General features: G+C 41.6%; 9 protein-coding genes across 28 annotated transcripts; 4 read left to right on the forward strand and 5 right to left on the reverse strand.

Annotated features, from left to right (window-relative positions):
* Nucleotides 1-3,899: 3,899 nt before the first annotated feature.
* LOC120947243 (SLIT-ROBO Rho GTPase-activating protein 1-like) lies at nucleotides 3,900-37,333 on the reverse strand. Of its 9 annotated transcripts, XM_049608008.1 has the most exons (16): nucleotides 37,209-37,333; nucleotides 33,087-33,111; nucleotides 31,557-31,715; nucleotides 31,259-31,444; nucleotides 15,633-15,816; nucleotides 15,384-15,549; nucleotides 14,965-15,315; nucleotides 14,391-14,879; nucleotides 14,034-14,301; nucleotides 13,747-13,959; nucleotides 13,557-13,662; nucleotides 13,248-13,472; nucleotides 12,934-13,105; nucleotides 12,781-12,860; nucleotides 12,088-12,709; nucleotides 3,900-9,955 (listed from the first exon to the last, which is right to left on the reverse strand). In XM_049608008.1, the coding sequence occupies exons 4-16, from the start codon at nucleotides 31,350-31,352 to the stop codon at nucleotides 8,717-8,719; spliced, it is 4,209 nt and encodes a 1,402-aa protein (XP_049463965.1). In that variant the 5' UTR covers nucleotides 31,353-31,444; nucleotides 31,557-31,715; nucleotides 33,087-33,111; nucleotides 37,209-37,333; the 3' UTR covers nucleotides 3,900-8,716. The 9 variants fall into 9 exon arrangements, with proteins under 9 accessions (XP_049463965.1, XP_049463962.1, XP_049463966.1 ...); XM_049608005.1 differs by having other exon boundaries at nucleotides 31,259-31,715; XM_049608009.1 differs by lacking the exons at nucleotides 33,087-33,111; nucleotides 37,209-37,333 and adding an exon at nucleotides 33,806-33,827 and having other exon boundaries at nucleotides 31,259-31,715.
* A 323-nt stretch (nucleotides 37,334-37,656) lies between these two features.
* LOC120953184 (host cell factor) lies at nucleotides 37,657-50,561 on the forward strand. 3 transcript variants are annotated; one of them, XM_049606226.1, is made up of 10 exons: nucleotides 37,657-37,990; nucleotides 38,647-39,324; nucleotides 40,809-41,513; nucleotides 41,586-41,737; nucleotides 42,186-42,519; nucleotides 42,615-45,364; nucleotides 45,529-45,809; nucleotides 46,100-46,715; nucleotides 47,071-47,683; nucleotides 47,790-50,561. In XM_049606226.1, the coding sequence occupies exons 2-10, from the start codon at nucleotides 39,111-39,113 to the stop codon at nucleotides 47,981-47,983; spliced, it is 5,859 nt and encodes a 1,952-aa protein (XP_049462183.1). In that variant the 5' UTR covers nucleotides 37,657-37,990; nucleotides 38,647-39,110; the 3' UTR covers nucleotides 47,984-50,561. The 3 variants fall into 3 exon arrangements, with proteins under 3 accessions (XP_049462183.1, XP_040228858.2, XP_049462184.1); XM_040372924.2 differs by having other exon boundaries at nucleotides 37,657-37,908; XM_049606227.1 differs by having other exon boundaries at nucleotides 37,657-37,908; nucleotides 41,586-41,731.
* Nucleotides 50,562-51,025: 464 nt separating this feature from the next.
* Nucleotides 51,026-101,186, reverse strand: LOC120953187 (xaa-Pro dipeptidase). 5 transcript variants are annotated; one of them, XM_040372929.2, is made up of 10 exons: nucleotides 101,020-101,185; nucleotides 83,195-83,255; nucleotides 65,629-65,876; nucleotides 65,339-65,530; nucleotides 62,133-62,180; nucleotides 58,450-58,511; nucleotides 58,237-58,281; nucleotides 51,585-52,299; nucleotides 51,347-51,498; nucleotides 51,026-51,261 (listed from the first exon to the last, which is right to left on the reverse strand). In XM_040372929.2, exons 3-10 carry the CDS (start codon nucleotides 65,818-65,820, stop codon nucleotides 51,228-51,230), a joined length of 1,440 nt encoding a protein of 479 aa, XP_040228863.2. In that variant the 5' UTR covers nucleotides 65,821-65,876; nucleotides 83,195-83,255; nucleotides 101,020-101,185; the 3' UTR covers nucleotides 51,026-51,227. The 5 variants fall into 5 exon arrangements, with proteins under 5 accessions (XP_040228863.2, XP_040228864.2, XP_040228862.2 ...); XM_040372930.2 differs by lacking the exon at nucleotides 101,020-101,185 and adding an exon at nucleotides 100,644-100,759; XM_040372928.2 differs by lacking the exon at nucleotides 101,020-101,185 and adding an exon at nucleotides 84,845-84,869.
* LOC120953185 (pre-mRNA-splicing factor Slu7) lies at nucleotides 52,569-54,723 on the forward strand. The gene has a single exon (XM_040372925.2). The coding sequence runs from the start codon at nucleotides 52,718-52,720 to the stop codon at nucleotides 54,590-54,592; it is 1,875 nt and encodes a 624-aa protein (XP_040228859.1). The 5' UTR covers nucleotides 52,569-52,717; the 3' UTR covers nucleotides 54,593-54,723.
* LOC125906625 (FAST kinase domain-containing protein 3, mitochondrial-like) lies at nucleotides 54,837-57,559 on the reverse strand. Its single transcript, XM_049606228.1, has one exon. It carries the CDS (start codon nucleotides 57,177-57,179, stop codon nucleotides 55,065-55,067), a length of 2,115 nt encoding a protein of 704 aa, XP_049462185.1. The 5' UTR covers nucleotides 57,180-57,559; the 3' UTR covers nucleotides 54,837-55,064.
* On the forward strand, nucleotides 66,767-76,297 carry LOC120953186 (zinc finger BED domain-containing protein 4-like). The gene is made up of 2 exons (XM_049606229.1): nucleotides 66,767-67,288; nucleotides 67,366-76,297. The coding sequence occupies exons 1-2, from the start codon at nucleotides 67,264-67,266 to the stop codon at nucleotides 69,207-69,209; spliced, it is 1,869 nt and encodes a 622-aa protein (XP_049462186.1). The 5' UTR covers nucleotides 66,767-67,263; the 3' UTR covers nucleotides 69,210-76,297.
* On the reverse strand, nucleotides 77,657-78,049 carry LOC120953188 (uncharacterized). The gene has a single exon (XM_049611056.1). The coding sequence runs from the start codon at nucleotides 78,047-78,049 to the stop codon at nucleotides 77,657-77,659; it is 393 nt and encodes a 130-aa protein (XP_049467013.1).
* Nucleotides 99,807-101,018, forward strand: LOC120953189 (bolA-like protein 3). 2 transcript variants are annotated; one of them, XM_040372934.2, is made up of 3 exons: nucleotides 99,807-100,201; nucleotides 100,451-100,540; nucleotides 100,697-101,018. In XM_040372934.2, exons 1-3 carry the CDS (start codon nucleotides 100,157-100,159, stop codon nucleotides 100,877-100,879), a joined length of 318 nt encoding a protein of 105 aa, XP_040228868.1. In that variant the 5' UTR covers nucleotides 99,807-100,156; the 3' UTR covers nucleotides 100,880-101,018. The 2 variants fall into 2 exon arrangements, with proteins under 2 accessions (XP_040228868.1, XP_040228869.1); XM_040372935.2 differs by lacking the exon at nucleotides 99,807-100,201 and adding an exon at nucleotides 100,235-100,291.
* A 5,234-nt stretch (nucleotides 101,187-106,420) lies between the features above and the next one.
* On the reverse strand, nucleotides 106,421-115,182 carry LOC120948462 (cyclin-dependent kinase 12). Of its 5 annotated transcripts, XM_040364808.2 has the most exons (9): nucleotides 114,390-115,182; nucleotides 114,056-114,237; nucleotides 112,251-113,868; nucleotides 111,749-112,168; nucleotides 110,815-110,986; nucleotides 109,141-110,725; nucleotides 108,665-109,053; nucleotides 107,984-108,457; nucleotides 106,421-107,906 (listed from the first exon to the last, which is right to left on the reverse strand). In XM_040364808.2, exons 3-9 carry the CDS (start codon nucleotides 113,485-113,487, stop codon nucleotides 107,711-107,713), a joined length of 4,473 nt encoding a protein of 1,490 aa, XP_040220742.2. In that variant the 5' UTR covers nucleotides 113,488-113,868; nucleotides 114,056-114,237; nucleotides 114,390-115,182; the 3' UTR covers nucleotides 106,421-107,710. The 5 variants fall into 5 exon arrangements, with proteins under 5 accessions (XP_040220742.2, XP_049460971.1, XP_049460970.1 ...); XM_049605014.1 differs by lacking the exon at nucleotides 114,056-114,237 and having other exon boundaries at nucleotides 114,505-115,182; XM_049605013.1 differs by having other exon boundaries at nucleotides 114,056-115,182.
* Between the last annotated feature and the right edge of the window lie 1,202 nt (nucleotides 115,183-116,384).

Raw genomic sequence — 116,384 nt, forward strand, 5'->3', positions numbered from 1 at the left:
CAATAATATACACAGATAGTCTAACTTCTTGCACTATCCTAAGAAAAACCTCCAAGGAAACAAAAATTGAGGAAATATTTTATAACATTTTAAACATAGCAAGTCAAATAGACGCTCAAATTATATGGATCCCATCACACATAGGAATAAAAGGGAACGAAATCGCAGATAATTTAGCAAAAAAAGGAACCATATCAAGCACAAAAATAAAATCAGATACATAGACGCCATCAATATTTTTAAAAACGAAATGATAGAAAAAACACAAACATGGTTTAAAAACACGGCACAATCAAAAGGGAAAAAATTCTTATGCTTTCAAAATGAATTTAAATCAGAAATATGGCACAAACATATACAACTACAAGGCAATGAAATAAAAACTATTAATAAAATAATAGCAGGACACGATTACTCAGAATACTGGCTAAGCATTATGAAAATAATGCAAAATGGAACATGCGAAACATGCCTGACACCAAAAACAGGGAGACATAAAACAAAAAAAAATAAAATAAAAGGAAAACCTTACCTACAACTCGGGACCTCCATCGTATTTTTGAGGAGAAAGGGCAGGCCACATGCATCCTTCAATTCCACGAGAATTGCAACAAGATGAATAGAAAGCCATATGCCACTAGTCACAACCAGAACACCCTTTCTGCTGGAATTTGCCTTTAAGATGACAAAACCCAATTCAGAAACAGAGGGATGTTAAAAAATAAAAATAATAAGCAGAATAATAAGCAATAACCAGACAACCGCATACAAAAGAAACGAACAGAACAACTATTCCATGACCATGAAATGGGAATCTAATGGAAAAATCGCTTAGAAATAATAAACCGAATCTAGCCCGGTATAACGTAGTCAAAAATACAATACAATACAAAAAATAATAATAATAATGAACGGAGGAAATAACGGAAAAAGACTAAGTAACTAACGACATAATATAAACCAACCTGGACAAAAAAGGAGACATGGATGACAGTCCACTCCCAAACTCAGATGGTACGCCTCTGATTATACCTCCCAAAAAGAGAGTATAGGAGGATGTAACCCATCAACCTAAACAGGAGAAGAAGAATAAGCTGGTAACATGTTTTGAATATCCTTAGTAGGCCGCTCATTGCTCGTATAAAAGCTACCAACCTACTGCGATGACCGACAGTTAATGAAACACTTTACCTCCTTCCGCAAGCCGATTTGTGAAGCGTTTGGCAGCTGTCAGTTGTTATGTTGCGCTCCGTGTTATGCTATGTGGAGTCCTGCGGTTATACACCTATTCAACCGTAGCGGCACGTTCGTCGACTCCAGACGACTCCGGACGACTCCGGACGACTCCGAACGACTCCGACTCCGGGCGGATCTAGAGGTTCCATTTTGCCGGAGTCGGAATCGAACTAACAATAGTCGGAGTCGGATCGGAGTCGTGGGTGCGCTCCATACAGCACATCACTAATGCAAACGGCACGAGATTCGAACGTAACTGGAAACAGGTGTAATTCTAATCCATCTCAACGTTCATTTCGGCAGTTTAATCAATTTCACACTAACGAGCAACAATTTTAACCAATAATACTTTTACTGAATAAAATGTAGTATGAATATGTAGAGGGATTATATTCGTATTTTACATAGAAAGATGGATTAGGAGCGTGATACTCATGCGACACTAATATTAATGGTTGGGATTGATAGTGAGTCATTGCATTAATAGGTTTTGATTAACATCACATGTATCAAACAGTATCACATGTATCAAGTCGAAGAAAAAATTATAGTACTATGTGTTATCTCCTCGATATTTTTTTTCTACTTCACTAAGTAAGATTGATTATTAAATTGTGCGAAATTCATTTGTGTTAAATAAAATTTAGCTTAGATAATATAAAGATAGATAGATAATAAAAGAGCAAAGTAATGGCTTTATATTCAAAAATCTTAACCAAATCCGCCCACTCGACAGGAGTACGCGCCGTTCTATTATTTTTTTTTAAATTACAGAACATATAAAGAAGCTGCTAATTATGGTTAGCTAAAGCACATAGCTTTCCTTTTATTTCAATGCTTATTTCGTGTTTCATTTGACCTAATTCAAACAACATCAGCTTGATAACACATTAAGGGTAATGATAGCGCTTCATTCATAAGGGTACTTATATTACAATCACAATGCCACAAAAATATGACAACAAATTAAATTTTGCTCGAAAATTCTACCTTCCTTATTGACGCGTTAAAAAAAAACTTAATTCCAGTGCCATTCTAAACAAAACAAAATGATTTTGTACATATCACTAAAAGACCCACCTGAGTGTTGTGTGAGGTAGTTAAAAGATTTCTGTTTTGGTAGCTGAAATTGGGACCAAACTTGAGGGTTGCTGTATAGTTCCTAAATGCAATAAATACTTAATATTTACATGATTATTCAACCAGAGCTCCAAATTCAACAGCCTCCAATTCAACAGCTTCAACCAGAGACCAAAAATGTAGGGGAAGGTAGGTAAAGACGGACATTGCGGGTAAGATGGACACTTCTCATAAATGCATGAAAAAGGTAATTTTCGAGTAATTCAACAATGTAGAATCCAAACTGAAGGTAAAACAACACATTTGAGAACATTTTTGGCATAATATATATATATAAAATTGGTTAAATCCACGAACAAAACAAATTTTCAATCGTGCGCACCCTTGTGGATCTAATTTGACTACTGCCGATCTTAAGCTCTGCAACTTGTATTGTTTATATTTCCGGAAGTTTTATTTCATGAATAGGTTGTCGTGATCATGAAAAAACTGGCGAAAGAACGAGAATAAAAGCAATATTGTTTTCTGGTGGTTTAAACATTCTGACATCGCTCGACGCTGATGAGGCGCTTCACGAAATCCAATATCTTCTCACGACTTGGACAACTTTAAGCAATAAAAAGATGAGACATTTATACGACATTGTTCAGGAATAGATGAGAAATTCTATTGGATTACAAGAATCAAATGTTGAATTTTGACATGGTGGAAAATGAATTAAACTGTTAACAAGTCCCTCATGAATACTGGGGTCGTGGACTTTTTGCGGAGTAATTTCCTAAAAGGAAGTTCTAGATTGTTGTTCTGTAAGCTAGAGCAACGTCAGCTGTTAGTGCGCATAGTTGTATGTTTCAATAATGCTTTAGATGCTGCATTCTACGATATATTACAAGCGCCGTTTACAATTCCTAAATTCATGGCTGAATGAATCGCCGTTGCAATAGACCAAGAATTGGTTTATAAACGTACCAGGACGTGGAAAGCGATAGAATTTGTTAAAATACTGTAAAACTCTTCACTTCCTAACCTTTTCTACAGGTGTCCATCTTACCCTTCATGGTGTCCATCTTTCCCATATCTGGTGTCCGTCTTACCCGAACATTTCAAAACTGCACGAAAAAAAACATGTTTTTCATTCATAAAAAAAACGCAAAAATCGATGGAAACTTAAAAATTTCAACACATTTTCTGATAAAACATGAGTGTAAGATAATGTATGCACATTTTCATGATCGTTGCACTTATATATCCCTAGATTTTTACCATCTCCCTTAACGTGTCCGTCTTTACCTACCTTCCCCTACTATACACACTCGAGAAACGACAAAATCACAATGTAAGTATCGCCTCGTCAATGCCAAACAGAGCGTCCAAGTAAATTTCTCAGCTGAAATTGCGGCCTATGCAAGGATACCCCCAGTGTACTTTGACAAAACTTCATTTGACAGCTAGCGAGTCCAAAGTTACTTAGCAACTCATACAGAGTCCTTCGCAACGAGAACTCTCTATCTGCCAATCTACTATAGAAAGCACCAACCATTATTACCTAAGAACCCACCTGTAATCCATCTAGCCACCTTGGGTCTGTTTAAAAACACTTCGATCGTTTTATTTTCTTAATTTAAGTACAGGAATTCAAATTCAGCACATCGAAACCATAGACCAAAAATACAATCAAATGAAGCTTTTGAAAAGCAAAGCCTATTGTGCCGACTTCGAAGATTGTGTTGTCGTGGTAGCCGTCGTAGATTCCGCTGCTGTGCTGCTTCCGGGAGAGGTGGTTTCCATAGTAGTAGTGGTTGTAGTGCTGGTAGTATTAGTAGTGGTAGTAGTATTCGCCTGTTTCGTAGCATTGTCAATAGTAGTTACGCCATTGCTATCCGTCGTGGACACACTTGATGCTATCGTCGTTCCTTCGCTGGATAGCGGTTTTTCTGTGTGAGCTGATACATCAGTTCCGTTCAATTCCGTTTTACCCGTCTTGTCACTTTCTGTAGTTCTCTTGTCTGAGCTGGAAGTGGGTGCCGAAGTGGTAACTGTTGCTGTTGTAGTAGTATCGTTTCCACCATTCTCGACCGGCGATTCCGTGGATACGGATGTAGTATTACTACTGATGGTAGTAGATACAGTTGTTGCGTTGTAAGGCGACGAATCAGTTTCGTTTTTCACGGCAGTTGAATTGTTGCTGGGCGATGGTTGTTGCTTCGAGCCAAAGATCGAATCCCACAGATGGGCAAAAAATCCTCCACTGGTTTCTGATTCACACGCCACTGGCTGTACAGTTGTTCCATGGAAGAGCAATAGTACTCCTGCCACCATCCAGCACACCGTAAGCTGTCTTGAATACATGCTAGTGATAGAATGTTGTTTTATCAGGAAGTTCGGGATTTGGAGACCTTCTTCTCCAGCGCTCAATATGCAACTGAAGCGAATGGCAGTGCGACAACACGACATTAAGCTTTCGACAGATTCGAACTAGTGTATTGTTTGTTCCACATTTCACACAATCATTAGCAATTGGGTGTCACTTTCGTTGACGAAATCGCCGTCGTCTGACTAACAGCAGACAAGGACAGTAGCGTCCAAAATTACCTCGAAATTATATCAGCCCCCCCCCCCCCCCCCACACACACACACACACATGCCAAGCTTCATCAACAACACACGAATATTTGATTAAATTAACAGCTTTATTTGAATGTTACTGGACATATTACTCATCTCACATCTCTTTTAGAGTAAATGAGATTATTTTTTATCCTCATTCTAAGCTCTTAATCTATAATCAAAGCTCAATAATTCTTACTGTTCGCTAACATTCTCGGTCGTTGCTGTAATCACTTAGAATATGTTTCTTTCAGTTCACGGTACGTTCTGCAACGGCCGAGCTTCTTGCATGTCCTGCTTGATCCGTCATTTCACCAAACTGTGTTTCTGGACGTGTTTTAGATGAGCCATCTTCCAGGAGGAGCGTACCATTTTTAACCGGTTCGGACAGGATAATTGCTGCACGCGAAACATGATCGCTTGTTTCTGATGATGATGATGATGATGATACATTCATCACTGCAGTTTCCAACGTGTCGTTACGCGTTATGAAGATGGGTTCCGTGGCGGGTCTTGTGTTGCTTTCAGAGCGAAACAGAGTTTCAAACAATTGCTGAAAGAATCCATCCTTTAGGGAGTTTCCCGAGACACTGCTAGGGTAAAGTACGGTCACTATAACAAATCCACACAGTAGTTTGCCTATTCGACGCACCATACTATCATACCACACAGGATAATGCGTAGATAACGAGCGATATGTTACCGATGACTGAACGCCAAACGCGCTAGGACGTGTCTCCAAACTGTGGCCAACGGTTGGCCGATCCTGGGTGATGCAAATTACCAGTATAAACAAATCCCCTTGCGCAAACTACCGGCAAAACAGCGGCAAAATGCTTTGAACATCGCACTGTATGGTATTGCACTGGCAATAGTAATGCTGACAGTCAATACTATTCGTTCGGTGAAAACGATCACAACTTGAACTCATGGCTTGCTACGAAGAGGGTTGAAATAATGAATTGGTTAAATTGAAATTGGTCCATTTGGTTTGGTTTCATTAGTGTGTCACATTTATTCTGTATATAATTGATGCCTTCGATTCACCTCGCATCCCATTAGGTGTAAATTAATCTGCGGAAGTATGTATTTATAGTTATATACTTCGTTTTGCTTTGCTTGTGCTTGCAGCTACACTACTGCACTGGTTTCGCAAACCCACCCCCTTCTCTCTTCCATTTCCTTTTCTTTGTGCAAAGTCCTATCAGTGTGGTAGTGTATTATTAGCACACCCTGTTACGCTGTAACGCAGGTTCCGGAAAATTAAGAAAATTAGAAAAACTTTTTCCATTACGCCCGTGTGTGTGGACATGTTTCTCCAACCGCCGGATCCAAACGAATCTAGCTCTCCGACCGTCATATTCTCTCTCTCTCTCGCTCTCTCGCTCTCTTTTTCTCTCTGGTTACTGGCATTCCGTTTAATGATCATCTCACCATTGTGCTGATGCCCTCATGATCAACCAACGCATTATTATTAACTAAACCCTGTACGTTGAACAGCGGACGATAGAGATCATCGTGTAAAACCTCCTGCACAATCTCTTCTCACCACATCGTAGGTACATTATTTCAGAACTGATACTTTATTCAAAAACTGATACAGGTCTAAATGTTTGCAATGGCATAAAGAAAATAAATCAGATATCGCTGCCATCGAAACCTATTTCAATTATTGTTGAAACGAAATTTTCTCTTCGGAATCGATACGGTCTGGTGTGTGGCGCAACTACACGGCGTTACATTATTGTACCTTTGCTGCAGTCTAGTTAACATTTTCTCTTTCTCTCTCTCTCTCTCTCTCTCTCTCTCTCTCTCTCTCTCTCTCTCTCTCTCTCTCTCTCTCTCTCTCTCTCTCTCTCGCTCGCTCTATATGTAAATCGTCGTACCAGGGATTCGAAGATAGCAAGAGATTATTATTGATTCACGTTCATGTATATATATATGTTTATCTTTCTCTGCTTGCGATAGAGCGTAGTTGCGTGTAGCGGAAACTATGTTTTTAGTCGTATGGGTGTGTTTTATTGTAACACAATGCACTATTTATTAATAGCGATGAATTTGCTGTTTGCTGGAGATTACTTTTATGATGCTGACGATGAAATTGTTAGAATTACTTTACACACACACACACACAGACACACAGACAGACATACATGATTTGCGCTCAGTGTAAAAGTGAGTTTGGTTTGTCAAGCATTATTAAATACGATAAGATTGCAATTACTGTGTTTCATACGTTACAACAACGATACCAGAGAGGAAAAATCAGAGGAGGACTTCTGTTCTGTGTGTATTGAAAATATAATTTAGCGAATGTGTTACGTATACTCGTAAATGATGCCTTTTGTTTTGTTGTTAAATAAAAAAAAAAAGATTTTTTCATTTACTGCCAGATGCTGACTGCCACACCCACTATCCGTATTTGTTTCGTAATCAAAAATATCGCGCCTTGTGCGTGTGGTTGTATTATCAGTCGTATAATGTTTGCGATTAGGATTGCTAGTTATTATATCATAATCACCTTTGCTCTTAGCTCTATCGTCCCTGTCCTGTGTTTCCGCTGAATCCTTTTTTTTTTCAAACTACTTCTACGCTTTACTATATGATCGAAATATCATGGACCTACTACAGACTACGTTCAGACTCTACTCTGCTGGTTCTGGTTACATTTCGTTTCGTGTGCACCTTGTTTTCGTGTTGGTTTTCGTCTAGAATGGTTTATTTTGAACAATGTTCGCCCGTTCACTGTTATTTATCTTTCAGATTGAAGTTTCTGTCGCCGAAAGTGGTGTACACGGCAACTTTGTGAAGAAGATAGCCGTCACTGAAACTGTTAAATCAACAAAATATACGGTACCATTAAAACACAGTACGGCTTTACACACAATGGGAGAAAAGAACAACCCATACATAGTTAAATAATATACTCATTCCAGTAAGCTTTCATTTTGTTCGTTGCTCGTAATTGAAGAAAAATCATTAACGCAGCATAAAAATATGCTACGCAGATTAACCAAATACGTAAAAAAGGCACCACTACCATATACGTGTGTGTGTGTGTGGTCCGCATGGTGTTGGTGTACATGGGTACACAGTACACCGCGCCGACCAGCTTTGCTCGCCATATTCTCGCTTCATTTTGCATTCTTGTTTGCACTGTTCGCGCATGAGTGCACGAACTACAAATCCATGGTAATATTTTTAGCTAATGTGTGCAATGTTTAGCTTTGCTTTCATTTCGCCTGTTTTACGAGTATTGTGTATTGTACCGATCCAGTCTTAATTATTAAAAACTTTTCACTTATCAATGTATATATTCGAAATATTGGTGTTTTACTCAATCCATTCCTGCGCATCATGCTCAATTCCGCAACAAATACCAACAATGCGCTGTACTTTGATCACGCCTAATTACCAAACCAAAAGGTTCCATCATGGCTTCATTCATGGCGATCGGACTACCACATCCTCGGAAAATGGATGTATGTGTAATGTTTACTTTGTCAAGGTTCTTGCAAAGGTTGTACACTTTGCATCATTTTGCAATCAGTCACTTTCATGCCAATCTCTTTACGCTTCACACCGTACGCATTCTGTCTGTTAGTCTCATGCGTTTCCCTTTCTGTAGTAGCATTCACCGTGTATATCAGAAACACCATACAGAAAGACGATGCGCATCTCAACCTGACCGCGCCATGCTTTATCAGGTGATAATGTTCTCATCGCTTCCATTTGCTACGTGCACACATATTTACATGTTGAACGTATTAGAGCGTGAGAACAGAGCCCACTTCTAGTCTGCATTGCGGCGTTGCATTTCGGGCGTTTGCGGTGGTAGCACCTGGGGCTTTTTCAGTATTTGTGGCTTCACTTTTACTTGCGGTTTGAATGAGCTCAGATTCTTTGCTTGTTGCTCCTGCGTCATGGAAGAGGCGCTTGCTGCCGACGTCCCTTCGGTTGACTTCATCAGACAGCCGCCAGTTAAATGTAAATCAGCAAACTGGGACACAAATTTCTGTGTGTTGCGCACAGGGATCGGACTCTTGCTAAGTTCTTTTCCCGGTAACGACGATGGCGCTAGCGATAGTTCAGTTTCGTTTGAAGAGGAAGCAACTTCTAATTCGGCCACGTCAGTGACCGCACCTGGGGCCACACTTGTTGTAGACGAGGAAGACGCAACGGGGACGGTAATTGCTGATAATCTTCGTGATTCGTCTTCTTTCCCAGCGTCAGCACTACAACCTTCTAATGATTTTGAAGCTTCAGTTGCAGCCGTGCTTGAACTTTTAATACTGTTTTCTTGTGGCTTCACTTCTGCTTTCGGTTTATCAGTCACCGTTGCTCCTTTCACATCCAGCTTTACCTCTTTTTTCACCGTGTTATTTTCATACACAGGAGATTCATTCGAAAATCGTTCGTTCTTTTTCAATGTACACTGGTTCTGAGCAGCAAACCGTTCAGCTGAGGTCATATCCTCTAGCTCGGTGTCTAAAGATTCTCTTGATGCGTGTGCGGTTTCCTTGCTAATGGCGGAGGGCGGAAGATCCATCACCAAATCTGGTGCAATTCGGTTACGACTTAGAATGCGCGACGTTGTTAGGTTTTGGTATGAGCTTTGTGCAGCGCGTTTCTGCCACAGGTCGCGGTTCTGTTGAAACACATTTAGCGTTGCTGATCCACCGCCACCAGCAACTAGGGATAGTTTGTTCTCTGACAGGCTGAAGCTCTTCGCGTGATACTTTCGCATTGGTCGGGATTGATCGGATTGGTTATCCACGGCCGATGGTTCACCGTCAACAGCGATTGTTTTGCCGGTGGATAGAGTCGTTTCGCTGCGGCGATTCAAACCAAGAGTCGATTTGCTATGCTCTGATGGTTCTCCCATTCCGCCAAGCCGGGGTCGGATTTCCACGCTATCCATTTCATCTTCGTTGCTGTTGCTGCTTGTGCCACTGTCAGCCGCTGGTGATTTCTCGCGGTTCGTAGTAATTTTGGTCGGTTCGGCATAAATCGGTTCCGATGGTTTTGATGTCTAAAATAAAGATAAAGCAGTTCAAAGTTATTACAGCTTTTCTATGAATTATACACAAAACAAGCAATTAATGTTGTGAACGAGAATAAAATAAGCAATTAAACGTGAGAGTTAATGGAGCAAGGCCAAAGATGGTCATATGGCATTATATAGCAAAATAAAAGCATAAACATCACTAATGAAAACATGTTAAAGGTATTACTAATGCAAATAATATTGAAAAAGGACAAAATAACTGAACTTCAACTTCTTCGATAAACTTGTGTAAATAAATTTCCCTTGTGACCTTTAACAACCGACAGTTTCAACAGACACTGCCAACAACTACGATATCAGGACAATTTAGCTTAACCTGTAAAGTATCGTGTATATTAATAGCAACTACATACATCAAATGCACCGATGATTATCGAATCTTTGTTATTCAAATATTATTTTTAACTTTGATTAAATTATAAATTAGGATGTACGCATAATAGATACGGTTCTGGAAGCATTATTAAGTGGCGTTTCACTGCAAGTTTAAGCAACGTTATGTGGTTGTTAGTAAGCGTGGTGAAATGGATAAAGAAATTCTTTTTATTTCTAGGCAAGTGCTAAGACGTCAGTAAATCAATCTAAAAAGCTAATAGTTTTATGTATGTAAACATACGCTCACCTCTCGTACATTTAAAAGCCTGGAAACTGTGGACGTTACTCGATGATTTATGAAAAATACTTAAAATCGATTCACAAAAAAAGATACATAGCAATAGGTATATTTACCAAAAACGATAGGAAGCGACTGAATGAATGTAAACACCATCGACATACCAAACAAAATAGCCCAAAACGTTTGGTCTAGTCAGATCGCAACATTCCAATCTCAGTTTGTTAATATTACAACAACAAATGGAAGTAGAGGTACAAGTTTGATTACGGATGAATGTATAATTCACGTGATGTTTTAAGTTTATTCCTCAAGCTTAGACTTTACCTACGTTCGTCATTTTTTGTGCTTCTACTTTGCTTTAATAACTAGTGTGCTTCATCATATGTAATATGACGTGAAAAGCTGCCTTTTATTTATTTTTAGTCTATTTGCATGCAAACAGTGTAACTAAACGTATGTTTTTAATTAGTTATCATTGTCATGTTTTTCTTCCTTTTATTGACTGACAGCATCAAAAAGGTCAATTGTAATAAAACGAAAAGTGGCACTCTTTTTTGTTTTGTTTTGATCGATTGCATATCTAGTGTTAGTGTTCTATTAGCTAAATAATACACGGTGTCTAATATGTTTCCTTATTCAACATATGCTTTAGAACTAAACATTTTACATCCACTGTGTGTACTGTCCTGTCCTTGCTTTCAAATGTGTCGATGTTTATATACATATACATGTTCTGTATCAATCCACTACTGTCTTTATTTGATGCAAAAGAGACAGATGGTAGCAACTAACACCAAGAAAGAACAAAATTCGCGGGGAAAAATAGGCATCTACGGCGCAACACATTGAATGAAAGAATTATTACTAAACGTATTAAACAAACACTCACATGCAATTTAAGGATCATTAACTTTTCTAGATTCCTAATCTATTATCCTTAAACCCTAACTCGATAATCAATACAGTAGCAATAACTACACAGAAATAGGCGCGTTTATACTGCAATTGACTTACATCGTACAATAATGCTAATAAAAGAAAATTCTTAGCCCAGAGATCTTAATTACAAACAATGGCTCATAACACATTTGTTTGCTTAAATCTGTTGTTCTAACTGAGAATGTGTATGACTGTAGGTTCATTTGCACCTACATATTTGAAGAGGATATTATTAAACGTTATGACGCTTTAGTTTCAGTTACATAAATGCATAAACAAACAAATAGCACGATCGCGTCACTCACTGTTTTGAAGACAAAAACTGAATGCATAGAGCTTTGTTCAGGATGCACACAACGTTGCAAACACAAGTAACATTGAACGCATGGTAAAAAGCGGTACACAAACAACGATAACAAGCAAATACGGCTGTATGATTCGAGAAGCACGAAACATTCAAAGGTAAGGGGAATGAACTCCAAAATATTGCAACAAAATACAACAAAAAGATATTGTAGCATTATACAGTTGTCTCCAGTACCTCGTATGTGAAAAGAGCCATGTCTTCGACAAACTCGAAAGAGTTTTCGAACGAGTGCGGTTCGTCGTGGTAGCTGTATGGCGATGCTTTCAGGTGATCCACACTATCATAGTGTATGAAGTCGGCATCCTTTCGTTCATTGCCCAACTTTTCGCCAATCAGCGGAGGAGCATGGTGTGTCGATGGCAACGGTGGCTGATGTGTTACTATCGCAATAGATTGCTGTGGAGGCTGTGACTGAGAAGATGTAGAATGGTGGCCAGATGAGCCTCCTTGTGAAGAATTCTGAATTGTTTGATATTGCGGATGCCCGGGAGAAGGCAATGACGTTTGAATTAATCCGGCAGAAGTTCCCGCGGCTCCACTGCCACTAGGTGTACCACCAGCTGCAGTTGTCGCACCATTGCCAGTTGCACTGTGTCCACCGGCAGATGCCGTTGCAGCGCTTACAGTCGAAGCGGTATAATCACTACCGCACGTTATATTCGAGAGGGTGTTCGAGTTTTGTGTACAAATCGAAAGTTGACTGTTAAGTGAAATGTTTCCACTGGGACGACGCTTTCGGACGGATTCTTCTGAACTGGAAGATTTCAAATGTTCACTTTTATCGCGCTCTTCATCCCTGAAACACAAGAATAGCAACGCATGAGTAAATCATTGACATCATTTTTCAATCAATAGTAAAATACTGACTTGATTTTTAGCGATATGTACTTATCTGGAATAAGTCCAGTTTTACCGTTTACTGCACCTCGCCACCAATCGTTGGAAACCTTTGTCGGTGGTAAAAGATAAAAATACGCATTAAAACGATTTACCTTGCACTACAAGCAGTGGTGAACGCACCTGATTGTACAGTATCACAGTATCCCCTTTCCGTAACGATAATTCCCTCTCGGAACGTGCATTGAAATCAAACTGAACGATTGCTTCAAATGTGTCTGACTCATCCTCTGATGGATACACTTCTGAATCCGGATCTTCCGACACTTGCTCTGTGGGTGAGTCTCCAACATCACTGAGGAACAAAATTCAAAATTAAAGATTTGATTTGAAATAAAGATTTGATCACAATAACAAACAATTCATGAATAAAGAAAAAAAAACATAAATCTAAATTTAGTGTATTTTTGTGAACATTAAAATAAAAGTAAACATACATGTCTTCAAACGTTTCTGAAGTGATAAACTTTTCGTAATGAATTCCACCAAGATCCTTCGGGAAGAGTTCTGCATGATGGACAATGATGTTCTTTATCAGCTCATTTACTTGATTCTGATACTGCACTTGGTCTTTATCCTCGGGCGCTGGCATCAGTGTGGGACCAAAACAGATTGCCAAGTTGTAAGCATCCATCATATTTTCATCGGAATATTCTGATAAGCTATGGGTACAAAGTGGTGCTTGCATTATTGTACGTGCTCGTTTCGGTTATATACTTTGGCGTAACTGCTCTACTCATACTTACTGGTTCAAAAATGCGAAAAGATACCGAATAACCACTACAACTGACTTTGGGAGACTTTGGAAAAACTTTCTTATACCCGATACGATATCTTGCTTGGATTCAAGCTCTGCAAAGAGATCAAACATAATGGATCATTCTCATTTTGATGGTTTGCAAGTAATTCGACCAAGGTTGTTTGTAAGTTACTTACGTGCCAGTTGAACGAAATGATCAAAGTAAATTAAAGGAAACAGTGGTTCTCGAAGTTCGCGTAAATACAGTTTCAACACACCAGCGACAGAATTGATATCGGACGCATCGGTCATTTCAGCTAGCGGATCGTCACCTCGTTCAAAGGCTTCTTTAAAGTTACTTATTTCTACTTGAGATCCTGAAACACGGAATATGCCTTGGTGATGTAACCCTAAACATCGAAGGAAATAGTTAATATGTGTGTTACAAGTTGAAACATTCGTGCCAAATAAACTAATAATTTACCAAAAAGATTGATGACTCTGATGCAGCTTCGCACAATGAGCGGAATTTCTTCCCCCGAAACTTCCAAGTATTCCTCAAGCGAACCACCGAACAGTTTTGGTCGACCCGATTTGTTCATACGACCGATACGCTTCCGTTTCGGGACGTTCGATTTTGTAAGGGTATCTGTTTTGATAGCTGAATCTTTTGCCAAAGCGTTCCGCAGGTATTCTGCTTTTGAATCTAACCGCGCTATTCGCGATGTTGCAAGAATGTATTCGCGAATTTTCTATTGAAACAAACAAAACAATCAACACATACATTTTGAGATTATTAAAGAGCAGAGTCCCACCACATCTTAGACTTTTCCTTCCTTACCGTTATGTAGAATTCTTCTATTTCATTTTTGTCTGATCGCAGTTTTACGGACGTATTTTCGGGCTTCTGAAAAGCAACCGCACCGTCACCGAAAGCACTAGTACAATCATAATCCTTAGTATTGAGTATGTCAAGCAGATTGATTTCAGCTGTTTCCAGGGTTTTCCAAATTTCCTCCGATTCCATACGCAAATTGTTCACGCGCTGTTCTAGCTGCATTAGCCGAGATTCCATTTCTTGATGCAACGCTTTTTGCAGCTCCGGTTCTACATCTTCGTCCTGTCCCTGGAACTCTAACCGTTTTGGAATCATAAAAGCTGCACTGTGTTGTTCAAGAAATTTCTGTTTGTCCGCCCGACTGTCCATTGAGTTGACGATATGTGATAGGGTTTCGGCATTATGTAGCACCGCTCGACAACGACCCTGATCTGCGGAAACGTGCATCAGCAGTGCACGCGAGACGACCGAATGAAAACCCAGATCCATACACTGAAATTATATCAACATCATCCAACTATAATTCAACCCATCCGACATAAACACAATCTCCCTGTTTGTGTGTACAAATACTTACATCAATTAGATCGCTCAAGTCTTCGACAAAATATTTGTGGATCGTCGTATTGGAAGCTTCCAGGCACAGCTGATACTCGTTCTTTGCCTTGAGCGCCTTCAGTCTTGCGTCTGTGTACTTATTTTTTCTTTTCAGTACCTCTTTCTCGATCAAACGATACTTTTTGCTACGCTCCAGCTTTTCTTTCGGCACACTCTGCTGCAGCTTCATCCGCTGGTTTTCGGCAAGTCGCAACTTTTTTTCTGCTTCTTTTGCTTCCGTTTGCAACGTGTGGTACGTTTTCATGTTTGTGTGCAGTTCTTGTAAAATTCGCAATATTTCAACGTGCGTTTCAAACCCAATTTCTCGACACTGAAAAATCAAAGTATATACTTTAACACTACTGCTCTAGATTTCCACCAAAATGGTTGTTTCCATACCTTTCTGTAGATACGTTGAACGTCGTCCCACACTGTCTGCAAACGTGCTACCAAATGTGTAGAGTAAATCTCCGACATTGCCGCATGATCCCTAGATAGGGATTTGGTTTGATTGACAAGCTGTTGCCAGCAAGAGTAAGAAGAGAACATTGGCCATTGCTCACGCCTGAAAACGAAAATAAATCGACAGCAAGGCATAAGTAGTCTACTACATTTGTTGGGGAAGAATTATTTCTTCAAGTAACTTACTTTTGCCGCTGCTCTTTGTGTCGAAGCTGCAAGCTTTTAGCTAGCTTGTCCAAGCTCTTGCTGTAATCAAGTTCTACCTCGCCTCGTCGTCGAAAAAAATCTTGCAGCTCTTGTACGAGCGCAATCTGTGCTTCCATGCGAACATCCAGAAATTTGAGCTGCTCGTTCAGCTGTTGTCTGATATCTGCAATTGAAAAGAAAGGAACAACTTGTCATTTTTTGCAAATTCTTCGAAATATACAAACATATCTTAAGTGAACAGTTCCGTTCTGGTATATTTACGATTAATAGTTTCGGGCATATCAATTCAAAAATTGTCATTTCCACGACAGATTTTGTTAATTTAAAAGTTTCATGAAAATAATTAAAATCCTATCGAACTTTTTAAAATAAAAATTGAAACAATACAATAATATTATTAAAAGTAATTTTAAGCTCTTTTCCATTACAAATATTAAAAATTATAATTTCATCATGGTGGCTCCCGGAAAAGTAAACTTCCTATAACAAGGAGTAACAATTCGGTTACGTTCTACGTACATGTGTCGTATATTCCGGATAATGTGCAGTAAGCATGAATCTAACTATCATTATAAATGCTCAGTTTTGTTTCGTTTACTCCAACAATTTCGTATTTCAAACCCGCTACAGACCAAGTTCAAACTGCATCCCTTTTATTATACTATCCTCGTTCTTCGGTGATGAGTCACCGTGTATTGTGGATTACTGATTCGTTCGTAAAAGGCCGGGCCGGGCAGCGGGGGCACATTCTCCCTTTAATCTTTCGTTGTGTTACGTCGAAGCAAAGAACCAGGAAATACACCACACCCCACTCGAAGAGCGTTCTTGACAAAACATTCATTTCTCTCCTAATAGAATCGGGTCCGATTTGTTTTGCAGCTGCTGTTCAGAAAACTTACACTGAAACGCCCTCCTACGCATGCACGTTCTTTACGCGTTTTCGTGGAAAAACGATGATTTTAAATAAGACATTATTCGATAAATTTTGCTTGCATCCGATCAACATCGACCAAAAAACGACTAAATAACTACCAGACACTGAAACTGTATCATTTGTTTTATAATTTAGTTTAATTACATATTTTTGGCGAAGCTTTTCGTCACTGTTTTTGACCTCTCTTCTCATGCACTCCGCCCCCGCACTCAAACGTAAACGAAAGTTAGGTTCAATGTATTCGTAAGATTTCGTGACACGCACATGTACATCAACACGAACTGTTGTAATGCCAGATGATGCGGGAGGCAAAGTAAGGCTCTCGATTCACGCAACTGCAACGAGTAAAACAGGCATCAGACTTCAGCAGGTCATCAGCACCAGTGATGCTCTCATTGACAATCACACACATTGGCATATGGTTTGCTAAGTAATTCATTCAATTATGCATATGCAACGTTTGAATGACAATACACCTTTGATTTGCTTCTGCGCTACGCTGGTACCATTTGCATATCCAGAATAGTCACCCATTTCCGGCGTAACGCACATATTCTACCGAAAATAATTGCAAAACAAAGAAAACAATGTCAAAATAGCCTTGGTGCACACAAATTAAGATTAAAATTATTACTAAATCGACATTTACTATTTCAACAGTAAACGTACTCATGCGATCTATAAGAAATAACTGAATTGTTCTATTTGGAGATGACGCAATAAAACGGTCGTTACGTATAATCAGAAAAGTATTCAACTCAACCACAATTTCAAATAAAATAAATTCACATACAAAACATGTGCACTTTGCAATAGTAGCTTTAGAAAACATATTACCTGGAAAGACATCCCGAAATTCGGGACTCGGTTGATGGATCCATCCATTACGTTGCTGTATAATGCATTGAAACATGTTTTGTCCGCTGAATAACACTGGTTTAAATTTCGAGTTGTTCTTTTCTCGTCTTGAGAATCACTATTACTTTTTCTTACGCAGCAGATAATATTATTTTAGCTGTATCACTTTTGTATAAAAAAACGTCCAGGAAAAATCGATTTCAATTAATTAATATTTTTACACAAAAATTTACAATACACTGGACACTAAACTGGAAGAGTATTTCAGCACAATCCCACAAACCATCTATACCGACAACTGTTACACAATAATATAAATTCTTTGGAAAAAATGAAATCAAGAATGGTTTAATCTCAACACACCGCTCATGCAGCTGTGTGAACTTTAAACTTACAATAAAGATTGCGCTTTCGAACCAAAGAAACACCAAAGAACATCACTATTGTAAACTATGCTGCGTCTTCGACTCTCTTATCAATGCTTACACACTTTAAACTCACACTATTCACGCTTCGACTTGGGCATTGGCTGGTGCGGACTAATGCACTCACAAAATATAACTAAACCATCATCAGCTCGCTTGGGCACTCGAGTAGCTGTACCATTTTTTAAGCCACAACTAATTTGTACTTGCATGAAGAATGATGCACACCAAATATTATTCCAATTCCGGCGGTCTGGCCTCTACTGTGTCCTTTGCGCTCTGTTCTGTTCTCCACAGCGGTAACTAAATCACCACAACAACGGCGAAAGTGCGTTCCGCTAATACACACATACAGACACACACACACACAAGCACACCGCGTTAAAATTAGTTTGTTCACACCGGAAGCTCTAACCTATGGACAAACGTACCGTCGTCGTGATTGTCTGCTCCGACAAACGGAACCAGATTCTTCGATTTCTCTCCGTCATTCTCAACTGCATTCTAAGCATGAATGAATGAATGAATGGTGCACGCATTCAGAAAACTGCCCGATGCGCATGCCTAACACTACAACACTACACAACAATCCAAAGGCCGTCGACTTGTGAAGACCTTTGTGGACGTTTGTTGCTGGCGGATATTTGAAACGACACAGATGTCGATCAGCAAACCTATGGAGGGAGTGAGTAATGCCGCACACACTTGCGTACGTACGTACTGGGAATGGTTTTCTTCAGCTGTGTTTTTGTTTTGATTGCTGCTGCCCAAGTAAATAACAAAATCTCCGCCCAACGACTTGGGGAAGACTGTCGGCTCGATCTGTTGGCTCGGGAAAATATTGTAAGCTCTCAACAACAAGCTACAACACTATTTTAAGCACGCGTGCTTCTAAATGAAGAAAACAACCTATCGCACATTTCAACCATCATTGGCTTCAACCCCAATTTGGCGTGACGACCATCAAGCTCTTTATGCATTGGCCGTAGGAACTTTACGTTCTTGAGCAGTAATCGTTTCTACCAGCTATTAACCTGTGTGAGCATCCGGTCCGCTAAACGGAAAAGGGTAAAACGCAATTACAAATCACAATTGAGATGGTTTTACTGGCAGCGCATCCGATTGTGTCTGATTCCGTTTTCCTTCGCCGTGTTTGTCCATTTCAAGGAAAGATAGTAATCATGTAATATTTTGGCCAAATACAAATACTAATACTAGGACATTTAATATTTGTCTGACTTCGCCTCACAACAACAACAACAACAACAAGGGGCAAAGCATCGGGAAAATGAAAGTTTCCTCTATAACACCATCACACCACACTCACAGATTGGTTATGGTTGAAAAAATGCATGCGCTCTCAGATTGGTTGTGATTAAAAAAAATTAAAGTGAAAGTACCACTGTTGCAATGCTCACCTCACCGCTTCTCTCTATACTCTTCAAGCGGGTGGCCAATCCATCCTGACCTATAACGAATTGTTGCAAAAATTCAAAAGCGGTACAAGCATGCACCCACCACCGCTATTATCTGCGCAAAATGTTTTTGTTGTAGTTGCTGTTGTTCGTTTTACCTTCATTCTTTGTTGTACTTTGTTGTAACCATTTTACCGAAATAATATTTAATCTTCTTTTCACAAGTGCCTGGACTAAGCCGTCTAAATAATGTTTTATATCATATTGCAGTTTTAGTTTTATAACAAATCATGTTGTTATTAGTTGGAAACATTTGCACTACTTTGTTGCTATACAGACCAAGTTCAGTAACAAATGAGCGATTCAGTGTCCAGAGGTTTCATTTCTATACCATCTCTTTTGATTGACACACGGCAGCAATGATACGAAGACGCTGCAAGTGAAAAGAAACCCCCTATCATAGCTACACCGCATGTCCATGGTCGTTTCGTTTGGTTTGGTTGTGGTGATCTAGAGATGCATTTCTGAACCGTGGCAAAATCGATGTCACTCGTCATACGAGCTTAGTGAGAATGGGAAGTACTCAATCAATCGAACGATCACCATTCAATAATTAACTGCACCATGCTGCTCTCCGCTTAGATGCTTCACCGATCACCACGCTGACATTTGCACCTGTACCGTTTGGTGCGATCGAGCGATCTCTTCGAAAACAACAACATCCAAAAGCACACACACACTCCCTCTCTCTCACACACACACAAAAACACCGCACGTTACCAAAGTCAGCCAACCATTACGCAATTTCTCCGACTTTCTCATCCGACAAAATATATTCGCACCCTGAACTGGAGTCCAGGAGGGTGTGTGTGAGTGTGATGTGTGTTGTATTGAAGCATACACAACAAAACAGAAAGAAAGCGATGCAAGATCTTACATGCATAAATGACACTCGCCATAAACACGACGATGATAAAATACGCTTGCAGCCACCTGGACCTGATATGTTTTGTTACATCAGCAAAACTGTTTTCATTTGGCATAAAAAAAAACAACTTGTCTGCAACGATGATCACCCAGCACACAGCCGTTGGACAGTTTTACCATAAATGTTTTCATTGCTTCCGGTTTTTTAGGCTGGAAACGGTTACGATTGCGACAAAACAAAATGCCGTTACTTCCGTACCATTATTTTTCTTGTTTGGGTGCTGAAGACTACTAAATAGTTTTACATAAGAGGAACCAACACGTCTCAGGAAATAACGTATTAATCAAATTTAAAAACGTTCTCTTAGATAAAAATGAAACATTTTAAACAAAAACATATAATCGAATTGTTACTGGGGTTTGAAATAGTGAATCGATGGCAGCATACAGATACAACATGTACCATCTCTTTACAGGGTTTCCAAGCCAGTTTTTAATGTAAACATTGTTACAGGGTTTTGCAAGTCACTTTCGAATGTATGCATAATTATTCACCGCATCCATGTTTTTCAGCAGATGTAAATTGCCTTGATTTCATTTCCTTTACAATAATTTTTAATTTCTTCAGCATGATTTTCAACACCTCACCTGTCAACAGGTGATGCGATCCGGCTTCAAACACCGGTGAAAAACGATGGTAGCAGCCTGTTGAAGTTGAATGTTTGGACCGGTCTGGTGGTACAGTCGTCAACTCGAACGACTCAATAACGCGCCCATCATGGGTTCAAGCCCCAAATAGACTGTGCTCCCAAACGTATGGCTTGATTATCCTGCTATGGTAATAAGTCACTGAAAGTCAAGCTCACTTCACTAGTGGGTACAGACAGGTCTTGACCGACAACCGGTTGTTGTCCCAAAGAAGAAAGAAGAAAGGATAACAATGTTTACATTCGAAACTGACTTGGCAAACCCTGTATTCATTTCAATGCCGCATATGATAGCATAGACAGGGTAAAACTATACAGCGCTATCTTTTGGATTCTCGGCCAAACTGATAAGGAAAGTTAGAATAACTATGACCAACGGCACTTGCTAGGTGAAGGTGGAAAACTCTAAGGGCCTTTTGCCTTAAGCCTCAGCCACCAAAGGTCTGCGCCAAGGGGCGATCTGGCCTGTCTCCTATTCAACTTGGCGGTAGAGAGGGCCATCCGGTACATGAGAATAGAGACTTTGGGAACCATATTCTGTAAGTCAACCCACATCCTGGCATACATTGATGATGTATTTGTTCTCCGTATGGCAAAAGACTTGTGTCCGTGAGGACCCCATGTGTCTTAAAGCTATCTACTGTAGCATCATAAGGCCAGTGCTCGAGCATACCACCGTGGTCTGAAACCCCTCGACCCAGCTCCTATCAGATCAACAGGAATCCATCCAACGTAAACTCTCCCGTTATGCAGTTTCCCTACTACCATAAGAACCTGGCTGTTAATAATTATTAACAGCCGATTCGCACAGAAGGTGTTGTTCCCTGTAATTGCCGACAGAGGGCGACGCGGTAAATGATTAGTGTGGACAACGTCCAACACTGATCGGGCCGAGTACTCCCGAAGGCTCACGATCGGGGCTACGGGAGAGAAGAAAGTTCACTCTTTCGCCTTAGCCCGAGACAAGTGACGGATTTTTTAGCGTCTCTCAATAAAATTCTAACTAAAAGATAGCTTAAAAAACGCTTGTTTTTATTAATAATAATTTACTGCGGACGAAAGAAAGAGTGCTGTTGATAACGTCTCAACACTGGCTGTTAGCATCCGTCCTATGAGGATTGTCTCATGCTCATTGGCCAGGATAGGCGACAAATTGCTTAGCATCTATTTGTAGCAGGTCTGCTAACTGGTAACATTGACAGCCCTATACTGCTTGAGCTACACGACCTATACCTATAAGCCCAAACGGTACCACTACGCCCACGACCACTGTTCGCGATCCCCCGTTGTCACACCAATTATGGATCAGGTGACCCTTAACCATCCATGAGCAGTTCGTTCAATGAGGTTTACACACTGTTCGACTTTAACAGTTCGGTGCAATCTTTCAAAGGCAGACTGTTCACCAGGCAACCTCAAACATAATATGAACAATTCTTATTCAATTTTCTACTATTTATGTTGCAACATTCATCTATAAGGACCAGGATTCTTTATGTCATCATTGATCTGTGGCACTTCTATGTAGCTGAAGCCGGTCAAGGAAACGAGCAGGCGGCAAAGAACCTAGGCTTGTACAACAATCATTCTAACAAAGACCTCTCTACTAAAAAATCCAAACTTACGTAGGAGTCGTACAAGATTTCACCTATCTCGGGTCAAAGGTTAGCACCGACAGCGCTGAATGGATGCTGTAAGAAGCTGGCTGCCAACCACTCTTTAGCCTGAGAAAGTAGTTCACCTCAAATAACCTGTCGCAATGGACAAAGCTGCGACTTTATAGTACCAGTACCTTTATAGTACCAGTAATCACATACACCTCTGCGACATGAACACTGTGAAACCTTCTTCGTCGCATTCGAGAAGAAGATGCTCAGAAGGATTTTTGGCCCCTTACATGTGGAAGACCAATGAAGGAGCCGATACATCGACGATCTTGTTGTCGTTCAGTGTACCAAGCTCACCAGGCTCCAGTGTGTTGGTGATGTTATACATATGGATCCGGTCGACCCAGCCCGTAATGTCATTTTAGGCCGTCCACAAGGACAGAGGGGATGTGGTATGCCTAAGTTGAGGTGGAAAGATACCCTGAGTAGTTCCACCATCAAGGATTGTAGGATTGTTATCAGTTTAGGATCATTTATGTTGTGTTAATAGATAAAAACCTTTTTTTTTGTTTGGTTTGGTGAATATTATGAAAGTGATCAAGGTGACAAATGATATAATATCATACGATACATATAAATAAACAATTTTTCTTACTAACTAACTAATCCGGCATTAAAACCCATTTTAGCGGTAGGTCATTCGTTTTTTACACACGATTCATATTCCATTCAAAAATGGAAACCATTAAATACTTCAACAATTCGAATTTGTATCCTATACAGTAGAACCCCTCATAATGAGTTTTGCGTAGTCCAATTTACCACTTTTCCTCCTGACAATAGTTTTCTATTAAACAATGTTTAGTATCGAAGCTCTTATATGCCTCAGCAATAATCAAAATTAAATTAATGCACAAAAACGCACCAGGAACACAAATTGTATTGCTCCTTATGCGAACTATTACGCGTTAATCTTCTTCTTCATTGGCAACAACAACCGTTGCCGGTTAAAGGCCTGCCTTTACCACCACTAGTGTTAAAGGCCTGCCTTTACCACCACTAGTGAGCTTAGCTTTCAGTCAGTGTCTTACTGGTTTACACATAGCAGGATAGTCAGTCCTACTATGGGAGCACGGTCCAATCGGGACTTGAATCCATGATGGGCATGTAGTTAAGATGTACGAATTGACGACTATACCACCAGACCGGCCTAACTTCATTCAACTCGTTAATAGAGCTGGTTAAATTGGGTTTGAGCATTAATATTTGCTCGTTAAGCTCGGATTCAGCGGAGATTCACAATGAAATGCATTTAATTTATTATTTCAACATGTTGTATAATCTAAATAGTTGGGGAACATAATTTCTTCTTTTTTTTGGTGTACGATAAGCCATATTCTGACTAATAATTCATGAAATTCAGAAAAAAAATTCAGAAATACACGTTTAATTTCACTCACGCTTTAACCCTGACTTTATGCAAAAAACTCGCAACGCACTAATAGCTTTCTCTAACTCTATCTCCAGTAAGTAACTCATATGATTGCTATATTGTGCAATAGTTGTTCATATCTTTTTGACAATGATTTGGCATCAGATATTTACGGCTAGAGAAGAAATTTAGTTAATCTTCAAATAATGAAGATTCTATGATTATTATGATTTGTTTGCACTGCATTTTACCATTTTTACAAAATAAGAGTAATTATAATAGTTTTGTCTTATTCAATAGAAGTGTGATTCAACACATTCATGTAACGTACATTCATCATCCATATATCAATGTGTTTGTAGAAAATACAAAATACTACGCCATTTATTGCTTCATATCACATATATTACATCTTCTACAACATTTTTCATACAGATCCTGTTGTGCGATACAACAGCCACAGATAGAAAAGGAAAATTTCTCTAACACCACTACCAGTACAAATAAAGGTTGACTGTGTGTTGCACGAGGATAGAAAGCGACAACAGTGACCAGACCATGGCAATAAAAAACAAGTTTTCCCTAGCACTGCACACGCGAAAAGTGGTGCATTCGTATATCAAAAGGAGTTTATCATCACTCAATATATCCATTATATCGCCATGACATGACAGCAGCGTGTTTGGATTCATCCATCAACATCTCTACTTACTCCACTATTTCAGTCCTCTGTTGTTTTTTTTTCGTTGTGCTTAGCAGCTAGCCTTCAAGTGCAATGAAAAATACTGTCGCCTTTAGCATGTGTTAATGTTAGTGGGTGTATTGGAAATGAAATGCTTCTGTTTACGTATAGCTCATATTTGATGTTATTTCAATAGGATCAATTTTCTAACAAAATAAATAGAATTTAATAAATAATAGATTTATTTACGCTAGATATATGTTAAGTCAATAACGTTGCTTGGCCCTTGTTATCCGTGTATTTGAAATGCCGATTAACAAGATAGTATTGTTTGTATGTGTTGGTCTGCGTATTGTGTATGTCAAAGATAAATCAGTTAAACAAATAGAAAAAAAACAACGACGAACAAATGCGATAATTACACAAGATAAAATTGCAGATAAGATACAATCAAATAAAGCCATGCACGTTTTGTTTCATTCCACCAACCCAAAAGCGTTACTTTCATTTACCCCACGCAATCGAAAATAATTACGAGAATTCTTCATGCCTTGCTGTTTTAATAGCCCAAACACACTAATAACTAAACACAATTTGCACAACTATTAAAAGATATGGCACATTGTTTATGTTTATCTCTACATTATGTTTATACTAGTTGTTAGTTAGTAGTGAACAGATAAAAAAATAATCATTTGAACTCAAATCGGTCTACCGGTCGATGTTACTAGACCCAAAAGATTCCCTTAAAATTATATTAAAATTGCCAAACATTAGTATCATTTAGGCACATCGCTTCATCATGATGAAACTCATGTTCCGGAAATAAGCAATGTACGAAAGGCAACACACAACGATCAACGTTGGTTATTCTTCGCCAACTCTCGATTTTGTTTCAGATTTTTGTTCTCTTGCGCACATCCTCTCTTCAGCAACATAATGTACTTTTTTCTCACTGCACTGTGGCGGTGGTCTCACGGAAGTCTCTCAACATAGCACAACTTAAAACATCTTGTTTCTCGCTCCTGATGCTGCTAACAATGGATTAAATCGATTTTTGATGCTGTGTTTTTTCTACCCTTATATTTCATAGCACATCTTGAGTTGTACTATAATAATTGCAAATAGCAAACTCTGAAACCATTGTAAAACACGGTCAAAATCATACAATTCTTGAAATGCCTTTTGCGCTTCAAAAGTAGCATTCGTAGGAAATAGTAGCAATCGATCAAAAAACCATCCGCAATTATATTGCAATCTGTGAAATAGGTTCCAAGTGAAACCTTCATAATTTTAACATAAAAAATGAATAATGATTTTCCTATTCTTTCTTTATATATTTTCTTAATCTTCAAAGGCTTCATGTTTCCGGATAAAACCTGCTGTCAACTCTCGCACAGCATCAAAGCACGATGTAAACGTTCGCATGCACAGATTTGCCGTTACCATTTGTGCTCGGGAAACAGTCAATCAGATTGAAAGTAATTTGAGAGGCATCATTTACGACGTAGAATATCAATTTACTTTTTGGGCAAGCTCATTTTTGCCATTTTACCACAGCACCGTTTCATTCAATCGTTTGATTATACCGATCGGTCTATTTTTAAACTCCAAACTACGATTACTTTGCACAACCGCACACAACAACAGTTACCAACTAGCACTTATCAAACGTGCATTACATTTTCTGACACTCAGGTTTTTCTATTTCAACGCAATGGTTTCGATCTTTAACAGCACAGTTGCACCAATCATCATACAGGATGCCTCTGTATCATTATTGTTATCATTGACATTATTAAAATATACTGCTGTAATCACCAAACTTGCACCACACAAAGGATTAGAGATTTTCCAATCGGCACGCCCGTTACGTTTTTCTCGACTCGTTGTGCTCTTGAAGCAACATCCTCATTGAGCAGAATTTTCCGTAGCAATCCAGCTGTGAGAGAGCTTTTCTGTTGTATTCCTGAGCCTACTACTGACTCTGAGCTGAGGAAGTGACGTCGTACTGCTGGATGCTGTTTATTCAAGCCAAGGGCCTTCCAGTGAGCGTGAAGTACAATTTGGTATACAATAAAACCAACCCATGCTATGCTGCTAGGCAAATTTATTGCTCACTGCCAATTCGAATCCAGGCTGAGAGAGGCAGAGAGACAGGCGGAATAAAAACACACATTTCCTGACAAACACTCACTACTATGAGACTTTCTTCAATACAGCGCAATTGGACAAAATATTTGTCTTTCAAAAGAATATTGCTAACAATAACAATAAGGCATAACTTTCACAACAATCAGTTTAGATTAGAAGACATATTTTCTTTGCTATTGATTACACGCAAAACATAACACTTTGAAACTGTTAAACATAAACACTTTACACTTTCTTTCATTCGCACTTTCTTAATCTTATACATCGGAGTCCACATGAGCACCCTGAGTTTGTTATTTGCTTATATTTCCTGTTTTAACTTCTACATTCCAATGCGAAAAAGAACACAGAACATTGCGAAACGCCGCTAAACTTTACCGGACACAAAGCTTAAGGAAAGAATCGCATGGCTTCGACACACAAGCGCAACACCAACCACCAGCATCCGTGTTTTCATGGAAACAATAACCTACTCTGTTTCAAACACGACCTCCACCAACTTCATCGAGCAACGTTCCGCTTCAACTAATGCGTGTGCGTGAGAGATGGTGTCTCTACATTTTCTCTCATATGCTCGCTATGTTTCGCTAACGCCGAAGAGACGAAGGTGTACGTGAGCACGGTTTATGTTGCGATGCATGGACCTTTGTTAAATTGGTATATGTGCGTTGCGTGACTAGCGAGTGTGAGTTATATCGCAACCTACAATACCGCACAAACACAAACGCAGTCTGTCCGAAAACATGCAGCCAACACCATCTTGAGCATTAAACCACACCACATAAACCCAACAGCAATATTTAAATCAAACGGCAGGGGATGTGGCCGATCGCTGTGCTTTTACTAAAAACAGAAATCGGTCCCTACAATTTGGAAACAAACAAAAAAACACATTTCAAAGGTGTTCCATTTCTATTCGCGTAATGCTACTCAATAATTTATATTAACACGTAACACGCTGATGTTTATCAACAAATGACTGTTGCGCTATTAGTATTTGTGTTTCGGCTTTCCTCACCCTTTCCCGTTTTCATTCTCTGAAACACCATGACTAGTAAATTTTTTGTCAATTGATGTATGTTATGTTTCTTCAATTTCTACAACCTATTTATAGATATAAATTTTCTATAACTATATTATTTTATACCCTATTATTGAAGACGGAAGCTAGCATATTTAGCAATAACATGCTTTTTATTTCGCATATAATAAATAATAATACTTTTAATGACTTTTTAATGGTTGTTCTCGAGTATTAGTAATTTACAGTTTAATTTTCCATGGTCATCTTGCCTGAGAAATACACAGTATCCCTGACGGACCCATGGTACACCCGTCAACTCGCATTGCGCAACAACAACCTCATCATGGGTTCAAGACCCACTTTGGACCATGCCCCCCCCCCCCCCCCCCCATACCTTTGATTTACTATCCTGCTGAGGATAATCAATAAATCATTTGAGAGACAAACCCATTAGTAATGATACAACAAGGGCGCCTTGTCTTGACCGAAAACGGTTGTAACGCCAAAGAAGAAAAATACATTATTTTTTTACCGGTAAAATGTTGGGAGACCTGGAGACCAACCGTCCTGCGCAGGATAGAATGTCCTGCGTATGGCGAGCTCGATACACACGGGACCTGAATACATGACGGATATGATGTGAAGTCGTAGGGCTTCACGGCTGTATCTGTATCACGGGACCCGAAGCAACGATTTCAGCAAATTAATAATATTTTGGATAGTGTTTATAAAACCTCCTTGAAAATAAACGGAGATTATACGGCAATTGACGAAATTGACGGTGCAGCTGCATCGGATGATATGCATTTTGCACTTTGTTCCGCAGTCATTTGATACAAGATCCATCACAGAGGCGAATGCTCCATCAAAAAATGAGTAATAAAAATTAAAATCCATTTTTCATCACCGTATTGCGAAAGCATTTGCACAGCACTCTAGATTCTTTATAACATCGCAACAGACATGCTTTCTCGCTCTGTTAAAAAAACATTTACATGTGTTAGATCAGGCATGCATATCGAAATTTTGTTGATTAAGGAGGGGAGGGGGAAGAGTTTACTCTCGTTTTCGCTCTTTGTAATACTTTTCCTTTTTTTGTTGCTATTCTTTTTTGATTCTTTTTCGAAAAATGCTGAGACGACTAAAATTATGAAACCTCGCGTTTTCAAGTCAATAGTCAAGAAATATTTGTTAGTTTTTAGTGCATGTAAAACGTGTTTCTACAATGTTTTTATTTTTTTTTTTTTCGCTCCTTTTTTTGTTTTAGAACAATTTTGATTGACATGTTTGATGTGTTCATGTTTGAACACAAATTTGTTATTAAAATAATTTTTAAATCTATTTACCAATTTATGAAAATCAGTATAATACATGATTGATCATATCCCAATCACTTCCATTCGTACTATTAGTTCAACGAGCCATTGAATCCATATTAAGCAAAAACAATCAGCCACGTTCAGCCAGACTTGACCGATGCGGGAACGAACGAAGCGGTTTGTCCAAAATCACAAAAAAAAGTTTTTTTCCTAGGATGCTTTTAGAAGATTTTGCTACTTTGTACACGTATTATTTAGCAGGATATTCATGAATAAAATTAAAACAACCGTTGTAGCTAGGCACCAGCCACTATCGTTCCTCTTCGATCGAGTTTGGGATATATATAGTGGCTGATTGTATAGATTTATTGTAAAATAAACTAAACATGCCTTTTATAACCATCCTTACCGTAAGAATAGTCGTAACAAAATGGAAAAAAAACAATCAAAAATGTCCATTTAAATAAATTTGATACAAGCACATTCACATCATTACAAATGCACAAGTTGAAGTGATAGTGTGTTGAGAACCTACTCTGCCATTTATTCATTTCACCAACAAAAAACATTGTTTAATTGTGCAAGTCGCAGCAAAAAATACATTCTTAGTTGCCTTCACATGAATCGCTTCACGTATTTGTTTTTCTACCTCACTTAACGGTATTGTTTATGTTTTGGTAACTTTATGTATACATTTTTTTATTGCATATGCCAAGGCTAACAAACATTATACCCCCTTGCTTGTAATTGTACCAAAGACAGCGAAAATAACACACAAGTCTCTGTAAACCGTCCCTGCCATACATATGATAAAACTGTGGCATGTATGCATGTAGGTAGTAATCCATGCAGAACTATAGACTGCTTATAACAGATATTTTTATAATGTAATATCCAGTCCAATGCAATCTATCTTACATTTAAGTAGCCAATACGGCCATTGCAAGAGAAATTTACACATTAAATAAACACATATTTTTTCATTCAAACGATACATGCTTGATTTACACCCATATACAGCTAGACCACCTCCACCAACACTTGTCATCGTCGTCATCGATAATGCACCACTTGTGTGAATGCATTCTAACAGACTAATTTAGGTATTTTTCAGGTCACAGATCGAGATCACGCCCCTAAAGCAGTCCAATATAACACGTAGAGCACCAAGCACCCTTAAAAGAGATAAGCATGGAAACTCATTGAAACAAAGCAATTTAACTTGATTGACTCAAATGTTATGCTGAGCAGCTTAAATTCAGTCCATCCCTATCCCAGACGCATGGATACTGCATTCCCCTTCGAACTCTGAGCCAAACAAAATCAACGTTAAGCTCATTTTCATGAGATAATGGGGACCTGTACTTGTAAGGAACTGGTGTTGATGTTCGTGGACCAATCTTTAAAAAATCACTTGGTACGTATTCATGAAACACCACAAAGTTACATGAATGTAACATTTTTCAAACTTTGAATTAATTTATTATGATATTAATATTTCTTTTTAATGTATTATTGTACTGTTTGTATAATAATCAGTAATACAAGCATAAAATTCAAAAAAATATATAAAAATCATTTTCAGGTCAACTACACCGTGTAAATGTCCTCAAATGTGTTGTTTTACACAAGCGTTTCGAAAATAAAAAAATACATCTGAACCAAAACACTGATTACACGTTCAAAAACGAGCAAACTTGTCATTTTTATGCTTGTCGGTGACTTCAACTTCAATGTTTTACGCTGTTATCAGTGGATTGTGCTTTACAAAAACTGAATTCTATTCCTCAGTGACTCTTTAACCCTGATAATGAGTTCAGCATTAAGCTTACTTACATGTAATTATTCTTTCCCGGGGTTTGGATCGATTTTTTATAGCCTGTACAATTTAAGATTCTTATGAAGAGCTCGAGTATATATGTCAAAGAGATTATCAAACGTATTCAAGTTAATATTATAATAAAGTGTAGTGTAGAATAGTAAAATACTAATATTTTTGAGTTTAGTTCAACGAAGTCTAAAAAGCTATATATTCCGGAAAATACATAACATGTTGATGTTGTAATTTTTTTTCCATACATAAATAAAGTGTAACAATAATAGTGTTTTTATATTACTTACTATTGAACAAGTTCAGCTTTCTTGTAGAACCCAGTCGCCTGATCGGGCTTTTGATGTCTACATCGTTCTCGTCCATCATCGTGACTCCATTCATGTCGGCGTTTTTTTATTCGACTTAACACTTCAAATGACCCGATGTTAAATCAGAATCAGAGTGTAGCAAAGCACAATTGTCATAGACACACACTGATACAAACACGATTTACGAGGATCACAAACTATACTTTCAAAATCATTACAATTTTTAAAATTGTGGTGTACAATATTCACTATTCGTTTTTCGAACCTATGCACTTACTCCAATTCCAATGCGCTACAAACAATATTTATCCAATTCCAATCATTTGACGGCTTATAACGCAACTGGAGTTGTCAGTAAAATTTTCACAATTTGACGGAGAAATTACGCTTCACATTCAATGTTCACTAAACTTTCGAGCCCTAAAATACTATTTCACTGTTTAGGTAGAAGAAAAAAATAAATTGATAATATTATTTAAAACGTATGTTATATATACACAAAACACAACAAACAATTCAGAGGTCTCAATTACTGCTTTTATCACTAATGAACGCACTAATCATCACTTATGAGATTGTAGTAATTGTAGAAGACACCGCGTGAGTCCAAACTGTTGGCCTCGCCATGGACCGCCATCACTTTGCCCTCATGAACCTATTCCACGGATGATGTAGGCGGTTGTAATAGAAACAAAAACACCGAGCAAGCGTATGCAAAGTGTCGATCGGTTTACGATCGGCGCATAAATTTTCACCACCCTCTTACGCCCACATGCGCTGTGAATGCTTTGCTGTGCACGCCAGAGAAGGTGATGTTTGTATTTATTGCTCGATCCACCTTCACCAGCTTCACCTCTTCATATCGTCGATATTGCTCGACGGAGCGGATCCAGAAGCTCGAGCAGGTTGTTAGCACAACCTACTATACCACGGAACAACATCTTGCAACTTAGCACACGGAAACCAGGAACAATTTGTGTGCTGTTACTGAATAATCTGCAAGACAATTTTCGACAGGTATTTTTCCCGTTTTTCACACAGGAACACCGAGTTGAGACTATTTAACACACACGCACGCACACAAAACTATTTTAGAAAAAAAGGCAACAGCAACGCCACCATCTTTTTCGATGCAAGATTATACAATTCACGCTACAAACAGATTCACTTTCTCACCGCTTACTGCTCGCCGTGGCGAAGCCGAACGAAATCGAAGTATACGAGATATTTTGCCAGACTACTAAAAGTGTGCCGAGCTTGCGCATACAACAGCATGGCCGTCTTGCTCTCAATCCGAACTGATCGTCGCTCTCGGCATTTCTCGTTGTATTCCGTTCACTCTCTGTAGGATGGAGCCCCACTAGCTGCACGCATCTTGTAACTCCCACATTTCTTTCTCACGGAACTCCTCCAAATGGCCGATATTCGATGACGTAATTGAACCCTCAGTTCATCGTCATTTTTTCTCCTCTCAGGTCGCTTCACACACAACCAACATATATACTGCTTCTATCGATCCTACTTAAGTAACTGACAGAACGCTTCGCTGCACAGCAAGCGATAACACAACACACACGCACATAAGCTGAAATGTACAGCCTTTCTAAAGATCAGGCAAGCGGTTTACATTGATGATAAGGACAATTGTTGTATGTTTCTAGCAGTTTCCCGTATCACAAATTTTGATTGAGTGTTTTTTTTATGATGGAGCGACAACAGGAACATAAATCGGTTTCATCGCCGCAAATTGTAAATTAACGATCGATTTTTGTTTCGTCGTTGCGAAACTAATGAGTCATTTGCTTACTTAAACGACTGGACGCCACTAGTACCTGAAAAGAAGCATAAAAGTTAAGTTACCGACGAGTCGTTACCGCCATTTATTTTTAATAGATAAATATTACTTATAGCATTGCATTTTTCATGAAACTTTAATTAAAACGTATGAATGATGAACCAGTGACTATGGATTAATGTAACATTGCTCCTGCTAAAACAGACGTGGGCTGACATCGAGTCAAACTGAAGCCTTCTTCTCAAACAAAGCTATACAAACATCCAGCCCTTTGAAAGGAATTAGGCAAGCTTAGACCGTATGTGTAGTGGTGTTATCAAGCAAGCGACTATTGCAATTAATTCCTTACCCTGTATCTTTCGATTGGTGATATATAAATAATGCACCGTACCAAATTATAAATTGTTTTGATAATTAAAACAATAAAGCATTTAAAGGCAGGACACACTTACATATATACATGTCTACCCCCCAAATGCTATTGCCTAGAAAAATCTTCAACTAAATTCAAAACATCAAACACAACTGGCATATTGATGCAAATGCAGTTCGCTAAATTAAATGTCACTCGACTACACACTACACTTTTGAAAAGGCAACACAACCATAATTGCTTGCTTGCTTCTCTTTTCTTTTGCGACACTTTTCGGTAGAACAGAGCTCTACAAAACAACCGGTCCAATATTCATAATTTCCTTAAAATTCTAAAAAAAGAACGCTACACCGTTTACTTGTGTTTGTCAACGCAGCCACGACACACACAGCGCGCAGCACCAGCACAACTAACCGTCCCATGGTGCATTGACAGAGGTCTTTTACACACAAAACACTCACAACACCCGGCACATAGAACCGCTGCTTCAACAAATGTTGTCCGCGGCATTAGCTCCCCTTTGTTTCCCGACCATGTGCAGAACGAATCTTACCGTTCCTCACGCTCCATCCAGCGCACGGTTGTCGTGGTCGTGCAGGAGAACATTGCGTAAACCGGTTTTCACCAGACGCGCCCGCGATGTCGTCGCCATGGCTCTCTCTCTCTACAACGCAACGTCCTGCTGCTACCGTTGCCAACTATTAGATATTTTTCTTTTTTATACGTGTGCCTGTCTCCACCGACGCGACGACTGACGACTTCCGTCCGGATGAATGCGACTCAGACGCCTCGTGAATGAGAATCGCAGTGCAAATCACGATGAAGTCTAGCAGGATCGTCTCCTTGCGGACATTGGCGCGATAGATTTATGCACAAACATACTGATAGAGCAACACACCTCTGGTGTACACTATCTGTCCTCTGTGCTAGCGTGCAGTCACCTTTGGCATAACCAAGACCAAGCGTCTTCTAGGAAACTTTCGTATCGTGCCGACAACCCGAACTACGCATAGACGATATCTTCTATTTGTCCAATGTAAGTTCAGCATTCTGTTCTGATCCTCGACATGGGTGGGACACATGGAACATGCGACTGTCGTTGGCAGAGTGTGTCCCCTCAATCTAATCATTGGGTGGTAGACACAACTATCGGGAATTACCTTTTACCTTAATTAAGAAATTCCCAATAGATTTGCTATCGTCGCTAATCGCAAATTGAATCTTGGACTATCGTTACAAAGGTCACACCTATTATTGTTTCTTTTTTCACATTAAGGGCTGCTTGCTTTTTTTCACAATTTTTCACATTGCTACATTTCACATAGTGTATCCAATGTTCAAAGGTACTGAGTCCTTCGTATGCAAGATTTACAGCAGGAGCGCTGTGGTAAAACCAGTCAGTCAGACTACTACGATTGTTGTGCCCAATATGACGAAGGATGTTCAATTAGCTCACATTTGTTTGCTTTCACGTCTGACCACAATCGCTTCACAATCGAAATAGTGTACTTAATTCCTTCTTTTGTAATAGTATACCTTTGGAATATGTATGCTTTTATAATATTTTACCTGTTTTACGAAATTTATTAACTAATGAAATGACCAAGAAACCCCCTTTTCGAAAGGCTTGTTCATCCCCACCTTATAAAGTAAATTTAGCAAAGGTTTTAATTATGGGAAAACCCTTGTATGGTCTGCTGAAAGCTTTTGATATGTGCCTTCGAATGCATTTCTTGTACATGTATGCGCATGCTGTCATAAATTGAATTAGCTGCTGTATTAATAGCACCGCTCCTTGAGTACCTTACCTTAAGCGCGCAAGGTGCACGTTTCCGATGGTTGGTGTCTGGAGCAGGGGGGTGTTCTTTTTTATGTATCATCAAGTTAAGTTACAATAGTCGTTCAGAGATATGCAGGATGCCCTTTTCTTAGGGTATATAAATAACCGATTTGAACAAAATAACATTTTAAAAGTTATTCATTTTCAGATCGAATAGCAAAAACTTTCAACCAAAATAACACTTTGCTGGTGTCTCACTTTTGCATATCCTTTTTCTTATCCAATGCGATCACGATTGTTTGTGTTCAAAAGCTACGTATGGTCGATCTTTTGCCATTCACGCTTTCGGCTCAGCTCGCTGTACGACTCTGCATCGTAACTGCGCGGGTTCGATATCTAACGAAAAACATCTGTTTCCCATTTGCTAGCATTTTGGGGGAAAACAACTCATTCGATGTTTGGCTGTCGTTTGGTATCCGATACTTAGCAGTATTAGCTTCTCGGCTAGTGATACCAGTCTGCCAACCGTTCGTTAACGGACTTGTATATATTTTATAAAGAATGTTTATATAATCATGATCATTCAGCCAAATCAACAGTGGAAAGAAAATCATACAAAAAGGCAACAATTAAAATAATCGTTTAATTTTTAATATAATTAAGTCTTAAGCACATTCAGTAATTGAAGCATTTTTAATCTTAACGATGGCATCCTGCCATTCTGTAAAGAGACTCTCTGGAGAAAACAAACGTTTTTAAAGGACTTGTTCCTCCTTTTCTTCGCATACTATAACGTACTTATCGGTTCCTGCTTATTACACCCATTCTTACAGTCGCTTCCATGTCATCTTTGTGCTCCATGAAACAGGGATTAGCCACGACTGGAGGCCGTTTCTAAAAGAAGTGGAATCCTAAAAATAGTTCAACGATTCGCTCAGCCGATGAGCATGTGGTAAATTCAAGGTTGTTGATGCTGTGAACTGTGAACGAAACGATACAATACGCATCCAAAATGCACAGCTATTTATGTATTGCTTCAAATTTCGAATTAACTACTGCTAGTGCTATTGCTTCAAACTTGTTCCAGCCTGTATATTGTAATAAAAAAAAGCTATCACCAAACATAGCCCCATAGAGACTGTTGGCGTTTTGGGTTTGAATGGAATTTAATTATTCGGTATAAAATAACACGCGGTTTGAACAAATGGTTAGTCATTTTAGGATTTTCTAATTCAGAACAATAAAGCTTGTTTGAAGTGTTCTATCCTTCAAAATTGTAGCACATATTATGATCGTATGATTTTATCGACCATTCCCGTATTTGTCATACACAGTAACTCATTATGTTTGCCAATAGGGAATAATTTTGATGAAATAATAGCAGATAGCAAAGAAAATGAAAACAAGCAGAAGATCCAGCAGCTTGCTAAGATGATCGCCTAAACCACCGATCGGCAAAGTACGGTTCGCTAGCCACATGCGGTTCGCTCTTGGCTGTTAAGATCACCGCTCTTGAATCATAAAATATGTTATAGATTTTTCTGCCATTTTTTACTCTTGGTTGATCAATTTGGTTCTTTGGGTAGAACTCTTTTTTTTTAATAGAATTGGTCGCAGAGTGTACCGACCCTAATATGTAACTGTTTTCTTCCTCTTCGATTATTATTCCTCTAGCTCTATCTCAAAAGCAATAAGCGAACGTATCTTTGCAGCAAAAGGTCCGATTGTGTAATTCGATTTATGATAAGCTTCTCTTTAGTGTGAAGAAACCATACACATTCACCTTTGCAGCTGCTGCATCGGCTTCCTGATTGTTTGTTGGTTTGTTTGTTTTTTTTTTTTTTATCGAAACAAAGAAGCGTCCCCAACGACCGGTACTCACGATTCTTGAGAGCAATGCGATGCACATTTGCTTTTATATACGATAACGACAGCGTGAAACTAAGGTTTTTAACAGTTGCTATAGATAAACGAAACTTACAGATGAAAACGATTTCGACTGAGGTCGTTTGTGTTTCTCTGTCTAGCACTCTCGTTACTCGGCTTCTGGCTTGTAAACAAACGACACCGCCGCACACAACACGCAAACAAACCAACTGTTTAGAATGGAGGGAGGTAGAGCCCCGAATGAAACCTGTCATTACACTGCAAATTATGACGCGCTTGAAATTCCATAGTTCATTTTGGTCACGTATTCACGCACCAACGTAGGTTTTACTGCAGTTTTGCCCAATCTGTTCAGATTCGAAACCATTGTCTCATTCAAACGGAAGTAAAATCGACGGACAACAAATTCAGTCTCAGCTGCTTTCGGTCATGCCGTTTGACAATCGAAAGTTGACAGCTGTTTCTGACGTTCGCTGTCACGGGCGTCAGTAAGGCAGTCCTGCTGAGCGCTCTGTGTCCATTTGGAGGAATGCACACACACACATACACATTGCCTCGTACGCACCAAGTCCATCCACATCATGGTCGCCGCCATGTTGGACTCTGAAGTCGAAAAGCCTAAAAAAGCGATTTGAGGACGCCGTTGTTTATTTCCTCTGCGTAAAGTCAGTTTATCCGGCAAAGTGTTATTGTTTGTTTCAAACTGATCCACGGATCGCCGGAAATTGGAAGTTGGTGGAAGATTAGCGACAAACGATCGTACAGCATAGAAAACTATTGGCGGAATCTAGCTAGTGAGTGAAATTCGTTCAGCTTTTCCGTCTTCGTTCGGATTTTTTGCTTGCATACAACGGTAGAATACTGCGAAGCATTAGAGTGAGTGAGAGGTGCAAAGCAGAAATCAGTTGAATTTTCATCCGCTCAATGCGAGATGTGTTGCATATTGAATCTTATCTACACAGTGAAGATTAATTAGTTGAGGCAAATTAGTTTTTTGAGTTGAATGTTTGAATTACTTGCTATCCGGGTTCTGCATTTTCTTTGGGTGATTTGGGAATCAGTGAAGAGTGAGCGAGAAACGTAGCGGCGAGGGAGAGGAAAATAGCGAGAACTAAGTGATAAAGCAAGACGGCGTTATGTGTGTTCTTGCTTTTCCTGGCTGTACCTTTGGCGGGGTGGCCAGCTTTGGATAATTGTATAACGTTTTTAAAATTTTGTTGTCTGAATCCGAACAACCAAGTTGATACTTCAATGCAATTCACTTGGGAGCTATGCATGGTGCTGTGATGATTACTAGTTAAGAGCGGCAACGGGTACCTCACTGATTGACCATAATGATGGCATTTGAAATTAACAATAACCTTTTCTGCATATGCATTAATTATGTTGACCAAAATGTGTAACATTCCGTTGATAATTTCGTGTTTCCTTTTCGTAAACGTAAAATACAGCGATGAGATGGAATGCATCTTTGGCATAGTTTTCTTCTCTGTTGCTCAATTCTGCTATCTCTGTTTGATTGTATTTTTCAGATCTGGCATCACGCTCGCGCAACCGTCATCATGTAGAGACGGGAACTGACAGTAGCGTTTAGCTACGCGAGGGGCTCTTTCTCGAAGCGATCGAAGTTTGTGAGCAGTCAAAACAGTTCGCGATAAAAGAGAGACAAAGTGCCGGGAGCGAACACAGCACTGTAACATTTTGAAAGTCAAGTGAAATGTGAAAAAGACTGCTTCGAAATTAACGCACATCATCGGGAAGGAGCGAGAATTAAAGAACGGATCTTAGCCAAAAAGCGCGCGCGAATACATCTGCGACAGAAACAATCTATCCGGTGTGAATGTTGGATCCGTATCAACCAGCCAGTTGGTTTTCGTATGAGCTTTGCTTATTGAAGCGTGGGTGGAGTGTTTATTGAAAGTTAAGTGCGAAACGGTTGGGAGGGGAGTTTCAATAACTATTGCCGAAAGATATTCAGTGCAACGCAAACAATATCATGACGGCCAATTCAGATGCTGTTGGATCGGAGCTTGTACCGGCTTCGTCGGCCAAGCACAACGCAATATTACGATGGAAGCGAGTAACGAATCCTAGCGGTCCCCAACCTAGACCACGGCATGGGCATCGTTCGGTTAACATCAAGGAGCTGATGGTTGTGTTTGGCGGAGGAAACGAAGGCATTGTCGACGAATTGCACGTTTACAACACAGGTAAGTGTTCAACTGATTGTTTAGACGGTCAGGACGTACTTTTTTTTATTTTAATTATTGGCCAGTGAAAATGTTCACAAATCGCAAACACACGCAACCCACGTCGCTTTAGGGATTTGTTTTCAAACAGTTTTTCTTTCGCGGCTTCGGTCGTGGTCCTTAATTTGTTCTCTCAATAGAGGTGAAGGAAAGAGAATGAAAACACGAGCATGTCTCTCTGGGCATGAATTTCATCTCTATTTGCGACGACAGACGCAGGAAAGTAGTAGTGTAAACACACACACACACACACACACACACACACACACACACACACACACACAACACAAAATTGTTGAAATGACAATAGCTAGCATACTGCAGAAGTTTAGCAGCATTTGATTATATATGATCGTATGAAACTTGTCGTAAGGTAAAGAAGTGGAGGAGTGAGGAGAATGTATTTAAACAAAAAAAAATTAGCATTTCTGCTGAAAGACGGCCATATTGGAAAATTGCTTGGCTAGCTACGAGCTGATGTTGATGCGCGTTAGTCCAATATATGCCGTCTCTTTTCCTCCCGGCAAACAAGCAGCGGAATCTGCAAGATAGAAGAGCATGAAAACGTTCGAAAGGGATAAATACATTTTATAATAGTGAGAGAGCACAGTGCAACAATCGGTCAAAATTGGGCATATTTTGACTCGCCCTGCAGAAACGGTCATTTTATCAGATAATTTTAGAACAATTCCCAGTAGAAACAAATATCTGAAAGTATTACTTGTTTCAGTGTAGAAGTTACCAAACATAATAATAATAATATGAAATAATAATAACAATATGTGTTACATAATTTAACAAGCTGTAGGGGGAACATTTGGAATCACACCGTTTCGAAACAAATAAAAATAATTTTCAAATGCAATTTTCCATACATGGGGTTGGTTTCAAGTTACTTTGTATTGTGAACTACATTATGCATTCTGCAAGAGACGTATTTCTATTTTCATTTGGAGTGCGAAGAAGTGTTTGGCCCCGTTTTTTTTAATGCAACAGTGCTCATTTCATACTTTTTTTACACCAGATTTTGATATGAACCGTTGGCGATTATTAACCTTTTTTCAAAATTAAATTCAAGGTCTTTTTCTTGCATTTTGTTTAAACAACCCTATTATTGGCATATGGGTGTGAAAAGGATAGCCAGTGAAAACTTGCTTGTGATTGTTTGTGTTCTGTTATCCAGTTTTCACCGTAGCTTTTAGTAATTCCTAAAAAAATATATAGTATAAGTCATATAAGTCATGATGAATGAAACTCAGCCTTTTATTAGCATTCAGAACGTTGCTGAAAATGTTAGCTTTCGCCATTCTTCGAGTGCTATGAATTCAACATAAAAGTTCGAGAGCATATGTTTCAAACTGATAACTGTACAAAATGTTATGATTAATTTTCCAAGCGCTGTAGTAACAGACTGTAATTATGTTGTATGTTCATTTTTTTTCTAGCTACGAACCAATGGTACGTTCCTGCAACAAAAGGAGACGTCCCACCAGGATGTGCTGCTTACGGATTTGTCGTCGATGGGACACGAATATTAGTTTTTGGTGGTATGGTGGAGTATGGCAAGTACTCAAATGAGCTATATGAGCTTCAAGCAACAAAATGGGAGTGGAAAAAGCTGCGTCCCAAGCCACCAGAATCGGGACCTCCGCCATGCCGTCGCTTGGGTCATAGTTTTACACTCGTCGGGGACAAGATTTATCTTTTCGGTGGACTTGCAAATGAAAGCGATGATCCAAAAAATAATATTCCCAAGTATCTAAATGATTTATATATTTTGGAAATTAAAAATAATCAACTACAGTGGGAAATACCGACAACCTTTGGTGAGAGTCCACCTCCTCGAGAGTCGCATACGGCCGTCTCCTGGTATGATAAAAAACAGAAAAAGTTTTGGCTGGTAATCTACGGAGGTATGTCTGGTTGTCGACTCGGGGACCTCTGGCTGCTGGACACGGATACAATGTCCTGGACAAGGCCTCGAACAAGTGGCCCGTTACCGTTGCCTCGTTCACTCCATAGCTCAACCTTGATCGGTAACAGGATGTACGTGTTCGGCGGCTGGGTTCCACTAGTCCTGGATGATGTAAAGGTGGAAAAGCACGAAAAGGAGTGGAAGTGTACGAATACACTTGCATGCTTGAATCTCGGTAAGTATATGCTTAGTAGATCTGTTGAAGTAGATTTGTTAGTAAATATTTGCGGCATCTTTTTCCCCGCAGAAACTATGACCTGGGAGGAACTGGATCTGGACACCGACGAAGAGAACATGCCACGCGCTCGAGCAGGTCACTGTGCCGTAGGAATACACACCCGTCTTTATATATGGTCGGGTCGTGACGGTTACAGAAAGGCCTGGAACAACCAGGTCAGGGTGAGCTCTGTTTTCCTAATACGAGTTAGCCATTTGTGTGCATCAATTTACTTTGTTTAAAGATATGCAACGTATCTCCAGTTTCACTATGACTCTTTCGCTCTTCGATCATCTTTGATGTTTTGGACAGCATTTCATTAGATAGTATTGAATATTGGTTGAATTAAAAATCCTTTTAAGTAATGACAAAAACTCGAAAAAAAATCAAGAAGCTTAAAATTGTATCTTCTCTCTCCATACTTGATTGTGTAGCATTTTCAGACGTTGCATTTCGATGGCACTGCTGCTTTCTATATGTTTTTCTTTATATACTTCTTCAATAATTTTGTTGCATTTTATAACAATTTTGATGTTTACTGCAAATGACAGATCGTAGAGTGACGAACGCTCAAAACTTGCTGGTAGTTATGCTGTTCTTATTTTTCATAAATTCTTCAACTATCATTAGGTGTGTTGCAAAGATCTGTGGTATTTGGAGGTGGAACGTCCTGCAACAGCATCCCGCGTGCAGCTAGTACGCGCGTCAACACACTCGCTCGAAGTATGCTGGCAAGCGGTGCCATCTGCTTCGTACTATATATTAGAGGTGCAGAAGATCCCTCAAGCTCCACCCCCACCGCCGCCAGCTCCAGTTGCCACGAATACTACACCTGCAATTGTTGCCTCTCCCTCTGGGGCAACCATCAGCTCTCCAGCATCCAACGCCGGGTCCATGTCTCCTGCACAAATTGTCAGTGGCAGCATCGGTACAACAACCGGAGAACCTGCACTCCAACAGCCGAGTAAGTTTGCGTGATGTGTGCAGTGTGTGGTGCCTTTTTGAGAATTCTTTTGAATCATTTTTGAACCTGTTTTTATTTTGTTTCTGTTTATGTAGTCATCAAACCGTTGGCTGGAAGAGTATCGGGAACTACACCGACAGCAATTGCAGTACCGGCAGGCAGCATTCAATCGCCCACTTTGCAGAACCCAGTCGTCGCCCAAGCTGCTTTAGGAGCCAGTCCGATTCACAATCCGGCAGGATTGCAGTCTCCTACGAACAGCAACATAGGAGTTGCCACATCACCAGCACACACAGTCACTTCACCAGTGCAAAGAATTGTCACTAAGGTACAGCCTGCGAAGCCGTTACAGACGGCTCAGAAAGTACTCACCACTGGTTCACAGATTTTGCAACAGCAACCGGCTCAAATAGTTGCATCCTCACAAGGGCAATCGTCTGCTCAGACCATCCAAACGGCCATTGTTCAAACGAGCCAGGCACAACTGGCACAGTTGCAGCATCAACCACAAACGATTCGTGTCGTCGCTACGGGCGGTACCGCCATTTCCAACGCGCAACAACTGACAACTGGTACTGGCACGCCTATTCGTGTGCTATCCTCCACTGGACAGCAATTGCGCATCGGTACCGCTGGCACCGGAACGATGCAACAAGCTGGACAAACTGCGGTACTGCGCACAGCTGGCCCGGGAATTGTCTCCGGAGCCCAGTTACAAACGGTGCAGCAGCGTATAGTCAGTGCTGCATCAGGAAATACTTCGACAACGGCGACCATCGGCGGTAAACAAATCATTCTACAAAAACCGGTCACTATAGTAAGCGGAGCATCCGGTGCGGGAAGCACGGGATCTATTAATACCGTTAACGCCAACCAGGCCCAAATTTTGACGTTGGTCAAAACGAGCCAAGGCGTAACGATGCAAACTGTACCCAAAATGAGCGTGGTTCAGAAGACCACCGGAACGGTTGCTGGATCAATACACCAACCACAGCAACAGATTATTACGTCAAATCTACTTGCCGGAACTGGCGGTACTGTCGTTCAGCAGGCAACGGTAGCTGGAACAACATCTGGACAGAAGACGACCGTCATTGGCGGAAATGTGGTTAAACTGATGTCCGGATCCGGAACCATTGGTGGTAAACAGATACTGATGAAGAACTCGAACATTGTTCAAGTGGGAAAAGTGGGCACAAACGCTACCGGTAAGCCGACTATAGTGCTCACCAATAAAGCAGGTCAAACGATACGAGGAAATCAGCAGGTGATTGTGGTAACGACCCCACAGGGTATTCGCACAGTTAGCGGCACAGTCACGTCGTCGGCCAGTAACTTTGTGACACTGTCATCGTCCCAGGTGCTGAACACTATCACAACGACGAGAGCCACAAACATTGGAGGAGCCACGGTCTTGCAAGCTGCTTCCGTACCGACTGCCAGTGGCACTGTTTCTACCCTTAACGCAGGAACAGGGAATATCGTAGCAGCGTCGGTAGCGTCCGGCGGTACTACGACCACTATTGGTGGACAAGCGATAAAGCTACGCACGGTACAAGGAGGCAAACCGATCACATTCACTATGCCAGTCGGTGGGCTTCAGGCCGGAGGGCAGAAGATCACGGGTACGCAAATCATCAATATGCCTCAAAAGCTAGTTAGCGGCAAATCAGTTACTGTTCAGCTGACTCCGTCGGTTGGTGGTCAGAAAACAGTCACGATTGTTCCGTCCGGCGCATCTGGTACTACGGCGACATCAGGCACTGTGACGGGACAAGTTGGCGGGGGACAGAAAATATTAATGTTACCGTCAAAAACGACGACTCGCATCGTCACTCAGCAGCAATATCAGCAGATACAGCTACAACAGCAGCAACAGTTGCAGCTTCAACAGCAGCAGCAGCAACAGCAGCAGCAACAACAACAGCAACAGTTACAACAACAGCAGCAGCAGCAACAGCAAGAACATCAGGTATCTACTGATGCGGCGTTTGCCGCACTGGCAGCTGAAGCTGGCATGATGGAAACAGATGGAGAAGGTATGGAACAAATGGACGGCTGTTTCGATGTACAACTGGTCGATGAACACGATGATGTCCATACTTTCGACGAAGTAGACTTGTTGGAACAGATGGAAACCCAGACTCCCGAGACCGAGGTGGAGATGGCGTGTAACGCGCACACGACCTTCCCGAAGGCTCTTCCTATGTTTACATTAGAACAACTTGACGGTGTTGATGACAGTGTTATTACCAACAGTAACAACATTAAAGAAGAAGCGGTGCCCTTGCAGAACTTAACTATCCGTTACGTGAAACCGGGACTGTACGGCGGATCAACGACAGTTGGGATAGAAAGTAACAACAGTGTGTCCGGCGGTGATGATAGTGACTCCCAGAACGATAACCTTGTTTCCGATAACCAGGAAGAACAGCAGCAGGAGGTGAATGAGATGGAACAAAGCGAAGAGCAGCAAGCACACGAAAGCGAGATGTTAGAAGGCATGGATGACGCTGCTGTTCAGGAAGAACAAGAAGAAGCGCATGTGGATAACGCATCAACTTCAGCGACAGCAGAAGGGGCAGAAGCACAGGCATCGGCGGAAGGACCTGTAATGATATCAGGCGAAGATTTTGCAACAGAAGAGGAAGATGGAAATTTCGTTGGAGAGGATAGTCAGGAACACGAGGAAATGACTGGTGTGAGTGATGGAATTGTCCCTACTGGAGAACCAGGTGACAACGACAATGCCAATGCCTCCGTGGATGAGGACATGGAAGAGTCGGAAAGCCATGCGCTTGATTCTCTTTTGGAAGGCGAATCGGCCGGGCAATCGCAACAAGAAGTAAGTGTTAGCCAGTAGTTTTAAGTAAGTTGTGCATCTGTTTGTAGTAGGCTGGGAAGCATGTTGCAAGTGGTCCGCTCTGAATTGGAATGTCATGTGCGAACGATATTTATTGTTGTCATGTAAATTGTACAATGCATTTATTTTCGTTTGTTTTCTGCTAGATGTCGTTTGGTGGCGAACCAGAAGAGATGCAAGCGATGGAGCAACAGCACAGTGCCGGATCGGAAGTCAGTGGCGAAGAAGGAACAACTAATATCGAGGAAACAAGTCCCGCTTTAGCCATTCCTCATGTTCCCAAAACCACCGTCGTTAGCGCTCCAACGGCATCAGAAACGGAAGCAGCCAATATTCTCACGACAATAAAAAGTGGAGAAATTTTGTCGCTTCACAACGCCGAACTTCTGGCTGGTGGAAGTTCTGGAGTTGGGAATGAAAATATAATGTAAGTTATTGTTGTACGTTATGTTGTTTAACCTGTTGATCTTCACATCGATGTTTTGTGGCAATTGGCATAATTTCGCTGCACAGGCAAATGAAAATGAAAAAAAAAAACATATTATTCAACTTCAATCGCTTAAAATCGCGCAGAAATATAATTATGTTTTATAAGCTTCCGGCGAAATGTACGCGTTACTAACATCTTGCAGTAGCAGTGTAGAACACTTATGCATGTGATGGAATTCCGGTTAATAACGTTTCCGGTTACTAATCTCCCAATTATTCACATTACAGTCAGCTTGGTTCCGGTTCGGCGGGGACAGTGCTGCAGTCGTCGGGCAGTGAGAATGGCCAAACGATCACATTTAAAACCGAAAGCGGCGAGAACAGTGGGATCCCGGCAGCCACAACCGTAGCTGATGGTGCAACGGTTACCCTGAGCGACGGCACCACCTTCGTGACACGACTTCAAACAGCGGGCGAACAGTCTGCGCTGGGGATAGTGTCACACTCCAGCCCTGGCAATATCAATTTGGTTGGTGCTGTTGTAAAGACGGAGGACAGCAACAACGCATCATCTACAACTGGTCATCTGGATGCGCTTGCTGAAGCGGCCGCTTCGGCAACCTCTGTATTGCCTAGTGAGTTAATGGGTGATATTCTGTCTTCTCCTACATCCAACGTTTCGCAAGCGTCGCAGCAAGGCGCATCGATTAAATTCTTAGATCCCGGAACGAAACAATTCACCCTCGTTATGCAGCAAGCTGGTGCGGATGGTACCGGTTCGTCTGCTGCAGGGATGTTGAATAACAATGGCAATAGTGCGACACCGCCATCTGGAAAGCAAACCATTGGCAAAGCAGTCGTTCGATCTAATTCCGTTGGAAAGACAAAAGAGGAAAAAGACGAGGTAAGAATAAAAACTAACGATGTACAATAAGGAATCAGAATGTATGAGTGAGTTAAATTTTTACGGTAGCGTATTAGTTTTGGACCAACAAGTCATCTTGTGTGGACTATTAACTTTCTCTCTCTCTCCCCAATGAACTGAATCATTTGCATGTGAAATATCAACGAACGGGTTTAATTATTCGCTCTCACTCACTGTGGTTCATGATGTTCAGCGAGTACGTAAAATATGAAACTCACCATTCTACCTTATTACTCCTAAGTCTATAATAAGAACTGTGTTCGATTAGAGCAGTACGGTAGCAAAAAAAGTAATGCATTCTTTTGTTCTTGTTGCTATTCCATTCTATCAACAGAAAACGGTAAAACCGAAAGATGAATCTGAAATCTGGCACACGGTGGGCATCTTTAAAACGGTCAATCATACAGTTTCAAACTACGTCGATGCGAGCGAATGGGACAGTTCGATTGATGGCGAAATGCTGTCCGCGGACAACATACCCGATTTAAGTGAGCTGAAGCGAATCAATCTGGAGCCCGGATGCGCCTACCGGTTCCGCGTCGCGGCCATTAACAGTTGCGGCCGTGGTGAGTGGAGTGATGCGACACCGTTCAAAACATGCCTGCCTGGTTTCCCAGGCGCACCGTCAGCAATAAAGATTTCCAAATCCCCGGAGGGTGCACACCTTTCGTGGGAACCGCCGCCATCCACTACGGGCGATATACTGGAGTATTCCGTCTATCTGGCGATCAAATCGCAGAATGCAACCAAGGACAAGGTGAGCACAACGGCGGCCCAGCTGGCCTTTGTGCGCGTATACTGTGGATCGAACAACCAGTGCACAGTGGCGAACCAGTCCCTGCAGACGGCGCATGTGGATTTCACTTCGAAACCGGCCATCATTTTCCGTATTGCTGCACGCAACGATAAAGGATACGGACCAGCAACGCAGGTCAGGTGGCTACAAGGTAAGTTTTTTGGATCCCCATCTGCGCAATAGCTCCATCGCTAGAGCATTAGGGTGCGAGACATATTGATGGTGTTTCCCTTTTGCTTCGTCTTTACCTTCAACAGACCCGCAGCTGTCTAAATCCACAACCGGGATGGGTGGAACACCGGGTGTAGCGGGTCAGACCGGCGGCATAGTTGGTAAGCGGTTGACCGACAAGTCCGCTACAATTGTCGCTAACAAACGGGTCAAACTTGGTGCGCCAACTGCTGGAACGACCAACTCGTCGATGATGGTTTCACCCCAACACCATCATTGAAAGTTTATCGGATTATCGTTTCACGAACTCTACTACTGGATGATATAGGGGATAAAGAGACCCACAAACACATCTCCATGAGATTGATGTGCCGTCGTGTCGTGCCGTTGCAACACGATCGCGTTAGGAGAACGAACGAACGGAATGGAAAACGTGAACAAAGTAAGCATGTTTTAAAATGATATTTCATGTCTCCCCTTGTGTCGTTCGCGAAGTATGTAAATGGTTGAAACAAAAAACAAACAAAAACGTAACGTAATGTGGTGTCGATAGGGTCAAAAGGTACAGGAAAAGAAAAACAAAACAATATGTTTCTATCGTAGATTTTGATTTCTGCTTCTACCTAGTGGTAATGTCGTATTTTTAAAAGCCTTACATTTTACATTTTAGTTGTAAGTGCAGTTGACAGTAGTAGTTGTGGCATTGCAAAGGCTCTCGGTAGGCTCTCCAAACTTCTTATTGTGTCATTTTATCCCATTGATTGCCTTTACCGCCACGTAAAGCACATGATGATGATAGTGAACACAACAGCAGCGTATTTACATATGTTTGAAAGTAGTAATTATCCGCCGGAAACCGGCGTGGTTATTACACATCTCAAGGGTTGAAGGATTATTTTCTGTAAACAAGCGAACTTTTCATTGCAACACTAGTAAATGCTTAACATGGATTTAACAGAAGCGTGTCACGTATAGGATGTTTTTGATTCCACTAAACATTGATCGGCGGTTTCCTCAGACTCCCAGACAGAGTGAAGTAATGCTGGGCTGAGTTGTATGTAAATATAACCGAATTTTTTACCCATTTGTGCGTAATATTGCAGAAAAAAAATGCTTCAAATGAAAAAAGTGCCGCCTATCACCACACACACATTAGTCACACGAGCGTGAAGATGAAAGACAACACACACATACACACATCCTGCTTTTTGCTTCCATTTAGTTGTATTGTTTGCAATTTATCAAAAATTTAGCATTATAATGTTAAAAGAAACCAATGCAAACTTCATCCGGTCGCGCCCAACGTGTAATGTGATCAGCCAAAGGCAATCATTGCCAAAAGATCACAATTGTGCCGGCGGCACACACACACACAAAAACACGCGATCGACTTTCTCTTATTACTATAGAGCAGAAAGAAAGGTAAAAGGTTAGATAAAAGAAAAACCCCGACACAATAGGGAAATTAGAAAATCAAACACATACATGCGCTTGGCATCCATCCCTCGTGTGCCGCATATGATCGAAATATTCATCTTAAAATCGACATTTTTTTGTACTAAAGCAGCCGGTAGGGCGGCGCATGAAATATGTAACATCATTAATACAACCAGAGACAAGAAAACGCAAGCGGCGAGCGTTTCTGTAAAGTGCAAAGATAAAGTGGTTCTTTCCGCATGAATGTCGTCAGAGGGGGTGGGTGGTGTGTACTGTGTGTTGTTCGGCAGCTTCTCTGCCATAACGCGCGCAGTCTACGCTAAGCAATCGATACTAATATAGAGGACACACAGATAATCGCGCGTACATGAGAGGTAGCAAATAGTACGTTGCGGTGTTTCTAGCGGTAATATCACTTATAAATGCTATACATTTATTGTGCGCTGGTTTTCTCTTTGAAATGATGATTTACAATGTTTGTATTTTTGTGTGACTTGTTGTGTACGATGCTGATGGTGGTGAAAGCAGCATGCACATAGAGATAATAACTTCATGATAATCCTTTAGGGAGACACACAAGTAGAAGGAGAAAAAAAAACACGTGCGGGGACATCATGGATAGGTTTATGAAAACTTTTAGCGAGATAATGCTGTAAAATAACATTGCAAAAATAAAACATAAAATAAACAAGTTTCAATCGTTGAGCGATAGATGGATGACAACAAAAGTTAGTGAGGGAGAGGATAAGGACACCATCAAAATAGGATAAGGACGTTTCGGAATGTAAACGCGCGCGCGTTTGTGTGTGTGTGTGTGTGTGTGTGTGTGTGTGTGTGTGTGTGTGTGTGTGTGTGTGTGTGTGTGTGTGTGTGTGTGTGTGTGTGTGTGTGTGTGTGTGTGTGTGTGTGTGTGTGTGTGTGTGTGTGTGTGTGTGTGTGTGTGTGTGTGTGTGTGTGTGTGTGTGTGTGTGTGTGTGTGTGGCAAAATACACTATCCAATCGGTCAAATATTAGTTTTACTCTACCTGCTCATTATTGGCCCGTTGATTGCTCTTGTATAGAGGAGTGTTTGATAGTGACAAAACAAACGTAGGGCGAGAACAGGACAAATAGAAGAAGCAATTCAAACTTCGAATATGAGCGAAGAAGAGGGGATTTGTTTTACTACTTCCTGACCACAAAATATAAAGCCCTCTCCCCGGCCACAACATATTCTTTAAATGCGCATAGTTTTCCTCCCTAGGGCAAGTTTTACGGGCTAGGAATCAAACGTTCAATGATAAATGACGGTTATTTAGATAAATGTGAGTAGCTAAATGTGGATGATGGCGGTCTGGTGTGTAATCTATGTTTTAAGAGTATTTGGAAGAGCATACTAACTGAAAAATACACTGTGTAATAATAGAATTACTTAAATTGAATGGCGTGTTATTTTTCTTCGTTTTGTTCGCGTGCTTGCTGTTGTTACAGGGGGTTCCAGGAGTTCTCATAGCTGTGGGACACTTTTATTGAGTCTTTCTTAAATGAAATGAGCTTAATGTAATGGGAATTAGTCTCTATAGCACTCTTGTTTGACAAATCCAGTAGGAATTTACAAGGATCCTGTTCAACAAGGATGCTATAGAGTCCATTTTCCATCATATGAAGTTCACTCTGCAAAAGAAAGAGTCAAGGAAGTGTCCCACAACTTTGAGAACCCCTGGATATCCCTGTAAAGAAAGATGTAAAATCCAACACGTGCCCCAACAGTGTAGTTTTTCTTTCAATTTTAGAGAATCCACTTACGTGAGTTGAAACTGCCTACGGGCTTATACATAACAAAATGTTGCATATCAGTTATTTTTTTGTTTCATAATGTTTCATAACAGAAAATAGACAAACGAGATTTTTGGGTGCTAAATTTTATTAAATTGATTGATAAATTGAAACAAAACAAATAGAACCGCTCACATTTTGCGGAATATTCAAGTCATTTGACTTGCAGTGGAAGATAAGAAAAGGGGTATTATATATTGGCGCTCCAGTTGGAGTTAAAAGGACCTTTTCGTCCTATTTAGCATTGTCTCCCCGCTTGGTTGGTGTCTGAATTACTTGGCCATCCAGGCTTCAATTTCATCAACGCTATAAGAAAAATGATACAAATGAATAGTAGAATGAGATGAGAATCTGATTCTTCCAATTGTTAAGGTGCACAGGTGCTACTTACGTCCTCGGAACAAGGGTGAAATTTTCAATCCCGGTCTGGGTAATGAGGACATCGTCCTCAATGCGCACCCCACCGAAGTTGCGGAAACGGTCGAGGTTTTCCTTTACCAAGAACTTGCTGAGACTCGGGTCTGCGTACGCCTTATTCAGCAGCTACGGAAGAAGATCGTTATTGGGGGTCGTGGGGTAACATCATACGTGAGTACATTTTCTCATGCCTGTGCGGCTCTTCATCTTACCGGTTCGATAAAATAGCATCCTGGTTCGATGGTCAGATACATGCCCGCCTTGAGAGTGCGCGCCGTACGCAGCCGATTGACTCCGGCCTTGCTGGAGCGTTCCGGACAGCCCGGCAGATACCCACCGACATCGTGCACATCCAGCCCCAAAAAGTGGCCCAATCCGTGCGGTTGAAAGATGGCATTCAAACCGGCCTCCATCATCTCATCGACGTCACCCTGCAGCAGCTGACCTTTGCGCAGCTCCTCCAGCATCACCCGATTGGCAAGCAAATGCATATCGACCCAGGAAACGCCTTCGCGGGCCGCACCACAGACCGCATCGCGGGCGGCCAATACGGCGTTGTAGACGAGCCGCTGGTCCGCGGTAAACTTGCCGTTGGCCGGAAAGCTGCACGTAATATCCGCCGCGTAGCCGCCATAATTCGCACCCATGTCGAACAGACACATGGCACCGTCCTGAATCGCACAATCGTTCGGGGAACCGGCGTGGCCGTAGTGCAGGATTGCCGAGTTGGTGCCCGCACCACAGATGCAAGTGTACGACACATGCCGGCAGCCTCCGACAGCGTACGAGTGGCGCAAAAATTCCGCCTCCGCTTGATACTCGTGCATGCCCGGCTTCATCGCTTTCATAACGGCTTTGTGCGCATCGGATGATACGCGCGCCACATAGCGCAGAACTTCGATTTCGGCCGGAGATTTGATGACGCGACTGAAACGAAAGAAGGAACGCATACAGTAATGATGGCTTCTATTCCTATCCGGTGAATGGTGATGAATGAAAGAATATTTAATTTTTCTTAGTTTTTCTTTTAAAATTCCTGCCAGCGTAAATGCGATGTTTTCTTTCTTTGCAACGCAGAACAGTGGCGCCACTATCGGGCAATAGCGCAACTAAACCGTTTCAGTTGCTCGCGTTTATGGCTGCGGATCGAACAGTTGCCAATTCGACAGGCCAAATGTCAAACGGGCTTTGTTTATTTCACGTGAAAAAATACAAGTTTCACTTTGGTTCAGTGCGTAGATGCGTAAATAGTTGGTGCCAAGTGTAGAGAAAAGTCCATTTGTTTCTGCTTTTGTTTCTGTATGATCTAGAGGCTTCAATACAAAAGCAGAATCCCACATCCAAAATGGTTAGCTCGGGATCACGCCTTCCCTTGTCGATGCTCTTGCAGACAAAAGAGGCAACGGAGGAGGAACCTCGAAAAGCATCGCGGGAAGATTGGCGCAAAGCCAAGGAGCTCGAGGAAGCGCGTAAGGCGGGTAATGCTCCGGCCGCAGTTGACGAGGAGGGACGCGATATCAACCCGCACATTCCGCAGTACATATCGTCGGCACCATGGTACTACAACACAGCAGGCCCGACGCTGAAACATCAGCGCCCCCAGGATGACGAAAAGCAGCGCTCCGGCATCGACGAGTGGTACAAGCGGGGCGTCGACACTTCCAAACCCCTGGTGACCAAGTATCGTAAAGGGGCGTGCGAAAACTGTGGCGCCTTGACGCACAAACGCGTCGACTGTATGGAGCGACCGCGCAAAGTGGGGGCCAAATTTTCAGCCAAACAGATAGCGCACGACGAGTTCATCCAGCCCACGATCGTGAGCGACTACGATGGCAAGCGCGACCGCTGGGCCGGTTACGATCCAGCCAACCATCGGGAGATTGTGGAAGAGTATCTGAAAATCGAGCAGGCGAAACGCGAACTGCGCGCCCAAAAGTTGAAGGAAAACCCGGACCTTGCGGAGGAACAGGACGAGGAGGGCGACGAGGACCGATACGTGGATGAGGTGGACATGCCTGGTACGAAGGTGGATTCCAAGCAGCGCATCACCGTGCGAAATTTGCGCATACGCGAGGATACGGCAAAGTACCTCCGCAATCTTGATCCCAATTCGGCCTACTACGACCCAAAGACGCGCTCGATGCGCGACAATCCTACACCACAGCTCAACCCAGAGGAGACCGAGTTTGCGGGAGAGAACTTTGTGCGATACTCGGGTGACATCCAGAAGCACGCCCAGGCGCAACTGTTTGCGTGGGAAGCGTACGGCAAGGGTGTGGATGTGCATGTGCTGGCCGAGCCGACGAAGCTGGAGTTGCTGCAAAAGGAGTACGAGAAGAAAAAGTCACAGTTCAAGGATGAGGTGAAAAACAAAGTGCTGGAGCAGTACGGCGGGGAGGAGCATTTAGCCGTGCCGCCCAAAGCACTGTTGCTGGCGCAGACGGAAAACTATGTGGAGTATTCGCGGTACGGCAAAATTATCAAGGGACAGGATAAGCCCATCATTCGGTCACGGTACGAAGAAGACGTATACATTAACAATCACACCACCGTGTGGGGTTCGTATTGGAGCAACGGTTGCTGGGGTTACAAGTGTTGCGAGTCGATGATCAAAAACTCATACTGCGTGGGAGAGAATGGCAAAGCTGCTACGACTAAGCCAACCAATGAGGTCGCCAACCCGTCCGAAACGGTTGTCGAAAACGACGCGCCTAAAATGTGCCCAGAAAATCAAGCTAAACCACCACCTGCTGCTGTAGCGGATGCATTGCAAACTACTGACAAACAGCAGAGCCAACAAACAGCACGCGTTGCTTCGCAGCCGGAAGGAACAACACCAGTAGGCGGCGACAACAACAGCAGTGACAGCAGCAACAGCGACAGCGATTCCGAATCCGAAGGCACTGCTAAGCGCGGTCGCAAGGAATCGAAGAAATCGAAAAAGAAGCGCAAGAAGGAAAAGAAGCGTCAGCAACGGCGGGAAGAGAAAAACTCGCGCAAAAAGTCCGAGGGCAAGGCAGAGAAAGATAAGCTACAGCTTGCGCTGGAAGCGGAAGAGCAAAGCCAGCGGCGGGCAGCCGAACTATTACGCCAGGACGAACGAAAACGTCCGTACAACAGTATGTACGACGTGAAAGCCCCAACTGAGGAGGAAATTGAAGCCTACATGATGAAGCGACGCCGGGAGGAAGATCCAATGCTGGCGTTCATGGACAAGTGAGCGCGACAATCAATCGGCAATATGCATTAGAATGGGCGTGAGTATCGCGTAATATATAATTTGAAGCTTTAGTTTTAGGGACAAACGCGCAGATTCAAACTTTATGCCAATAAATGTAACTGTATTTTTTTTAACAGAATAATATGAGGTTCAGTATGTTTGGTAGCAAAAAGCAAATCGCCTTTACCTATCATTTGCAAAATAACACAAACTCGTCATCGCTCTAGGTAGCAGTCAGATTCACTTCATTTTCACGCTACACTCCACCGCGTTTATTTTTCAGTAATTGTTTCTCCGTCAAAGGTGGACCGTAATGCTACACAACTAACGGTTGAATAAAACTAACGTACAGCGCCGCGCAGCTAGGCTAATAAGCTAATCGTCACGTAATTATCGCATCGATACTTTACATATTGTATATCACAACTCTAGGGGTGGCGAACCAGCGCTTGTGCTTGGATTTGTCGCGCACCTACAGCGAACCGTCGACAGTCATTGTTGCACCAGGTGGCGGTAGCGCATCGAGGGCCAGTTTCATTCGCTCTACCAAATATTCACGCAGCTCCTGCGGGTGTATTTTAAGCTTGTAAAGCACATCGAAACGCAGTGTGGCCACCTTTAGTCCGAGCCGTCGCAGATGCCGTATTCGCATGACCTGCGGTCCAATCAAATACTTTCCGGTGCTGTCGAAATACTCCGGCAGATGCACCAGCACCGCCACGTTGATGTTGCGCTCCTTCATGGTATTTAAGGAGAATATGTTACCTAACCCGGGCGGGTGAAAAATGACATCAACCAAATATAACGAATTCACTGGCAGATGCTGCAGGACGGAGAACTTGGTCATACACTCCGGCCCGCCGGCCAATTCTTCCAGCTCGGTCGTAATGTAGTTGACGATACGCTTGATACGGCCATCGTGAAACACAGCCTTGGCCGAGTGATCCCGCGGAAGTAGCGGCCCATCGTAATCCGGACACTCGAGCGTTAGGCCAGTATCGAACACTTTCAGCTTGCCGCGAACTACATCCAGCCGTTCCGGGCGCGTTTTCGCATGCAGTACGTCGAGAAAGTAGGGGTTGAAAATTCGATTGACAAAGTTGAGCGGAAAGCGCTCCAAACAGATGTACGCAAACATTATATCGATCGTGTCGGTCGGGCGAATTTTGGCGAAATGTAGATCAAGAAACATGTTCATCGTGTCGAAGAATTTGGTCGCATTCGTCGGAACAAAATCCAGATAGGCGAAGGGACAGAAGAGCGCCTTCAGGTACGACGGCTCGAGCTGGCCAAAGTTGGCAATGAAGAACTCGCTGCACCCGTTAAGGATGTGCGCGTTTCGAAGGCGAAACTCTTCGCAATGCCGCAGTATCGTAACGATGAGATTTTGCGAACTGACCTTCACGCCCTTTGCCTTCACGTACCGCTCTATTGCACGCTCGATTTGTGCATCCGAGTAGGCTAAGTTTGTGAATGCTTCCAGTATTGCACCCAGTTCGTCCTCAGCCACCGCGTGAATGTTTGTGTTCAGCCACCGGGCGAGCGTTTGTGTTACGCGGTAGGGGGACAGTTTGCAGGCCACGAGAGCTTGCAACACCTCAATCGTGGCATTTGGCGACATCTGCCACCAGAGCTGTGGAATGCGCCGTTCCAGCACCGTCAGCACCGCTCGTCGACTAACTTTAAGGTAAGGTAAGCTAGAAAACACGAAATGCACGTTGCGCTCACTAATGGACTTCTCCTGGTCGGCTATGCCGCTCCAGAACTTTTCCACCATTTCTGGCCGCCGGCATTGGGTAAGCACTTCGATGGCATCGCAACACTCTTCGATTGATAGCGTATTTTCTGAGCACCGGTAGACCATCTCGTTACCCAGCATGTCTATTGTTTTTGGCAGTTCTAAATAGCTTCGCAGCTCATCCAACAGATCTAGAATGGCTTTCGAATCCGCGTGGAACACGATGCTGTTGACAATCCGCTCAAACGGCTCGGTTTCCTCCAGTTCCTTCAATTCCAGCAAACTTTCCACCTTGAGTATCTTCTCGAGCGCACGGATTGCCACACTGGGACCGTACCCAGCCGTTCCTGAAGGCGCCTCATTCTCTCGTTCCTTCAGTATCGTCAGCACCCCTTTGGTGGAATGGCAACCGTCAATACTTCGTATAATTTCTAAATCGGCTTCCAACGATGCTTTTAAATCATTGGCCGAAGCTGATTCTTCCACTGTGGTGTTGCTGGGTGGTGTTGATAGCGGTGCAGTGATTATTTTATTCGATACAAACGATATAAACTCGTCCTCCGCAATCTTGCGAACGACTACGGGGAGCTCCTGGATGTCGCAACCTTGCTGCACCAATATAGTAGCGTTGCGTACGAATTTTTTCGAACTGGTGTTTGAAGATGGTGCATTGTTCGTGCCACTACCTCTTTCCGGTGGGTTTGTGGGCGGTGGATCATCTCCAGTGTCCTTTGAAGAAAAAGCGCATACTCGCGCTGCAAACTGAGGCAAGCAATAGTGCAGCGAAGCACCAAATCCACCGACCACACCACGAGGCGAGCGCAAGGAGTACCACACGCAGCGAGACATTTAACGTTATGTAAGCTTGGTGGTAAAAATATGTGAACCAGACGGTGATCGTTGTCGTTTTTGCTGAGAGCAATTCAACACAATTCTTCACAACATTTCCAAACTTTTGAAATTCACTGTGAACACTTTCTCATGTTTGTTTTCGATCCGTCTTTTGACGAAAACGGTGTTAAAATGCGTGAGCTCAACGAAGCAAACGTCAAACACATCTGGCATTCAACGAAGTTGTGTCAACTTGCACTGTTTTGAAATGAAACTGTCAAAATGGCACGCGAAGCAGCCCTGAACGGGTACATTTAAAATTTACCGTTCGGCTGCTGTTCAACATCGTACGAACGCAAAATCGATCTACCTACACTAACAACGATTTTACTACATGCCAAATAAGAAGTAGAAGAAAATGCAAAATTGAGCCGGGAAAGTTTATTTAAAATTTTATGTTAATGTTAATTAGTCGAGGCTATCCTGTAACAGTATGCTGATAGCTCTGTTATGAGTCATGATAATTTAGAAAAGAGGAGGTTATATAGGATGCAAATAAGGATGGTTTCAACGATTTTATAAGCACAATTATGAGCACTGATGTGGATCAGACTGAATAAGTTTTCAAAATAGTTTACATAAAATTAAAAATGTGTAGTATGTGTTTGAATACATTTTTGAAAGTAAAACAAATAGCAAGATCATTTTACATTTCAAAAATATGATTACATTACTTTCAGTTTCTATTATAACTGCCAATGAACTGATACTTCATTTAATATAAATCTTCTTCTTAGTATTAATAAGGGAAACACCTTAAGCCTCTAATACGCTTCACTGATTTATCCATAGTACGGTAATCTGTTCTGCGTATGGAGGGCTCGGTCCATACGGGGTTTAATTCCATGAAATGCATGCTCTTATTACGGAACCTAACCCTTATATTATTCAACTGAATAAATATGACTTTCAACCAACTAAACATTGTAATGAACAATGTCTTTTAACGATTTGAAATTTGAAGGAAATGCAAATTAAATTAAATTTTAAATTAGAAACTAAACTTAACACTTACCATTCCGCAATCACTGGGAACAAGATGTCACTGTCAGCTACAAAGCTATTGTTCAGGAAAAAGAGTAATATGAGAATAAATATTATCAATAATCCATTTTTATTATTATTTATTTACACTCGAGTTTTATTACGTTATACTTTATATACACTTATGTTATCAAAGTTTTTTTTTTGCATTTGGAACAAACATTTAAAAACTTTAAAAACGTACCTTTCAATGCCTTTGAAGTAAGCCGGTTTGGCAACTGATCCGCTATCCGAATTTGGTCCACTCTATTTTATGAAAAGAAAATTGCCTCTATTATATCAATTTATTATCCTATTCTGCAAACTAATATTTCATATCAAAATAAAACAAAAACAACAATAAATTGAATGTATTTTATATACATTTCACATTACATTGTTATTAAATCTACACATCCTACTTGTGACATAGCGTCACTGATAACGCTTTTGCACGTTTTTTTACACAAATGTTTGGACAAAATTGACGTCATCACGTGATATGGATGGGGGATAGATCACCCGATCGTTTGCCGTAGGATTTGTTTGTAAACATGCGCAAAGGCGCCATTACCATACATCGTCCGACATTAGTAGTAGTGCAAGGCGGTTAAGTACGTGTAGACAGTACCACATTGTTTGTAGCTTTATCTCTGACCGTATCACACACCGTCAGTCCCAATGGAAGCCTTGTGTCAGGTTTCGTGTTCGTTAGATCTACGACTCGTTAATCTGGGTGCCGTGACACGTCTTTGTGGCGCAATGATTTCATACCGTTTCATCATCACCACTTTAGATCGGGAGGTATTTAAGATAGGCAACCCTTCGACAGAGCAGTGGAATTATTCGACACAGCTGATAAGAATGATTTTGTACCACCATAGCCATACCACCCCTAGCAGTATCTCTGCACGGCACACCTCATCCAATGCGCAACAAAATAATTGATCATGCGCCTACATTTCTCAGTATTAGCAGGGGGAGTGCAAGTTGTGTGTAGTAGTATTTTGTGTAATGTCGGCATGTCATCTAAAATCTTAGACGCCAACCAAGGCCATCGCAACGAACCGAACCTTACACGCCGGTACGTTGTGTCACTTGCATTATACTGAAAAATGGGCCCAAAATTGTATCAACTGCGCAAAAGTAAACAACGCGATAACGTTGCCGCTACCAAAAATACGCAGACAATTGGCGTTACAATCTGACCAACCAAAGCTACTACACTTTCATTTGTTGATACTAACTTTCATTTAAAACTGCTGCACTCTTTCTTTTGATTAATTATTTTTTTATTCGCATCACAGTTCTGTACCTATGTTTATTAATAATTCTGCTGATATTTAATGTATGTAGAATAGTAGAATACAGGAAGCTGTAATGTATAATTTGCCACGTATTTTAAGTTTGTAAGTGCAAACCAAAAGTGCTGTGAATTTAACTCGCATGACAATTTCTGTAGATTCAATTAGCGAAATTAGGCAGTAACAATAAACCTGAACAGCTATTTTTGTCGTATTTCTTCCCGGCTTTTAGTTCGCCATCTTGCCAAACTAGGGCACACTGCAACGTGGTACGTGAGTTTCAATACTCCTCACATGACTAGGCAACACTGCTCGCTCTTTTCTCCCCATCCGGCCTACATTGATGAGAAGCAAAAAAAACAGCAGCAGCAGCTATTCAACAGCCCCCGTGCATCATAACAAGGTTCCAACTTGTATTCAAAACAAACTCCAACTGCCGTCTTGGCCGGAAAATAGAAAGGCGGACGGAGGACGATAATAGAAACGGCGGACAGGCACACAGACAAAAACGTAATGGAAATTCGCCAAACACGCGTCATTCGGTGATGTTGGCGGTCAGATAGCAGAGCAAACATGTTTTTGCCCTTTAGCCGCGAGTGATCATTTCATCGGCACTCGGCTGATCAAGGTACCGTACCTACGTGTGTAGAAAGTGGATAATCAAAATAGACAAACCAAAACAAAGGCAATGCAACGCTCTCACTAACACCATGCCAATCGCGTGGGAACGACGTTGCTATTGTCATACGTGCAGGTAGACACAGACGGGCGCCGAAATGTTGAGCAGAGCGTGAGGGGGGGATTTTTCTTTTTACCCAGCATTCGAATAACAAATATTTTGGCGATACGTACCGAATGAGTAATACTTTTTTAGAAAGTTTCTTTTCTGATGCATGGGCATGGCTTGACAATTTTATGTTCAATACGTAACTTGTCGTACGTCAGGTTTTATTTTGAAAACCTCTTTATAGATGAAATACTGCTTCATGGATGCAGCAACTTTTGCAAGGAAAGTATTTCGATAATTAAAAATGCCACATTGTATGCAACCGTTCCGTATTCCAGAAACTCCAGTGTGGTGTATTTTAACGCGAACCATCCAAACAGTGTCCGTATTTGTCCATATGGTATGCCCAACCATTTCGGCAAAGCAACACGAGTAAAAGGCTACCAAATAATGCACAGACTCACGCGTTTGGACGGCAGTGAATAAAGGGTAATAACGGTTAAATTTGCACAACTCAGCAAGCCGGTCCTCTTGGCAGGGGGCACATTCCCATCCCATGACGATCGCACTACCACCACTGTTGCTCAAGCAACACAGCACACAGCCAAACAACGCCCCACGGACACTTCAAGCAGCACACAGCCTCGCTGTAAGATGGCGAACGCGCCCGCCAGTTGAAAGCTTGAAATTGAAGTCAAGGCCTGCTTATTCGATGTGCCGGTGTTTGCTGTTTTGCCTTGTGTTGTGACGGCGGCGAGCCAGCCATATTGTGACGGGGCGATTCGCACACTACACTGCACGCATTTCCAATGACCAAAAGCGGTTGGTCTGGCAGGGGAGAGGGGGGAGTGTCTTTTCATTGAAATTTCATGAACGAAATTCGCCAAACGAATCGTTTCGTATGCAACGGCGGCACTTTCCTAGCGCGAACGAGGTACGGTCGAAGTCAAAAAGAGCTAGAATGAAAAGTTTGCTCTATTCCAGCAATCATCGTTCCATGTGCGGTAGTTGAGTAGTCATCGGTCACCGCAATTCCAAGAAATTGTATCCGAATCGAAACCTTGACACACCCTTCCATGATCATGTGCACAACAGTGCCAGTTCACAACAACAGTGTGGCGTTTGTTGTGTTTCTCTTCATTCAAATGTTCTTCACGTGATGCCAGATTTGTAGTTTGAAGCTAAAATGAAATCAAACACTTAACATAAACATGGCTCTCCACAGCATAATTCTCAGCAGCATTCTCTTGTTCCGAAAATAGTTTGATGCTAGTATCGCTTACGCGTCGATATTGCTGTTAAGAGAACGGTCAACACTGAAGCAGCACCATAACAACTTCTTCGAACTTTTTCCTTGCTTTTGGGCCAAGGGCCTCCAACAGCCACACCAAACGACACTGTAGCGGCGATGGGAACGTGAGACATGGTTTGTTTATTTTCATTTCATTCGCTCCATACAGGTACAGTTGCCAGAGCCAACTGCAATCATGCATGCCTTGCTCAGTCGAAGATTGTGTTGCGTTTGGCGGCTTAAACGGCAGAATCTACAGCCCTGGCAGACATCTTGCGCAGTTTTTAGCACATGAAGGAAAGAACATATGTGTGAGAGTTCCACATAAAAAGGGTATAGATAATTTCATAAAGGTCAAACAGGTGGAATAAAGTTATGCATTAATAACACAAATATCAAGCATTGCCGTTCAAATATATTCAGCCAGGACTTGGTAAAGTATAATAAAAAAAAGTCATAATAGGAATAATAAAACAATAAAATATAGCAAATACCTTTCAAAGCATCTTACTTATTCTTTCTTTTTCAACAGATTATTTAATTACAAAAAAACAGCAAAAACTTACCAAAAGTAGCAACACCGATGGTTCTACCTCAGAAAGGCGTTTTGAAATCTGTGAATAAATAAATAGGAAAATTAAAATCGTTGCATTATTAAAGGTGAATGAAAGTTCAAAGATCATATGAAATGAGGCTCCGATCCCACGTTGGCAATTTTAGGATCTATTATTGCGTATTCTAAGAATCAGTTTGCAGTTAAAAACAAATGGTTTTGGTATCATTCGTGAATGTTATTGTCTCTTTCCCTCTACGTGCCGCTAAAAGAATGCATCTACACAAACGAATTTGTTATTTTGGTTCATTCATTGCTATCACTAGTTCAAATACGAGCGCCATGCGCCGTATTGTGGAGTCGAACATCTATAAAAATACGTTTTAATGTGGTACCGAAGCATTACATAATTCATAAAACACTCTGTCCTAATTATGGTGCAATGACCATGCACATGACATCGTCAGCACACCACATGACACCCGATCGGAACGACACGCAAGTCCACGCGACACACCGGGGGCGAGGCTAGGCAACCATTGTGAGGGCACATGTTGGAGCGCCGGACGCTCACAGATGCAAACAACATTTGAGAATGCGGTCGATCGATTTTTGTAGACCCCTTCAACCCCCCCCCCCCCCCCTCCCTCGCATTGTATACCATGTAACAAACGGTGTGCGTGTGGGTAGCGGCTAAGCACACTTAACACACACACACACATACAATCGAATACCGGCTACCTCACCGTCGCCGTGGGAGATTGCTGAATCAATCGTTTGTCAGAGCCGGGCGGGCAGGGCAGGCAGATCCAACAACAGGCTACTACGATTTCAAATACGACAACAAAAACACTGCCGAACGAAATACCGGCCACATGCAATGTGTCAGTTTAATTATGTTTTTCCTTGTATGCCTCGATACTACGGCAATAGCTCGTTAAGAACGGACGAGCGGTGAGTAAGTATTAATCGTGTGACTAATAATGAAAACACACACACATTTCTTACATTCGCTGCTTGAGACAGCACACCTAAGTGGAGCTGCGAGTTGCTTTAGTCACATGAACGTAAATCACAATGCACTCTCTGGGTGAATCAGTCATGATTCGCTCGATTCAGCCCAAGTACAGGGTTTTCCAAGTCACTTTCGAATGTAAACATTGTTATTCACCGCATGCAAAATGTTGTTCCACATCGATCTGACATTTCATATCCATCAACATAATTTTTAATTTCTACAGCATGATTTTCAACACGACTCGAGCTGGATTGAGGTTGACAGTTCTTTGTTACATGTTAAAAATCATGTGTTGAAACTGCAATTTCATTTTGAAACAAATAAACCATTTGATAGCTGTTAAAAACATCTAGAATACGGCGAAGAACAATGTTCACATACGTAACTGACTTGGAAAACCCTGTATCGTCGCCAAAATTTGCAAATTTTAGGGTGAAAATAATGTTATTGGTCAGACGCCTCTACCCTCACCACAGTACGCCAATATTTGCAGCAGTAGTGCCATTTTTTTAGCCTGTATTAGGGTAGCGTAGGAGTAGACAAACGTGTCGTGTGTCTGGTATATGTGTGTAGCTGTGTTTTACTATTTATTTTTTCATATGTATTTGTACCCATTGCACTTTGACCGTGCTGAGACAGACATGCTCTCATTCGCTAAAGAAATCATGCGGAAATAACCTCCGGTCGGTATTTCAGACCGTTGGCCAACGAGCAAAGCAAAGAACGAAAACATTCAAAACAAAATAAATAGACCAGACGCATCATTGACCAGGGACGCTTGAGAATGTGCACTTTATTTTTACTTTACTAGAGGCCTTCGATGGTATTTTTTCCGCCGTTGTTGACAAACTGTGTACGAAAACTACGACACTATGGATTGACGAATGTGTGTCGTCTGGGAATGTTGGCTTTACTAATAATTTCATAATTTGGGAATGTCGCACTCATGTGAATAGAATCATGTTTGAACAATATTTTCACTACTGTTTGCAGTTATTGTTCTGCACGCGGATGGATCCAACTTGATCGGGAAAAGTGTCCAATATTTTAATGAGCAACACCTATTCGACAATACTGTCTGTTGAGGGTATAGCTCTGTTCAATAAAAATATTATACAAATATATAATAAATTGTTATGCAAAATGAATTATTAAATAGATCTTATGGTAAAAAAGGCTTTCCGATTTATTAAATAATGAAAGCGACAAAACACTTTTTTGAAACGCAAACCAGAACGACGACCATTACTATATTTGAACAATAATATCTTTCTATTTTAACTGAAGAATTCAAAATTCCACTTCTTCTCTATTCAAAGAGCAAAACTGAAGGGAAAAAGAATGTTAAAAAACAACAAAAAATGCGATTTAAAATATGAAAAATCATTGCATTAGTCGGGGGTAAGGTGTTTGCCGGTGGGAAATGAGAAACGATTTGTTTTCCATTTTCTTGGCACATGATGGATAACATTGGACTAGAAGATCTTGAAAACTATGCTGAATTTACGATTCCTTTAACAATCGACTCTCAAACTCCAATTCAGTTTGCTAGTGAAATACAAAACATCCTGTTTGATTGATAACTTATGTTGTGCGTAATAATGGGGATTGCATAAAACTATCACCAGGAATTCAGTTACAAATGTTTGTACAAATGCCAGTCATTAGTTAAGCTTAAAATTCCTATAGCGGTAAATAAAAATTAAATGGTTCTAGCTTCCTGAACAAAACTCTGCCCGACTCTGTGAAACAGACATTTCTGAGAAAAATTAAAATTATTTAAGTAGCTATGGGTTCAATACAAAAGGAACACAAATTTAATCCACAATGATGCCATTAATATCATCTATCGCTTATCTTAAAGGCCAAGCAATACATAATTTCATCTTTAGCAGCAAAAATAGTAAGAACTGCGTGTGTGTGTGTGTGTGTGTGTGTGTGTGTGTTTAGCGCCAGACTGAATCGTACCATATACATTGCGCACATATTTAACAGCGCGGAACCAAGGGGCGGAACTGCGCCACCGTTTCAAGCTGAGACCACGATGTTACTGTTTACGATTGCGAATTACTCTCGCGCAGCGGAAATAGCTTCATCCGCCGTATGACTGCTAAACAACCAACCACACAGCACGTGGTAGAGGTTCACGAATTAAACAATGAATTGTGCTCTTCCAACCGCCCTAAGAGAAGCGAACTTACCTCATCGACGTAGTGTACGGTGTCCACTTCGTACTTCTTCTTGAAATCCTCCAAGCCAAGCAACGGTCCCATCCAAACGGCATATTCTTCCGGCAATCGGGGCACGTACAGCGTTGCACGTCCGGTTTTGATCTCGACCGTTCCATAGCAACCCGGTTCCGTCACACCGAACAGGTAGGTAAAGTACGATTCCTGCAAATGTACGAACGAAACGAATTTGCTTTTAAAATGCTCCCGGTCGGTATGTACCATATCGTATGTGACCATTTAACACGCTAATATTTTCTCACCTGACGGAATACATAATCCACGTCCGTGTCGTAGTGACTAATGTTGTCTCCTCCTTGAAGCAGAATCACAGGCTTCGAATCGGCTCCAAAATTATGGGCACGCTGCAGTTCATTGACCACCTTCATTCGGTTGTCACGGTACAACGTCATCGAGATGGCGTGCGTATGAGAACCCATTTGGAAGACGGCCATCCTTGCGTCTGCTGTGCGTGCGTTTCGACGATGGTAGTGAGGAGTAAGCGGCTGAGCTGTAAAACAAATAAAAATAGACAACACAGAAACGCTCAGATACAAGTACAACAACAAAAACCATATCTCGTTACACACAGGAAGCATCTTTGCATTGGCCCAAAAGTAGGCTACGGGAAACAATATCACCATGTTACACACGAAACGACAGTTCGCATGCGGTATAAACTGATCTGCTGATAGAGTCCACAATGTTCGTTGGCTGATAACACGCTCGCCCATTGTGTATCAGATATGTATCACTTCTATTAAATATTCAATCATTATTGAAAAAAAAAACAACAACAATATAATGTCAAGCCAAACGTACACAATTCAACAGTGAGCCCGTACAATACACTCTAAAATAAAGTATTAGCCAGGTTTTTGATATAACGGGTACTACGGGTAAGCGTTTAGTGGCAGGTCAAGAACAGGTACATTACATCAGTGCTATACAACCTTTTTAGAATCGCGGACCACTTACCTTTGAAAATACTTTTACAAGTTTTTGACCAAACATATGGTCGAATGTTATTCTACATATGCACGATATAGAAATAAGCTATTATTTCAAAATAAAAATCTTTAGCGGACCACAGGTTGGAGACCACTGAGTTACATAGCCTAAAGCCTGTTCATTGAATTAAAATGGATTAGATTCTTTGATTGATTCGATTATACGAATCATTGGTTATTGAGTTATTCACCAACCGTAAGAATAATTCGTGCACTGCTGGCGAATGTATGCAGCACAGGCTTAAATTGTGTACAAAAAAAAAAATTAAAAGATGCGGCAATCGTCAAAATTACTCCATCCCTAGTATGAGGCCCGCACTTTTGTTACCCGCACTACGTGTAACAAATACAGCCGGCAACCATACCAACGCACATCTGAATTTATACATACACACACAAGCGCAGCACGAGACACACGTTAAACCGTTCTAGTTGCTTTTACTGTGTGATTCGTTCTCTTTTCCCCACTGTAAGCTATAAAAAATACAGCATTCGCACACGCACACACACGTTCATAGTGTTGATTCTCTCACTCTCTTCTTGGAACTGTTGGTTGAGAATCCTAACTCGCTTGTCTCAACGAACCGTACGTTAGCAGCCCCTTCTCACTCTCGCATCCAAGCAAGCATTCGCACGCTGTTTCAAGCTCACAACGAACCGTGGCATCGAGACCCCCGACTCAGTTCTCTCAGCGAACTTCGTACGTACACTGATTGAAAAATTCGACTCACTTCTGCCAACCTTCGCTCTCGTGTGTTAGTTTCGCTGGAATCGTTCTAGAAGCTGGCTGCACACGTTGCGGTAAACAGGAGTGCAAATTATCGTTTAAGAAGTTTGAGCGCCATTTTTTGCGTATAAAAACGCCTTTACCAGGGTAAAATAACCACGATGGATAATCCTTTTACACCAAAACGTGAGTAACATATCAAAAGATTCAACGCTGTGCTGTAGAATACTGATCAGGGGGGTATGATGGGTTCACACTCGCAGGTATGGGAAAGCAATGCGTCAGCACCGTTTGGAACCACTTCACAAACATGAACGGCAAAGGCGCTAAATGTCGCCATTGCTTTCGATCGATAGCATTTTCAAAGGGTTCTACTTCCAACCTAAAGCGGCATCTATCGGCCAAACATCCCAACATTCAGCTTTTCCGAAAGCTACACCCCAACAAAGGCATGCACCAAGACGATCCTGATCCTCTCGCCGTTTCGTCTGTAGCAGTGAACGCAACTGATGATAGTATGAACCAGCTAGATACGTTGGGACTGCCTGGGAGCTGTACTCAGCTGGATGCTTACATTCCACAGTCAATGACAGATGAAAAGCATCGCGAGATAGACTCGATGTTGATTGAATTTATTTGCAACGAATATTTACCCATCTCAATAGTGGAAAGTGCATCGTTTCAGACTCTAGTGAACAGTCTCAACTCAGATTACATACTTCCCAACAGACAATCAGTATCAAATGCGCTACTGCCCCAAACGTACGAAGAGAAGCTGAAAACCGTTAAAGGCGAACTGTTGGCTGCCAAATCGGTGGCTTTATCGTCGGATTACTGGACAAATAGTAGTACCAACACTCACTATATGGCCCTAACTGGACACTTTATCGATCAGAACTTCAAGCTAACGTCCAGACTTTTGGAATGCTCTGAAATTCCAAGCGATTTTAGCGAAGAAAACATCGCCCAATGGGTTTCGAAGGTAATGAAGCGATTTAACATCGATAACAAGGTTGAAATTATTGTCACGCAAAATTCCCGCATGGCCAAAGCTGCGGATGACTATACGAATCTTAGGCGGCTGCCATGCTTTGCCCACAGCCTGAACCAAATCGTGCAGGAAGCAATCGCCAACTCGATACAATCCACTCTAGCGAAGGTGAAGCATACTGTGCAACATTTTAAAACAAATTCAAAGGCGTCACAGCTCCTGATGCAACTACAAAATCAGAAATCTGTAAAGTTGAAGCTAGACTTTCCAGCGCGGTGGAATTCTACGTACGACATGGTGGATCGGTTTCTGCAAAATAAAACTTCATTACAGTCGTACTTCGATCTGTTTAAACCGGAAATAACCATACAGAACTACGAGTGGCCAGTGCTAGAGCAAGCGTTGGAAGTACTAAACGTATTCAATAAGGCAACTGATTTTATATGCGTCGAAAAATCTGTCACCATCTCTCATGTTGGTGTGCTGCGAAAAATGCTACTAGAGCACCTGACCAGGTTTGCGGACAGAGATGAAATAGTGTCCGGCGTTCGAACTATGATCTGTACGCTGCAGGAAGGTTTGATAAACCAGCTCGATCCATTTAAGGAATGCACGTTCGTTACCCAATCAATGCTATTAGACCCGCGAATTAAGAAGAAAGGATTCCGAAACGAACCGGAAGAATACCAACAGGCGTACGAAACGATCATTAGTGAACTGATGGCCATTCAGGGAGCATCTCAGGAAAACAAAAAACCATCTTTCAGCAATGAACCCAAGGGTGGCAATAACATATATAGGGAGTTTTTGGATTGGGACGATGACGATGAGGAAGATGAGCTAAACAACCCGAGACAGCTAGCTGTGCACGAGTTTGACATGTATCTTAAAGAGCGCATTATAAACACTGACGAAGACCCGCTGCTTTGGTGGCAAGCGCATAATTTAAAGTATCCCACTGTCTACAATCTAGCGATCAGAGTGCTTAACGTTCCTTGCTCATCTATTCCCTGTGAACAACTATTTACCAAGGCAGGACAGGAACACTCGCAAAAACGAGAAAGATTGTTACCGAAACAATGTGAGAAAGTTATGTTCATCCAATACAATGTATAAGTGACATATTCGTGAAAGTAATCGCATACTTTTTTTGAGTATGTATCAACAATAAAGTAAGAAAATTCATGAGCTCACAACGAAGTAAAATTTGCAACATTATTTTTTGTTTTAATTTGAGAAATTGAGAAACAGTACATTGGAATATAGTGCATGCTGATCAAAAGAATGTTGCGTTTCTCAGATATTTATTCGAAAATAACATACTACAAATGGTATATAATTACGGTTTTTTTAATCGAAACAAATAATTCTCTATGCATGCACGGTCAGTCGGGGATGGCGATATAATATGTTCAATGTAATATTTTATTGTACAAAATAGTGCAAATAGTTGGAGAAAATGATATACGTTTGATTTAATTTCATTGAATTTTTATTATGACGTGTCAAAAAAGGGTTTGAACATGTTAAAAGTAAGTTTATCAACAAAGAAGAAACATAACACACAAGAACATAAATCTAGCTCAATTTTTCCAAATAACTGAATTGACCTGTGGCAAGCATAGAAGCGCCGTTTGGTCCGTTCCGAGGGGCAGTCGTCCAAAATCGTACGACTCATCCGTTGTGGGTTCAAGCCCCACATCGACCATCTCTCCGTAGCAAGGACTTGACTATATCCGGCTGCGTTGTACTTGTTAATAAGCTTCGAAAGCCGCATAACCGCTAGGTCATTACGCTAAATAGAAGAAGCATGGAGGCACACAAAACAGAGATATTTACTGTAAATAAAGTACAAAATATAACTAGCCCATCCGTACGATGCATGTATTGCCTTTTGGCAATTTTAGACAAGTACTACAAGTAGACGAGTATTGTGAAATAAATATTATATGATTAGGCAGTTGTTTTTCTTATCGTCTACTCCATTCGCTGTTTATGACCGATTTTTGTCATACAAAGAGACACGCATGCGCATCCGTTTTTTAAAGAGTGATCTGAACATTGCATATGGAAAATTTGTAGAAGTTAGACGCTATTACACTCCCATTCAATGATTATTTTTCTCTCTCTCACACACACTTTCGCTCTCTTCCTTCCTCGGTCTCACTCTCTCAATATATTTATCGTTGAACTTTGACATTTCTTCTACCACGCATACTAGGGATTCATCCATAAATTACGTAACGCCAAAAATGATATTTTTTACGACGATTTATTTGTTACTTTACGTATGGGCTTGAAGATGGCCATGCCCCAAACGTAGGACTGACTATCCTGCTATGGCTAATCAATAAGTCACTGAAAGCTACGCCTACTGGTAGCTACAGACAGACCTTGACCGACAACGGTTGTTGTGTCAAAGAAGAACAAGAAAAGGTAACTGTCATACCGACACACAAAAAAATGTCATGTTGCGTGCTTTCTCCCTACATGTTTTAACTTGTGATTAAGAGGGGACAGAGATATTACAAGTTCAAAGTGCAGTACATTTAAAAGATTGAAAATCAATGTAACCAAAAAAAAAAGGATTGATCACACCTACATTTGATTTTGTATAATGTTTACAACAACAACAACAATTACTCACGGCAAACGATGGCTGTCATCAAGATGAGGATAATAAATAAATGTATAACGAACGATTTGATTTTTTTTTCTTTACTGAAGGTTTGGATCATTGTTCATTTTGCCATTTGCCTAAATATTCTCCTGCATTATTTAATTACCCATTCCTATGTTATCATCACGATAAGTTCAATTATTAAAATTCGACCTGTTGTAGTTTCCCGCCTTCGCTGTTCTCTCTTTCTCTCTCTCTCTCTCTCTCCTTCTCTCTCTCTCTCTCTCTCTCTCTCGCTCTCTCTCTTTCTCTCTCTCTTTTTTTTGAAGAACTACTACTAGCATGCATATTTTGCTGCATTTTTGCTACTTATCGTTACTGACATCATATCATGTATTTTGCGAATTTTTTCAGAACAAACGTATACCGCGATACCGTTCCTGAATTTGAAATTAAATGATTAGATTTTGTGCAAATTTTTCAAACAAAATGTCATCTCCTTTCAAATGCTCGTTTATTAGTGTCGTACTATTGCCATTATTAGATGAATGCAACCAATTTTGATTACCAATACTAAAACATATAATTTTGCTTCAAGTGGTTCGGGTATGTGTCCTATCATCAATGCTAAGTATGTAGCGTTTGTTTTTGATGGTTCACGTTGATGGTATTTATTCCTATCCTATGCCATTGTTTTCGTGGGTTGGTTCTTTACTAGTTATTTTCCTGTTAGTTTTACACATTTTTATATAATTTCTATTTGTTTTCCATATATTCTAACATTAAATAAAACGATCAGTGCGTGAAACAGTCAGAATACATACTTTAGTTGAAGTACAAGGAAAATTTTCACACTTATGTTTACCTTCACTTCTAATTCAGAAGCAGCTAGTATGTTTCGTAGAAAACACACCACAAACACATCATTGGGTGTATGTCTATGTGTATGTGTGTGTGACCAAACAACCAAAAGATCTATTCCATTTTGGTGATATATGCACGCTGTTGATGTATGCACCCGGTTTTCCGGCATTCTATGGCGGTTACTGTACCAATTTTGTGCAACACCATCGCCTACTGTCTGTTTTAATACTTTTCCGGTCGTAGTGTTGAGTTAATGATGTATCTCGTGCTACATTACGCCTATATGTTAGTTGTTAATGCAACATCAACTCTCTGCTCGACAAAACTTATTTCATTACATGAACTTTAGTAGGTATTTTTTCTTGATGATAGCTGCCACGAATGATCTCTCTATGCCTCGGCTAATGTTAGTTCTTCATGCGGCAAGGTGTGGTTCATGTTTTTCTTTCGTCATTTTTGTTTAATTTGTTATTGTAGTTTCATTTAATGATTGAAAATTATGTACATGCCCATTTTGATGAACATTTATTAGCTATGCTTTCGCTACTACACGTCATTACACTTTCCATTATGGACGAAAAAAGGTTAACTTAGGAGAACTCGTACCAAACGAATCGTACAATATGTTGCTGCATTCAAGTAAATTTTCACAACAGCAACAAAAAAAACTTCCATCACCCGACTGTTATGCTGTTTGGTGCTGTAGATATTGTATTGTACTAATTGCTTACTGCCTTTTTACTGTACGTTAAAAATTTCACTGAACCGTGGTTTTACTTCCTCTTAAAAGGTTGAAAAGTCTTGTCAAACATTACATACAGGGCGCAAAACATAATGCGTATGTTATATTATAAGCTGTTGCATTTGTTCAGCATTATCTTCAGCAAAACAGTTTCTCCCTATTTGGATTGCAAGTGTATGCATATGATACCTGCTTCCAATATGTTTCTATAACGCCCAAACAAATTAAATCGTTGATGAAAATCAAATCAAGTAAAAAGCAAACCCAAAATAAAATAAATAAAACAAACCTGCATTTTCTGCGTTACACAACTGCAAAATACGTTCGGAAAATTAATAAAAAAAAACCACCGATAGGAGAGAAAAAAAAACAAAACATTCAAACCATTTTTAAGACCTTGGCATCTCCACCCATTTAACACGGGGAGAGACACCATTAAGGTTATTTGTTTCTCTATTTTTGCATTCATTTTATCAGCCACAAATTACATAGTCATTATACACTCACTTCCTCCGGATTACAATGTGTGAGAGAGAAGAAAAAAAACTAGTCTTTAAATTAGCATATGTTTAAATCCTTTCATGTTTAAGCGTAAATGATTTTTGTTTTCATTTTTTTCACATTTTATAATGTGTGTATGTGTGTGTGATTTTTTTTTTAACTTCTCGTATGTTCACATTCTGTTCGATTGATTTTGCTATTACCTAATGCTACTAACATGAGTTTTTCATTGTTTTGAAATTTTTTTTAGTCTTTGCTAAGCATGTTGTTAATTGTCTGGTTTTATCTATTTGATCATGTTCATGACATCTGTATGTTTTCACTTCAGACGATATACAAACTAACGGAAATAAAATGCAAAACTGACAAGTTGGTGTACAGAACAAAAACATAAGGACCGATGCTACATGGATACCAAAGACAAACAACTGCGTACAAATTCCAGTTATGCAATTCTACCTAAACTTATGATTATTTCCCTTGCAGTAATTACCTCGCGGTTAACCGATTCAAAATCATTATTATCGAAACCTATGTGCTTATTTACAATAAAGTATACTTTTACGGGATAACAACAGTTGTTCCTAATATTTTATATTGTATGTGTGTGTATCATCGTTCCGACGCAACGCATTGCAAATACAAAAGAAAATAAGCATTAAACAATATCCTACTAGCGCGGAATTTGCTGCCCTACAAATGTTGCTCATCCGAAGCTCTTTCCATTAATACATTCCTTTCTTATAGTGAACAGTTCGGGTTTTATCTTCTTTGTAACATAGTCGACATGACGACGACAGGTGAGGTGTTATGGAACGGAGGGCACAAACACACACACACACACACTCACACACATACACGCACACGCAATATCAAGAAGTTATTGATGGAAAACAATCCTAAAACGGATTTTCACATACTTAATCAACCCATGTTACGATTAGTTTTAAGAATAGCTCTTTTTGGGGCCAGTGTTTTTGAGTTAATCTTTCATTTTACTTGTCGTTTTTCTTTTCTTACTGGCTCCCCACTAGATGGTTGATCTGTTGTCCGCTATTCTCTCTTTCTGTGACACTTCGCTAGCCTGGGGGATTAGAGTACATTTATTTCCTTTATTTGCGGTAAACATTTACTTCCGTGTAGGTCTGTATGCTTTTTTAGGGTTTTGTTTTTGTGTTGTTCAATAAACATTCCAACCAGAAGAAAAACGGGCAGGTTTTTGCCATTTTTGCATTCTAAAACATGGACTAAAAGAGATCATAGTCATAGTCCGCTCCGTTCACGCACTCCACACCACCTTTCGTCTTATGCAAAACAAGGTACCCAATAACACTCTAGATGCCCCCTTTCTCCAATTTATTCTATGAGAGGTGAGCGAGTTTTAGCAGATAGAAGGTGATCGGGGATTGTGTTACTTCCAGTTTCAGATACTCTTACAGGTATATCATTTTCGAATAATTTATTACAGCCTATCTAATAAACGCGTGCGCAAATATACAATACACGGTACTTAGCACAAAATAAACCCGCCGGGTGTGTGTGTGTGTGTGTTTTTGGGTTTTCAAAACAAATTCCTTGAGTTCAAATGTGAACGATCGAAAATGAAGAAAGAAAAAAACGCTTGTTGCTCTACAATGATTTATGATCTTCCCATTCACCACCCACGACGACTGCCGACGTGTTACCAAAACAGAAACTAAAACAGAAGAAAAATCTTACAATCTTGGTAGAGAATTGATGCAATTAGGGGGAAACGTTAGAGTTTGCTGGTTGCCAAAATGCTGCACATTGGAACAATATTCCTTGGTACGATTTTGAATATAGAAACATTAGTAAATTTTTGGTTAAAGATGTTGTGTCCTAAAGTGTATCAGTCTTATGGTTTGTTGTTTATTCAAATTGTTTGCTATATTTTAAAAACGTTGATTAAGGAAAAGCACAGCCACTTAACTCAAGATTAACATACACCAATACATTGTAATGCCTACTATCATAGGTAGCGACCAGAATGTAAAGGATTACCAGTTGTTGTAACCAGCTGTAACCATACTATTTGCTTGAAACTGCTTAATACCAACTTTTTTGTGTCTTATTTGTCAACACACACACACACACATGTTGACATTTATTCGGCATTATCGTTGGTTTATAACGGTGCCTGTTCAAATCTTTTGCCTCCAAAATCAAAACCATCGCTGTTGTTGGCCCTTGATCCAGCATTTTTCCAGTAAGCCACAACACAAAGCAGTGTGTAGCAGGGAAGAAAAATATCTTACTCACTAATTATAATAGATAGTAGTGTAGAGTCTGGTTGTGCTTCACTGTGTTCACGGGTTTGCGGGATAGGATACAAGGCTAGCAACTTAATAGCGATCTATGGGTAAGGTTTATTAAGGTATGTTTAGCGATTATTATTAATAATATTTGTTTAGATAAACTTATCCAAGGAACTGATATCCGATAAAAAAAATCGGCTTACTTGAGGACAAAAATGCATGTCTAATTGGATGCGCCCTGTTTATTAGATGCTACGCTTTACTTATGATTGTATGATTTTAGACGCAACAGCACAGTATATATGTTGTGTATGTTCCTGGCAGACCGAACATCAAATGTGTGTTTTATTGAAATATATTTCTAACAATCCTGCGTACTATAACGGTTTGAATCTTGTCAATTATCACCGGAGCTATTTTTTAAAAATTTGAATACAAATAATCGAGATTCAATGCAATCATTTCCATTCATTATTCATCCATTGATGCATAAAAAGATGGCGGATTGTCGGAAAGTCAAGTCCGCTCCAACACAACCATTCTGGAAACAGCTAGCTTTAAACGGCGGCAGTACGTGAAACAACAATTGGAATCGATTATACATTTCAGGGACTCCAAACATTATATTTTTCGCAGAACGGAAAAGCGAACAACTTGCTAACACAGGAAAGCAAGCGACACCATTCCCTTTGCGCCAAGGTGCGTGCGGGGACGGCACCCAAACAATTACCTCTCCACGAGTTCAACTTTATTTTCATTGTATGCACACACACACACACACACACGCACACATACGCCTATACTCACTCTCGCACTCGTACATAATAATGTTACTCTCTTTCCCTTCCCAGAGAAATCCAGGGCATACTAGGTGGCGCACACCAACTGTCGACTATTTATAAACATAAACGTCGGCCATTTTGGAACAGCGAGCAGCTCCTAGTACTAGGTTGCGCTCTCCTTCTCGTCCATACGGTGCGGTTGCTGGCCCCTTGGTACATCTAGCTTTTTTTTATGCCGACGTAGTCTCGTCGTCCCGACATCGGCAAAGTTTTTATTGCCGATTTTTTTGTTATCATTAACAGGAGTTACTCACTCCTATTCTCTACGTGAAAAGCCCTGCGATATACTCACAGTGAGAAGGAGAGAAGCAAAAAGGGCGAGATAACACGTATCGCGCCACACACACACACACACACACGTTGTGGAACAAAGGGAACCACAAAAAAACTACGTCCACTTTTAACGTGCCAACGCCATCGTACGACGAGTTGTAGCACTTTGGCCCGGTGGCCGATAACCGCATATTGCATCATGTCGACTCGTGGTCCCCCAATATTTGTGTACTTCTCACTGCCAAGCCTCAGACATGTCCCAGGAGTTTCAACCGAATCAAGCCCCTCTGGTCTATCGATTTTCCGAGCCTGCACCACATTCAAATGTTACTCGATTCTTTATGATAGCTTGCGCTGTCCCACCTTTTTAAGGAGCTCAACGCATCAACACTGTTTGAAGAAGCAGTACCGTGCCATTTGCGCTGTGGTTCGGAAAGCGCCGTATGCAAAAATGAGATTAAGTTACACAAAGTTGCATAACGCGTCTACAACATGCACTTCCGGGCACGAACAACTACCGTTTGCTCGGACAATGTACATGTGCAAAAAAACAAAATCGTCTGAAATGGTTATCAACTTACGGACACATGCTTTGGGTTGCTTCTAAGCAAGGGTAAATGGAATATTCACTGCACGACAGGCAGTCAATGGTCGATGGTACCATAGGTTTTGTTTTAGAAAAAAAGACAATTATAGGATGAATTTCAAATCATAAATAATTGAACATTGTGTAAACATATTACCCTATTACTTGTAATCAAATTGGAACACTGCACGACTTTTGCTGTAACCAGAGTGGTTCCCACTGCAAAAGAGAGGGAAATCAAAAACTGAGCCTGAATTTGTTTCAAAGCGCATGCGCACACATTCGCCCTTTAAGGTTTTTCTAGGTGAATCCATCCGGCATTCGCCCTCAACAGAACAGCATGCTTTAGGAGGGCAGCGATGGTAGTAAGAGCATCTTCTTGCTGGATACCATTAATTACATCTGCTTTGAGAGAAACATAATAAGGGCTTATTTGGCAGTACAGATATGATGTGCAGGAGTAAGGCGTGGGAGGGCGTGGGGTAATGAGGAAACATAATCAAAGTAGAGCAAACATGTGAAGCCCAAACAAATAGCAGTGGATTGTTCCGAAGTAAACAATTACTGATCAAGATATTTGCAAAAGGATGGATCTATGCTACTCGCAAAAGAAAAAAGAAAAAAAAAACATTCAATTGTTCACCCCTGGCTAGACGAGCCAGAATGATGGCTGCCCTAGAAGTGTCAAATGAAGAGTGGATTAATGCAAAGTTACGTGTAACAATTTAATTGCTATTGCGTCTATGTCTAGTATTATGATTTTAATTATTTTATATCCATCCTCCGTTCCACAACGTTCCGCAATGGACGACGCCCTTTCAGTGTAGGTGCTTGTTTTGCATATACATATAACTGCTACTTAGGATTCTAGCTGACACATGACAACGATTGGCGATCGGGACGATTCCTCGTCGCTCTCGTAGAAGTATCGTTGCTTTGGCGAGAGGCCATGCTGCAACCGGCGGACGGCTTCTTTCACGAGATTGTTGTTTTTCAGCAGGGTTTGCAGAAACTCGTACGGATCGTCTATCGTCTCTTCGCCTTTCGTCTTCGCCTTGTTCGCCGCCTTCGCCTTCTCCGTGCCGCTGCCGCACACGGGCTCCGACCAGGACCGGCAGGGTATGTGGTAGGGCGAGGGCCGGGAGCTTCGCGTCGCCTGGTGTGCAGGTTTCGCTTTCAGGCGCAGGTTTTCGCGGATTTCGTGTACCAGCTCTTCCACCGCCAGCACGTCATTCGTCTGCTTGCTCGGCATTGTGACGATGCCCTCGCTGCTGCTGCTGCTGCCGCTATCAGGATCACTACTTCGCGACAGTGTTAACGCACAAACACTGGTGATGGTGGTGCAGTTGCTCTGGACGCGACCGAAATCGCTGTCGCCCTTTTCTGTCGGTTGAGCGATGGTTGCAGCAACAATAATAATAGATTCACGACCGATGAAATATTTGCAACTACACACACGCTTGCGCACTCACACACACGCACACACGTACGCACACTGTTGGTTCTGCCGCAAACGTTAAACGCAATATAACGTCAGCAACACACTCGGCACACTCTAATTTCTGCAACTTCCGTCCGTTGTTTTAGCTGATGCAATCCTCAAAGCGGATTAACCAATCCACAAACACACTGACACGTGCCAACACGCACACACACACACAGAAACTAAACCAACCAGCTTTTTATTTCGACTAGTTTGTTTTCAATTGTAGACCGCACTCCAGGCTAGCTCGTTCTGGATGTTTGTGTAAATGTGGTGCTCTTTTTACTGTAACTCTTGACGAAGAGTTTTCCGGTTCTAGGATACGTTAAATGCACTCGACGATTCGTTCCACTTCGTGCTCTTTCACTCACAGCACTGGCACTGCCTGGCTTGAATTGAGCTTATGATAACAGTACGCTATGCGTTTTCATTGATTGCTTACGGCGGCTACTAGCTATGCTAACTCCGTGTGCGGCTGTATTTTTTTTTTCTTCGTTAAAGCAGTGCAACGGTTCTCCCCGGAGTTTTTTGTTGTTTGTTTGTTTGATATACTACACGCAACAGTGCGTATCAAATGGGTGCTGCAACAACAAAAAGACAAGGAGAAAGCACACGAACGAGCTTTTCAATTTCCTATGGATGTTTTCCTTGCTTTTGTTACAGAGTAGGCGAGGGAAAAATTTCTCCACAGCTCCGCGGGACGTATGTTTCTGTCGGAGGTGTGAACTTGGTTCCGTTTCCTCGATACAGCACAGCAACGTCTTGGCAACTGCGGTTGAAAATGATGTTTTGTTTTCTTTTGCTCGGCACACTGCGCGTCGCCTCCTTTCTCGTTTCTTCCTGAAGCAAGCGCAAACGTACACACGCCCCGGACTGGCAGCTCGAACACAATCTGCAGTTGCTATCTTCTTTCTGCGCACCTGGCGAGAGCTGCCTGTGTTGTAGTGGTAGTGCACTGGCAACGTAGACTGCCCGTAGTTTCACTATTTCTTGTATGCACTACTGGCGTACGTGGAAAGCATACACCAAAAAACAGTATGAAGAGCTGCTGTGTGATGTGTTTTTGTGTTACACGGTTTCGCTTTACACTTTGCCCTTTTTTGCAGGTGAATCACGTCCAGTGTTTTACACGAAGTTGCGATTAATAATGAACCACCGCTAAAGCAGAGCAGAGCAAGTATGAATAGCACTATCGCACTGCAGCTCTTTCGGCAATGCTTTTTCTTGTGCTCGTTTTGAACGGGCGTACTCTGAATCTAATCCACACTAACACAACCAACACGGTCGCGCTCTGGCAAGATATACACTGTGTTCACTGTAGGGCCGTTACCCGAAATGTGTGGGCTCTAACTTCTCAAAACAGAGCACACAAACAGAGCTTGACCTCCGACGTCATTCACGATGGAGCAGGGGATGCACGAACGCACAACGCAAGAAAAAACGACCCCTTTCTTATATATACACACTCTCACACACAAGCACACACTCTCGGTTACTGACTGCTCTACGACTGTGTTTCAGACGCACTGAATCGATCCGCAGCGAAAAACAACAGCAATAACAAAGATAAACAAGGTCCGCAAAGGAAGAGGGAATCCCTTTCTATCGCCGCTGAATGTTGTTAGCACTACGGGGTAGGTACACGGTACGCGGGTCGGTGCCGTTTCCTTTCTCAGAGCGTTTACTATCCCTTTGTCAACACTCACTATCTCGTTCTTGCGCGATGCTCAGCAGCGTTGCTCTATCTCTTTTACACTCCTTGCTGTGAGATACTTTTTTCTTATGTACAGGAGCGAATAGCGACCCGGTTAGATGCTATCGACTCGGACGTGCTAGATCGAATGAACGGAACGAACCACCGCGGCTTGGTTTCGTGTTTACCTCAGCAAACCAGCCAGAGCGCGTCGACACCATGCTACACTCACACCATCTCACCCTACTCATACGAGCGCTGGGAAAAGACGTTACACAACCATATCGCAATGATTTGGCTGCTAGGAAAAGAAAGAATGGTCGTATGGTGCTTATTAATCAATTATTCCGTACTCTGCCTTATTTCTGCGATTTCAAACCATTTCTTTAGAATTCTTTCTTGAGATTTGCAATTCTGAAAAGTCGTGAAGAGTTTACCATTCATACCGCCGCACCGACAAGTACAACACACATACGAAACGTAAACAACGACCGTGTTTTCGAACTTTCGAGTAAAATCTTTATGTGTGTGTGTGCGTTTGCGGTGGTGATGTGAGCCTGCGTCTGCGCGTTTGTGTTTGAACTTCTCTCATACACGTACGTTGCGGACATATTTGCGGAGGTGTTTGCAAGAAATTCTACCCGGTAAAACTACTGCTTTCGCAAATTCTTGCCCAATCCAGGAATAGAAAAAATAATAAATTGCAATCGAAACATTCCATATTCGATGCAACCTATTTGAAAAAATGGTATCAAAAGCCTCAATACACGCCTTTCCTTCACGGATGTGGCTGTGTGTGTATGGGTGAGATCCAATGTGTTTGATCATTGTGAGCAGAAATGAGAGCAAATAACTCGTCTCTCTTTTCAGTTGCCCACTTTACACTTCCTTGAAAAAACGGTCCCCCGCCACACCAGCTCTACTTGGCATTCCATTCTGTTTCCGTTTTTTACCCACCCCATTGTTCCATCTCGCTTACTACGATTGCAATATGCCGATTGTCCATTTCACTCGTTCTAATACAGAATAATGTAAATAAACCGCTAGCAACGGCTTCACCACCACATGTACACAGGTACACCCAGTTGAACCCAGCTTACACGCAGTTACGTTCGTTCGTTGAGTCTCGCTGCAAAATGTTTTACAAGAAACGTAGAAACGCTTTCAGCACTAAAATACTGTCTTTTTTGTACATGAAAACCCTACACTATACGCGTGTGCCTTGCGTTAGTAGACACTGTAGTTGCTGTTTGCTTTCTTGCCACAGCCGTTGGATGTTTTCGTTCGCGCGTTTTCTTTCTTTCAGCTACGTTGTTCAAACAGGAAATGTCTTGCATCGCTTTCACACTTACAGCAGGCGGCTTGGCTGTCATCCCTTTTCAGTGAATGCCCTAAGCCGGGTACACAAACCCACCACCACCTCTGCGCCGTTGTAAACATGACCTCGATTTCGTAGTGTTAGTGCACAAAATGGCGCCTGCCAAGCAACGCAGCAGACGGGGTGATTGTTTTTGTTTTGTCGCGATCAAAACATCACCCCCGTCCTCTCCCCATGCGCACCAGGTGTTGTTGTTGTTGTTGGTGTTGGTGTTGGTGGTGGTGGTAGCGCTGGACTCTGCCTACGTCCATAAAACCGAGCCGCTCTGCTCACCCCACACGACGAAGTGGAATGAAATGAATTAAAAAATATACCGCGCTCTCCACACCAAGGCAAAGCTCAGCGGAAAGAGGACTGGGAAAAAGACACTTCTTCGAGAGAGGTGTATAAAACGCCTTTGCTTGTTGTTTTGTGTGCCTACGCCCGCTTTCCGTGACTCGTTCGTAACAGATTCATCAGCGGAATTATTCATTGCTCACTTCCAACACAACACATCTACGTCTACGGGCATAGTGAGCGGAAGTGAATCATCATAGCGCAAATGTCGTCCGAAGTACGGAGGGAAGCAGAAACTGTTGCAAAATACAATCGACTCACAGTCATAGTGCTTATCAAATCGCAAACAACAACAACTAGTGAGGAAATAAGGAGAACAGTTAACCGTTGAGCAAGCCAACCTTATATTCTTTTGCCAACTGTTTTAAATGTTGCTCAAGGGATGTTTTTGCAAGAAAAAATATGTCCACACGTCCACTAGCTGTTTCTTGCTCATTCAAAAGGTTTATATAAACATCTGTAACGTAAATGGAAGCTGGCTGCAGTCCCGGAGCAAAGGGCATTCTTCTCTGAATTTGGGATGGTGGGGCTTTTCCCTTTAGTCCTAAAAACACCACCAATGCAACCAAAGCTCACTAACCAAACGAAAGTAAAATTGGTCTGTTACAACAACGTGTTGTAACAAACAATTTCGTTCTTCGGTGCTGGTTTTAGCACATCCGAACGACGCCAAAAAGGATATCGGTGCAAAACCGATTCGGTGGTTCAGTTCGTTGGCGTCTGTATAAAGTTCCCTTGCCATCGGAGGTAGAACCGCACCCGCTCGTTCCATGTTGTTTAGCGCAAACAACAAATAAAAATAGCACAACGCGTGGCGCGGGACACATAAAACGGATGCCCGCCTCCCCCAAATGGAACCAACCAGTCGAAAGGATACAAGGATCCGTTCAAGGTTACCATCGCTGCTGTACATAATGTACGACACCAACGTACGACCGGGGACGCTATCATCTCTGCGCAATAGTACCGCGTGCCCGGTACAGGCCGCCCGGGTGCCCGGTATTCTGCACCGTAGAGCATCAAACATGTTGAAGCCTTATCGCACTTTATTCGTACACGATAAAGCGAGACGGAGTTTGTTTGTGTCCCGGGACATTTGAGCATGGTTTGGGTTTAACTTTCCTTTAACGACCATCTTTGCGTTCTCTCAAGCAGGGAGAAAGTGCTGGCGATATGGCGAGAGTTTGGTATATAGTATGTAGGGGGGTTTTTTGTGTGCTCTTAGCACGTTTTTCTCGAATACCATCAAGGGTGTCCTACAACCCCAGACCATCCACCAACAAGTCTGTAAGATATAATCTATCGTAGCGGGTTGACTTTTTTTTCTTTGTTTCTGGTTAACACAGAATAATAATATCAATTACATACATAATAAACATTTTAAGAGGCAACATATAATTTCAACAGTGTTATTTCAATGCATCAAAAGGCAAACGCAATAAGCTCCAGCGCGACTCTCTGCGTTCAAATATGAGAGCAAATGATGTTGCGAGGTCTCTTTACTTACATGAAATATGATTTACGATATAATGCGTCTGCAAACCGCTTAACCAGTTGAACTTTGTTATCTGCAAAACAATTCAATGACAAAATACATTACATTAAATTCATAATTTAACATAACTCGGTACACATCAATGAGAAGCAGTGCAGTGAAATGTTGCTGTAAAATGTTGCGAATTCGAAATTCACAGCATGATGCTTTAAAACAAATAGTTAATTACTTAAACTAGCATTTCAAAACAAACACCCCAATCAATCAAGCCAACCGAACGATTTTTGCAAACTAATACCAAAAACGAAAATGATTCGGCAGCAAAATTCGGAACGACAAATCAAACGCAAAAAAAAAAAACAGAAACGCAATGGTAAACAAAACGATGGCTTTAGTAAATACGTTGTCCTCACACATACAGCACAGATTGTGCTGGTAGATAAGTCGGGTGCAAGCGATCGATCGTTCGAGGGAATGCCAGTTTTATCAACATCTGATACACTTTTCTCCGTACTGGGTACGAAAACAACTTCCATCGCTCGAGTTTGCTCCAGCTTTGAAGGGAGAGCGCGCATATGATACAACAATTCCTTTTTTTTTTTCTTTGTAACTCAAAATCATCACAACAACACTCCGAACAACATCGTCATTCATGAACAGAATGGTAAACAAAAAACGCTCCAAGGTTGCCAGCTCCAGCTTTGGTAAACAACTTTGATAAGTGCCGAGAGCTTATCGTTGGAAAATCATTTAATATTTTCTTCGAAAGATAATTTCGTTCCACCGAAACGGCGCTTGGTTTCATAAAACATTCATTCAAACGTTCACAAGCAATGCGCAATGGGGAGTGCCTGAGGTGGTGTTTCAAATATCATTGACAGTAAGCGATAATATATACTTTGCTGTTTGCATCATTTTGCAGATAAATCATTTTTTAAACATTCACATGATACATTTCCAATCGTGCCAATCAACAACAACAACACACACACACACGATCGATTGCACATGTGTTAAAATGAGAAAGCAAACAAATCCTATATTTAGTAATACGTTACATTTTCAATTCGAACGACCCGCTGTGTAAGCGAAACTGGTCAATTGGGGAATTTCCAGTGGAAATCCATCACGTCAGCTGCATTTACCGAGAGGACACACGCACACATTCCCCTAAACTATCACATTCACGACATTTCTTAGATCGTGGGGAATTCTAAGATCAGTAACGATGTGACAGAAACAGCCGGTCGTTGTACAAAACAGAAAACAAGTTATATTCTTGCAGGTTATTAGTGGAAACATTATATGTACGTGTGTGTGTGTATCTTGACGCCGTTACAATCCTGCGTTGTAATAACCCCAGGCCATAGAGAGATAAGTGATAAGGCCACACGAAATACTATCGCTAACGAATGGCAAAGTCCAACATGGCACAACACACACAACAGTGTTGTCAGTACAGTCGGCGGATCGGCATAGACGCAAGCCCCTCACCCACACCCACCCATAGCGCTCTCAGCCACACAATGCACAACAACAAAAACACTCCCCAAGCCAACCCACACCCCCCCCCCCCCCTCCTCCCCCCAAGGGTACATGCTGGCAGCGCCAAACGAGTGTCGCCGAGAGCACGGTAAAAAAAAGGGTACATAGTAAACAAACCGATCGGTTTTCAGCTCGCTCGCAACACCCAACACAGTTCCCACACACCACACTTCCTTTGCGCGTACACACAGCACTATTGCAACTGTCCATGGCCCCGATTGGAGCGCATCCGAGAGGCGCGCATCTACCCTCTCTCTGTGTGTGAGCATTGAAATTGCATTGGCGATGTGTTGGTACACGATGTGGTCGTTCCATGGTGCAGCGAGCCAGCCCCGCCCGGTGGGGGCCTCATCAGGCGGGTCGTCACATGGACGGTGCACGCGGTCAGTCACGATGCACCAACAAGTAATCCGACGATGGTTGCGACTTGACTGCATCCTTTTACGCCAACAGTCAAGCCATCTGTTACGGCCATTACGGGGTAGCGTCCACGTACAAAAATGAGACTTTAACAAATGATTTGTGTGTGTTTTTTAAGAACACCATAATTTCATGTTTGAAGCCGGTACAACGCGCATCACGGCTTTAATAGGGGAAGGAAACATTGTATGTGCATGTGAATGTGTGCTTTTGCGCGTTACGAAAATAGATCCATCTGGACCACACTTGCTGAATGTACACAGCTTGTTGTCAACATGTGGCCCTGGCACTGGCGGTCACAAGCGGTCTACTGATAGGAAAAGTTAGACTAATGTATGAAGCATTGATCAGTACAATAACAATATGTTCTGTAGTCTGCTGTAGTCGGTAAATGTAACGAAAGGAACAACAACTGCATTTATTCTCGTCTAAGTGGAGCAAAATGATGTTTATATAAAAGAGCGAGAGAGCGAGAGAGAGAGAGAGAGAGAGAGAAAGAGAGAAGGAGAGTGATGCTGTAGGGTGATATTGCAATCCGATGCAATGGAATGCACCATAACCCCATTCGTGTCCGCCCATAGTGTGTGCAAGTGTGCAAGTGTGTGTAAATGTGGGCGAAGTGTTTGGGTAAGGGAATCCCACGCAGAAGAGAGAAAAAATAAATGCTACGTTAAGCTGGGTGTGCATTGGTGTTTATTCGCTTTTTTTGTCGACCCATCTGAGACAGTTATTTGAGTGAGTCGTGTGTGCAGCAGGGTGGTGGTGGTTGTGGTGGTCGTGTGCATGAATCTTATGCGCATGGCACAATCGTGTTTCGGTGGGAACAAAAAACGCAACAAGCATTTTGCTGAATGAATAACCGAAGGCAAGAGTTCGCTGACGTTTCGCTGACGAGTGAATGCATTTGTTGGTTCACGAGCATTGCTGCATTGCTGCACACCACCAGTCAACGTTCGCAGATGGGAAGGTACATGAATGCAAGTGCACAATGGAATGGCCAACAATGGTTTAACGCTTGTCGAACAATGAAGAAGAAGATGCAGCTTCTTAACGAAATCTTTAAAAAAAGCCACTAAATAACCAGCGACACACTGCAGCACTTGTGTTATCACGTCGTTGCAACAAAGTGCAGCTCCCACAGTGGGCCTAAGCACTCGAGCAAAAATGTAACAGAGCTACATTACACATTGTACTTCAAGGGCTAATACAGCCAGTATCTTTACAGCCCTTCAATTACAAACCTTCTGTTGTTTGCACCAAAAGAACGGAGCGTTCGTTGGATGTGTCAAACCAAACAGAAGCATTCAGCTGTATTGCTGCAACATTGCTCTACTGCGTTGCAGTATGAATGATACGGATGTCATCAATGCTTAGTGTGATATCAGTTAATCTTTGCGTGGCTACGAACAGGATTAGCTTGAAGCCTTTGGCTAGACGTGTCCAGGCAAAGGGACAGGGCAGGGTTAGCAAACACAGTTCGCAACCGTGTTTGTGAGCCAATGTGTGAAATGATCAGCACACGGCAGTATCGCAAAGGTGTGTGCAATAAAATATCAACAATGTACACTTTAGCGCGCCGATTTGGGCTCAACGAACCTACCTAACCACATCCATCCATCCGGCATCATCATGACGGCAAACATTGACCAAAGCAAAATTAAGGAAGCAAAAAAGGAAAGGCAAAAATGTGCCAAAACATACTGAACGAAAGTCAACGTTCTTGGCGAGTTTCCTCTCCCATCATTCCTCCTCGCCCTTTCCTTTTCAACTGCCGTTCGACTGTACATGTAGTAGTTTCACCGGCAAGCAGCATCGTGAAGTGTAAATATTAGTGGTGGATACTCATACGAATCCGGCCACGTCCGTATTGAGGTCCGGGGTCCGTACTCTATCGGGAATCGATTCCGTCCCGTCGTTTTAACGGTGGCGTAACCAACGGTGCCGCAACTCGTATGATGACTTATGCACTCGGCTGCCTCCATGAGTTGGAACCGGCATCACACTCTCCTGAACCCATTGAAGCCAACACATTCGGTGGTTCCTGTTCCGGTAGGTTCGAAGCCAATCCCTACTACTTGCTATACACATGAAGCAACAGTAGGCTAGGGTAATGATATTATTCGGCATAAATTTTCATCGAAAAGAGCGTTTGAAGCATTTGGCTCCCGTTTGTTACTCTGCTGTGTTTACCAATGAAAATAACAGAAAACCAAACTGCAAAACAAACAAGTCCTGTTACGGCAGTAAAATAAATATGCCAGAACGGATAAATAATACTTTTGGTTAATATTAATACCCTTGTGTACTGTAAGAGTAAGCGGTTGTGCACAAAATAAATGAATAAATATTATTTGTTTTTGTTGATTATTATTATTATTATTATTATTATTATTATTATTATTATTAATCAACTACTCGTGTAGATGAATAGATGTAGAATATATCGACTGCTACAGTTATGATATATTTCGTCACTTAGGTATTCTCAAATATGATATTTTGATGGTTCTAATCAAGTCTAATCTAATCAATCAACATTAACTTCGAGCAAGTTTACTTTGTTTCTGAATTGAAAAAAGATGATTTTTATTTTAAAAAGCTTTTGAATCGTTAGATTCAAGAACTTCTTTCGATATCTCTATCTTATCTGTTGAGTTCATTAGACCCCAAGAATGGATAAAAAGTCGTTACTCACACATATGCGATGGATGAAAACATTTTTGTAAATAAATTTCAAATTTTAGTAAGTATAGATTGAAACGGCTGGCCCGGTCTGGTAGGCTGTGCGACTTAAGTACATGCCCGTCATGGGTTCAAGACCCGAATAGACCGTGCCCCAATATGTAGGACTGACTAGTCTGCTATTGGAACAAAAAGTCACTGAAAGCCAATCCCACTTCACTAGTGGGTACAGGGCAGGCCTTGACCGACAACGTTTGTTGTGCCAAAGAAGAAGAATATTGAAACGTGAATAGAAAAAAAAACCTGTTCGTATAAACACTCAAAAGCAAGCTCATAGCACACAAAAAATAAATTTTGTTCGAAAACTTGCTTTACACAATCCTTTAATACCGTACCAGTTAAAGATATAACGCGTTTCATGAAAACTTTCCTTTCTATGAATGTTATAAAAGCGGAGCATTCTGTCAAATAAAATAGAAAGTTTACAGAAAAGCTAGCAAAACCATGGTTTACACCTGAGGGAAACCACAAAAATCCTCAAAAATGATCTGTAATGATTGTAATGATTGTGTCTGTAATGGACCTACTATCAGACTTAAAAAAAAACGACAACCCACACCAAGGATGCTACTACGTATGTTAAAATAATGCACGAGAAGAAAGCGACTAAGCTGCGCCTCTAAAAGAATCTCTGTCCAGAGTTCACTATTTTGCTGCGCATTTGTGCTTTCCATGAGACCAACGAAATCACAGCAATCGGGCCCCCGTTCCTAGCGCGACCAGTGAGATTTTGTTTTCATTTCATACCTCGCGTGTGTTGACGTGTGCCTCGTCGAGTGTGCCTGTGTGTTTTCATTCTTTATTCATCACATCCCGCGCTTAACCGTTTGGCTGGCACTCGTTCATTGAACCTCCACGTGCGCTGCGACATTCTTGCTAATTCAATCGTACACACTAAAGTACGTCAACACGGTAGTGTGTCGTCGTTTGTTTTCCTCCTTTTTTGTTTAGAGATTGCAAAAGGGCGTGTGTAGTGTGTGTAGATGTCATCTGAGACGATCAAACAATGTAGTGATTAGCGATCGTGCGATTATTACCATCACTAGTTTTAACCAGTATGTAGATAGTGGATGAATTAAAACTCGAATCAATCTGCATGTTTATCTCATTCTTTCAGTTATGAAAGTTTGCGTCATACTGTGCACATTGTAACGTTAAAATTTGGATTTGTTCAAGCCCACCGTCCTATGAAAGTAAAGCCGAAATTGTGTACAAACAGGATGGAATATAACACTCAAAATATTTCATCTTAACTTTAGTAGCTCTACCAGTATCAGTCATTTTAGCGGGTCAGGTACAGTCATAAAAACACCTGTGCGTTCTATCGGTTGTTCGTTTTCCATGATAGATCCGATAAGATGTTCGCTTAGCTTCAACATCCCACCCAAAACACACCTGTCGCCACGAAAACGTTGTGCGTTAGCCGCCGGTGGATAGTTTCCCACATTCTTTTAAATTCTTTTCTTTTTCTGAAAACAGAATATCCAGTTTATGCTTTAGCGCGAGAGGTGCTTGTGTGTGTGTGTGTGTGTGTGTGGGCAGGCGTGTCCGTGCGCGTGCAAGCCGTATGATTCAGCAGCATACCGGCTTTCTCAAGGTTAATCTGTTCTAAGGTACAATGGCTTCTCGATCGTTGCCGAAGCCGGTGAGGATCTTCACATGCTGAGTTCGTTCTTGTTTGCTGAACCGCGGCGTAGCTCATGTTTTTTTTCTTCTTCCACTTCCGAACCGAAACGCGTAGTAAATCGGTGCGCGTGGATTTGAAATGTACGCCTTTACCGTACATCACACCACGTTGCCGGCGGTGTTTGTTTTCGTTCATCGCCGAGTCATAACAAAGGGGAGCGTAGAAATAGTGAAAGAATGCAAATTTAACGACCAAACCCTCACCTCACACGCGCGCACACACACACACACACAAACCCAAAAATAAAATAAAAATCTGCGCTGATAAAGAGTTGCTAGAAAGGCCCTTTTTGATCAAATCTAATGCGAGATACATTTGAGACCCATTCACCTGCGGCTTAACAACCAGTCTGGACATTATTTATGTTTTGTTTTCAATGAAAATGGTAATTATTTCCTCTTCTATCATTTCCGATTTGTTCGTTAAACGGTTGTGGGAATGTTTATACAATCGTTTTGCTAGCGCCAATCACATGGCCCGTGCCCAGAGAGAAGTTGGTACGCATTCCAAAGCACAAAGGTAACGGCGCGCTCACTCAAAAGCCATCACACCGTGTATGAGATGACTTTGGATCGATGACTCCCTTTCAGACTGTCGGTATTTGCACCCAAGCCCCTGCTTCTAGCGCCTCCCCGGCACTGCCAGACATTCTGGAGGTAGATTTCGCTTCCGCTTACAACGCTAACCTTGACAGCGGTTATTACACCTTGCCGAATCTGTCTGATGAATTCCAACGCATGAATCCTTTCTTTTTTTTTTTATTCAGCATCGGAAAAAAATGTCTGATCCCAGGTAACAGGTGGCAAATTTACGTTGAGATAATAAACGAGTAATAAATTGAATTTATTCAAATTAATACTGAGCGTGGATTTAAACTACAGCTAACTAAAGCAGCAACAATAAGAAATATGTTTCAACCACCCCGTTCCCTTGGCATATAGTTATATTATTATTGTGCAATTTAGTTTATACCGAAATTCAAACTTCTTTTCCCCGTTTATCTTTACTAAAAATGTACAAAAATATACATATTTTTTCGTTTACCAAATCTATTACATCAACAGTACAGAAACGGTTCACTAATATAGCAAAAGAAGAAAAAAACCAAACTAGAACGAACAGTAGTTGTTTTTATTCGAAATACGACTTTTTCTACACGTACGCAAATTTGAACCTGGGCAAGTAAATTTAACCGTGACGATGATGCAACACATTAACCAGATATATCTGACTTTCCTTTGAACGAAAGAACGACGTCTGCGTGCGCGTGTGTGTTTGTGTGTGTGTGTGTGTGGCTGTAAACAAACTTTGCGCGGGAATTTCATCATTCCGCAGCGTCTGGAAATGTATGTTTGTATGCGTATGGCACATGGAAGCGAAAAAGGTTTTAGCTGCCCTTGTGTGTTGTAAAACACATTTGCGCGAGAGAGTCAAAGAGTATCGCAAAACTTAAAACACCAATTTACCTGGCAAAACCTGGCACCGTTTGGAGAGGGGGAACGAAAAGGAACTCGACTCAAAAAAAGAGCGCCTGAGAGACCACCCCACACGGCTGCAGCCAAATGGGACGAAGAAGGATCACAGACCGGAGGCGGCAACTCCGGCATTCGAAGCAACACAACAAAGAAACCGGCTTTTGAAGAGGAGAAAAATAATACAACCACGCGATACAGTGAAAAATGAACGGAAAGGAAACATCCAAACAAGGCAAACGATCGAGGCCAGACGATCGAACGATTGTGGCTCGGTTTGCAGCTTGCCGTTTCCAGTGCACGCGGTAAATAAAAAGTGCTCACAAAGGGAAAAGGAAAGGAGAAGAAAGGATCGAGAATGTGAAACGTGATGGTACGAGATGAAGGAAAAAGGGTTACAGGTGCCCATGCCCATACCGAATGAGTAAAAATAACACAACCCAACCAAGCGCTCAACCCTCTCCTGTATGTTAGTCAACATTATGGAACTGCTTCGTTATGCGGTCAACACGAGGCTACAGCCATTTATGTGGCAATTTGTTTGCAGAAAGCACTAACATACTAAAATATAAATTTAAACGTGAGCAAATAAAATATTTTATGATAACACAAGCATAATCAGTGGTTGCAAACAGACAGAAAATCCATCAAATGGTGCACCTATTTCTATATTGAGCTCATTTACTTGAACTCATAATCACGCTGGCAGTAACGCCACGCCACCCAGCCACCCTCTTCCCTCCTTGCCCTCCCCCTCCCCCACATCCCACAAAAATACATTCGCCGATCACTGTTCCCATTCATTACGCCGTGGGCAGAGCCGTCTGCGATCAGACCATTCCATCATCATACACTGTGGTTCGCATTTTTTATGGTTTCCATCGCCTTCTAGGACTGATAGACACAAAAAACAACAACAACAACAGCAACACTCCAGGCAGTGTGTACGTGATGTGTGTACGCTTGCCATTTGCTTCTTCCAGCCTTCTTCGGTTTGAGCGTCTCTTTGCCTTCCGAGGCGGCCAGGCCAATGCACAACAGTGTGGAGAAGTGGCGTGTAAAAACAGAACGGAAGAAAAATAATAACAAAGCCGGCTGCCGGCAACGTCGTCGAGGGAAAAGCTTCTTCAAACCCGCTGGGGGCCAACTTTGCACCCTCCACCAACCAACCAGCCCAGCCAGCCGTACAAGGCCAACGCCAAAGCAGACACGCATCGAAGATGGCGTGGTAGAAAGGGATGGCAATTGAGCACGACACGACCAAGAAGAAGAAGGTCTCGACTCGACTCGATCGAATGCCGTGTCTTTTCGTGCGATCTTGTGCTGTGTTTGTTTTGGTTGGTGGATCTTTCGTCTGCGAAGAGAGAAAGATGAAGAGATGCATGTTGTTGCGGTAGCAACGGGTAGGTTTGAGGCGATTTTTAAATTGCAACGGCTGAGTTGAGGAGATTTAAATTGCAACGCAATATTTCATTTGCAACGGCTAAGTTTGGATAGAAATTCGAAGCTATTGTAACTTATCGTATGAGAACGAGATCGCTGGCCTAAATAAACATACAATTGGAACGGCCCGTTTCTTGAGTTCATCGATAAGCATAAGCCACTCGACCAACGCGTAGGGTAATAAAAATATTTAGATCTGGTGCACCCCGTAGGAGGACAGAAATGCATGAAGAACGACCGGAGAAAAGAAAACATAAAGATTATAAACAAATTGTTGCATGCATTGCAAAAAAAGGGCCACGGTCAAGTGTTTGTAGGATCAATCTAGAAGGCGTAGACTTGAAGTATAAACAAATTGCTGCATGCATTGACAAAAAGGGCCACGGTACTTTCACACACTGGCACCAATACAATTAAACGACGTGTACGGACACGTTCAACACCATCAAAAATGTTAGCATATAAGAACCAATTTTGTCAAATAAACGAGCAGATCTAATTTAGAAACTGAACGGAAAACGTCTCGATTGTTTTGAACGTCTTGGCCTTTCCTAGGTTTTTTTCTTTAGGTCTCATCCGGGTCCCTCTGCCCCCATCCGAAAAGTTATTTGAATGAATTGTACCACTTTCGAAGCATAGGTTCCCACGAACCGCGAACACTAGCCGAAGGTTTAATGTACAATTTATTTTGGTAACTCCTTTCGGGCAGAAACCCATCTTTATATAAATTTGTTTTCGGTTGAATCTCAGGACATTGAAGGCCTTTCCTTCGCGTGGCCTGGCCCGAGTTCCGCCGACAACATTGGTGGCTCCAGAGAGGAAACGAATTCTCATTCGTCAGTACAGATTGAAGCTCCAGTCAGGAGACGAATTCCTTATCATCCAGAGATGAAACGAATTATTATTCGTTGACATTGGTTTAGCACCGGAGAGGATGCGAATTATTATTCGATCCAGTTTGTAAAGAGAGTAACTTTTTACAAGAACGATCCTGTCCACAGAGAAGGCGTTCAATTTCAAGGGTCATAGCAAAAGGAACAAGCGAACTCTACCTGTTGGGATAAATCCTTCAGTTATTAAAAAACTGACCTACGCGCTACCTTGAGCAACAGTAGTTGCATAATAATTTCGGTTGCTAAACCAGAGAAGGAAGATCAATCAACACCAAAATGGGTTTAAAGGGTAAGAAGTACTTCGTTAATAACGAAGCCGGACTCTGCAGACTGTGTACACAGGCAGATGATTCCGAATCAAAAATGGTCCAGTGTGAAGAGTGTGACCGATGGTTTCACTTGGCTTGTGCTAAGCTTAACACGAAACCAACCAACGGGGAAGAATACATTTGTATTAAATGTAAGGATAATTTTTCGCAAGAAATGCCGCTTCCCAAAGCCCACAATTCTGTGGTATCGGCTTTGATTGAAGCACTGAAGCAAAATCGCATGAACGATAATATGTTCTACAAACGAACAACATTAAGAGAACTTCCATACTTCGATGGAAGAGCAAAAGATTGGCCTAAATTCAAAAAGGCATTTGATGAAACCTCGGAGGAAGCTGGGTTCAGTAATTTAGAAAACTTGAATCGCCTTCAAACTTATCTTAAGGGAGACGCAGAAAGAAGCGTAAGATCACTTTTTCTGGATCCCATAAACGTAAATATGATTATCAAAAGATTGGAGGAAGTATACGGAAGACCTGAAATCGTTTATCAGGAGTTACTGAACGATGTTACAAAAATTCGGGTGGAAAATAACAAAATCCCCGAACTAAGCGAAGCGCTTGAAAATCTTGTAACAAACATGCAGGTTATGAAAAAGAAGGAATATTTGTACGATCATCGACTTATTGATGATTTGGTAGGCAAAATGCCATTTTACCTCCAAACTAATTGGATTGCATACAAAGGTAACATTCAGAAAGACGAGATTGTCACTCTTACGCATTTATCGGATTGGCTCATACCAATCGCAAGCACAATACGGCAACTACCGAAACAAAATAATCATTTGGATTATTCAGCAACTTTACATATACCAAGCAAAGGTAATAACACATTCTTTGATGATATGATATTTTGTCATAAAGGATCGCTCAATCCAGAGCCGATAAAAGATCGGCCAGAACACTCAAATAGTTTATCCAGGTTTATTAATGATAAATCATTAGCAGAAACTAGTTCATCAAGAACAAACGATCATTCGGAAATCTTAGGCTTTCTAGGAGCAATCACTTCCCAAAATAACATTTGTTCAAACGAAGCAAAGGAAGAAGAGAACACCACAATAAATAGGTTGCCTCACAAACGTAAACGATTGAAACCACCGAAAAGGAAGGTCAAAGAGAAGAGGAAAAATGAATCAGTTACAATGTCAACAGAAACAGCATTAGAGTGTGCGGACAGAAAAGAAAATCAAATGCAAACCCAAGGCGATAAGAACAAGGAAAATAATGAGAGAACGATTAAAGTAAATAGAGGTGTGCAAGAAATTGAAAATTTGCTAGAACCCATAAACATTTTTGGACACAAAAAGGCAATAGAGGTAAAGATTGAAATCTTAGATGAAGGTATATCATTTGATATCAGTAATGAAGTACAATCAGTATCAGAAACTTCGATTGGTAAAACATTTATTGATCATGATCATGAGAGTATTTTGATGAGAGTTTTTTGTATAGAACAAAATGAATTGACAAATTTCAATGTGCAGGAAATAACGAAAACAGAATTGGAAAAATATAATGAAATAAAAGAAGTATCAGAACTCGAAATAAATAACCAGGAGCTAGACAAAAATAACGATACAGCTCAACATTCAAGAAAAGATCTAAATACACTAGACATGACAATGATCACAAGTTTGAATACTTTGAACAAACAACTCTTGCGTGGGTTAAAAATCAAATTAGACTTTTATGAAAGAGACAATAACGATGCTGGTAGGACTTATCTGAAAATGAAATTATCAACACAAGAACCCATCAAAGCAAACACGAGATACGACTTAAAGAAATGGTCCCTTTATTGGGAGGAGTTTAAAATATTTTTGATGGAAATGCAATCAGTTGCAAAAGTAGTTAACATAAACGAGAGAATAAAAAAATATTTGCCTAAAGAAAGCCAAGAAAAAGAGCATACATTGAAAATACGAAAGCTAGGCATAGATGAAACTTCCGCAATAACTGAGGTGCAGAACAATCTTTGCAAACGGTTAATTAATTGCTACGTGCACTTACTACTTTGGATTTCGAGCATCCTTGCAACATACGCCACTTTCACCAAAGCACACGGTGAAAACAAACTTCAACTTCCTTACGAGAGAGGAAAACTATTTGGTCATCTGGGGAAGATTCTGGAACCGCGCAGACATCATCCGAGGCGAATTGCGACAGACGTTGAATCAAAAGCAAGCATCATATATAAGCATCGGCTGATCGTCATCTAACCGTTGTATTGCATTGATTGAAGATTATTCAATTTAATTAAGGAAAACAATATATTGAATGGAAGTAAAATAGCCGGATCAAGTATCCATACATCGCTCAAACCAAGAGTTAGGTGTAATTCATAGTGATGAATTACAAGGGGGAGAATGTTGCGGTAGCAACGGGTAGGTTTGAGGCGATTTTTAAATTGCAACGGCTGAGTTGAGGAGATTTAAATTGCAACGCAATATTTCATTTGCAACGGCTAAGTTTGGATAGAAATTCGAAGCTATTGTAACTTATCGTATGAGAACGAGATCGCTGGCCTAAATAAACATACAATTGGAACGGCCCGTTTCTTGAGTTCATCGATAAGCATAAGCCACTCGACCAACGCGTAGGGTAATAAAAATATTTAGATCTGGTGCACCCCGTAGGAGGACAGAAATGCATGAAGAACGACCGGAGAAAAGAAAACATAAAGATTATAAACAAATTGTTGCATGCATTGCAAAAAAAGGGCCACGGTCAAGTGTTTGTAGGATCAATCTAGAAGGCGTAGACTTGAAGTATAAACAAATTGCTGCATGCATTGACAAAAAGGGCCACGGTACTTTCACACACTGGCACCAATACAATTAAACGACGTGTACGGACACGTTCAACACCATCAAAAATGTTAGCATATAAGAACCAATTTTGTCAAATAAACGAGCAGATCTAATTTAGAAACTGAACGGAAAACGTCTCGATTGTTTTGAACGTCTTGGCCTTTCCTAGGTTTTTTTCTTTAGGTCTCATCCGGGTCCCTCTGCCCCCATCCGAAAAGTTATTTGAATGAATTGTACCACTTTCGAAGCATAGGTTCCCACGAACCGCGAACACTAGCCGAAGGTTTAATGTACAATTTATTTTGGTAACTCCTTTCGGGCAGAAACCCATCTTTATATAAATTTGTTTTCGGTTGAATCTCAGGACATTGAAGGCCTTTCCTTCGCGTGGCCTGGCCCGAGTTCCGCCGACAACACATGTACTACACCCCGCAGCACAAGGCGAGCGGAATGTAGCGGAATCGACAAGGCACAATCGTGTGGTGTTTGTGCAAAACCGAGCCATAATAAGACAGGGTAAGTAAAAGAAATTGGACCTCACGGGGATCCTATGGGGATCGTCGTTAATTATCGAGCGTCTGTAACGTTTACAGGTGACTTTTCAGTTGATTTCAAAACTATCTCACATAGGACACCTACGTTACACAAGTCTTCACCAGCACTCCAATGCATTTAGACAACAAAAGCTTGTGCTATTTGCAAAGGTAACTTATTGTTGACAGCCATTTAGAAAACTGTAAATAGGAGGACTCTTCTTGCTAATCATTTTATTTCAGTCCCATATTTATTTCATTGCTCCTTTCCTAGGGTTAGTTATATAGCATAATTTAGAACTCAACCGCCGATCTATACGCACTTTGGGTTGGTTCTTTCCGTATCGGTTCACCGCTAATTAAGAGTTAGTCTCAGTCCGTTTCATTACGACGGTCGAGGTTTACGATGCGTGGAAGGTGAATGACGCCGTCATGCTACGTTCCGCCCTGAAATAATGCAATGTCTGGCAAGTTGTTTTCTTTTTCGAATTTCCGTTGAGGTGGATTTTACAATCTTGTTAATTTTTGATAGTGAAAACGTGACTGTTCTGCCTATAGATTGGCATACTAATTGTAGGAGCATTCAGCATTCGCGAATTGTATGAATTTCTTGTCATTTGTGCACTTCATATTAAGCCCATTTTCACGCGATATGATTGTGTGAAGTACCGAAATTTCAATATAACCACTAGGGTTGACCATTCCATGTGTTGTGGTGCGCTAAGGGAACCCAAAACAAACCCAAAAATAACGGATGGATAGTAGCAAAGCAAAGACGGTTAGGGACACATGGTTACAACAACCCAGCCAAACGCATCTTTTACTTCTCGCATTCTCGTTCATGTGTCTGGCGTTCGTTCACACATGCAGAGAAGCTGTGTAGACTTCGTGGAATTCTCTCGCCTTAAGAAAGTGATGTTTGCTTCTCTTTCCTTGCTTTCCGGTTGGTTTCTTCTTCACGGGAAACATGCACGAACAAGTTTCTCCCGGCATTTGATATGCGAGACGAAAAGAACTTGTGGAAAAATGAGTGAAGCCAAACGGCCCGCCGCCCGAACGGCACATGAATTCTGTCGAAAAGAAACCTTAAAATTGTTTGCCATAGCCTCAATGCTTCGGCTTTCAAACTCAAGTGTAATGGAACTTTCCGTTGGTACGCGGGACCGCTCCTTTAGGGTAGATCTTTCCATGATGAAATGCGCTTCACGATTCTCCTTTGCGTTGTTTACCTCTGAACGTATACAGCCGCGCGAAGGGTTAGCAGCTGACATCATTAAACTTTCCAAAATTACGTGTAACGTGTATGCTTTATTCTACAAAAATGCCTTTGTTGCCAGAAATGTAAAATTAGTCCAACATTCAATATATAATGGATAACACGTCTACAATCGTTGATGAGACGGTCGGTCCGGGTACAATGTAATTGATTGTATTAAATATATTTAATATTTGATAAATAATTTTCATACAATATTACTTTCTTACTACCAATGCCAGACGAGATTCCATAGGTAAGGAAATGTTGAATAAATCTCGCTAGCCCCAGTCTTGTGGGACCATAAAAACATAAGAACAGCATAGTTCGCCCAAAGGTGCTGATGCTTTAAATTCTGTTCTGCCAGAGTTCACAAACCTATAGGCATAAGTTTCACAGAAACAAATGTGACTTGGACCGACGAAGAACCGGTGTTGAGAGATAGGGAAGAGCGTAAGGAAAGAAGAGATGATTAACCAGCAAGAAAATGAGTAAGCGGGGAGACGACTAGTGTAAATGGAGGAGGAGGGCACCGCCTATTTAGTTTTATGAATGGGGGGTTTGAACTTAGAAATATTCAAGGTTACTATCGGTTATGCTCATGAGGCAAGAGTAATCATTAAGATTCTTGTTTATGAATACAAAGAATGTGCACAACGTGATAATGTGTTTTTTTTTTTTCATGCTAAAGCGGATGCGGAGAGAAAAAAATCATGTTTTATGTGATACGGTCAGCTCGACAGTTTTTACGCGAAATAAAAAAAGAGAACGTTTTTGACTACATGAAGTAAGCGATTGTGTTCTAAAATAGTGGGTACACAGTTTTGTAGAAAATAAAAACCTTGACGCAGTTGAAATGAGTTTGAAATGTTTAACAAAATTTAGGGTGGCTACCATTGTGCTATCGGCAAGGCGAAATTACCCATTCAAAGAAAAACTAGTGCCATCTGTCGAGAGGAATAAATCGAACAAGCTAGCGCCATCTGTTGAGACCATCAATAAATAAATAATCGATGAAGATTACATTTGGCGCACAGTGCCATCTTGTGGCAAAATTATAAATTACTTTACAGTGAATTCCCCTTTTGCGTCCACAGTATTCCCCGAAGCAAGAAGTGGCGCTAATGTTGAATCTATTGTATACCGTCTATACAATTTTGTAATATTTGTCATATTTACTTTGTTAAAATGTATAACTATTTACTGACATCTCATTTTGATGATTTGAAGATGATGCCTGAAGGGATGATTTGCTGAATAAGCCGCATGTGGATTCAACGCTATTGCCGCTATAGGTTATTGTTATGCAATAATTTAGAATATGGCCTTAAAAGGGTATATCTTAAAATTCATTAAATATATTAATGAATTTAATTAATGCTTTCAAACCGCGTTAGTTTCTATATTACAAGAAATAGTTTAAAATTGTAATATTAATTGTCAAATCAATCCAACGATTCAGCCCTCTGTGAAGAGAGAAAAAAAATATGTCAAACTAATGTCTCGAACATACCGGTGCCGTAAAGAGTAAAACATACCAAAACAATATGTTTTTATCATTGCTGCTACACACAAACTAAACACAATCTTCAAAAGTTTATCTTTGTCGACAAAGTTTGGGGCCGAGCAAAGCAAAACAAAAAATCTTTCCTTGATAGATCGGAAAGACAGTCTAAAATATCCTCCTGGCCGTGACAGTCCATTCGGTGCTGGTTTCATAACTGCTTGTTATCAAAGCAATCTGAACACTTGCACTAGGCTAACAATCCAGAAAGTGTTTGTGGTTTAACAAAAACTAATAAATAAAAAGAAGTAGGCCTAATCTTCCCAGCTCGAAATCATGAGTGGATATTTGGCTCGAAACTACGGCAGTCGCTACATATCTGTGAGTCAAAAAAAAAGAGAAGGAAAATCGGAAGTTGAATTGCCTAAAATGCAGCATGCTATACGAAAAATCACTATCACTTTCAGTTCTGTAAGAAGGGAAACATCACAGCTCACTCCTAAAAATAAATTTGTTTAAAAAAGACTCGGCAGCACTACATGACGAGTTGTTTGGTGAAAATTGTTGAATTGACGGAGTAAAAGTTTTTAATTGTTCGTTGTTTTGTTTTGTTTTGTTTTTTTTTTTCAGATACTCAGCCGTGTATGGTCAGGAAACTCACAGCTGATGAAAAATTCCGAAGCAACATTGAGAAAAACCCTCGAAGCAAAGTTCCCTCAGGTAGGGATAATGTATGTGACATTCAAACAATAGTGCTGCCCCAGGCGGCTATCGAGAAAAGGGTCGTTGATCGATCGTCGCCCAAGATTACACTATCACTCACCGAGCACAATACACAATAATGACACTCAAATTGCGTTTTCTTCACGATTGCAGGCAAAGAACATTGTCGTTAGCGACATTTCCGGAGGATGTGGATCGATGTACGAAATATACGTCGAAAGTAAAGAATTTAAAGGTCTGTCGACTGTTAAGCAACACCGGTTGATCACGGAAACTCTCAAATCGGAAATTAAGGATATGCACGGCCTGCGGATACACACATCGATAGCTGAATAATTGCTACACAGAAATTGGCTAACGTTTGCTGTAGCTGAGCGCTATAGAGCAAATAATGATAATACTTCTACGGAAGCAACGGTGCAAAACGTCACTTTCATAGCAAAAAAACAACAAAAATAAAATGTTCTAATACGTACCTCAAGACAAAGATTATTCACTTATCGCACAGTCAAGCAGCAAACAATTGAAAGCCAATTGTGCAAAGCTGGTGGATGCAACGATGGCGATGAGAGCTTACGCAGACAGGACTGATTGTTCAAGATTGGGAGACACCAGTAGCTATGATCGACCAGTTTAACGCGCTGTTCTTTTTCTTGTTTTATGGAAATAAGTGGGCGCGATATGGTTCACTCTTATACGGTGATGGCTAACCACGAACACTGACTGTTATCAGTTATCACAAGCATGAGACTCTCAACGATTATCAGCGTTTGAACTGTGTGTTTCCAGAGCAATATATGCGCGCACAAAAGGATACGTAGCTAAACAACTGATAGTTGCGTTTTTGTTTATCATAGCCTCACCAAGGGCTGTCGATTGGACATGGAGATGACGTTATTGAAATTAAAAATATACCTATTTCATAACAGAAACGATAATTTATTAAAATAACATTTGGCAACGTAATTGAATGTTGTTCATTAATATGGTTTGGAATTATACTTTCTTCAGCCAGGTTCAAGTCCGTCGAGCCACGAAACATTTACTAACAAGCGACGCTTCGCATGTTGAATCAATCATCCACAAGCTACCCCTTTTGGCACCCAGTTGAGGTGTTTTGATGAAGCATCTATTGATCATAAACCAAACCAGTTGGATAAGGTCTGTTCTTACTGTAGGTTTTATTACAACTAACTATTCCGTTATGCGGCCAAAGGCTACTATGATCTACATTTACATTTGATAGTTACACGATTGCTAGATTACAACATCCCCTCTCAATCGCTGACTCCCATCTTGCTGCTGAGATATTCAAATACGTTTGTATCCGCTTGCTGTTCAGCAGTACTTATCGGTTCAATCTTAACATTACCAGCAGCAACATGGTCTTTAATGAAATGATCTTTAATATCCTAGTGCTTTATTATTTTGGATTCAGCATTCTTAGCCAGACAGCCACGGTTGTCTTCGTATATGATAACTGGATCCGATGGTGTTTTGCATTGCAAATCTACCAAAATACCAGCCAACCAGGTTCCTTCGGAAACAGCAGCACTTAGCGCTACGTATTCAGACTCACTTGATGACAAAGAGTCTGTCGACTGCTTCCGGCTTGCCCAAGATACTGTTGAACCATATACCTTAAACAAAAAAAAAACGGTTACAGACTTGCGATCTTCTGCATCAGACGCCCAGTCAGCATCGACATATCCTTCGAGTGGTCTACTTACTGGATTTTTCTTATAGTGAAATCCCATAGTAGCGGTTTTATTAAGGTATCTCATGATACGCTTAAGAGTTTGCCAATGATCTTCCGTTGGTGATTGTTGAAATCGTCCCATGTAAGCAACAGGATTGCACAAATCAGGTCGCACACATAGCATTTGATACATCAAACTGCCTAGCGATTCTCGATATGATTTCCTTTTCGACACAACTGAAGTCCTTTCTCCATCGGGGTCTTCGCTGGATTACATTCCGACATTCCAATTTTTTCTAAAATTTTGTTTGCAGTTGCATCCTGTGACAGCTTCAGTTCCCCACGATTACGATTGTACTCCACTCGCATTCCCAGGACAAACTTCGTTTGTGCAAAGTCGGTCATTTCTAATTCATCTGTGAGCCACCGTTTCAGTCTCTCCATCGTTCGAATATTTCGTTCAACAATCAGAAGATCGTCGACATAAAGCACCATATAAATTTCATCACCTTTTTCAGTTGAAACGTACAGACAGCCAGTACCCGGTTTGATCTACGGAACCCAAACTTCAACAATGACGAGTTGAAGCGGTCATTCCAGTATGTTAGAGCTTGTTTTAGACCATAAAACGATTTTTTTAAGTTTGCACACGATGCCTGGTCTTGCCTTCACGCCTTGGGGCACTTCCATGTACAGGACCTTAAAGCCGTTTTGACGTCCATTTGGTGTACGTGTAAACCACGATGGACGGCAACAGCTAGTACTACTCTAACTGTCGACAGCCTAGCAACGGGGCAAACGTGTCTTCAAAGTCAATCCCGGGCCATTGTAGAAACCCCTTGACTACAAGTCGCGCCTTATACCGGAACTGTTGTCCGGTTTCATCCTCCTTCAGCCGGAACACTCACTTTATTTTTAGCGGTTTCACACCGTCAGCTTCATCACATCGTTGACCTTCATGGAGTTTAGTTCGTCTTGTACCGCTTGACCATCGCTCACGATCCTCACGAGCGTTAATATCGTTATACATTTCTGGAACGTCTGAAAAGAACGGAGTGCCAACAGCACGGTATCGTCTGCTTCTGCTACTTCTTCATCATCATTACACGATTGGACACCATCGAAGTCAAGTGATTCAGTTGAAGAGTTCTCCCCATATTGTTCGTCAGGATCTTCTTCTTCAGGATGTACATTAACGGCATCCTTGATCACTTCTTCCTCGATTACTTCTTCCCCCTCTTGCTCGTAGGTTAGCGGTAAAATTAATTTTTCGTTATTTTGTGTATCATTCGTCCATGGAAAATATGTTTCGTTAAACTTCACATCACGAGCAACAACGATTTGTTTGGAATCCTTGTTCCATAGCCAATAGCCGTTTGGTGTGTATCCGACCATAAATAACTATCGACTTTTTGCATCAAGCTTCTTTCTTTGTTGATTCGGCACCCATGCAAATGCTTGACATCCAAAGACACGAGCCTTTTCCAGACTTGGCTTTCTTCCATACCATAGTTCAGCAGGCGTAACGTTCTTTGATATTGCAAACGTTGGACTTCGATTTAAGATGAACATAGCTGCTAGCACAGCGTCACTCCACAATGACTTGGGCGCATTCGATCCAATCAACATAGTACGTATCTTTTCGATAAGAGTTCGGTTGAACCGTTCCGCGACCTCGTTCTGTTGCGATGAGTAGGCTACTGTTGACTCCACTTGAATTTCCATCGCCTTGTAGTACTTCTGTTGATTATTCCAAAAATACTCACGTCCATGGTCTACAGTGAGTTTTGAAATTTTCGTACCAAACATCGCAGCCGCCATTGCTGAAAACTCTTTGAATGTTTCAAAGACCTCCGATTTCTTTCGAAGCAAATACACCACAGCAAAATGGGACTGATCATCTATGAACGACACGATGTCGATCGGTCCACATACGTCAGAGTAGATACGCTCCAACGGTCGGGTTGCTCTGTCTCTTCACGTATCATAGTAGACTTCGCACCTTCACTGATGTGATCAAGACGACTGAGGTGCCAAAGATCAGTGTACTCCGCTTCAGCCATACTTGCATTAGCCCGTTCAATTTTCAATTCAATACAATTAATTTCAGCATACAGATTTCCTCGCTGTTTTCCAGTTGCAATTATTTCGCCATTGATTTTCATTATCACTTGCGTTTCTTGAAATATTACCTCCACACCAGCCTTCGTTAGCTTCTTCATAGACATGAGGTTTTCTCTTAAAGTCGGCGCATACACAACGTTTTCAGCGCTCATCAGAACGTCATGGTTGCTCATTTCGTTAATAACGCCGATTTCTTTGGCCACGAGAGATTCCCCATTCTTCGCTACATCGATGAAAACTGGCTGTTTCAAGTTTTCCACGGTTGTAAAAAACTTTTTCGAATTTACCATGTGGTCACTATCTCCTGAATCCAGCAGGAATTGAAGCTGATCACCGGTTTGTATCCTACGTCCGATTCCATCCGCCATGAACACAACTTGTCTTGATTCACTGGCAACGTTGGTTTTCGTTTTAATTCGGCAGTCCTTTTTCATATGCCCTTTCTTTCCACAGTTGTGACATTTTCCGTTGAATTTTTCAAAATCGTTCCTATTTCGATTTTTTCCATCGAATGCAGTAGGCTTCTCCTCAATATTTTCGATTCTATCCAAGCGCTTGCATTCGTCGCCTAGCAACCAGGTCTTCATTAACTCATACAGGATTCATTCAGGAAGGTTTTCTAATGCCGTCATCAGGGGATCGTAGGACTCTGGAAGCGATAAACTCAAAGCCGAACAGACGTCACTTTCTTCAAGTTTTGATCCGGCCACTCGAAGCTGCCGAACCAGATCCTCAAATTGTTGAAGGTGGGTGCGCAACGATGTCCCTTCCTTTAACTTCAGACGAGCGATCTGGTTCCTTAAGACCATTTGCCTTCCCGAGGATTTCTTGGCGAATGTATTCTCTAGTGCTTCCCACATTTCCTTCATAGTGGAATTTTCTCGAATACATCCCAAGTATTCGTCAGAAATGAAGCTCACCAGTAGATACATTGCCTTCGCGTCCATTTCCTCGAACTTGGCCACTTCACTGGCCACTGATGGAACGTCCTTTATCACTGCGTCCCATACCTTCGACGCTTTCAAAAACACTTCGACCAGAAACTTCCAAGTGTCGTAGCCTGTTCCGGAAAACTGCGGTATTCCGTGAACTGCCACTTATTTATGCTTGACGCCCATAATCTAAAGACGTCTGTTCTTACTGAAGGTTTTGTTACAGCTAACTATTCCGTTATGCGCTCAAAGGCTACTATGATCTACATATACTAAACTCCTTCCACCTCCTTCGCGAATAATTGTATACTATAGTTAGTAAGCACTATTGCTGTAACCCAACGTGGCCAAGCAATCAATAAAATAAAATAAAATAAAATATACATTTGACAATTACACGATTGCTAGATTACAACAGTGACATTAAAAATAAATAAGTATCACACGTTGATCAAAGCATTAATTACCTTTTGATGTTTAAGTTATGACGAATAGAGTTTTGCCAGGATCCTGTTGCAGATTGTTGATAATATGGATAATTATCGGTAATGAACTTATAAATATCCGAAAGTGATAGCTTCTGTACTGCTGAAGCAGTGTTGGATATCATAGTACACATGTACAACCGTATAGAATAGTTATTGTTCGATCGTAGTATACATGTACAACCATATAGAATAGTCAGTTGGAATAAAGCTATTAATCTGAACACATCGTAGTCTGGCAATTTAGTATATAACAATAATGAAGGTGTTTTAACACCAACCTCAGGAAAGTAAGAGAGTAAAATTGATTTTAAAAAATTGCTTCCTATTTCCATTGATTAAAACATTTTCTGACCTGTATTCGTGCCAAAAATAGGAACACAACCTGCCGAAAATAGGAGCAAAACCATTGTTTGCATTTTCACGAATATTTGAAAGATGCAAGCTGCAATATTGGTGTTGCAGACCTAAATTGTCATGAAACAACATCGTTGTTATTCACATAACCATGAAGGCGTGAAGCCGCAACAACACTTCCAAATATCGGGCATTTTAACAGCAGTCCGTGTCGGAAAAAGACTGCTGAGTTGCCTGGTGGTAGGTAAGGAGGTTTGTAAGTAAATAAAGAAGTGGATGGTCGGTTTTATTACTTTTATTAACTAACTTTTATAGTGCTTCACCGCAAGCACCTGTATCTGCTTCCGGGAAAGTTACGCAAAGGTGTTTGTGTATAATGATTCGAACCGAAAGATAATAATGCATGTTGTTTGCCTTTTCCCTCAACTACCAACTACTACCAGTTGTGATTTGCCAATCTCCATACGGTTTTGGGCAACGATGCTACCTACATGCAATGATTTCTTTGCTTGCTGAATCCACATCTCGGACGATTCATTTTCAAATGAATTATAGTATTTTTAACAAATATACAAAGCACGACATTCTATTACTGTACACATTAAGATTTACTGTTTGTCTTAATTGGCTACGAACCCTCCATTTCTGTTTTCTCAGGATCAGATATATCTCTAGCATCGAAGCTAACGTATAAGTTATTCAGCCTGCTTCCAGTTCCTGTTCACATTCAATTCTTCGTTCCTTGAGCAGTCTCTTGCTTAATCTCTTTATCCTTTCCGCATGATTTCGCTCACTGTGGTATACAGCATTGTATGACGACGATCGTTTTATTGCTCTATTCTGTTTGTAAGTCCCCTTTGACTTTGTCAAATTTCTCATCAGGAAATTGATTGAACAATTTCAACCAACCGTGCAGAGTGTTGCAATAGTCTTTTATTTGTTTTGCTTTGGGTTTCCTTTGCAATTTTCGTAAGACACTTCAAGATTCTTGTGATTTCTTTAGGTGCCAACACTGAACGCACCGTATTTTTTGTTTGTTTGCTTATATTTCCCATCCAAATAATTCTTACTCGTATGCATTTTTACACATCTTCGCTTTGCTTTGATTCGCTTGTGGTGGAAGAAATTATCTTAATTTAGCTTTATTTACGTCATAGTATGGAGATTTAAATTAGGAAGATAAATTTGATAGCGTTGTAACAATTTAAACTTTCCTTGAATGACTGTGCACCGCAACGCTTCACGAGTGCGGTACGATAAAAAGAAAAGAAAAACTAAAAGAGAACTGTTTTCCTCAACTATTCACGAAGTAAAATCTGATGTTACCGTAAAGCAAATGAATTTGGAATAACTAAAAACTTGTTACACGATGCTATATAATGCCTGATAGTACCGTAATTTTGCTGTACATGTCACCTGCTAGAAATAACTTTGCGATGATTAGACGTAACGCTAAATTAACATGCACTGAAACAAGAACGATGAATGGCTGTCGACTGCTCAATCCTCTTGGTAGGTGGTACCAAGCAAGACCAAGCACAATGTGCGGGCACATCAGCAACGCACATCGTTACATCATGTTGATACCAGCGGGTGCTCCGGCACCACCGGGTAACGTTATACCGTCCAGTTTGATTGTGCTACCCGTGGGTTTGCCTGGCGGAAGATTGAGTGACGATTCCTGTTGCTCGCGAAGCTGTCGACGCCGTTTTTTGCTCCAAAGTTCATGACAATCTTGCCACGTTGGCAACTGCGGGGGAGGTAATCTGTGGGGGAGGAAGAAGGTAAACAGGGTAACCATTTGTACGTTGCATGCTCATGGCAAGATTCCCGTGATGCTTACTGCTCAGGTATAACGTTTTTAAGCCAGTTCGATTTGAGCGCATCTTCGGCGGTAATGCGCCGATCTGGATCCAACACCAGCATGCTGTCGAGCAGATCGAGCGATGGCATAGGCATGAAGACGAAGTCTTCTCGTAGTTTGCGGCGGTACTGTTTCTTTGATTTGAGCGTATGGAACAGCGGTAGCTTGATGACGTTCGGCCACACTGCGGGCGTGGGAGTCCCGCACAATCGAGATATCATTTCTAGCTGGGCAGGTTCTTGGTTTGCCTGAAACAGGGGCTTCTTGAGGAAAAGCTCTCCAAGAATGCAACCACAGCTCCACACATCAATCGCTGGTCCGTAGCGCTCTTCACCCAGCAACAGCTCCGGTGGGCGGTACCACAACGTAATTACTTTGTTCGTGTAAGGACGCTCCCGATTGTCTGCGTTGTACAATCGGGCAAGCCCAAAGTCGGCAAGTTTTACTTCACCCCTATGGAACGAATGAAACGAACATATGTGTATGTTAATAGGAAACACTTAATTGTCATTCAAGCGGTTTAAGGATATGACAGATTATGCACATACAATTGAAAATCCCACTGATCGGGAACTAACCATGGCAATCTTTAAGGTCCACATCATTTACATTGCTTTTTTACTTTTTTTTATACTTGTTTGTGTTTAACCATATACTAACCTGTTGTTCATAAGAATGTTGGAGCATTTGATGTCGCGGTGGAGGAAATTTTTCTTATGGCAGTAGTTTAAACCATCCAACAACTGGCGCATTATGCTTGCGTTGTTCTGTTCGTTGAAATCCACCATGCCAGACTCCAGCAACCCCATCAGATCGTGATCCATGTATTCAAACACCAGATAGAACGATCCCTTATCCTTTCGGAACTCCAACGCGTCCTGCTTGTCGGTGACAATCTCTCGCAAGTTCACGATGTTTTGGTGATTCAGTTGGCGAAGTATCTTGATTTCACGCACTGCCGTAATCGGGAAGCCTTCCTTCTCATGTTCCAGACGCACTTTCTTCAGTGCAACCAGTTCGTTCGTCTGTTGGTCCTTCGCTTTGTAAACCTACACGCAAATGAAAAATCGAAACACACAATGATAGACCCGCCGCGCAGGAGCATTGAAAGGTTATCGGTGCAAACAGTAGCTTACCTGACCGTACGTTCCTTCGCCAATTTGTTCAAGCATATCGAACACTTCCACACAACGCTCGCCCCAGTCCTTTCCGCCCGAGGCGGACATAGGCGCAGTCATGTTGCGGGAATGGCGCCTGTTTAAAATTCTTGGTCTTGCTACAGGTGCTTTTCCGGCTCCTCCCGTAGATTGCTGGGCAGAGGACGCAACCGAGCTGGTAGCGGTACCCACTCCCTTGTACCGATTGTTCAGGCTAGTATTATTGTTGTTATTGTTGGCGACACCAGTCTGACCTGACGGGGTAAGGTTTTGTATTGTGTCACGATTGCTAGGCAATAGGGGCGACCCGATGTCTTCCTCGCCACTTAAATCCTCCGATCCCGGCACCATTGGAGGCATTGGTAGGTTCAGCAGACCTTTCTTAATACCACTCCCCGGCACAGCAGTGGAAGTAGTAGCGTGGGCACCGGCAACGGTCGTAGGAACTGCTGCCAAGGTAGAGACATTCGATGCGTTTGGTTTATAACCGTCAGATCGCTGCTTGCTTGCGCTCGTCGAGCTGTTAGCAACTGGTAGCGGAACGGCACCGGTGGTCGTTAGTGTAGGAATGGGCATTACTTTCATAGCACTCACCGCAGCAACGGGGCTGATTGGTCTGGCCGGGCTAGGTGTTTGTGCCAGATCTGCTTCCAGCTCGGCGACATTCACCCCTGGCGGCATTGGCAGATTGGTAAGACTTTTTGGCTTCGATGATGCAATGCCACTATTTGTGTTAGTACTACTTATTTCCGACGTATGCGCAGCTGCAGCTACTGGTTCAGCATTGGTTTCCACCGTTGTCAAATTGCTCATGCCAGTGCCAGAGAATGTTGCAGGGCATTGATGATGATGCACTGCATTGTTCGTTATCACAGGAATTCGTGAGTCTGGAACCATGTTACTGTTGCTGCCATTGCTATTGCTGTTAGCGTTAATGTCACAACAGTTTCCATCCGTTTGATCGCTGTGGGATGCACGCTCTGTCGATTCGGGCATTGGAATATCCGTTACATTTGCCATGGAATCTTGCGCCTTTTCTCTAACGCCATTGGCACCAGAAGCGTCTAGTGAAGAGGCAGAGTGTAATGATGTGCCATTGCTATTATCCCCAACAAGATCACCCTTTTGACGGTTCTCGTTGTCCTGCGTTGCGGTACTGCTATCGGCACTCGTTGCCCCGACCCCAGAAGCATCGTTTTTCTTTTTGTTTTCCAAAATTTCTTGCAGCGTTTTGTTACGCTTATGCTTGTCTTTGATAAGTTCTGCAAAAAAGCTGGTATCCGTGATTTTCTTCTGCAGGTCCATTTTTTTAGCTGAAGGCATCTGCGGTGAGCGAGATCTGCTGCTAGAGTAGCGCTTGCTGGTGGACGACGTTAGTGGCGATCTTCGGGGACTGCGCGAACGATGCCTCGAACGCGATGAAACATAACTGCTACTGCCTCCGGCGCTCCGTTCCGGCGATGGGCTATAGTATCCTCCCCTGCGCGATGATCTAGACCTGCTCGTTATGGTAAGCGAAGGTGACCGTCGAGAACGGCGATTGCTATTGGGACTTGGAGTTCTGCTAAACGAAAAACGGAACGGAAAAGAAACGTACCAATATGAGAGTGTGTATGCGAATTTCTACCATAGTGTGAGCACTATTGCACCTACCTTCCATAACGCTTGCTGGCTTCACTGCCGCGACGATCATCCCAGTCTCTCTCTCGTTTACTGTAACTCCGGCTATCCGTTTTCCGATAATAGTCCTTCTCTGGCGGAGATCTGTCTCGCCGACGTTTCGTGGGTGGTGGAGTGTGTGGTTTGTGACGTTCGTCTACAAAAACTGAAATATGTTAATATAGGTTCACACACACACACACACTCACACACAGCGGCGCCATACATGTTCTGTTTAATGTTATACTTTTATTCTGTCTAACATGCATGACACTTATGGACCTTTTGATTGACCATTTTTAGGACTTATAATCAGTTATCTGTATGATAGTTTCGGTTCATTCACAATATAAGCTGTACTGAGGAATAAGTCCATGTGTGAGATATTCCAAACATAAGTCATTACTGTAAACGAAGTAAGTTCATTTACTAAATCATTAAAAATGGGCATTATTATTCCCATATTAAAGTACAGTGCAATACATGGAAATATTTGATCTAATAATACCAAACATCATGTATAATTCGTGTTAGCTGTTCATGTTGGCTTAACAATCAACGGGATTATACCGATCTATCTACAAGATTTCTAGACTTATTACGCACTGCACATCTCGGTACAGATGGCAGACAGATGGCAATTCGATAAAAATGACATAGATGTTCTTGATCTGGCAGATGGTATTGCAGATGTGGTGAAAAAGCGTTCCCTTCGGCAATTCCGGATAGCTCAATAGTGGGATTTATTCGCACTGCACCCATAACTATTCAATCTTATTGAGTTGAGATTGAATAAAGTTTGGATAAAAACAACAGCTTACGCGTTTATCGACTAAACTGTTGGCTGTCCTCACAGAAATCTCTTGGAAAATGTATTTCTCATTCAATTTAGACCAATCTTGTACGCCAGCGGTAAACAAAAACTTACTTGGAGAAGGCGTTCGCCTGGAGCTGTACCTCCGATCGTTTGATTGACTGCGACGCCGACTATTTGCTCGATGGCTGCTGCTTCCTCTGTGGCGCAACACAGGCGGCGGGCTATCAAGATCAATGGGGCTGCCGTGGTTCTGTGGCAGCGTACGATCATGGTAAGATGACGAAGTCTTTTTATGCATGGCGACAGGCGGTGTGTGAGGTGAAGAAGTAATATACAGTTTGCGGCCAGTGGTGCTTCCGCCAGCATTTGCTGAACGGTCTCGATCCCGTGGATCACGTTCCCGTTCCCGTTCGCGATCGTGGTCACAATCACGCTCAATTGGACTACGGCTTCGCGTAACGATCGCACGGCTATCGTAAGGACTGTTTAACGAATGCCTCGTAGAATGATGTTCCAGCAGTGGTGGAGTTCCTAAAACAGTAAAACAATAAATCAATGGATTAGTTGTTCATTGCAATGGTGCGTGCGTTATCGTGTAGCTTCGTTTCACTACCTGGTGACACGGGCGTAAGGCTGGTGTCGTTGTGAACAGGAGTGTAAGATTTACTACCTTCACCACTACCAGCTCTATATCCTGGAGATTGTTTTAATGGCGGCGTCATTGACTCCAGCAGGGAACCTTCACTCTCCGAGATCGTCTCAATGCTCGATATTGACTTGGTGCGATATTTTTTCTTGCGCTTTTTTAGTTTTTTGTTTCGCTTATGCTTCTTATCTTTTCTGCTTTTCTTGATGCGCTTCCTGCTGGACACCGGCTGCCCTTCATTGTCATTGTTCAAATCGTCCTCCTCCTCCTCCTCGTCTTCTTCATTATCATCGTCCAACTCTTCCGTTTCACTGCCTCCATTTCCATCTGGCACCTCCGTTCTTCTACCCTCGGCGCCTTGCTCGTCGTCTTTATTTTTAGCTAGCACATCGTGCTCATCTACTAACGTGCTCTGAGCTTCGTCCTCATCATTGGTCTGCTTGGATCGCCGTTTCTGCCTGCGATACTTCATCGACGAAGTATCGGAGGACACCGAGTTAATCCTTTTCGAACGACTGGATGAACTGCTGATGGAAGATGCCGCAACGGCACCCTTGCCTTCCAGCGCAGTCCCCGTGCGATTCGTTTCCCCAGTTTCGGGGAAAGAAGGCGTGCCGCTACGTACGGCCGTTTCGGCCGCATGTGCCTGTGGCGTTCGACTCCAGCGCTTGGAGCTTGACCGGTGAGAACGGGTTTTGCTGTGTGCGTCGGTGACAGACTTTCGCCGACGGTGATGTCGATGGCCATGCCGGGACTTACTGCTGCTTTTCTTCGTCCGGCCCATCTCGTCCGTTTCATTGCCACTGATGAATGCATCACCCCCGTTGCCCGCTACCGCACCACCGCCTTCGGCCGTATCCGTGGCGTCTGTTTCGATCTCGCCAGCCTCGGGGGCAGAAAAATCGTCCGAACTGACGTCCGAATACTCTACGCCGGATTTTGAGCCGGATAGTGCGGTTCGCTCGGCAAGATCCCCCTCCATCCCTCCACTGCTATCGTCGTACGCTTCCTTGTGTGTTCGGGAGTAGCGTTTCGATTCCTCGCCGAACGAACCAGAAGACAAATCATCCACGTCCGAGGTGGTAGCGTGTCTTTTCCTTTTAGATTTCTTGCTACTCTTCTTGGATCGTTTCTTGGAGTGTTTCCTGCGCTCGGTGGCCCCGCTGCCTCCACCACTATTGCCGTGCTCTCGTTCACGTTCCATCGATATGTATCAAATATAACCCTGCAAAGCGGACTCGCCGAATGCTACAAATATTCAGTTCGCCGGTGCACCGATAGTGCCGCGCAAGAAGAAACGTTCAAATAATGTGTTAGAATAACAAGAATAGTCCACCAAAATGCTGTTCTTATGGAGCTTCTTCGGGTCTTCGAGTGAACTGTATCAATTCCGGCTGCAATCTGGACCGATGTGAGCTAGTGTTGCCAAAATAATTGCTCGATTCGTTCATATGCATAAGGTATCATGGATGATTACTACTACTCCGGTGTGTACGATGGTCCAAACTAGCGAGGTAGCAGGGAGGGAACAGTATTCGCGAGATATAGTGATGGTGGTGGCTTTGGGTAGAATCAGTCAACTTTCCTAAAACAGAACAAAAAAGAGACACACACACGCTTTAATACATGTTTGCAATCCGCATTTTGGACGTGGAAGAATATTTGATCTACAATAAAGCATTTTGTCATACAATTCCGGACAATGCATAACATTATCGGTGCATTTTCTATCTTTTGGCACACAATCGCGTGACGCATTTCGTTTTCTTTACCTCATACACGGTTGTGATTGGAACCGCGGGCCACGATTGCCAGTGAAAGGGAAACTTTCTCAGGTTCACAGGTTCATGCAGCGCAGTTTGTTTATGATTACTGCGATCTGCTAAAGCAATTCCCCCAACGCGCAACGAAACGACACAGAACGTATGCGTATGTGCTTCTTGCAGCAGATTCCCTACATTGCCCGTGGAGCGCAATCGAAAAAAAAAAAACAATCTTAGACTTGAAATTTCCGGCAGTGGAAAGGACGCACAACGACGATTGCACTGTTGACGGCCACACTCTTCTCGGACACCCCCCAAAAGGTGTGCAAGCAAATGCGTGTACCTTCCAGCTACCGGGTATATGGATGCGGTTACTCGTCGTAGCGCAAATGACAGAGCGGCACGGCACGGCACGGCACTATTCACATGGTGTCCATTCGCGATAATATGATTCTCACTTGTTCATAGTCGGTCCGTTCCAGATGGGGAAAGTTTTCCCGGTGTCGGGGATGAATGTCGAAACACCCCGCAAGTATCGACAACACTGTGCTTCGATGCTACACGTCTCACTCTTTCCGCATAGTTCGCGTTGTACACTTTGCCGCAACTGCACTGCACCGTCCTCCTCGGTATTCACGGTCTTCGTTGTTTGCTGCGTAACTTTTATTGCACTGTGTTCACTTTTTCCGTTTCTACCGATTCACACTTGAAGGGATCGCAATGTTTTTGCCGGAATGCCGAACGACGAGATTCTTACTTCCTTGCCTCGGAGCAGAAGGTGGAGGAGTCTCCGGATTTTACAATGACGGCAATGAGGGCTGCGTACGTACGGGGGCCCTCTTTGTATCTGTATGAGTGTGCGTGATAATGAAGGTACGAATGAAGAAAAAAGTTCTTCGGAGTACTTGTGGTACGCTTATTAGCTAATATTCATCAAATTGATATCGCTTTTGCGCGTTCTGCCAATTGGCATACCGTAAACCAACGTTTGTGGCAACGTTGGGCGAAAATCAAAGGTGAGATGAAAATTTCGAAAAGTTTTCATCAGTCCAAAAACTCAAGAGCTACGGAGAAAAAACGAGGGCATTCCGTCCGTGTTCGCTTTGAGCAAGGTCTAGATTGAAACAGGTCGGTACATCACTGCCAATTTGACAGCAACGAAAGGGGGAAAAGTAGCACATAGAGGTTGAAGTTTGTGCGTGATAGCGTCGGTAGAAATTAAATAATGAAACAAAATACGCACCCGAAACGCGCACTCTCTCTCTCTCTAACGCACACACGCACATACACTCCATTCACTTCTTGTTTAGAAATCTGTGTGTTACACGTAAGAATATCAATAAAATGCAGTTTTCTACAAAATTATTAGTTTCAATTTGTTGCCCATAATCGTCATCATAGCAATGTACAGGCGGTCCCCGAGATATACGGTTAATGGGGACTAAAACCCAATCTCAAACTTCCTCGCAAGTCAAATCTCGTAATTTACAGCCAAAATATCACTTATTTTCGTATATTTTTGCAAGTAGGGAGTGGTTTTAGCCACTCAATTAATTATTTGATATTATTCTGACGGAATATAATAAATTTAAACATTTTGAAATTGTTTTTAAACATTCGAATAAAAGGGAAATTATTTGGCATTTTACAATTGATGTGTCAAATTAGTACAATTTGCTCAAATAACTGTCAAATTTAGAAAACCACGTATCTTTGAGTCCGCGTATAAGAAGTACCGTGTATCTCGGAGACCGCCTGTACAAAACAACCTATAGTTAGGATACGTATGCGGGATGATTAATTATAGTACAGGCGTCCCCCGAGTTACGACCCCCTCGAGTTACGACGATTCGCAGATACGACGATTTTGATTTTGACAGTGAAAAGTTGTCATCGAGAAGAAATTAATGTATATTTTTGAATTTCTGAGCTGATAATCGTTACACACAAATTTCTAAAGATTCCACAACTACCCGATATTGAATATCTATATCGTGTAAACGACTTTTTGTGTAAAATTAATACATTATCGAACATTTTTTTAAATAAAAAACACGATATCATAGATTTCGACTCTTCAACTTCGGTTATAAAATTTACATTGACAGATATTCGACATACGACTTTTTCGACTTACGCCTTGCGTTGGGACTTTTTTTCGGTCCCAAATACAGTCGTATCTCGGGAGACACCTGTAATGAATTGGAAAAAAGATTCGATAAATAAATATAAGCTCCAGTGTGTTGACAGTCAACACTTCCAATATATTCCATATGTCCAGCCTCCTCAAAGTGCTTTGTGTGATTTGAGTATCAGGCTCGAAACGTCACGTGAATTG

Source organism: Anopheles coluzzii, chromosome 2 (assembly GCF_943734685.1).
Source record: "Anopheles coluzzii chromosome 2, AcolN3, whole genome shotgun sequence".
Taxonomy (NCBI): Eukaryota; Metazoa; Arthropoda; class Insecta; order Diptera; family Culicidae; genus Anopheles; species Anopheles coluzzii.

Coding starts and splice junctions, on each gene's coding strand:
- LOC120947243 (XM_049608008.1), bottom strand. CDS start 31,352: ATGAATGGAGTCACGATGATGGACGAGAACGATGTAGACATCAAAAGC. Junction 15,550..15,632: donor CACAAAGAGCAGCGGCAAAA/GTAAGTTACTTG, acceptor TTTCGTTTTCAG/GCGTGAGCAATGGCCAATGT. Junction 15,316..15,383: donor TTCAACGTATCTACAGAAAG/GTATGGAAACAA, acceptor TTGATTTTTCAG/TGTCGAGAAATTGGGTTTGA.
- LOC120953184 (XM_049606226.1), top strand. CDS start 39,111: ATGACGGCCAATTCAGATGCTGTTGGATCGGAGCTTGTACCGGCTTCG. Junction 41,514..41,585: donor ACTTGCATGCTTGAATCTCG/GTAAGTATATGC, acceptor TTTTCCCCGCAG/AAACTATGACCTGGGAGGAA. Junction 41,738..42,185: donor CCTGGAACAACCAGGTCAGG/GTGAGCTCTGTT, acceptor AACTATCATTAG/GTGTGTTGCAAAGATCTGTG.
- LOC120953185 (XM_040372925.2), top strand. CDS start 52,718: ATGGTTAGCTCGGGATCACGCCTTCCCTTGTCGATGCTCTTGCAGACA.
- LOC125906625 (XM_049606228.1), bottom strand. CDS start 57,179: ATGTCTCGCTGCGTGTGGTACTCCTTGCGCTCGCCTCGTGGTGTGGTC.
- LOC120953187 (XM_040372931.2), bottom strand. CDS start 65,820: ATGGCCGTCTTCCAAATGGGTTCTCATACGCACGCCATCTCGATGACG. Junction 62,181..65,338: donor CCGTACACTACGTCGATGAG/GTAAGTTCGCTT, acceptor ATTTATTCACAG/ATTTCAAAACGCCTTTCTGA. Junction 51,499..51,584: donor GATGCTATTTTATCGAACCG/GTAAGATGAAGA, acceptor CTTCTTCCGTAG/CTGCTGAATAAGGCGTACGC.
- LOC120953186 (XM_049606229.1), top strand. CDS start 67,264: ATGGATAATCCTTTTACACCAAAAC. Junction 67,289..67,365: donor TAATCCTTTTACACCAAAAC/GTGAGTAACATA, acceptor TCACACTCGCAG/GTATGGGAAAGCAATGCGTC.
- LOC120953188 (XM_049611056.1), bottom strand. CDS start 78,049: ATGCCGAGCAAGCAGACGAATGACGTGCTGGCGGTGGAAGAGCTGGTA.
- LOC120953189 (XM_040372934.2), top strand. CDS start 100,157: ATGAGTGGATATTTGGCTCGAAACTACGGCAGTCGCTACATATCT. Junction 100,202..100,450: donor ACGGCAGTCGCTACATATCT/GTGAGTCAAAAA, acceptor TTTTTTTTTCAG/ATACTCAGCCGTGTATGGTC. Junction 100,541..100,696: donor TCGAAGCAAAGTTCCCTCAG/GTAGGGATAATG, acceptor TCACGATTGCAG/GCAAAGAACATTGTCGTTAG.
- LOC120948462 (XM_049605014.1), bottom strand. CDS start 113,487: ATGGAACGTGAACGAGAGCACGGCAATAGTGGTGGAGGCAGCGGGGCC. Junction 109,054..109,140: donor GCGAAGGAACGTACGGTCAG/GTAAGCTACTGT, acceptor ATTTGCGTGTAG/GTTTACAAAGCGAAGGACCA. Junction 107,907..107,983: donor AAAAACGTTATACCTGAGCA/GTAAGCATCACG, acceptor CCTCCCCCACAG/ATTACCTCCCCCGCAGTTGC.